The 144,179-nt window shown below is 43.9% G+C and overlaps 3 protein-coding genes, 4 long non-coding RNA genes and 5 pseudogenes across 12 annotated transcripts in view; 3 read left to right on the top strand and 9 right to left on the bottom strand.

The window, feature by feature from the left end:
• LOC103720115 (uncharacterized) overlaps window positions 1-12,988 on the bottom strand; it is a 17,253-nt gene extending 4,265 nt beyond the window's left edge. The window contains exons 1-7 of the mRNA XM_089929361.1: window positions 11,122-12,988; window positions 10,984-11,037; window positions 8,457-8,507; window positions 7,206-8,132; window positions 3,939-4,734; window positions 3,139-3,398; window positions 2,493-2,609 (exon numbers count right to left, since the gene is read on the bottom strand). Coding sequence (XP_089785487.1) covers window positions 2,493-2,609; window positions 3,139-3,398; window positions 3,939-4,734; window positions 7,206-8,132; window positions 8,457-8,507; window positions 10,984-11,037; window positions 11,122-12,675 — 3,759 coding nt within the window. The 5' untranslated portion in view covers window positions 12,676-12,988. The remainder of the gene's footprint in view (window positions 1-2,492; window positions 2,610-3,138; window positions 3,399-3,938; window positions 4,735-7,205; window positions 8,133-8,456; window positions 8,508-10,983; window positions 11,038-11,121) is intronic.
• Window positions 12,989-46,570: 33,582 nt separating this feature from the next.
• LOC103720117 (L-type lectin-domain containing receptor kinase IV.2 pseudogene) lies at window positions 46,571-50,135 on the bottom strand (annotated as a pseudogene).
• A 345-nt stretch (window positions 50,136-50,480) lies between these two features.
• Window positions 50,481-53,198, bottom strand: LOC103705678 (L-type lectin-domain containing receptor kinase SIT2 pseudogene; annotated as a pseudogene). Its single transcript, XR_016399738.1, has 2 exons — window positions 52,739-53,198; window positions 50,481-52,596 (listed from the first exon to the last, which is right to left on the bottom strand). The product of XR_016399738.1 is annotated as an L-type lectin-domain containing receptor kinase SIT2 pseudogene (transcript).
• A 720-nt stretch (window positions 53,199-53,918) lies between these two features.
• Window positions 53,919-60,190, bottom strand: LOC120111990 (uncharacterized). Its single transcript, XM_089929416.1, has 2 exons — window positions 56,475-60,190; window positions 53,919-54,073 (listed from the first exon to the last, which is right to left on the bottom strand). Exon 1 carries the CDS (start codon window positions 58,134-58,136, stop codon window positions 57,138-57,140), a length of 999 nt encoding a protein of 332 aa, XP_089785542.1. The 5' UTR covers window positions 58,137-60,190; the 3' UTR covers window positions 53,919-54,073; window positions 56,475-57,137.
• LOC149767868 (uncharacterized) lies at window positions 55,709-56,840 on the top strand. Its single transcript, XR_016399742.1, has 2 exons — window positions 55,709-56,333; window positions 56,421-56,840. It is a non-coding gene; the product is annotated as an uncharacterized LOC149767868 (long non-coding RNA).
• Window positions 60,191-62,135: 1,945 nt separating the features above from the next.
• On the top strand, window positions 62,136-64,919 carry LOC148714198 (uncharacterized). Its single transcript, XR_016399740.1, has 2 exons — window positions 62,136-63,117; window positions 64,034-64,919. It is a non-coding gene; the product is annotated as an uncharacterized LOC148714198 (long non-coding RNA).
• A 182-nt stretch (window positions 64,920-65,101) lies between these two features.
• Window positions 65,102-68,646, bottom strand: LOC149767867 (L-type lectin-domain containing receptor kinase IV.2 pseudogene; annotated as a pseudogene). The gene has a single exon (XR_016399739.1). The product of XR_016399739.1 is annotated as an L-type lectin-domain containing receptor kinase IV.2 pseudogene (transcript).
• Window positions 68,647-68,695: 49 nt separating this feature from the next.
• LOC103697364 (uncharacterized) lies at window positions 68,696-95,964 on the bottom strand. The gene is made up of 2 exons (XR_015976048.2): window positions 95,827-95,964; window positions 68,696-68,913 (listed from the first exon to the last, which is right to left on the bottom strand). It is a non-coding gene; the product is annotated as an uncharacterized LOC103697364 (long non-coding RNA).
• Window positions 69,760-81,720, top strand: LOC149767866 (uncharacterized). The gene is made up of 3 exons (XR_016399741.1): window positions 69,760-70,680; window positions 71,253-71,355; window positions 80,150-81,720. It is a non-coding gene; the product is annotated as an uncharacterized LOC149767866 (long non-coding RNA).
• Window positions 95,965-107,662: 11,698 nt separating the features above from the next.
• Window positions 107,663-109,858, bottom strand: LOC120109964 (L-type lectin-domain containing receptor kinase IV.2 pseudogene; annotated as a pseudogene). Its single transcript, XR_015976044.2, has one exon. The product of XR_015976044.2 is annotated as an L-type lectin-domain containing receptor kinase IV.2 pseudogene (transcript).
• A 3,331-nt stretch (window positions 109,859-113,189) lies between these two features.
• On the bottom strand, window positions 113,190-115,539 carry LOC103707646 (L-type lectin-domain containing receptor kinase SIT2-like). Of its 2 annotated transcripts, XM_088717500.2 has the most exons (2): window positions 115,057-115,537; window positions 113,190-114,771 (listed from the first exon to the last, which is right to left on the bottom strand). In XM_088717500.2, the coding sequence occupies exons 1-2, from the start codon at window positions 115,277-115,279 to the stop codon at window positions 113,270-113,272; spliced, it is 1,725 nt and encodes a 574-aa protein (XP_088573626.2). In that variant the 5' UTR covers window positions 115,280-115,537; the 3' UTR covers window positions 113,190-113,269. The 2 variants fall into 2 exon arrangements, with proteins under 2 accessions (XP_088573626.2, XP_008790442.4); XM_008792220.6 differs by having other exon boundaries at window positions 113,190-115,539.
• A 26,534-nt stretch (window positions 115,540-142,073) lies between these two features.
• The window catches only part of LOC120109963 (L-type lectin-domain containing receptor kinase IV.2 pseudogene), a 2,123-nt pseudogene continuing 17 nt past the window's right edge, over window positions 142,074-144,179 (bottom strand). Inside the window, exon 1 of the transcript XR_015976043.2 lies at window positions 142,074-144,179. This exon is cut by the window's right edge and continues 17 nt beyond it. The product of XR_015976043.2 is annotated as an L-type lectin-domain containing receptor kinase IV.2 pseudogene (transcript).

Here is a 144,179-nt window from a genome sequence, read left to right as displayed (position 1 = left end):
TATATCTAGCTACAGTTGCAGAGAACCTCAAGTTGACCTCTGCAAGGCATGCTTCTTTACACCACACTAGAGAAAATTCTTTTCTAACATAAACGTTCCATTTTTTGTTTATCTACTGGATTTCTTTTTTTCAGCAAACAGCATCACATTTAGTTGCTGCTATTTTAATCTTGAATTGCGGCAAACAACTACACTGCAATAAAAAGCATTTGTACCATTCATAGCATGAAGCTAGATAAACTTTAAGCATTACTTTTACAAACATTTACCACTATCAACGGCCTGTCAAGAGAGTAGATTCCATTGTTGATGCTGAGCAGGCAGACATGGTTAACAGTGAACTATCTGACATGCCAATATCATCAAAGCTTTCCTTCCCCATAGCTGAAATCTCGGCACTTTGTTGGAATGAATATGAACTTTCTTAAGAGTTCCACTCCTATGAAAACAGAGACTTGAGAAATGGATAATTAATTTCACTGCTAAAACGATTACAAATGTGAGTATTTATAGAAATATGTAGACATGAATAGGTGCATCCCTTCATGTAGAGTTGCAATGCTTCAATCATAGGTGCATCCCTTCATGTAGAGTTGCAATGCTTCATGAACTGGTACACTACTTTCTGAACAATCACGATGCTTTAATTTTCAATCTCATTAACTTTTAACACTCCCCCCATAATGAGATTGCCGGATATAATTCCGACCTTCTCTCTTATCTGAAAAAATCTGTCCCGAGGTAGTGCTTTTGTAAAGATATCTGCAAGTTGTTCTGCTGACTTGCAGTACTTTAGCTTCACTTCGCCTTTCTGTACAGCGTCACAAATAAAATGATATTTGAGTTTGATATGCTTGGTGCGCTCATGATGAACTGGATTCTCAGTAATGGCTATTGCTGATCGATTATCACAATGAGGAATAGTAGCTTCAATTTGTGGTAACCCAATGTTAGAAAGCATTCTCCTCATCCATATAGCTTGTGATGCAGCTTTTGCTGCTGCTATATATTCAGCTTCTGCAGAGGATTGAGCAACAACACTTTGCTTCTTTGAAAGCCATGAACAGGCTCCCGAACTTAGCATGAACAAGTATCCTGATGTGCTTTTTGAATCATCAATGCTTCCCCCCCCCCAATCACTATCTGTAAAACCAGAGAGAGAAGACTGCTCCTTGTTGTTGTAGAAAATTCCAAACTCGAGGGTCCCTTTTAAGTAACGTAGAACTTGTTTAGCTGCTCCAAAATGTATATTCCTTGGATTCTGCATATATCGAGAAAGTAAGCTAGTAACGAACATCAAGTCTGGCCTTGTTGCAGTCAAGTAGAGAAGGCTCCCAATAAGTCTTCTATACTGTGTGGCATCTACAAGTAGAGATCCATCTGATTTATTCAGTTTCTTTCCAACTGGTAAAGGAATGTCCACTAGTTTACAATCATGCATGTGAAACTTATTGAGAAGTTTTCTTGCATAACTGGTTTGTGACAGAAAAATTCCTACGGCTGTCTGATCTATCTCCATGCCAAGAAAATATTTGAGATGTCCAAGATCAGTCATCTCATATTTTGTGTTCATCTCTTCCTTGAATCTTCCAATTTTCTGTTCATTGTTGCCTGTAATAATAAGGTCATCAACATAAACAGCAACCAATATGATAGAATTACCTTCCTCTTTCAAATATAAAGTTGGTTCATTCTCACTTCTTCTGAACTTGTGTTTGAGGAAGTAACTGTCCAACTCAGAATACCAGGCTCGTGGAGCCTGTTTTAGACCGTACAATACCTTACTTAATTTACAGACTTTCTTCTCTTCTCCAGGAACTTCAAATCCGGGGGGTTGTTGTATGTAGACCTCTTCTTTGATCTCTCCATTCAAAAAGGTTGATTTCACATCCATTTGGTGAACTTGCCAATTTCTTTGAACTGCTGAAGCGAATACAAGTCTCACTATTTCCAAAAGAACAACTGGAGAAAAAGTGCCAGTGTAATCAACTCCAGCCTTTTGTGTAAAACCCCGAGCAACCAATCTGGCTTTATGTCTCTAAATAGTGCCATCTGGATTTAATTTAAGCTTATAAATCCATTTGACACGGATCACTGCTCGATCTTTTGGTTTATCAACCAAAAATCCAAGTTTGATTTTTGTTGATCATATTGATCTCTTCTTCCATGGCCTGCTGCCAAACTTGCTCCTTCACGGCTTCTTTAAATGTGGTAGGTTCAATCAACATCATTTGACATTGCTCATAAATTTCATGTAGTGATCTGAACTTTCTAGGAGGAGATTTTGAGCTTGAGTCCCTTGTAGATGAGCTAGGAGAACCCGCTGATAAGTCTGCTCTAACAGGGGTTCCTGCAGGAGTTCCAGTAGGTGACCTTGTATAAATATCATCGCTCTCCTGCTCTTCAAAAATTTGTGGCATACACTCTGTTGATGGCCTTGCTGTGTCATTACTCTAGAAGTGATCTTCGTCAAAGATCACATCTCGACTTACCACAATCTTTTTGTTTTTAGGATCAATCAAACGATAGGCCTTAGACTCAACTGAATAACCAACAAATATCATCTTCTTACTTTTTGGTTCTAACTTGGTTCTCTTCTCTTTTGGAACCTACACAAAAGCAACACATCCGAATACCTTTAAGTGCTCCACACTTGGTTTCTGATTGCTCCAAGCCTCCAAAGGTGTTTTGTCATATACAACCTTCGTTGGACATCGATTTAGAATGTAAACTGCAGTGTTGATAGCCTCCCCCCAGTAAGGCTTTGGTAATTTAGCTTGATTAAGCATGGAGGAAGCCATTTCAACAATGGTTATGTTTCTTCTCTCTGCTATACCGTTCTGCTGCGGTGAATAAGCAGTTGTCAGTTGCCTCCTTATGCCTTCTAGCTTTTTGATAGAATTCATTAAATTCTGTTGATGTAAACTCGCCTCCTCGATCTGATCTTAAAGTCTAAATTTTGTATCCACTTTCTGCTTCAACTGCTGCTTTAAAGATCATAAACTTTTGGAAAGCTTTTGACTTCTCCTTAAGTAAATAAACCCAGCATTTTCGAAAAAAATCATCAATGAAGGTTAAGAAATAGAAATGACCTCCAAGGGAAGGGACTGACATCTTGCCACAAATGTCAGTATGCACCAATTGAAGAGGGGCTTTTGCACGCCATTTTGCTTTGTCAGGAAAAGATGCTCTTGAATGCTTGCCCATAACACAGCTCTCACAAACTTCCTTCAGGTCATCAATATAAGGAAGTCCTTGCACAAAATTTTTCTCCTTCAAAAGCTTTAAAGATTTGTAATTTAGATGGCCAAATCTTCTATGCCATAGCTCGGATTCATTTTCAGTTGCTACTAATCCAGAGTTGTTTGTTGTAACTTGGAAAGGAAAGCATCTCTTTTCTGTCATTTGAACAGAAATTAGCAATCTTTGATGCTTGTCATATATCAAGCACTTATCTTGGGCAAAAGAAAGAGAATATCCATTTTGCATGAGTTGGCCCACACTAAGCAAGTCTGCTGCCAAATTAGGAATATATAAGACTTCTCTGATATGCCTGCTTCCTTGCTTGGTTTGAATTTTGATTGTGCCTTTTCCATTTGCTGTTAAGAAAGTCCCATCTCCGATTTGTATTTTTGGCTTGATGGATTCGTCTAGCTCCACAAACAGACTTCTTTTACCACTCATATGATTGCTACAGGCATTGTCTAATTACCATTGTCCTGTAGTTTCTACTTTGGCTTTCATGGCGGCAACAAAGAGAAAGTTTTCTTCTTCTGCTTCTGTCATCTTGGCCTGTTGTCCTTCTCCTCTTTTTTTCCTGCAGTCACGTTCTATGTGACCAAATTTTTGGCAAAACCGACACTGGGGTTTACCCTTGTACCAACAATCCTCAGTTTTATGATTGCTTCTTCTACAAATTTTACAAGTCAACTGCTTGCCTTCTGATGCCGGACCACTTCTATCTTGTTTTGCAGAGTTCTTTTTCCATGAAGATTCTGGCTTCTTCCCTTTGTTTTGTATTCTTGACGAGAACACACTTTCTGCTGATCTGCTTTCTCTTCGAAGTTTTCTTTGCTCATGCATATGCAAAGAGTACATGAGTTGTTGGACTGTGAGAGTTGATAGGTCTTTAGTCTCTTCGATCAAGATTACTGAATTATCATAATTTGGAGGAAGACTTACTAGGATCTTCTCCACAATACGTTGTTCAGTAATATTATCTCCTGCGGCCTTAATTTGATTTATGAGCTCAAATGCCCGAGAAAAGAATTCGGACATAGATTCTGTTTCTTTCATCTGTAGCATTTCAAACTCTCTGCGCAAATTTTGTAATCTAAGTGCAGATTGTCTCTCATCTTCTTGGTATTCAAGGCAAAGACGATCCCAGGCTTCCTTTGCTGTAGATGCATACATAATTCGAGGAAAAATTTTGGGAGAAATTCCAGCTTGAATACGAGCCAATGCCCGAGCATCTACCATTCTACTCTTATCTATTTGCTTCTTCGCTTCTTCTGTGAGTTGCACTCCTTGTTCTGGTTCTTGGAATTTAACCTCCACAGCATTCCACATACCCTCTGCCAACAAAAGAGTTCTCATCTTAATACGCCAGAACTCATAGTTTTCTCCATTAAAAATTGGATAGAGAGCATTTAATGAGTTTGACGTCGACAGCTTCTCCATTGTAGATGAAAACCCGTGCTCTGATACCACTTTGTTGGAATGAATATGAACTTTCTTAAGAGTTCCACTCCTATGAAAACATAGACTTGAGAAATGGATAATTAATTTCACTGCTAAAACGATTACAAATGTGAGTATTTGTAGAAATATGTAGACATGAATAGGTGCATCCCTTCATGTAGAGTTGCAATGCTTCAATCATAGATGCATCCCTTCATGTAGAGTTGCAATGCTTCATGAACTGGTACACTACTTTCTGAACAATCACGATGCTTTAATTTTCAATCTCATTAACTTTTAACAATTACAACCATCTTCAGACATCTCAGGAAGGGGAGCCTCGCGTTCCAGTATTCGGATCACCAGCCGCATAGGAGGCCTAGAACTGAAGTTAGGGTGTGAGCAAAGGAGGCCAAGCTTTAGCACCATCTCCATCTCTTCAGTTCAGCAATATATTCATTCCCCAAGTTAAGATCCCTTGCCTCCAAAATAGTCCCTGCCTTCCAGCACTCCAGAACTTTATCTACCAACACAATGTCTTATTCTGATGCTCTTATCTCTATTGGCCTTCTTCCACAGGCCACCTCAAGCAAAAATCCACCAAAGGCAAACTGTGAGATACTGGGCTGAAGTCGGCAGCCCCAGCCGACTTCAGCCCAACGCCCCTTTTGGAAGGGTAGAGCAGGGGATCGCAAATGCGATCCCCCTCCGCCTTCTCCGGGCGCGACGGGAGCGGAGGCGCCGCGGACAATCCGCGGCAGCCCCGCGGCCGTTTTGTGGCCGCTCCGCATCCGCACGAGCGACCGCTGATCATGGCTGGCGCGAGAATCATGGCGGTCCACCGTTCGAATTGGGGGCCTATTAAAAACCCCCCATTCTTCTTCCTCTGTGATTGCTCCACCACCGACCTCTCCTCCCTCTTCTCCCTTCTTCTCCGGTGACCGCATGCACCACTCCAATCAAGTTCAGCCACCCCGGGAGCCTAGCTCCTTTGATTCTCTTAGTCCCCTGTTTTTCGATCTAGTTTGGCCGTTGGAAACCTCACCGCCGTCGCCGCGGCAAGCTGCCGGATCGAGCCACCTGCGGCCGGGATCCGCCGCCTCCGTCGACCGCCGGTAAGCCCTCTTCCCTTTTTGCTCTTCGATCTAGCTGGAACATGCTTGATTTCCTTTCCTTTGCTTTGGCCCCAAACCGAGATCACTCGGTTTTCCCTCGACGCCCGTCGCTGCAGAAGCCGCCAGCCGCCACTACAGCCGGCCGGCCGTCGGCCGGGCAACAGCCCTCGGCCGCCTTGGCTGACCCCCCCCCCCCCCAGCCAGCCCCTTCTTCTTCCTCTCCCGTTCTCCCATCTCTCCTGTTCATGGGGAGCTCGGTGAAGAAGAAGGCCACTGTGGGCCGTGAGTAGAATGATGGGCCGATGGGCCCTGTTCCATTGCAGGCCCAACTTGGGCCCAGTCCAGTCCGGTTGGGCCCAGTTGGGTAGTACCCTTGTAGGCCCAACTTAGGCCCAATTTAGTTCCGAACCCGGAATCCGAAATCTGGAACACGAAACCCGAAATCCGAACCCGAAACCTAATAGTATTATTTTTGATTTTTGTTTAGCTCTGAAATTAACAAAGAAATTAATTTAATTTAAACAGGTGAACCTGATCCGCCTATCTGAAGTAGGGATTAAGCGAGAAGAGGTAAGTAACTTAATACCTCAAGTGTGATTTCCAAATTATTTGATAAACTGATTAAGTTTTGACATATATTTTGTATCCAGTAAAATGGGTCAGGCATGTTAAATTTTATTTGAAAATCAGGTTATATGCTCTGAAATCCGTGAAATTTGAATGGACAGTTTATGAAATTTATTTTTTATATATATGCATTCTCAGCATGGCTATGTTCTGTTCTGGCCCCGCCAATGGGGATTATACGTTGGACCTGTCGACTTGTAATCTGTGAGGAACCGGTTTCGACACCGCGCCACCGGTGATTAGAATAGTGGTTTCTGGACACCGGCTGCCATCGATGGGTAAATATAGTGGATTTGGCACTTTTGTGCAACCCCGGCTGCCATCGGTGGATAAATATAGTGGATTTGGCACCTTGTGCAACCCATGCCACTGGGTTACGTGGCCGTAGCTTATTATGTTGAGATTCTGGTATCAGAGTTTTTTTTTGAAAAAATGATAATAAGTTTTGAAAACAGTAAAACGATATTATTTATGATTTATCCCAATCATTATTCTGTATTTTGATCTGATATGCTCTGATCCCACTTTGGGGTATTTTGTTGCTTACTGGGCTAGTATAGCTCATTATTTTATTTTCTCTGTTTTTCAGATCCAGAGGCTTGATCGTATGGGATTGGGGAGTGTGTTAGATTTTCCGATGATTTTTTCAGTTATTGGCATTTAAGTTAGATTAGTTTGGACATTTGAATTATGTTAGCATATGCTATTTTGAAATTTTGTAAGACTGCTTTTGAATGACTTTAATTATTTATGTTAATTTTAAGCATCTGTGATTAACCCTTAAATAAGTTTTGAACATCTGTATTTGCTCCGATATGTTCCGATGCCTTGCACGCCTGTGCGGCCCGCCGTGTGAGCATGCGGCATTTGCCGCGCTCCGGGCTCGGGGCGTGACACAAGCACATCTGTGCTTGTAGTTGCCTTGCTAGTCTTGGCGAGCTCCGGTGCAAGGTAACCCAAAGTTCCAACTATATGTGTCGTCTGGGGATCGTTTCCATGATCATACAGTCTTGCCAGGCCAAAATCACCTAGACTTCCATTCATCTGATCATCTAGCAGGATGTTGCTAGCCTTGATATCTCTGTGAACAACCACCTTCTCCCATCCTTCGTGCAAATAATAAAGCGCGGAAGCTACGCCTTTGATTATTTGGAATCTTTGTCCCCAACTAAGCATCGACATAGGTTGGTTAAATAGGTGCTTGTCCAAACTAGAATTGGGCATGAATTCATAGACCAACAAGAGCTCCCTTTTTCTCCTGCAATAACCAAGGAGCTGTACCAAGTTCCGGTGACGCAAGCGGCCGATGCTAACAATCTCTGCGATGAACTCTCTCATACCTTGTCTTGATTCATGCGAGACCTGCTTAACTGCAACTTGGATGTCAGTGTTTGGCAGCGTACCTCTGTAGACCTTACCAAAACCTCCAGCTCCCAATAGATGTTGGTCTCTGAAGCCTTTGGTGGCCAAGAATATGTCCTTGTAGCAGAACCTCTGGGGTCCATATTCTACCTCCCAATCTTCAAACACCTCTCCGAATTTAATCCTACTATTCACAAGAAGGGTTATGCCAATTACGATTATTAACAACAAGAGTATTGCCAAGATTATCGGCAACCCAATCTTCCAAGACTCTAAGCGCGATTTAGACCCTGTGCGGGGGTCTAAATCAACGGCAAGGACATGATTTCTCCATATTTTGGTTGGTGTCTAGCTCAACGGCAAGGACATGATTTGATGAATTGCCATTATTGGTAGTGTTGAAGAGACCAAGGTATTGTTTGGGCAAAGCCCCAGGGAGCCACCTGGTTGGAGGGAGCACAAATGCAAGTCCTTGCCCACTCATGTCTGGATATTCGGTGAGTACTGCAAAAACAAAGCAAGTGGAGAAAGAGTAAACATTACCATCTGAGGTGTTCTTGAAATGCAGTGGCACTTTGTGGAATGCATGTCCTTGCTGGTGGGTTGTAGTGTTGATTAATCTCAGAAGGCCATTGGGTGTGATCTCTGCTATGCCATCAAGGTACAACTCACTCCTTTGGAATCCATTGTATGTGAATTCATCATGTTTGGTTGCTGCGATTCCTGTAAGCAGACATATGACCAAAAGTAAGGACAGTTTTCGCTCCATTTGGAGAAGAATGGGGATTTTCTTTTTGAGCAATTCAGTGGTTATTTGCCACACATTATGATGTGTAGAAGCCCTTTTTTAGTTCATCCACCCACATCCAATTCAATGTTGAGAGATAGTCCAGATTGCTGCATCGGTGGACAAGACTTGCTTGTTCATGGGCTACGCAAGTCTTTGTGGATGAAAATGCTAAAACTATTCATCCAATTCAATGTTGAGGGATAGTCCAGATTGATCCAGATTGCTGCATCAATGGACAAGACTTGCTTGCCTATGGGCTACGCAAGTCCTTGTGGATGAAAATGCTAGAACTATTCATCCAATTCAACGTTGAGAGATAGTCCAGATTGATCCAGATTGCTGCATCAATGGACAAGACTTGCTTGCCTATGGGCTACGCAAGACCTTGTGGATGAAAATGCTAGAACTATTCATCCAATTCAGTGTTGAGAGATAGTCCAGATTGATCCAGATTGCTGCATCAATGGACAAGACTTGCTTGTCTATGGGCTGCGCAAGTCCTTATGGATGAAAATGCTAGAACTATTCATCCAATTCAACGTTGAGAGAGTTCAGATTGCTGCATCGTTGGACAAGACTTGCTTGCCGATGGGCTACGCAAGTTTTTGTGGATGAAAATGCTGGAACTATTCCGGGGCCTTTCGATGTTGTTGCTTCTGAGAGCTAGGACGCCTTCAAGTGGAGGGTAGTGGTTAGCCAATGATTTAAAATTTAAGAAATGTAAGAGAAGATACTAAAATTAAAAACATGATATGATATTCATTTTCCTCGAAGAAAGGCTATTTTAAATCCATGTCTGATGTTGTACCACTTGCTAACTTCTCCACCCTATAAGAAGTTTACTTTTACTTTTCCTTTTTGAACTAGGATGGACAGAAGCCCGGGTCAATATCGGAGTGATGTTGGGATCAAACCTAGGTCTCTTGTATCATGTGACCGAAGCCTTTACAAGTTCTGCCAGTTAGCACCTCCAGCCTATGAGAAGTTTTCAACTTATATCAGGTCTTCAATCGGAATATCTTTCAAAGATTCCTGTTCATTTTTGTGTCCATAGAATTCTCTGTATCATAAGGATTGTTACCTAAGATATCATATGTCCGGTAATAATTGAAAATGCAAGTTTTGATATATCAGTCTCTTTTAACCCACCGCACTAATCACTTTAAAACACTTTGACATAATGGGCAATTGTACATTCATTTACTCCATATATCAGGAAAATGAGGGCGCTAAGACCTTCATTCAATCCTTATATTTTGCTTACATGGATAGTGCCATAAGTTATATTTAGCATACCACTGTGTTTAAGGCAATTGAGCTTATTGGAGATCTTGTAGTAAGAATTGGACTATCCAAGACCCTAAGTGATAGAGTCTGTTACATATTCTATAGGTAAGTGTGTATAATAAATAATCAGAAGTAGACTCCTAGAAAATGATTTGAAGAATATGACCATTCAATGTAAAATCTATCTGATTGAGGCAGAATAAGGACACCTACCACTTTGCTTCCTTTTTCTCTCATCTAGCAGGCTACCCCCAGAAATTTTTTCTTCTGTTGCTGATCTTTGGACTCTGTAATAAAACTTTGATTTTTATTTGCCAGAAGACCCTCATCTTTTCATGAAGACTTGGAGTGGAAAAGTTTTATAGAAACTGTAAAACTAATTCACATAGAAGCATTCCATTCATAACCAGAGGAAATTTTTGACAACTCCTTTCCATCTCTTCTCCAATGGATAGATTAGTTCTGCAACGACTAGGTTAGTTTCTGACTCATGGAATTGTTGCAGTGGAGTGCCGAGATACTCCGTTTATTTAGATTTCATGGCCACAATGGTCAACACAAACTCCTTAATTATTGGAAATTTTTGGTTAACACGAAACAGGCCCAGAATTCTAAACAAGTTATTAATCTTTTGAGTCTATCCTAGTAGTTTCTTTGTTTTTTCCCTTCTGATATCCCTCTAATTGTATTTCTTTCCGTGAGAAATAAATTAGGCGGACTTCTAGCCCTCCTCTTCCCTCAACAATACCGGAAACAAAAAGCAACAAAAAGAGAGAAGGAGAAGCTCATATCTTTCACCAGAAATAAAGGGATCTGAGACAGTGAGACTAATCCTGTTAAACTAGGAGTTCGAGATGCTCGTTTTCCAATTTGCTCATTTCTGTCCCAAGTGTCCACTTCATGCTCTTTTAAATAAAGATTAAGGGGATGCATTGGAGCAAGTTAGTGGAATCTAAATAAGTATCTATATTTGAATCATCTCATATATCTAGCTACAGTTGCCGAGAACCTCAAGTTGACCTATGCAAGGCATGCTACTTTACACCACACTGGAGAAAATTCTTTTCTAGCATAAACGTTCCATTTTTTGTTTATCTACTGGATTTCTTTTTTTCAGCAAACTGCATCACATTTAGGTGCTGCTATTTTAATCTTGAATTGCGGCAAACAACTACACTGCAATAAAAAGCATTTGTACCATTCATAGCATGAAGCTAGATATACTTTAAGCATTACTTTTACAAACATTTACCACTATCAACGGCCTGTCAAGAGAGTAGATCCCATTGCTGATGCTGAGCAGGCAGACATGGTTAACAGTGAACTATCTGACATGCCAATATCATCAAAGCCTTCCTTCCCCAAACCTGAAATCTCGGCATTCCAACCATCTTCAGACATCTCAGGAAGGGGAGCCTCGCGTTCCAGTATTCGGATCACCAGCCGCATAGGAGGCCTAGAACTGAAGTTAGGGTGTGAGCAAAGGAGGCCAAGCTTTAGCACCATCTCCATCTCTTCAGCAATATATTCATTCTCCAATTTAAGATCCCTTGCCTCCAAAATAGTCCCTGCCTTCCAGCACTCCAGAACTTTATCTACCAACACAATGTCTTGTTCTGATGCTCTTATCTCTATTGGCCTTCTTCCACAAGCCACCTCAAGCAAAAATCCACCAAAGGCAAACACATCTGTGCTTGTAGTTGCCTTGCCAGTCTTGGCGAGCTCCGGCGCAAGGTAACCCAAAGTTCCAACTACATGTGTAGTCTGGGGATCGTTTCCGTGATCATAGAGTCTTGCCAGGCCAAAATCACCTAGTCTTCCATTCATCTGATCATCTAGCAGGATGTTGCTGGCCTTGATATCTCTGTGAACAACCACCTTCTCCCATCCTTCGTGCAAATAATAAAGCGCGGAAGCTACACCTTTGATTATTTGGAATCTTTGTCCCCAGCTAAGCATCGGCTTAGGTTGGTTAAATAGGTGCTTGTCCAAACTAGAATTGGACATGAATTCATAGACCAACAAGAGCTCCCTTTTTCTCCTGCAATAACCAAGGAGCTGTACCAAGTTCCGGTGACGCAAGCGGCCGATGCTAACAATCTCTGCGATGAACTCTCTCATACCTTGTCTTGATTCGTGCGAGACCTGCTTAACTGCAACTTGGATGCCAGTGTTTGGCAGCACACCACTGTAGACCTTACCAAAACCTCCAGCTCCCAAGAGATGTTGGTCTCTGAAGCCTTTGGTGGCCAAGAATAGGTCCTTGTAGCAGAACCTCTGGGGTCCATATTCTACCTCCCAATCTTCAAACACCTCTCTGAATTTAATCCTACTATTCACAAGAAGGATTATGCCAATTACGATTATTAACAACAAGAGTATTGCCAAGATTATCGGCAACCCAATCTTCCAAGACTCTAAGCTCGATTTAGACCCTGTGCGGGGGAGGGATGGAAGACGTGAGAGATCGAGTGCTTGAGCCCTTCCATTCAACTTAAAGCTCCAGCCCAGAATGTAATGAGATGTTATAAATGGTCCTACCGAAGAAGAAAATTCGACATACATATAGTCTGAGATCAAGGAAGAGAGAGTTACATTTGAAGACAAGCATGGAACGCCTGGTTTGGCTACATCAATAGGTGCCAACGATACATTAAGCAGTCCTTCCAAGTGATTGTATTCTATCCAGGCCTGTATTGGTTTGCCACTCACAAGGCTCAGGTTCTTGAACCCACCTCCGTCATCATTTGTGTAATAAGCTGCATGCGAGGAGCTAATTATCACGTCCCCGCCTCTGCGAGGCACGTGAGGCATCTAGTGCCCACGTGGGGGCCACATGAGGGGGAAACACGGGGCTCCCCTGCCAGATATTGTCCGGTTCTGGAGCTTTACGCAAGCGTCCTTCACCCCTCCCCGGTTTTGTTTTCCACCCAAAACGCGTCTGCAGGATTTGGAGTCACCCGCCTCATATGCCCAGGCTCTGGAACGAGTCTTTCCGATGTGGGACTATTGGGCCTCACACCCTTCCCACCATCGGACAAGAGCCGTCCTCGGCTCTGATACCAAATGTCACGCCCCCGCCTCTGCGAAGCACGTGAGGCACCTAGTGCCCACGTGTGGCCATATGAGGGGGGAACACGGGGCTCCCCTGCCAGATATTGTCCGGTTCTGGGGCTTCACGCAAGCGTCCTTCACCCCTCTCCGATTTTGTTTTCCTCCCAAAACGCGTCTGCAGGATTTGGAGTCACCCGCCTCATATGCTGTTGCCCAGATAGACAACCCAAGAGGGGGGGGTGAATTGGGTTTTTAAAATAATTTGGCTAATTAAAACTTTGTGGATGATTAATTAAAAACTATAGCAAGTTATTTAATTAAAGCCTAGTGCTGTGAGTAATGTGCGGGGAAGAAGATGAGAGACAATGCACTACAAACACAAAGTTTTATAGTGGTTCGGAGCTAACCCTTGCTCCTACGTCCACTCCCCAAGTCTCACTTGGGAATTTCACTATAACCCCCTTGGATTACAGCCGGTTGTTTTGCAAGCTCACAACCAAACTTGTTGTTTTACGAGCTCACAACGAACTCGGTCGGTTTTCCCAGGCTCACCGACTAGAACCAACCCCGATTGTTTTCCCGGGCTCACAATCAAACCCTTACACACGTTGGTTTTAACTTGGCTCACCAACCAACCTTAAACCCCTTGATTCAATCCCCCGATTGAATCAAGTAAATACAAGAGATAGAAGAAAACAGAAAATAGCTTCTCAAAAAGCAGATTTAAAACAATATAATCGTAAAGGAGTTAGAAGCCCTCAAACGCTTTTAAGCTGGTGAAGAGGTATGGCTTCTGGAACTCCGGTCTCCTCTTGAAAGAGTGGTCGACTTGAATGCAGGAGGAGGAAGCTTTGATTGTTGGAAAGAAGTTGTTGGAGCAGTAAATGCAGATCTTCCCTTTTTCGTTTAAGAGCACTTGGAGAGCTTGAAAACTTGAATGCTTGGAGTGGAATATCTGTTCCCTGCCTTGCTACAGTCCTCTGTGGCTATTTAAGCCAACCCCCACGGAAACTAGCCGTTACTCTGCTTTTTCTGGCTGTTCTGCACACTCTGCGCAGCCTGACAATATGACCGTTGGTGGGTTGGAGTCGACTCGCGCGATCAGGAGTCGACTCGGCTGTAGCAGGAGTCGACTCACGCATTTCCGGAGTCGACTCGGCAACTGTTCCAAATTTGAATTAAAGTTGCCGTCTTGACTGGGAGTCGACTCGTCTTGACCTGGAGTCGACTCGCCAACTTCTGGAGCTGACCTGGCAATTTTGGAGTCGGCTCATCCACTGAAGTCCGTGGATCCAATTTTGAATTTTGTCCACTCGAGTCGACTCGACTGTCCTGGGAGTCGACTCGAATCTCAGAGCCCGAACTCCCGATTCTCTGTCTTTTGGCTCATCTAGTCTTGGAGTCGACTCGAACTTCCTTGGAGTCGACTCGGCTCTCAGTTTCCGAAAGTTGGTCTTCTGCCTTTTGACGTGAAGCTTGTCTCGGAGTCGACTCGAGCTGTCTGTGAGTCGACTCGAATCTCAGAGGCAGTAACATGGTCTTCTGTCTGTTGATGGTCGCTCAGTCTCGGAGTCGACTCGCGTACTCCGGGAGTCGACTCGAATCTCAGAGTCCGAAAATCGTTCTCTGACTTTTTCCTTGTGTTCCTCTGAGAGTCGACTCTTACCTTCTTTGGAGTCGACTCGAGCTCGTGCCAGTGAACTTGATACGCTTGGAGTCGACTCGTGATACTCGGGAGTCGACTCGAGTCTCAGACTTTGGTTCAGCAGACTTCTTACCTTATCCAAAATACTATGAACCAAATCTAGAGACACTTGGACAGGATTTTCACTGAAATACTCAATTGAATTCATTAGTAATCACAAGATATACTCAAATGCTTTGAGCTCATCAAAATCAAATGGGGTTTTAATCAATCACTCCACAATCTCTCCCTTTTTGATGATGACAAAACTTTGAGTATATGTAAAATGAATTGCTCATAAAACAATGAAGTAAAATCCATAAATGAATTCAAATGTCTGATAATTTAATTTATCCAAGTTTGAAAGGAGTGAAACATTAAATTTCGGAGTTAAAGCTCCCCCTTTCATTTGGAATTATATAAGCCTTCATATTATGCAATCAATTGTTTGGCTTATATGTCATTAATGATTTAGCTTGATTAAAATTCAGATTCTCCCCCTCAACATATGCATTCAACTATGTTTTGATTCTCTGAATTTCCTTTTAATGCTTTGAAGTTTTTGAACTGAATTTTATCTTTTTAGAGGGAAAATCTGTCAATTTGTTCTTGAGTAGGATTCAGCTAATCTCCGAATATCCCTTGAATAGATTCTGGAGATTACTCCATTAGGAGCCCCAAAAGAGAGATAATGAGCCTCGAGGTACCGAATCCACTTAGAACAAATTTGAGTGTGTTTTTAAGAGTTTATCTTTTTATTTATTTCCATTGATTTCTTTTACATATTTTTTCATATTTCTCCCCTTTTACACATTTTATACATATTTCTCCCCCTTTTTGTCATCATACCAAAAAGGAGGTAATCACACACAATCAATCATAAAGCAAAGCACATAATTGAAGATAAAATGTCTACTCATTGTATTGATATGAATGTGAATACATGTGAGAATACAATAAGTAAAGCAAAGCAAGACAAAACACAACTCAAACACATCTATGTCCTCCTCGAGGATGAAGCTCCCCCTCTCGAGGATGCATCTCCTCCTCTGGAGGATGTGGCACCTCCTCTCGAGGATGGTGCTCCTCCTCTCAATCGGCTCTGCTCCATGAGGAGGGTGACTGCATCTGTCACATGTCCGAGCTGCGTGATAATAGACGTGGTGGCTCTGCTATGTGTAGTGGAGAGCTCTGTCACCGACGCCTGAAGCCCAGTCACCGATGTCTGAAGTGCGTCCAGCTTGTCGATGAGTACATTCGCCAAGCGCTCGGCCCCCTCGGTGGTGGTGTGCATGTCACGACCTATCTCCTCTCGCATCTGTCGAGTGGAGCTCGTAACCTCACTCATGCTGTGGAACTGGGCCTGGACCAAACTCCGGACATTGTAGATCTCTTTCCGTACATGAGCCGTCATGTCAGTCACGGCTGTCAAGGAAGGGACCAGCTGAGAAGATACGGGTGCAGGAATGGGGGCAGGCACCGCACCTCGGAGCTCCCGAAGCAGCTCATCCCTCAGATCTCGGACGATCTCCTGCCGCAGCTCCCGGAGCTGCTCTGTATCAATACGGACCTCCATAGATGGTAGAACTGAGGAGAAAGGTCCGGCAGAGGTGGTAGGAGCAGGAGGAGTGGATGGGAGGTCTGGATGGTCTGGAAGGTCTGGGTAGTCTGAATCTGGCTCAGGACTGGGTGATGGTCTGGTGGTCTGAGCAGTGAGAGTGGACTTCCTAACCCAGATCCCTTCTCTCTTCCGAAACCCCATCCTGTGCATAGTCCCCGTACATAAGCGATCAGTCCATCGCAAGGCACGAGAGGGTTCCCTCTCAGGAATGGGAATCTCGTACTGCCTAAAAAGAAGAGTGAATAACATCCCGTATGGGAGTGAGAGCCTAGGTCTATCTAGGGGCTCACACATATACCTATAAATGAGCTTTGGGAAGTTGATCGGGGTGTCCTGAAGGATATAAGACATGATAGCTAAGTCCCTCTCATTCACAAAATCAAATCTCCCTGTCTTAGGGAAGATGGACCTGGACAGAATGCTCAAAAGGATTCTCACTTCAATAGGAAGTAAGCTAGCAGATACCTCATCTAGGGGGGACTGAGGTGGATGCCCTAAGACGACCGTAAGGGCCGCAACTCTATCCTCAGGGTGTGCGGGAGCCACCCCTACTAATGGAAGGGGAAGGATATGGGCAATGAGGTCCTCTGTGACACGCAACGGGACACCTACTACCGTGCCCTCGATACCTCCATCTCCCCGATGGACGGTACTGTAAAACTCTTGAACTAGGCCAGGATAGGTGGGAAGGTCCAAGGTGAGGAAGTACTCTAGGCCCTGGGCTCTAAGCCTATCGCCTATGGTGAACCCCTCCCGGGAGAGATAGTCGAAATCGACAAACCTCCCAGAGGTGACGGCCTTTCCGGCCAACGGCCTAACGAGAACCACCCTAGGCGGGGAACGATCCGGAGGTGGTTGCCTCGCGGGATCGTGCCGCGCCTTGGAGCGCCGCTCGGGACCGGCCTCGGGACGGGACCTCTTCCTAACGACGGTCTTACGAGGCATCTTGACCTAAACGGGAAGAAAAATACCTAGAGGACGGTGAAGGACCGACAGAGGAAGCTCGGGACGGACCGGAAATGACCTAGGAACGGACGGAAACTCAATGTCCGGCGAAAAATCGACGGGAAAAGGGCTTGGAGACGATCGGGGATGACCTAGGAGTCGGCTCTAGGGCTTTGTGAACAGTGGCGGCTTGAGGAAAAGTGTTTGCGAAACGACAAACCTAGGGTTAAAAAGTCGGATCCCGACTGCGAGTCGACTCCCCTGAGTCGCGAGTCGACTCGACCTCGAGTCGACTCCAGAATATGCGCGAGTCGACTCCCGACAGTGTGCGAGTCGACTCCCCCTCAGCTGCCAACTTTGCGAGTCGACTCCCGCAAATGCGCGAGTCGACTCCCCCTTAGGAGCCGGCTCTGAAACTTACTCGAGTCGTCTCTAACCTTGGCACGCACCTAAAAACCATGCCATAATCGTGCCAAATGAGGGAAAATCACCTAATTAAGGACTGATTTGATGATCACTGCATAGAAACTCTATTTTAACCTCATTCTAATCATCAAAATCAATTAATCTAGTGAAAAACCCCACTAGGATGGATCAATCACTCCTAATCCCCTTCTAAGCACACTAAACCTCTCTTCACTTAGGGGTTTTGTAAAAATGTCTGCTAATTGATTATCAGTATACACAAATTGGAGTGACACATCACCATTCAATACATGATCTCTTATGAAGTGATGTCTTATCTCAATGTGTTTAGTTCTTGAGTGTTGAATTGGATTTTTAGTGAGATTTATGGCACTTGTGTTATCACAATTAATGGGGATTTTATCTTGTTTAATGCCATAATCTTCTAATTGTTGTTTAATCCATAAGATTTGAGCACAACAACTCCCGGCTGCAACATATTCAGCTTCTACAGTGGATAATGCAACCGAGTTTTGTTTCTTGCTAAACCATGAGATTAGGTTTTCTCCTAGAAATTGACAGGACCCGCTGGTACTTTTTCTATCAAGCTTACATCCAGCGAAGTCTGAATCTATGTACCCTATTAAGTTTAGGCTAGATTCTTTAGAGTACCACAGCCCTATGTTCTTAGTTCCAATTAAGTATTTAAAGATTCTCTTAACTGCAGCTAGGTGTGATTCTTTAGGATTAGCCTGATATCTAGCACACATGCACACACTAAACATAATATCAGGCCTACTTGCAGTAAGATACAGTAAAGAACCTATCATACCTCTATAAAGTTTTTGATTTACAGATTTACCTGATTCATCTTGGTCTAACTTACATGATGAGCTCATGGGGGTGCTGATTGACTTGTTTTCCTCCATATCAAACTTCTTGAGCATCTCCTTGATATATTTTGCTTGATTGATGAAGATGCCTCCTTCAGATTGTTTGATTTGAAGCCCGAGGAAGTAGTTCAGCTCTCCCATCATGCTCATCTCAAACTCACTCTGCATCAAATCCGCAAATTCCTCGCAGAGGCGATTGTTAGTAGCACCGAAAATGATATCATCAACATAAATCTGTACTAATAACATATCCTTATTTTTCTTTTTCAGAAATAATGTTGTATCTACATTTCTCCTAGAGAATTCATGTTCTAATAGGAATTTACTAAGTCTCTCATACCATGCTCTAGGTGCTTGTTTTAGTCCATAAAGTGCTTTGTTCAGTTTATACACATGATTAGGGTATTGATGATTTTCAAAACCAGGAGGTTGTTCTACATACACCTCCTCATTAATAAACCCATTTAGAAAGGCACTCTTTACATCCATTTGATATAGTTTGAAGTCCTTAGAGCATGCATATGCTAATAGAAGTCTAATTGCCTCAAGTCTAGCTACGGGAGCAAAGGTTTCATCAAAATCTATGCCTTCTTCTTGATTATAACCCTTTGCTACTAGTCTAGCCTTATTCCTTATAACAATTCCATTTTCATCTAGCTTATTTTTATATATCCATTTAGTACCTATAATTGGATATTCAGAAGGTCTCTCCACTAGATCCCAAACCTTGTTTCTAGTAAATTGATTTAGTTCTTCTTGCATTGCATTTATCCAATTTACATCATTTTCGGCTTCTTCTGTATGTTTGGGCTCAAAGTGTGAAACAAAAGCTAGATGATTATTCAAATTCCTAAGGGATGCTCTAGTCCTAACCGGTTGTGATGGATCATCTAGAATTAGTTCCTTAGGATGCCCGTGAGCATACCTCCAAGCTTTAGCTAGCCCATGATCCACTATAGGATCTTGGTTTGACGATTCTCCTTCAATCAACTTTTGATTATCATCTTGTAATCCCATCTCATCTATCTTTTCTTCAAGTATTTCAATATCATCATCAAAATTAACCTTCTTACTAGATGAGATGTCACTGGAGTCATCAAAAACAACATGTATAGATTCTTCTATAACTAGGGTTCTTTTATTAAAGATTTTATAGGCTTTACTAGTTGTAGAATAACCTAGGAATATTCCTTCATCAGATTTAGGATCAAATTTTCCTAGATTATCTTTCCCATTATTATGTACAAAACACCTACATCCAAAAACATGAAAATAGTTAACTTTTGGTTTTCTGTTTTTCCACAGTTCATAAGGTGTTTTCTTTATAATGGGTCTTAATAAAACTCTATTTAATATATGGCAAGAAGTATTAATGGCTTCTCCCCAAAAGTACTTAGGGAGGTTACTTTCACATAACATCGTTCTAGCCATTTTCTCTAGAGTTCTATTCTTCCTTTCCACAACTCCATTTTGTTGTGGTGTCCTAGGTGCAGAAAAATTATGGGTTATCCCCTTTTTACTACAAAATTCATCAAATAATTGATTTTCGAATTCGGTACCATGGTCACTTCTAATAGCTATGACTGAAGACTCTCTAGCATTTGTTACTTCCTTATGGAACTTTTTAAACATTGAAAATGCTTGGTCCTTATGTGCTAGAAACATGACCCATGTGTACCTAGAGTAATCATCTACTATGACTAGACCATATTTATTTCCACCTAGGCTTGTTGTTCTAGTTGGACCAAATAGGTCCATGTGTAATAATTCTAGAGGCCTAGAGGTAGAGACACATTTTATGGATTTAAAAGAGTTCCTAGATTGTTTGCCAAATTGACATGCTTCACATATTTTGTTCTTTTCAAATTTTAATTTTGGCAAACCTATCACGGAGTCTCTTTTAACTAATTTAGTTATTGTGTCCATGCTTGCATGACCTAACTTATGGTGCCATAACCAACTAGCATCATTATCTTTAGTTTCATTTACAACTAGACATTGGTTATGTTTTGCAAGATCTTCTAGGTCTACAACATATACATTTCCACGTCTAATCCCTTTAAAAACTAAGCTATTATCATTAGGATTTGTTATAATACATAGTGATGGTTTAAACATAACATCATATCCTTTATCACATAATTGACTGATGCTTAACAAGTTATGCTTAAGACCATCAACATATCTAACATTATCTATAAAAGTAGAAGGGGTGATTTGAACTTTACCAATACCAATGATGTGACCTTGGTTGTTGTCTCCAAACGTCACAGCACCTCCCTTCTTAGCTTCAAGGGTAAAAAATTGGTCTTTATCACCCGTCATGTGCCTTGAGCAGCCACTATCCAAATACCAGCAATTTTTGTTGACCTTGGCTGCAAGACACTCCTACACAAGTAAATCATGTCATCTTAGGTACCCAAGTTTTCTTGGGTCCTTCATGGTTAGTCAAGTTGGTTCCTTTTGGAACCCATACCCTTTTAATTTTTCTTTTAGTTTTACTTTTCCTAAAATTACATACATTTGCTTTATGGCCTACTGTACCACAACAAAAGCAGGTTATTTTCTTAGTTTTTGTTTCCCCAGCTTTAACAAAGAAGTTACTAAGAAGTTTTTGCTTATTCCTTGGTTTATATCCTAAACCGGCTTTATTAAACACTGCACGTTGACTATTTAGTATCATGTTTAATTTTTTAGAACTATAGGTAAATCTTTCAACTAAGGGTTTGTATTTGTTAAGTTCTTTAGTTAGTGTCTGATTTTCGGCTTTTAGATCATTAAGTTCTTTAGTAAGATCCTTATCTAAGGTTTGTTTATATTTTTTAAGTTCTGAAAATTCCTTAGTTAGTTTTTCATTTTCTTTAGTTAAGGTGTTGGTCTTTTGAGTTAAAAGTTGGTTGCTTGTTTTAAGTTCTATATTTTCTTTGGTGATTAAATCCTTATCCTTAACTAATTTATCGTATTTATGTAGGTATGATTGATTAGTTATTTTCAGTTCTTTATTCTTAAGATTTATAGCCTTATATTCTACCATTAATTCATTAAATGCATCATAAAGTTCATCAAAAGAAAAATCAGGATGCGTGTCGGAAGTTACCTCGTTTTCGTTGGCCATGAAACAGAAATTGGCCTTCTCTTCTTGTTCATCATCTGATGAGGAGGATGATGAGTCGGAGTCCGATAGGGTAGTGACAAGTGCCTTTTTCTTCTTGTACTTACTCCCCTTCTTCAGTAAGGGGCACTCCGCTCTTATGTGACCCGGCTTCTTGCACTCGTAACAACCAATCCCCTCATTTTCCCTTTCCTTACCTTTGTCTTTGCGGTAGGAATTTGAGGGGCCTCTCCTTTGATGATAGGACTTCTTGTGGTTGATGAATTTCTTGAACTTGCGCACAAGAAGAGCCTCACCACCATTTTCCTCATCTTCTTTTTCTTCACTGCTGCTGCTGCAAGACAAGTCCTTGTTAGAAGATGTAGATTTAAGGGCTATTACCTTTTTCTTATGGGAGGACTCTTTCTCGTTGTGTTGTTTCATGGTGAGCTCGTGCGTCATGAGGGATCCAAGAAGCTCCTCAAGTGGTAGCTTGTTCAAGTCCTTGGCTTCTTGGATTGCTGTCACTTTAGCTTCCCACGACCTCGGTAGACACCGAAGGATTTTCCTGACAAGCTCACTGTTAGTATAGTTCTTGCCAAGGCTTTTTAGACCATTGACAATATCAGTAAACCTAGTGAACATGGATGTGATTGTTTCATTTGAATCCATTTTAAATAGTTCATATTTATGAACCAAGATGTTTATTTTGGATTCCTTGACTTGATTCGTGCCCTCATGGGTCACTTCAAGTCTGTCCCAAATTTCTTTTGCTGAATTACAAGTTGAAATCCTATTGAATTCATTACGGTCTAAGGCACAATAGAAGACATTCATTGCTTTAGAGTTTAATTGTGCCTTCCTCATGTCATGTTCATCCCAGTCCATTTCTAGTTTAGGTACCTTAACACCATCTACGTAAATGGATGGGATGTATGGCCAATTTACTACAATGGACCACATCTCATAGTCTTGGGCTTGGATGAATATTCTCATCCTAGCCTTCCAGTATGAGTAGTCAGATCCATTGAAGAAAGGGGGTCTTTGGGTGGACTGACCCTCAATGTGAGAAGATCCAAATGGGGTTGTCATTTTGATCTTTTAACTCTTGAGTGGAAGAGTTTTTGGCTCTGATACCACTTGTTGCCCAGATAGACAACCCAAGAGGGGGGGGGGGGTGAATTGGGTTTTTAAAATAATTTGGCTAATTAAAACTTTGTGGATGATTAATTAAAAACTATAGCAAGTTATTTAATTAAAGCCTAGTGCTGTGAGTAATGTGCGGGGAAGAAGATGAGAGACAATGCACTACAAACACAAAGTTTTATAGTGGTTCGGAGCTAACCCTTGCTCCTACGTCCACTCCCCAAGTCTCACTTAGAAATTTCACTATAACCCCCTTGGATTACAGCCGGTTGTTTTGCAAGCTCACAACCAAACTTGTTGTTTTACGAGCTCACAACGAACTCGGTCGGTTTTCCCAGGCTCACCGACTAGAACCAACCCCGATTGTTTTCCCGGGCTCACAATCAAACCCTTACACACGTTGGTTTTAACTTGGCTCACCAACCAACCTTAAACCCCTTGATTCAATCCCCCGATTGAATCAAGTAAATACAAGAGATAGAAGAAAACAGAAAATAGCTTCTCAAAAAGCAGATTTAAAACAATATAATCGTAAAGGAGTTAGAAGCCCTCAAACGCTTTTAAGCTGGTGAAGAGGTATGGCTTCTGGAACTCCGGTCTCCTCTTGAAAGAGTGGTCGACTTGAATGCAGGAGGAGGAAGCTTTGATTGTTGGGAAGAAGTTGTTGGAGCAGTAAATGCAGATCTTCCCTTTTTCGTTTAAGAGCACTTGGAGAGCTTGAAAACTTGAATGCTTGGAGTGGAATATCTGTTCCCTGCCTTGCTACAGTCCTCTGTGGCTATTTAAGCCAACCCCCACGGAAACTAGCCGTTACTCTGCTTTTTCTGGCCGTTCTGCACACTCTGCGCAGCCTGACAATATGACCGTTGGTGGGTTGGAGTCGACTCGCGCGATCAGGAGTCGACTCGGCTGTAGCAGGAGTCGACTCACGCTTTTCCGGAGTCGACTCGGCAACTGTTCCAAATTTGAATTAAAGTTGCCGTCTTGACTGGGAGTCGACTCGTCTTGACCTGGAGTCGACTCGCCAACTTCTGGAGCTGACCTGGCAATTTTGGAGTCGGCTCATCCACTGAAGTCCGTGGATCCAATTTTGAATTTTGTCCACTCGAGTCGACTCGACTGTCCTGGGAGTCGACTCGAATCTCAGAGCCCGAACTCCCGATTCTCTGTCTTTTGGCTCATCCAATCTTGGAGTCGACTCGAACTTCCTTGGAGTCGACTCGGCTCTCAGTTTCCGAAAGTTGGTCTTCTGCCTTTTGACGTGAAGCTTGTCTCGGAGTCGACTCGAGCTGTCTGTGAGTCGACTCGAATCTCAGAGGCAGTAACATGGTCTTCTGTCTGTTGATGGTCGCTCAGTCTCGGAGTCGACTCGCGTACTCCGGGAGTCGACTCGAATCTCAGAGTCCGAAAATCGTTCTCTGACTTTTTCCTTGTGTTCCTCTGAGAGTCGACTCTTACCTTCTTTGGAGTCGACTCGAGCTCGTGCCAGTGAACTTGATACGCTTGGAGTCGACTCGTGATACTCGGGAGTCGACTCGAGTCTCAGACTTTGGTTCAGCAGACTTCTTACCTTATCCAAAATACTATGAACCAAATCTAGAGACACTTGGATAGGATTTTCACTGAAACACTCAATTGAATTCATTAGTAATCACAAGATATACTCAAATGCTTTGAGCTCATCAAAATCAAATGGGGTTTTAATCAATCACTCCACAATCTCCCCCTTTTTGATGATGACAAAACTTTGAGTATATGTAAAATGAATTGCTCATAAAACAATGAAGTAAAATCCATAAATGAATTCAAATGTCTGATAATTTAATTTATCCAAGTTTGAAAGGAGTGAAACATTAAATTTCGGAGTTAAAGCTCCCCCTTTCATTTGGAATTATATAAGCCTTCATATTATGCAATCAATTGTTTGGCTTATATGTCATTAATGATTTAGCTTGATTAAAATTCAGATTCTCCCCCTCAACATATGCATTCAACTATGTTTTGATTCTCTGAATTTCCTTTTAATACTTTGAAGTTTTTGAACTGAATTTTATCTTTTTAGAGGAAAAATCTGTCAATTTGTTCTTGAGTAGGATTCAGCTAATCTCCGAATATCCCTTGAATAGATTCTGGAGATTACTCCATTAGGAGCCCCAAAAGAGAGATAATGAGCCTCGAGGTACCGAATCCACTTAGAACAAATTTGAGTGTGTTTTTAAGAGTTTATCTTTTTATTTATTTCCATTGATTTCTTTTACATATTTTTTCATATTTCTTCCCTTTTACACATTTTATACATATTTCTCCCCCTTTTTGTCATCATACCAAAAAGGAGGTAATCACACACAATCAATCATAAAGCAAAGCACATAATTGAAGATAAAATGTCTACTCATTGTATTGATATGAATGTGAATACATGTGAGAATACAATAAGTAAAGCAAAGCAAGACAAAACACAACTCAAACACATCTATGTCCTCCTCGAGGATGAAGCTCCCCCTCTCGAGGATGCATCTCCTCCTCTGGAGGATGTGGCACCTCCTCTCGAGGATGGTGCTCCTCCTCTCAATCGGCTCTGCTCCATGAGGAGGGTGACTGCATCTGTCACATGTCCGAGCTGCGTGATAATAGACGTGGTGGCTCTGCTATGTGTAGTGGAGAGCTCTGTCACCGACGCCTGAAGCCCAGTCACCGATGTCTGAAGTGCGTCCAGCTTGTCGATGAGTACATTCGCCAAGCGCTCGGCCCCCTCGGTGGTGGTGTGCATGTCACGACCTATCTCCTCTCGCATCTGTCGAGTGGAGCTCGTGACCTCACTCATGCTGTGGAACTGGGCCTGGACCAAACTCCGGACATTGTAGATCTCTTCCCGTACATGAGCCGTCATGTCAGTCACGGCTGTCAAGGAAGGGACCAGCTGAGAAGATACGGGTGCAGGAATGGGGGCAGGCACCGCACCTCGGAGCTCCCGAAGCAGCTCATCCCTCAGATCTCGGACGATCTCCTGCCGCAGCTCCCGGAGCTGCTCTGTATCAATACGGACCTCCATAGATGGTAGAACTGAGGAGAAAGGTCCGGCAGAGGTGGTAGGAGCAGGAGGAGTGGATGGGAGGTCTGGATGGTCTAGAAGGTCTGGGTAGTCTGAATCTGGCTCAGGACTGGGTGATGGTCTGGTGGTCTGAGCAGTGAGAGTGGACTTCCTAACCCAGATCCCTTCTCTCTTCCGAAACCCCATCCTGTGCATAGTCCCCGTACATAAGCGATCAGTCCATCGCAAGGCACGAGAGGGTTCCCTCTCAGGAATGGGAATCTCGTACTGCCTAAAAAGAAGAGTGAATAACATCCCGTATGGGAGTGAGAGCCTAGGTCTATCTAGGGGCTCACACATATACCTATAAATGAGCTTTAGGAAGTTGATCGGGGTGTCCTGAAGGATATAAGACATGATAGCTAAGTCCCTCTCATTCACAAAATCAAATCTCCCTGTCTTAGGGAAGATGGACCTGGACAGAATGCTCAAAAGGATTCTCACTTCAATAGGAAGTGAGCTAGCAGATACCTCATCTAGGGGGGACTGAGGTGGATGCCCTAAGACGACCGTAAGGGCCGCAACTCTATCCTCAGGGTGTGCGGGAGCCACCCCTACTAATGGAAGGTGAAGGATATGGGCAATGAGGTCCTCTGTGACACGCAACGGGACACCTACTACCGTGCCCTCGATACCTCCATCTCCCCGATGGACGGTACTGTAAAACTCTTGAACTAGGCCAGGATAGGTGGGAAGGTCCAAGGTGAGGAAGTACTCTAGGCCCTGGGCTCTAAGCCTATCGCCTATGGTGAACCCCTCCCGGGAGAGATAGTCGAAATCGACAAACCTCCCAGAGGTGACGGCCTTCCCGGCCAACGGCCTAACGAGAACCACCCTAGGCGGGGAACGATCCGGAGGTGGTTGCCTCGCGGGATCGTGCCGCGCCTTGGAGCGCCGCTCGGGACCGGCCTCGGGACGGGACCTCTTCCTAACGACGGTCTTACGAGGCATCTTGACCTAAACGGGAAGAAAAATACCTAGAGGACGGTGAAGGACCGACAGAGGAAGCTCGGGACGGACCGGAAATGACCTAGGAACGGACGGAAACTCAATGTCCGGCGAAAAATCGACGGGAAAAGGGCTTGGAGACGATCGGGGATGACCTAGGAGTCGGCTCTAGGGCTTTGTGAACAGTGGCGGCTTGAGGAAAAGTGTTTGCGAAACGACAAACCTAGGGTTAAAAAGTCGGATCCCGACTGCGAGTCGACTCCCCTGAGTCGCGAGTCGACTCGACCTCGAGTCGACTCCAGAATATGCGCGAGTCGACTCCCGACAGTGTGCGAGTCGACTCCCCCTCAGCTGCCAACTTTGCGAGTCGACTCCCGCAAATGCGCGAGTCGACTCCCCCTTAGGAGCCGGCTCTGAAACTTACTCGAGTCGTCTCTAACCTTGGCACGCACCTAAAAACCATGCCATAATCGTGCCAAATGAGGGAAAATCACCTAATTAAGGACTGATTTGATGATCACTGCATAGAAACTCTATTTTAACCTCATTCTAATCATCAAAATCAATTAATCTAGTGAAAAACCCCACTAGGATGGATCAATCACTCCTAATCCCCTTCTAAGCACACTAAACCTCTCTTCACTTAGGGGTTTTGTAAAAATGTCTGCTAATTGATTATCAGTACACACAAATTGGAGTGACACATCACCATTCAATACATGATCTCTTATGAAGTGATGTCTTATCTCAATGTGTTTAGTTCTTGAGTGTTGAATTGGATTTTTAGTGAGATTTATGGCACTTGTGTTATCACAATTAATGGGGAGTTTATCTTGTTTAATGCCATAATCTTCTAATTGTTGTTTAATCCATAAGATTTGAGCACAACAACTCCCGGCTGCAACATATTCAGCTTCTGCAGTGGATAATGCAACCGAGTTTTGTTTCTTGCTAAACCATGAGATTAGGTTTTCTCCTAGAAATTGACAGGACCCGCTGGTACTTTTTCTATCAAGCTTACATCCAGCGAAGTCTGAATCTATGTACCCTATTAAGTTTAGGCTAGATTCTTTAGAGTACCACAGCCCTATGTTCTTAGTTCCAATTAAGTATTTAAAGATTCTCTTAACTGCAGCTAGGTGTGATTCTTTAGGATTAGCCTGATATCTAGCACACATGCACACACTAAACATAATATCAGGCCTACTTGCAGTAAGATACAGTAAAGAACCTATCATACCTCTATAAAGTTTTTGATTTACAGATTTACCTGATTCATCTTGGTCTAACTTACATGATGAGCTCATGGGGGTGCTGATTGACTTGTTTTCCTCCATATCAAACTTCTTGAGCATCTCCTTGATATATTTTGCTTGATTGATGAAGATGCCTCCTTCAGATTGTTTGATTTGAAGCCCGAGGAAGTAGTTCAGCTCTCCCATCATGCTCATCTCAAACTCACTCTGCATCAAATCAGCAAATTCCTCGCAGAGGCGATTGTTAGTAGCACCGAAAATGATATCATCAACATAAATCTGTACTAATAACATATCCTTATTTTTCTTTTTCAGAAATAATGTTGTATCTACATTTCTCCTAGAGAATTCATGTTCTAATAGGAATTTACTAAGTCTCTCATACCATGCTCTAGGTGCTTGTTTTAGTCCATAAAGTGCTTTGTTCAGTTTATACACATGATTAGGGTATTGATGATTTTCAAAACCAGGAGGTTGTTCTACATACACCTCCTCATTAATAAACCCATTTAGAAAGGCACTCTTTACATCCATTTGATATAGTTTGAAGTCCTTAGAGCATGCATATGCTAATAGAAGTCTAATTGCCTCAAGTCTAGCTACGGGAGCAAAGGTTTCATCAAAATCTATGCCTTCTTCTTGATTATAACCCTTTGCTACTAGTCTAGCACTCTGCGCCCATCCCATCCAAAACTATGCATCCTGCAACTCTGATAAAGAAAAAGAAGAAAAAGGGGGTGAGCTTTACAGCCCAGTAAGAATCCCTACACATCCATACCAACACAATAATAATATGAATTTGAAAGCCACGACAAATCGATGCACATTTCATGAAATCATAAACCGGCTATCAAAAGACTCAAATAATCAATATAAGTATGTACGTCAAATATCAATGAAAGTCCAACCACGCAAGAATGATATAGCATACGATAGCTCATAAATCTTCATTAATATTTTCAATGCTTTTTCTTTCCATTCTATATTAACTTGATCCGGATCAATTATCTTTCCGACTTTGGGCTACATCCCGGTCACGTTTCCGGCCCGTGACGGGGCAATCGATAGTATCACATTTCCAGCCTGTGATGGGGCAATCGATAGTATCACATTTCCAGCCTGTGACGGGGCAATCGATAGTATCACATTTCCAGCCTGTGACGGGGCAATCGATAGTATCACATTTCCAGCCTGTGACGGGGCAACCGATGGTATCACATTTCCAGCCTGTGACGGGGCAATCGATAATATCACATTTCCAGCCTATGATGGGGCAATCAATAATAACGAGATAAGCCCAAAGTCCCTGTTCATTTAATCAATTCACAAACACACATCCATTCCCTTTTCCACTTTATTTCCGGCCTAGACTAACCATGGTCACGTTTCCGGCCCGTGACAGGGCAATCGCTATAACATGGTTAGTCCATACCACCACATCCATAAATTCAATTATGCAGGTATAAGTTATACACATACAAGCATCCATCACACTACCAACCACAAGCCAACACGATCAAAATATAATTAAATATAAAACTATTTTGCTTTGTCTGGATTATAGCATATCAAACATATATAGTGCAAAAATATGTATATCATGTAGGATTGGCGTACAAGGATTCTTACCCTTTGTTGAAAGCTCAGACAACCAGTCACCCGCCCTCATGGCGATCTATAAACCGGAATGCGCAGGACTCTGCTCAGCGTCCTCTCATCCAAAAGATTGTTCCCCTACAGAATCAAGTCATCATTAAAATTTATCAAAGATATATGATGATCTAGGACCCCCTGTTTGATTCCTCTAAAGGGTCCTCTAAGATCTAATATCCCAGGACTTCCTAGAATCCACAAAGCAATGCTCTCCCTAGATCCATGTGTAGAGAGAGAACCCAATAACAAATATTATAATAAGAGGAAAGTAAAATGAGAGAAAGGGAGTGGAAGGACCCTCTCTCTTTCTCTCTTCTTCCTTCTTCCCGACGGAAAGGGGAGAAGGGGGTTCGGCAGCAGGTGGCCCACGGCCGGCGACGCCCCCTGGTCGTCGGCCTGTGGCGGTGCCACGCCTGGCGACGTCCGGCCGGAACAGAAGAGGAGAAGGCCGAACAGAGGCTCGGCTTTTTCCATCAGTCTGGCGGCTTGCCGGCCGGATTCCTAGGCGACGGTGGCCCAAAGACAAAGGAGAAGGAGGAGACGGTGCTTACCTTGACTCCGGCGAGTTCCTCCGGCGAGATCGGCAGCGAATAACCCAATCTCACGGATCCCCTTTTTTTTTTCTTTCCTTTTTCTTTTGAACGGCACTCGGTTGATGCCCTAGGATGAGGAGAAAGGGATCTTTTATAGATGGAGTTTGGTTCAATTTAGGTAAGATTTAATCCCCCTTTTCCCTCTGTTTTTTTTTTTTTTTTTTTTTTTTTCTCTGGTGGATTCGGGAGGAGGAAGATGGGTTTGAAACAGGGAGGGAGAAGACCCGATCGAGAGTCTCCCTCCACCTTCTCATGGGTCGGATTGTATCCCAAGCCCAATAAAATGTGGGCTTTTACATTCTCCCCCCCTAAAAAAAATTTCGTCCTCGAAATTAGCATACTTGAGGTTTCAAATAGTTGCGGATGCTTGACCTTCATCTCCTCTTCTAGCTCCCAAGTAGCCTCTCTTTCCAAATGATTGTTCCATTGTACCTTCATAAAAGGAATGGTTCGATGCCGTAGTACCTGATCTTTTCAGTCCAGGATTTCGTGTTGGGAACTCTTCATAGGTCAAATCCTCATGAAGATGTAATGGCTCATATGCTACCACATGACTCGGATCTGGAACATATTTCTTCAACATTGACACATGAAAAACATTGTACACACTGGATAAAGTCGGTGGTAAAGCCAGACCATATGCCACCTCCCCAACCTTGTCCAAAATCTCAAACGGACCAACATACTTAGAGCTCAATTTACCATGAACCCTAAATCTCATCACTCCTTTAGTGGGTGACACTCTCAAGAAAACATGATTCCCCAATTTAAAATTTCAATTCTCTCCTTTTATTATCAACATAACTCTTTTGACGACTCTGAGCTGTATGAAGTCGTTCTCTGATCACTTGCACCTTATCTATGGTCTGTTGCACTATCTCTGGGCCTAATAATTTTCTCTTACCCACATCATCCCAACAAATAGGAGATTCGTGTTAAAATATTCCAAGTCTAAGACCAACCACGGAATCATCAACCGTTAACGCTAAATTTAAGATGCCCAAGTTTCTTCCAAAAGTTGTCAACAAAAGAAGAACCCACTGGTGAAAATTACATAGCTACCTCTAGATCATCCATAGAATCAACATAGCTACCTCTAAATCATTCATAGAATTAATAACATTCTCCTCTATTAGAAACTAACTCAAGTGTTCCATCATAATACCTTTTAGATCAAATATTAATGTCCTTAACCAGTTTCAAAATAACTCAAACCACCACACTTCCGTTGCGCACTCTGATTTAATCCATTAAATACTCTAAAGCCTCTAAATGATTTATGACCGAAATATCACTTGCACTAGGAGTAAGAAAATCCAAATTTCGAAACTTTAATTGAGTAGAACCTCCAGATCTCTCTATCCTCAATTTATGTAGAGTATACTTACCATAACTAACTCTTAAGCCATTAGTCATGTTTAAGGTCACTACATGATCTCCATAACTTAGAATCCAAAATATCTAGGCTTAATTTAAAATAAGTTAACCTTGGTTTTCCTCAGTAATTCGATTAGACAATCTACATTGATCTTCTTTCCAAAAAGATTTACTTCAAATTTAATGGGTTAGAAGTCATTGAGCCAATACACTATGATTATAAATTAACTCTATCGATCTCCAGATCTTTCTTCACCAAGATTCTTAACATCCATCAGCAATGCTATATATTATAATTCATATAAGCATCTCATGACCAAAGTCTCTACTCAATATGACATTTATTAGTAGCTTTATCAACAATGACAAAAGATCCTGCTCAAATCTTAAACCTAGGCTTGAGTTTTAAATTTAACACATCAAATAGTCTTCTACAATTATAAGTAAAATCCAGTAGCCCAATCCGAACATGAGGATTCAAATAATTAGAATTCCCCCGTCAATATGCATACTTTATGGCCTCAACATAATCAAATACATCAATAGGAAATAGACCTATTTGCAATATCCAACATGCCAATACCAGATATAATCTACATACATATTCAACTTCGAAGAACATTCCTTTCAATATTATGAAATCTTCTTAGCTCACTCCAATACTATGGAAGATCTACGTACAAACCCTACTCAAATAATTAGCAGCAAAACCAAAAGTACGATCACATCATAACCCATATCAAGTTTGAACTTCCAGGTCATTTAAATAATATCTGAATATGGTATAACCGATATGCCATTGTTGACCTTTCTACACTTATCTTAGGTCAAACCTCTCTTATCATGATCAAAAACAATTTATACTTTCCTTCTACACTCATCGAAAACCAAATCCGATGCATACATTTTATCACAATGCCTAGTGATCTTACACCTTAAGCACTGAATTTAATTGTCATATCCCAAGTGATCATAACCTGAAGCTATGATATATTTCTGTCACAATCCCTAGTGATCTTAAACATATGCTCAAATTCCAACTGGTCACATTTTCCAATAATCTTAAACTTCAAACTTTAATGCTACTAAGGCCACAGTCCCTAGTGGTCTTAAACCCTAGATTATAATATCATTCTTGTTACAATCTCAAGTGATTATAAACCAAATCTCTGATAGTTTTTCTATCATAATTCTCCACTGATACTCACCTGAACATAAACCCTAGGATACCTTAACCTTAAGCTCTGATACCACTCTGTCACGCCCCGAACCCAGCACCCGGGTCCGGTACGCGACCGGCCGCATGAGCCCTAGAGCAGTGCCCTAAAGATCATGCAAGGCCTATGATTAACAAGAATTCTAATAAATCCACAACTAATTTAGAAATTAAAATAGACAAATCCGACATGTCCAAATAAACAAATTAGTTCAATTACGAGCTCTTCAAATGTTCATCGACATCAAAGAAGGATAAACAACTAACTAACTAATGACTCTGGTGCTCGCACTCTGCGCCCATCCCATCCAAAACTATGCAACCTGCAACTCTGGTAAAGAAAAAGAAGAAAAGGGGTGAGCTTTACAGCCCAGTAAGAATCCCTACACATCCATACCAACACAATAATAATATGAATTTGAAAGCCACGACAAATCGATGCACATTTCATGAAATCATAAACCGGCTATCAAAAGACTCAAATAATCAATATAAGTATGTATGTCAAATATCAATGAAAGTCCAACCACGCAAGAATGATATAGCATACGATAGCTCATAAATCTTCATTAATGTTTTCAATGCTTTTTCTTTCCATTCTATATTAACTTGATCCGGATCAATTATCTTTCCGACTTTGGGCTACATCCCGGTCACGTTTCCGGCCCGTGACGGGGCAATCGATAGTATCACATTTCCAGCCTGTGATGGGGCAATCGATAGTATCACATTTCCAGCCTGTGACGGGGCAATCGATAGTATCACATTTCCAGCCTGTGACGGGGCAATCGATAGTATCACATTTCCAGCCTGTGACGGGGCAATCGATAGTATCACATTTCCAGCCTGTGACGGGGCAATCGATGGTATCACATTTCCAGCCTGTGACGGGGCAATCGATAATATCACATTTCCAGCCTGTGATGGGGCAATCAATAATAACGAGATAAGCCCAAAGTCCCTGTTCATTTAATCAATTCACAAACACACATCCATTCCCTTTTCCACTTTATTTCTGGCCTAGACTAACCATGGTCACGTTTCCGGCCCGTGACAGGGCAATCGCTATAACATGGTTAGTCCATACCACCACATCCATAAATTCAATTATGCAGGTATAAGTTATACACATACAAGCATCCATCACACTACCAACCACAAGCCAACACGATCAAAATATAATTAAATATAAAACTATTTTGCTTTGTCTGGATCATAGCATATCAAACATATATAGTGCAAAAATATGTATATCATGTAGGATTGGCGTACAAGGATTCTTACCCTTTGTTGAAAGCTCAGACAACCAGTCACCCGCCCTCATGGCGATCTATAAACCGGAATGCGCAGGACTCTGCTCAGCGTCCTCTCGTCCAAAAGATTGTTCCCCTACAGAATCAAGTCATCATTAAAATTTATCAAAGATATATGATGATCTAGGACCCCCTGTTTGATTCCTCTAAAGGGTCCTCTAAGATCTAATATCCCAGGACTTCCTAGAATCCACAAAGCAATGCTCTCCCTAGATCCATGTGTAGAGAGAGAACCCAATAACAAATATTATAATAAGAGGAAAGTAAAATGAGAGAAAGGGAGTGGAAGGACCCTCTCTCTTTCTCTCTTCTTCCTTCTTCCCGACGGAAAGGGGAGAAGGGGGTTCGGCAGCAGGTGGCCCACGGCCGGCGACGCCCCCTGGTCGTCGGCCTGTGGCGGTGCCACGCCTGGCGACGTCCGGCCGGAACAGAAGAGGAGAAGGCCGAACAGAGGCTCGGCTTTTCCCATCAGTCTGGCGGCTTGCCGGCCGGATTCCTAGGCGACGGTGGCCCAAAGACAAAGGAGAAGGAGGAGACGGTGCTTACCTTGACTCCGGCGAGTTCCTCCGGCGAGATCGGCAGCGAATAACCCAATCTCACGGATCCCCTTTTTTTTTTTCTTTCCTTTTTCTTTTGAACGGCACTCGGTTGATGCCCTAGGATGAGGAGAAAGGGATCTTTTATAGATGGAGTTTGGTTCAATTTAGGTAAGATTTAATCCCCCTTTTCCCTCTGTTTTTTTTTTTTTTTTTTCTCTGGTGGATTCGGGAGGAGGAAGATGGGTTTGAAACAGGGAGGGAGAAGACCCGATCGAGAGTCTCCCTCCACCTTCTCATGGGTCGGATTGTATCCCAAGCCCAATAAAATGTGGGCCTTTACAAGGAGGCCATTGGGAGTGATCTCTGCGATGCCATCTAACCGCAGTTTGGCAGAACCGAATCCATTGTAAGTAAAATCGTCATCTTCTGCTGATGCTGTAGCGAGTGTAAGGATGAGAAAGAAGAACATGTTCTTTGGAAACATGGCTCGGGTCTAACTTTACTCGCCTTCGACAATATGAGAGATTTCTCTTCTGCTTATGATATTAATAACATAGAAGTGCCATTGGTTTCCCTTGCCTACCATTTTATGGATCATAAATGCTTGGAAAGCGAGGAGAGAAACAGGAAGTAGAGCAAAGGGCACATTCACCATTAAGTTCCTCGTCCGACATGGTTCCTCGTAACTTGCACCAATTCCCTCCTGCCATGTTGGATGCAAAATGGAGCAATGGTGCAGCATAGCATTGCCCCCGATTTAGTCATCCTTAATGATGTCCGACCCCCCGTTCATGCATATCAACAAGTGGGTCATTGATTTAAAGATTACGTAACTTCCCTTTTGGTGAGGGAACAAGCAGAGAGCCTAGGCATGCTTTGAATTCTCTCCTCTCGTTCTTCCTTGCAGCTGTCACCTCTACTATGTGTCACGGATATTTCTAGGATGTGTGTCCATGAACATTTGCTTCTCTTGTACGCAGCAGGCAAACAAAGCAAAAACAAAAATCACAAGAAAAAAAAGGAAAAAGTATTTATTCTTTCAATGAGGTAATAATAAGAAGCCAATTAACTTTTTAAGTGCTTGGGTTTTGCCTGCAGAATTATAACCGTCACTGTCACGCCCCGAACCCAGCACCCAGGTTCGGTACGCGGCCGGCCGCATGAGCTCTAGAGCAGTGCCCTAAAGATCATGCAAGGCCTATGATTAACAAAAATTCCAATAAATCCACAAGAAATTGATAATTCAAATAGACAAATCCGACATGTCCAAATAAATAAATTAGTTCAATTACAAGATCTTCAAATGTTCATCAACATCAAAGAAGGATAAACAAACTAACTAACTAATGACTCTGGTACTTGCACTCTGCGCCCATCCCATCCAAATCTATGCATCCTGCAACTCTGGTAAGGAAAAAGAAGAAGAAGGAGGTGAGCTTTACAGCCCAGTAAGAATCCCTACACATCCATACCAACACAATAATAATATGAGTTTGAAACCACGACAAATCGATGCACATTTTATGAAATCATAAACAGTTTCCAAAAGACTCAAATAATCAATATAATTATGTACATCAAGCATCAATGAAAGTCCAGCCACATAAGAATGATATAGTAGATAATAGCTTATAAATCACTATAACTATTTTTCAATGCTTTTTCTTTCCATTCCATGTTAACTTGATCCGGATCAATTATCTTTCCGACTTTGGGCTACATCCCGGTCACGTTTCCGGCCCGTGACGGGGCAATCGATAGTATCACATTTCCGGCCTGTGATGGGGCAATTGATAGTGTCACATTTCCAGCCTGTGACGGGGCAATCGATAGTATCACATTTCCAGCCTGTGATGGGGCAATCGATAATATCACATTTTCAGCCTGTGATGGGGCAATCAATAATAACGAGATAAGCCCAAAGTCCCTGTTCATTCAATCAATTCACAAACACACATCCATTCCCTTTCTACTTTATTTCCAACCTAGACTAACCATGGTCACGTTTCCAGCCCGTGACAGGGCAATCAATATAACATGGTTAGTCCATACCACCACATCCATAAATTCAATTATGCAGATATAGGTTATACACATACATGCATCCATCATAATACCAGTCACAAGCCAACACGATCAAAATATAATTAAATATAAAACTATTTTGCTTTGTTTGGATCATAGCATATCAAACTATATAGTGCAGAAATATGTATATCATGTAGGATTGGCGTACAAGGATTCTTACCTTTGTTAACTCAGACAGACTAATCACCCGTCCTCACGGCGATCTATAAATCCAGATATGCAGAACCCTGCTCAGCGTCCTTCCGTCCAACAGATTGTTCTCCTACAGAACCAAGACAATATTAAAAAATTATCCGGAGTATCTGACAACCCAAAACCCTCCATTGACCTACGACTATCCAGCAATCCTTACAAACAATGGTCTCCTCGTATCAAACTAGAGAGAGAAAACTCCAATCTAGAGAGAGAAAATGGTGAGAGAAATAATCCAAGTAGAGAGAACCTAGGAGAGAGAAGAGAGGAGAGAGAAAACTCTTCCTCCTCAAAATGAGGGAAGCCGATCCATCTCCCTCTCTTCTCGAATTAGGATGGCACAGCCACCAGGGTGCCCATCCTTGGCGACGACGGCTGGCCTGTGACGGCCTCAACTGTGGCACCACTGGAGACGGTGGTCGGCCGGCGGCCAACCAACGAGGGAAAGGAAAGGAGATGGGATCACGAGGAAGGTGATCTCGGTCCACCTCTTCCCATCCCCTCTAAAACCCTAGAAATCCCTCTCGACCAACCCATAGTCCCGATACAACCCTCATATGCCATGGATCTCAGCCAATCCCGGCGGCCGACGGTGGCAGGTTCCGGAGGAGAGGAGCCGAAACAGGGGTACCCTGTTTCGGACTCTTCCCCGACGATCCGTCGGCCAAAATCCCCATCCAACACCGCCCTACCCCTAGCAGAGGAAGTACAAGGGACGAGCTATGCTTACCTCAGCCCGACGGGCTCCGGCGACCTTTCCGGCGAGATGGGTGGAAGAACCCGTGAGCAACTCCCTCGGATCCAAGCTTCTTCACCCGTCGGAATCTTCGACAAAGGGAAGTGGTCTTCCTCCACGGCCGGCCGGATCCCGGTGTTGCCCAGATAGACAACCCAAGAGGGGGGGGGGGGTGAATTGGGTTTTAAAATAATTTGGATATTTAAAACGTTGTGGATGACTAATTAAAACTATTGCAAGTTGTTTAATTAAATGCTATGTGCTGTGAGTGATAAGAGAGGAAGAAGAAGAGAGACAATCAAACACAAACACCAAGTTTTATAGTGGTTCGGAGCTAACCCTTGCTCCTACGTCCACTCCCCAAGTCTCACTTGGGAATTCACTATAACCCCCTTGGATTACAGCCGGTTGTTTTCCAAGCTCACAACCAAACTTGTTGTTTTACGAGCTCACAACGAACTCGGTCGGTTTTCCCAGGCTCACCGACTAGAACCACCCCGATTGTTTTCCCGGGATCACAATCAAACCCTTACACACGTTGGTTTTAATAACTAGGCTCACCAACTAACCTCTATACCCTTGATTCAATCCCCCGATTGAATCAAGCAAATACAAGTTGTAAATAGAATAGACAAATAGAAAAACAAGCTTCTCAAAAGCAGATGAAAGACAATATAATCTAAAAGGAGTTTAGAAGCCCTCAAACGCTTTTAAGTTGGAGAAAAGGAATGGCTTCTTAAACTTCGGTCTCCTCTTGAATGTGTAGTCGACTTGAATGCAGGAGGAGCTTCTTTAATTGCTGGGAAGATGTAGGTGGATGCAGTAAATGCAGATCTTTCCTTTTTCTCGTTGAAGAACAAGTTGCAGAGTTGAATGCTTGAATACTTGGAGTGGAATGGTTGTTCTCTGCCTTGCTACAGTCCTCTGTGGCTATTTAAACCAACCCCCACGGAAACTAGCCGTTAGAGAGCTTTTTCTGCCCGTTCTGCACACTCTGTACAGTCTGACAATGTGTCCGTTGGTGGGTTGGAGTCGACTCGCGCGATCAGGAGTCGACTCGTCTGTAGCGGGAGTCGACTCATACTTTTCCGGAGTCGACTCTGCAACTGTTCCAGATTTGAATTAAAGTTGCCTTCGCAACTGGGAGTCGACTCGTCTTGACCCAGAGTCGACTCGCCAACTTCTGGAGCTGACTTGGCTTTCTCGGAGTCGGCTCATCCCATGAAGTCCGTGGACGTATTTTTGAATTTGGTCCACTCGAGTCGACTCGACTGTCCTGGGAGTCGACTCGGCGCTCAGAGCCCGAACTCCCTATCTTCTGTCTTTTGGCTCGTCCAGTCTTGGAGTCGACTCGAGCTTCCTCGGAGTCGACTCGGCTCTCAGTTTCCGAAACTTGGTCTTCTGCCCTTTTGATGTGAAGCTGCCTTGGAGTCGACTCTAGCTGTCTGGGAGTCGACTCGAATCTCAGAGGCAGTAACTTGGTCTTCTGTCTTCTTTGTGGTCGCGGAGTCTCGGAGTCGACTCGCGTAATGCGGGATTCGACTCGAATCTCAGAGTCCAGAATCTGCCCTCTGACTTTTTCTTTGTGTACTGCTGAGAGTCGGCTCTTGCTGTCTTTGGAGTCGACCTGCCAACCATCGGAGTCGACTCGCGTTCCACTGGAGTCGACTCGAATCTCAGACCCGAAAACTGCTCTCTGACTTTTTCTTTGTATTCCTCTTGGAGTCGACTCTTACTACCCTGGAGTCGACTCGGTGAACATCGGAGTCGACTCGCACACTTCGGGAGTCGACTCGTTGACAGGTTCTGAGTTGAAGCTTTCTGTTCGTCTGTCTGTTCTCAGTCGGAGTCGACTCGTACTGATCCGGAGTCGACTCGAGTTCGTGCCAGTGAACTTGATACGCTTGGAGTCGACTCGTGATACTCTGGAGTCGACTCGAGTCTCAGACCTTGGTTCAAGCTGACTTCTTAACTTATCCAAAAACTATGAACCAAGTCTTGAGACACTTAGACAAGATTTTCACTGAAACACTTAATTGAATTCATTAGTAAACAAGAAATATACTCAAATGCTTTGAGCTCATCAAAATCAAATAGGGTTTTAATCAATCACTCCACACCCGGCGTCGGCGCTGGGTCTCCTTCGGCGATCGACCTCACGCCGCCGCCGCCCCCTCTCCCCTTTTTTTTTGTGTGTTTCTTCTCCCACGATCGTGCCTAGGGCACGATCGTATATGGTGGATGGGCCCGGTCTTTTCGGGCCGGCCCGTCCACCCCTCTATTTTTTTTTCCTTTTCTGGGGTATTACATAATCTCCCCCTTAAAAGAATTTCGTCCTCGAAATTAACATACCTGAGGTTTCAAAAAGCTGTGGGTATTTGACTTTCATCTCTTCTTCGAGCTCCCAAGTAGCCTCTCTTTCCGTATGATTATTCCATTGTACCTTTACAAAAAAAATGGTTCGGTATCGTAATACCTGATCTTTTCTGTCCACAATTCGTATCGAGAACTCCTCATAGGTCAAATCCTCCTAAAGATGTAATGGCTCATATGCTACCATATGACTCAGATCTGGGACAATATTTCTTCAACATGGACACATCAAAAACATTGTGCACACTGGATAAAGTCGGTGGTAGAGCCAATGCCACCTCTCCAACCTTGTCCGAAATCTCAAATGGATCAACATACTTAGAGCTCAATTTACCATGAACCCCAAATCTCATCACTCCTCTAGTGGATGACACTCTCAAGAAAACATGATCCCCAATTTAAAATTTCAGTTTTCTCCTCCTATTATCAGCATAACTCTTTTGACGACTCTAAGCTGTACGAAGTCGTTTTCTGATCACTTGCAACTTATCTATGGTCTTTTGCACTATCTCTGGGCCTAATAATTTCTCTCGCCCACATCATCCCAACAAAATAGGAGATCCATGTTAAAATATTCCAAATCTAAGACCAATCAAGGAATCACCAACCGTTAACGCTAAATTTAAGATGCCCAAGGTTCTCCCAAAAATTGTCAACAATAGAAGAACCCACTGGTGAAAATTACATAGCTACCTCTAGATCATCCATAGAATCAATAACATTCTCCTCTGCTAGAAACTAACTCAAATGTTCCATCGTAATACCTTTTAGATCAAATATTAATGTCCTTAACCAGTTTCAAAATAACTCAAACCACCACACTTCCGTTGCGCACTCTGATTTAATTCATTAAATACTCTAAAGCCTCTAAATAATTTATGATCGAAATATCAGTTTGCATTAGAAGTAAGAAAATCCAAATTTTAGAATTTTAATTGAGCGAAACCTCTAGATCTCTCTGTCCTCAATTTATGTAGAGTATACTAACCATAACTAACACTCAAGCCATTAATCAAGTTTAAGGTCAGTACATGATCTTCACAACCATTTTAGAATCCAAAATATCTAGGTTTAATTTAAAATAAATTAACCTTGGATTTCCTCCGCAATTCGATTAGACAATCTACGTTGATCTTCTTCCCAAAAAGATTTACTTCAAATTCAATGGGTTAAAAGCCATTGAGCCAATACATTATGATTAGAAATTAACTCTATCGATCTCTAGATCTTTCTCCACCAAAATTCTTAACATTCATCAGCAATGCTATATATGATAATTCATGTAAGCATCTCATGATCGAAGTCTTTACTCAATATGACATTTATTAGTGGCTTTATCAACAATGACAAAAGATCCCTGCTCAAATCTTAAACCTAGGCTTGAGTTTTACATTAACACATCAAATAGTCTTCTACAATTACAAGTAAAATCCAGTAGCCCAATCCAAATGTGAGAATTCAAATAATTAGAATTCCCCATCAATATGCATATTCTATGGCCTCAAAATAATCAAATACATTAATAGGAAATAGACCTATTTGTAATATTCAATATGCCAATACCAGATATAATCCACATACATATTCAACTTCGAAGAACATTCCTTTCAATATTACGAAATCTTCTTAGCTCACTCCAATACTATGGAAGATCTATGTACAAACCCCACTCTAATAATTAGCAGCAAAATCAAAAGTACGATCACATCAAAACCCATATCAAGTCTGAACTTCTAGGTCATTTAAATAATATCTGAACATGGTATAACCGATATACCAATGTTGACCTTCCTACACTAATCTTAGGTCAAACCTCTCTTATCATGATCAAAGACAATTTATACTTTCTTTCTACACTCATCGAAAATCAAACCCGATGCATACATTTTATCACAATACCCAGTAATCTTACACCTTAAGCACTGAATTTAATTGTCATGTCCCAAGTGATCATAACCTTAAGCTATGATATATTTCTATCACAATCCCTAGTGATCTTAAACATATGCTCGGATTCCAATTTTGTCACTATCCCCAATGATCTTAAACCTCAAACTCTAATGCCACTTAAGCCACAGTCCCTCGTGGTCTTAAGCTCTAATATCATTCCTGCCACAATCCTAAGTGATCTTAAATCAAGGCTTTGATAGTTTTTCTATCATAATTCTCCACTCACACTCATCCGAACTTGAACCCTAGGATACCTAAACCTTAAGCTCTGATACCACTCTGTCATGCCCCGAACCCAGCACCCGGGTTCGGTACGCGACCGGCCGCATGAGCCCTAGAGCAGTGCCCTAAAGATCATGCAAGGCCTATGATTAACAAAAATTCCAATAAATCCACAAGAAATTGATAATTCAAATAGACAAATCCGACATGTCCAAATAAACAAATTAGTTCAATTACAAGATCTTCAAATGTTCATCAACATCAAAGAAGGATAAACAAACTAACTAACTAATGACTCTGGTACTTGCACTCTGCACCCATCCCATCCAAATCTATGCATCCTGCAACTCTGGTAAGGAAAAAGAAGAAGAAGGGGATGAGCTTTACAGCCCAGTAAGAATCCCTACACATCCATACCAACACAATAATAATATGAGTTTGAAACCACGACAAATCGATGCACATTTTATGAAATCATAAACAGTTTCCAAAAGACTCAAATAATCAATATAATTATGTACATCAAGCATCAATGAAAGTCCATAATTATACATCAAACGTCAATGAAAGTCCAGCCACATAAGAATGATATAGTAGATAATAGCTTATAAATCACTATAACTATTTTTCAATGCTTTTTCTTTCCATTCCATGTTAACTTGATCCGGATCAATTATCTTTCCGACTTTGGGCTACATCCCGGTCACGTTTCCGGCCCGTGACGGAGCAATCGATAGTATCACATTTTCGGCCTGTGATGGGGCAATCGATAGTGTCACATTTCCAGCCTGTGACGGGGCAATCGATAGTATCACATTTCCAGCCTATGACGGGGCAATCGATAATATCACATTTCCAGCCTGTGATGGGGCAATCAATAATAACGAGATAAGCCCAAAGTCCCTGTTCATTCAATCAATTCACAAACACACATCCATTCCCTATCTAATTTATTTCCAACCTAGACTAACCATGGTCACATTTCCAGCCCGTGACAGGGCAATCAATATAACATGGTTAGTCCATACCACCACATCCATAAATTCAATTATGCAGATATAGGTTATACACATACATGCATCCATCATAATACCAATCACAAGCCAACACGATCAAAATATAATTAAATATAAAACTATTTTGTTTTGTCTGGATCATAGCATATCAAACATATATAGTGCAGAAATATGTATATCATGTAGGATTGGCGTACAAGAATTCTTACCTTTGTTAACTCAGACATACTAATCACCCGTCCTCACGGCGATCTATAAATCCAGATATGCAGAACCCTGCTCAACGTCCTTCCGTCCAACAGATTGTTCTCCTACAGAACCAAGACAATATTAAAAAATTATCCGGAGTATCTGACAACCCAAAACCCTCCATTGACCTACGACTATCCAGCAATCCTTACAAACAATGGTCTCCTCGTATCAAACTAGAGAGAGAAAACTCCAATCTAGAGAGAGAAAATGGTGAGAGAAATAATCCAAGTAGAGAGAACCTAGGAGAGAGAAGAGAGGAGAGAGAAAACTCTTCCTCCTCAAAATGAGGGAAGCCGATCCATCTCCCTCTCTTCTCGAATTAGGATGGCACAGCCACCAGGGTGCCCATCCTTGGCGACGACGAACGGCCTGTGACGGCCCTCAACTGTGGCACCATCGGAGACGGTGGTCGGCCGGCGGCCAACCAACGAGGGAAAGGAAAGGAGATGGGATCACGAGGAAGGTGATCTCGGTCCACCTCTTCCCATCCCTTCTAAAACCCTAGAAATCCCTCTCGACCAACCCACAGTCCCGATACAACCCTCATATGCCATGGATCTCAGCCAATCCCGGCGGCCGGCGGTGGCAGGATCCGGAGGAGAGGAGCCGAAACAGGGGTACCCTGTTTCGGACTCTTCCCCGACGATCCGTCGGCCAAAATCCCCATCCAACACCGCCCTACCCCTAGCAGAGGAAGTACAAGGGACGAGCTATGCTTACCTCAGCCCGACGGGCTCCGGCGACCTTTCCGGCGAGATGGGTGGAAGAACCCGTGAGCAACTCCCTCGGATGCAAGCTTCTTCACCCGTCGGAATCTTCGACAAAGGGAAGTGGTCTTCCTCCGCGGCCGGCCGGATCCCGGCGTCGGCGCTGGGTCTCCTTCGGCGATCGACCTCACGCCGCCGCCGCCCCCTCTCCCCTTTATTGTGTGTTTCTTCTCCCACAATCGTGCCTAGGGCACGATCGTATATGGTGGATGGGCCCGGTCTTTTCGGGCCGGCCCGTCCACCCCTCTATTTTTTTTTTTCCTTTTCTGGGGTATTACAGTCACACTCCACCAATGTGCTGGGCTTGAGGATCTTTTTTTTTTTTGGTGCACCGACATCTTACTATACTTGAATGTGAGTACGCCACGAACAATCAGAATGCAAAACATGAGCTATGCCCTACGGAATGAGATCAGTGCCGTCCCATAAGAAGGCCCCAGAGTGATGTGCTGCGAAGGAGGCAATCCAGTTTGAAGCTGTAAACTATTAGTTTAGTTAGAAAAATCTGATCCTTCAAAGCCTTCACAAACATTATAGTGTCATCTGCATATTGTCTGCATATTGCAGGATAATCTTACTCGTGTCATCTCCACAATTACCGAGTCCCTCCAATACACCTTCACTCTGACCTTTATGAAATATTCTGGCTAGGCAATATGTTGCAATGATGAAAAGGAAAGGAGAGAGGAGGCCACCCAAATGCGGCAGAGAATCTAGCTTACTGCCTGTCCATTTACCAGAAAACTAAGATTGCAAGAAGAATATCACATTCTTGATTCATCGAACCCATAAGAGAGGAAACCCTCTATCGATCAGCACTTAGAAAGCACAGTCCCATTCCATCTGTCAGAGGCTTTTTCAAATTCAATCTTTAATAGAATTCCTTGCTGTCTGAGTAAACTGTTTTGATGGATGATCTCATGCTTTTGAGGATGCAGTCTTGGATTTGCCTTCTTTTTTTGAATCCTGACTGTGACTTAGGAAACCAAGAAGAAAAGGAGCCAATCTTTTTGCCAAAATCTTTGATACTCTCTTTATAACACTGTGATCAAACTGATCGATCTGAAGTCATTAGAATGATTGTTTCCTCTTCCTTCAGTATCAGCGTAAGATACATGTGGTTTAGTCGAAAAGTCTAAATTATCTTCATATAGCTTTTGTTTCAAAAGATTCCATGTATTATCCTTAATTAACTGCTGAAATGCCATTTGAGCAGATGCTCTATTTTAGAATGTAATGAGACCCTATAGCTGCCCAGTTGGTGTGGAGAATCAATGCTATTAAAATAATTGATGACAGATTAACATTTGAAGGCACATTTAGGTGCGGCATGCTGGTAGAGCTATAACAAAATCAAGGTGCACACTTGTTCCGACGTATGTACGAAAACCTAATTGAGTCTCCACTAATCAACTTTTGGCTCTTAAAATTGCACCAATTGTACTATCAAAATAAGCAACTGAGGATTTGTTAACAGATCCTGAATAGTTTCCACTTCCAGTCCACACTCGGCAAAAAGAAATGAAAAAACAAAAACAGAAAGAAAAACACAAACAAAAAGAAACAAGAAGAAGTGCTCAAGCTGTTAGTTTCAATCTCGATATGGTTATCATTGATGTCTTTGAACTCTGTGGTGTTTGACCATGTCAAGCTCAGTGTCTACAATACGATCTGTAGATTTCCATTGTCTGTCATGTTTGAAAGGACTAGATGCTAGCCTGGTATGGCTCTAGGGAAATTCTTGGGGGGAGGAGGACTGCATGAGTGCAATGACAGAAGTAGTTGATGAGGTGGATTTACCATTTGAAGAATTTTCAAAGTGCGATGGAATAGAAGGTGAAACCCTTTGCTTCCTTGCTGTTCATAGCATGGGTGCAGTCCTCTGCTTCCCTGGTGTCCTTGGTGACATTGATATGCCACTGGAGGTGACCTCCATTTAGACCCATGTTTGCTCCACTGAATCCACTGAGAATGAAAATATTATCAGAGAAGCTGACTAGCTTCATGAGAAGATTATTTCTGAATAATAGCATCCACGTTCGCAACCTGCAAACATTCAGTTATTTGTGTATAGGTTTGAGTGTAACATTGAGTATCATGACCTGAATTTTATAGCCTTTTGTTTGCAGAGAATGATAGATGTTGGTTTAATTCGGAATCAGAGAGCTCATTCTTACATGATGGAATACAGCAGTACCATGGAAACATTTTTCTTCAGTAACATTAACTGGTATTTTTCAACGAAGTATGGACTGGAACAAGAACATAATGTCACAGTGTTTCACCTAAGCCAAAGAAGCTGAATGACTTGCTCAGAATTACATGGTGTTCATATATAGCAGTTTGTGTTCATTTTGAAATGAGCATAAAGGATGAATATGACCACTTAATTGGATGTTATTTTAGGTCTCCGAGTGAAGTGAAAAGAGAGGAAATGACAAAATGTAAGACTTACATTCAAATTCCACTAGTTACCTAAATTCCACAAAATCAACAACCTTCAAAGAGGATTGGCTCTTTGCCAGTGGATGGAACACTTTGCAAGTAACAACTGACACTTATGATATTATGATTCTTCTAATTCTTCAGCATGCTCTGGTGATGAAATAGTGATGCCCCGCCCATCCTTGGGTATCTGCGGTAGCGAAAGATCACCATCCAAGAACTGCATCACTTGGCGCATGGTTGGTCTTGCTGCAGGTATAGGATGTGAACAAAGCAATCCCATCTTTAAAATCATTTCCACTTCCCCCAGATGATAATCACCTCCCAGTCTTGCATCTGTAACCTCTAGAATTACTCCATTCCTCCAACTCCTCCACACCCAGTCCACCAAATGAAGGTCCAGTGATTCTTGTTGCATTATTGGCCTCCTTCCACAGACAACCTCAAGTACGAAAACTCCGAAGGCGAAGACATCAGTGCTCGTAGTTGCCCTGCCTGTTTTAGTGAGCTCTGGAGCTATATAACCGAAAGTTCCTACCACATGAGTGATTTGGGGATCGCTATCATGATCATACAATCTTGATAGTCCAAAGTCTCCCAACTTTCCATTCATTTCACTGTCCAGCAAGACATTGCTTGCTTTTATATCTCTGTGTACGACAATCTGCTCCCACTCTTCATGCAGGTAGAGCAAACCTGAAGCCACCCCTCTGATAATTTTTAGTCTCTGACTCCAGCTAAGTGTCGTTGGCTTGTTTGCATCATAGAGGAACTTGTCAAGACTTCCATTGGGCATGAACTCATAGACCAAAAAGACTTCCCCTTTCCTACGGCTATAGCCAAGAAGTTGGACCAAATTGCGGTGACGGAGCTGACTGTTACTCGCAATCTCCCCAACAAACTCCCTCATTCCTTGCTTAGAATCATGAGAAATGCTCTTTACTGCGATTTCAGTTTTAGAGGTGGGCAGCTTGCCTTTGTAAACTCTTCCAAAACCGCCAACTCCCAGAAGATTTTTCTCGGGAAAGCCTTTGGTAGCCTTGAATAGTTCTTTATATGAGAATCTATGAGTTCTGTTTTCAAGCTCCCACTCTTCAAGAACTTCAGCATATCTTGCCTTTCTTCTTATTATGTAAGCAATACCGCAGGCGGTTATAGTTATGAACACCACTACTCCTAAGGACAGCCATATTATCAGGGATGTTAGGTTTCTTCTATGCTTTTTATAAGTGAAGGAAGGCTGGACAGGTTGAGGGCATCCGCTTGCCCATTCATCTTAAAGCTCCAACCCAGAACATAATGGGATGTTAGAATGGAGCCTGTAGAACCAGAGAAGCCAATATACATGGTATCTAATATTACCGAGGATAGATTAATGGAAGATGACAACAATGGATGACTTGGTTTGGGCACACTGATGGGAGATATTGTTACATTTAGCTTCTTCTCTGGATTGCTATAATCTACCCATACCTGCATTGGTTTCCCGCTTGTAAGGCTGAGATTCTTAGACTTGCCAATTTTCTCAATGAAATATGATGCTGGTGCGGCGTTCATGGACCTTAATCCGTTGACATCAATTCCGAGATGGTTGTTGTCAATATCACCAAACTCCATATTGAAGATGGCGTCTAGCTCAATAGCAAGGACATGATTTGATGAATTGCCATTATTGGTAGAGTTGAAGAGACCAAGGTATTGGTTGGACAGAGCCCCAGGGAGCCCCCTGGTTGGAGAGAGCACAAGTGCAAGTCCGTTGCCACCCACATCTGGATATTCGGGGAGTATCGCGAAAACAAAGCAGGTAGAGAAAGAGTAAACATTACCGTCCGAAGTGTTCCTCAAATGCAGTGGTACTTTGTGGAATGCATGTCCTTGCTGTCTCCTTGTAGTGTTGGTTAATCTCAGAAGGCCATTGGGTGTGATCTCTGCTACGCCATCGAGGTATAACTCACTCCTTTTGAATCCGTTGTATGTGAATTCATCATATTTGGTTGCTGTGATTCCTGTAAGCACACATATCACCAAAAGTAAGGATAATTTTCGGTCCATTTGGAGAAGAATGACGGACTTTGTTTTGGAGCAATTCAGTGGTTATTTGCCTCACATCATGATGTGCAACCATTGAACTATTCAAACTTGGCGTCCGGCAAACAACAGAAAGTCAGCTAATTAATTTTGGGAGGTAGACATCTCATTGAAGAGTAGTAGTCCTTGGGTAGTTCATCCATCCACATCCCATTTCACGTTGAAAGATTGTCCAGATTACTGCGTCAGTAGACAAGTCTTGTTTTTGAGCAATTCAGTGGTTATTTGCCACACATTATGATGTGCAACGATGGACCTATTCGACCTTTGCGTTCAACAAAGGAAAGAACCAACTAATTAATTATGAGAGGTAGACATCACATTGAGGAGAAGTCCTTGTGCAGTTCATCCATCCACATCCTATTTAATGTTGAAAGATTGTCGAGATTACTGCATCTGCAGATATGACTTGCTTGCACAAGGACTACGCAAGTCCTTGCAGATGACAATGCTAAAACTATTTCTGGGTCTTTTTGTGTTGTTTCTGAAAGCTAGGATGCCATTTTTTGGGGAAGAGTTATGCTCAAGGAGTCTCAAAAGAAAAAAAGAAAATCATATTAACTTAGGTTGATTGCAGCTAAACAATTTTAAATCCAAGTCTGATGTTGTATCACTTGCTAACTTCTCTGCCCTATAAGAACTCTACTTTTAATTTTCTTTTCTGAACTAAGATGGACAGAAGCCTGGGTCAATATTGGAGTGATGTTGGCATCAAACCTAGGTCTCTTGTATCAATGTGACGAGTCTTTTCAAGTTCTGCCAGTTAGCACCTCCAGCCTATAAGAAGTTTTTAACTTATATCAGGTCTTTAATCGGAATATCTTTCAAAGATTTCTGTTCATTTTTGTGTCCATGGAATTGTCTCTATATCATAAGGATTGTTACCTAAGATATCATATGCCCGGTAATAATTAAAAATGCAAGTTTTGACATATCAATCTCTTTTAACCCACCGCAGTAATCACTTTAAAACACTTTGACAGAATGGGCAATTGTACATTCATTTACTCCATATATCATGGAAATGAGGGCGCTAAGACCTTCATTCAATCCTTATATTTTGTTTACATGGATGTTCCCATAAGTTATATTTAGCATACCACTGTGTTTAAGGCAATTGAGGCTATTGGAGATCTTGTGGTAAGAGTTGGACCGTCCAATACCTTCAGTGATAGAGTCTGTTACCTGTGAGAAATAAATTAGGCGGACTTCGAGCCCTCCTCTTCCCTCAACAACACCGGAAACAAAAAGTAACAAAAAGAGAGAAGGAGAAGCTCATATCTTTCACCAGAAATAATGGGTCTGAGACAGTGAGACTAATCCTGTTAAACTAGGAGTTCGAGATGCTCGTTTTCCAATTTGCACATTTCTGTCCCAAGTGTCCACTTCATGCTCTTTTAAATAAAGATTAGGGGAATGCATTGGAGCAAGTTAGTGGAATGTAAATAAGTATCTATATTTGAATCATCTCATATATCTAGCTACAGTTGCAGAGAACCTCAAGTTGACCTCTGCAAGGCATGCTTCTTTACACCACACTAGAGAAAATTCTTTTCTAACATACACGTTCCATTTTTTGTTTATCTACTGGATTTCTTTTTTTCAGCAAACTGCATCACATTTAGTTGCTGCTATTTTAATCTTGAATTGCGGCAACAACTACACTGCAATAAAATGCATTTGTACCATTCAGAGCATGAAGCAAGATATAATTTAAGCATTACTTTTACAAACATTTACCACTATCAACGGCCTGTCAAGAGTGTAGATTCCATTGCTGATGCTGAGCAGGCAGACATGGTTAAGAGTGAACTATCTGACATGCCAATATCAACAAAGCCTTCCTTCCCCAAACCTGAAATCTCGGCATTCCAACCATCTTCAGACATCTCAGGAAGGGGAGCCTCACGTTCCAGTATTCGGATCACCAGCCGCATAGGAGGCCTAGAACTGAAGTTAGGGTGTGAGCAAAGGAGGCCAAGCTTTAGCACCATCTCCATCTCTTCAGCAATATATTCATTCTCCAAGTTAAGATCCCTTGCCTCCAAAATAGTCCCTGCCTTCCAGCACTCCAGAACTTTATCTACCAACACTATCTCTTGTTCTGATGCTCTTGTCTCTATTGGCCTTCTTCCACAAGCCATCTCAAGCAAAAATCCACCAAAGGCAAACACATCTGTGCTTGTAGTTGCCTTGCCAGTCTTGGCGAGCTCCGGCGCAAGGTAACCCAAAGTTCCAACTACATGTGTAGTCTGGGGATCGTTTCCGTGATCATAGAGTCTTGCCAGGCCAAAATCACCTAGTCTTCCATTCATCTGATCATCTAGCAGGATGTTGCTGGCCTTGATATCTCTGTGAACAACCACCTTCTCCCATCCTTCGTGCAAATAATAAAGCGCGGAAGCTACACCTTTGATTATTTGGAATCTTTGTCCCCAGCTAAGCATCGACTTAGGTTGGTTAAATAGGTGCTTGTCCAAACTAGAATTGGGCATGAATTCATAGACCAACAAGAGCTCCCTTTTTCTCCTGCAATAACCAAGGAGCTGTACCAAGTTCCGGTGACGCAAGCGGCCGATGCTAACAATCTCTGCGATGAACTCTCTCATACCTTGTCTTGATTCATGCGAGACCTGCTTGACTGCAACTTGGATGCCAGTGTTCGGCAGCACACCTCTGTAGACCTTACCAAAACCTCCAGCTCCCAAGAGATGTTGGTCTCTGAAGCCATTGGTGGCCAAGAATAGGTCCTTGAAGCAGAACCTCTGGGGTCCATATTCTACCTCCCAATCTTCAAACACCTCTCGGAATTTAATCCTACTATTCACAAGAAGGATTATGCCAATTACGATTATTAACAACAAGAGTATTGCCAAGATTATCGGCAACCCAATCTTCCAAGACTCTAAGCTCGATTTAGACCCTGTGCGGGGGAGGGGTGGAAGACGTGAGAGATCGAGTGCTTGAGCCCTTCCATTCAACTTAAAGCTCCAGCCCAGAATGTAATGAGATGTTATAAATGGTCCTACCGAAGAAGAAAATCCGACATACATATAGTCTGAGATCAAGGAAGAGAGAGTTACATTTGAAGACAAGCATGGAACACCTGGTTTGGCTACATCAATAGGTGCTAACGTTACATTAAGCAGTCCTTCCAAGTGATTGTATTCTATCCAGGCCTGTATTGGTTTGCCACTCACAAGGCTCAGGTTCTTGAACCCACCTCCGTCATCATTTGTGTAATAAGCTGCATGCGAGGAGCTAATAGACTTTGGACTGTTAACATCAATTCCGACATGATTATTGTCAATATCGTCAAATTCAGGGTTCATGTTTGAATCGAACTCGACGGCCACAATTTGGTTTGAAGAATATGAATTGCTTGAATTGAAAAGTCCCAGGAATTGATTAGGTAAGGCATAAGACAGATCTACCGATTGTGCAAGAACGAAGGCTATTCCATGGCCAAACAGGTCTTGGTACTTAGGGATCATTGCAAAGATGAAAGAAGTTGAGAAGGAGAGAGCTTTACCAGTTGTCGAGTTCTTAAAACGGATGGGAGTTGGGAGAAAGGCGTGGCCCTTGGCTGGCTGTCTAGTGTCAGTGAGCATTAGGAGGCCATTGGGAGTGATCTCTGCGATGCCATCTAGCCGCAGTTTGGCAGGACCGAATCCATTGTATGTAAAATCGTCATCTTCTGCTGATGCTGTAGCGAGTGTGAGGATGAGAAAGAAGAACATGTTCTTTGGAAACATGGCTCGGGTCTAACTTTACTCGCCTTCTGCAATATGAGAGATTTCTCTTCTGGTTATGATATTAATAACATACAAGTGCCTTTGGTTTCCCTTGCCTACTATTTTATGGATCATAAATGCTTGGAAAGCGAGGAGAGAAACAGGAAGTAGAGCAAAGGGCACATTCACCATTAAATTCCTCGTCCGACATGGTGCTGATATTATAGCCAAGCATCGTAACTTGCACCAATTCCCTCCTGCCATGTTGGATGCAAAATGGAGCAATGGTGCAGCACAGCATTGCCCCTGATTTAGTCATCCTTAATGATGTCCGACCCCCCGTTCATGCATGTCAACAAGTGGGTCATTGATTTAAAGATTACATAACTTCCCTTTTGGTGAGGGAACAAGCAGAGAGCCTAGGCATGCTTTGAATTCTCTCCTCTCGTTCTTCCTTGCAGCTGTCACCTCTACTATGTTTCACGGATATTTCTAGGATGTGTGTCCATGAACATTTGCTTCTCTTGTACGCAGCAGGCAAAACAAAGCAAAAACAAAAATCACAAGAAAAAAAGGAAAAAGTATTTATTTTTTATATGAGGTAATGATAAGAAGCCAATTAATTTTCTAGGTGCTTGGGTTTTGTCTGCAGAATTACAACCGTTACACTCCAACAACGCCACACATTGAGAGCCGATAAGATTCTGTTCTCCATTGGGAACTCAGGATATAGCTCTGAGCTGTGACCGAAAATGACATTGATGTATCTCTTATTATCGAGGGTGCATGTATGGAATCTTGAGACTATAGTGTTCTTTTTCATGGGACTCGGAGAGGTTAATCTGGACCTTTTCTATCCTATACCCATCCCACCTTTTGGGGCTGATTCCAGCAAAAATTGAACCTTCTACCTTATCTTGTCATAGAAATAAGAGGTGATATCAATCAAGAAATATAGGATTATAGCGTCTTAAGCCTATCAAACTAGATATTTTTGACTGCATCGGTAACCTTCATTAGCAGACTCATTTTCAGTGGTTTCTCTGATTAAACTAGAGGTTACAAAGGAAGCATGCATAGCACTGAATAGGGAGCCATAGAAATCACCAACTACATCCAACATGTGAAATAGATGCATCAGGATACTGTATTCTATTTGGAATACAATCATAAAATTGAAAGTAAAAGATATTCCTCAAGGCGTTCTATTAGAAAAATTTCCTTAACCAATAGGGTAGATTAAGAATATGGCAATAACTGTTGCAACACAAGCTGAATTGTCACGCCCCGAATTCGGATCATGACACGGCCGTGCTATTGCGAACCCTTGCCCGCAATAACACGCAGCCACTTTAAAACTTTAAATCAATTATGAACAATTTCTTTCTTGAATGTTATCAAATGTTTCATCAATAAAAGATTGATTACAAAGCATCTAAAAATAGCAACATTTAATGTGTCATTTTCTTTTCCCCATAACCCTGAAGCATGTCACGCTCCTCGTTCCTAGCATCTCCTATTCATCTGTAAGAACATAAATAAATGGGTATGAGCTATAAAGCTCAGTAAGTAACCATGCATAATCTTATCTGATCAATCATAATATTTTCTCATACTAGTGCATTAATTTAAGAAACTAACAGTTGTAACAAAGTAAGCATTTCATATAACAAACAAGTCATATAAACTATGCATGTCCATTTATGCAACTTCATAAACATGGCTATGCATCATAAAACTTTTGTCATTATCCCATGAGTTGAAATCCGTGCTCATCATTATTCATGCTTTGAAATCCGTGCTCATCATTATTCATGCTTTGAAGGTGCTCATCATTATTCATGCTCTGAAATCCGTGCTCATCATTATTCATGCTCTGAAATCCGTGCTCATCATTATTCATGCTTTGAAATCCGTACTTATCATTATTCATACTTTGAAATTCGTGCTCTCAGATGATAGTGCAGCTATGGTCACTATTATTACCCGTGACAGGGCCATAATCTTTACCAACTATTATTCCCCGTTGGCAGGGTCTAAGCCAAGCTACTATAACCCGCTGGCGAGGGCCGTATGCCGAGCTACTGTAACCCGCTGGCGAGGGCCATAATCTTTGCCAACTATTGTTCCCCGTTGGCAGGGTCTAAACCAAGCTACTATAACCCGCTGGCGAGGGCCGTATGCCGAGCTACTGTAACCCGCTGGCGAGGGCCGTATGCCGAGCTACTGTAACCCGCTGGCGAGGGCCATAATCTTTGCCAACTATTGTTCCCCGTTGGCAGGGTCTAAACCAAGCTACTATAACCCGCTGGTGAGGGCCGTACATAGCAATCTGAGAGTTCTTAAAAACATATCATGCTTTTCATAAATCTTTTCTCATCGGTACATTGAAAAGTGAATAATGGCATCATGCTGAATAAAATTCATGATCATGCTGAAAACTTTATTTTTCTTTCCATGCATCTTTCTACCTCATCATAAGAATGTGTAAATAATATAATAATCATTATGGATGCTATTTATCCAAAATCATGCAATCATTTGCTAACACATGTTGGATCCTAATTTTGTGAAAATATAAATAATCATATACAATTTCATAATCAAATAGTCACAAGTATTTGATAAAACATAAGATTATATCCGGGTTACTTATATTTTCCACAATTCATATACACAATTCCAATTCTATAAATAATACTTTTTCACCATATAAAACGTGATACATGATCCATAATAAGATTAAGACATGTTACTTACACATTTAATCTTTATTCATTTATAATCTTAAAGTCATTTACAACCCATCCATAGGGCTCAATTTCATTTTCGGGTCCATAGCCTAATTCAATTTCTGATTCAGGCCCATGACTCAATTTAATTTCTGGTTCTGGTCTGGGTCAGCTTCTGGTTCAGACTTGATTCAACCTCTGATTCAGGTCTGATTCAGCTTCTGGCTCAGTTAATTTTGGGTTTAAGAATATTGGGCTCAGACGAGGGCCTAGTCTGGCCTCAGGCCTTTAAAGCCTTATTCATTTGAAGCCCACCGCCGAAATCAAGCCCAATTCGGCCCATAGCACTTTTTTTTTATTTTTTTATTTTATATATATATATATATATATATATATATATATATATATATATATATATTTCCCTTCTTTTCTTCTTTTTCTTTTCTTTTCCTTTTTTTTTCTTTTTCTTTTCTTCTTTCTCCTCCCTTCCCGAACATTCTTCTCCTTCTTTCCTCTTCTCGTCCCGATCTCCTCCCCTCTTCTTCTCCTCTCCTGCCATGAGGCAAGGAGGTTCGCAGGAGTGCTCGGGAGAAGGCCGGCCCGAACCGTGGTCTGGCCGGCAGCAGCCGCAGCCCGGCTGGCCGCTCCTTTCCTCCATCTCCGGTGGGGGAAGATGGAAGCTCGAGCACCGTCGAGAGCAAGGAGGGCCTCGGATCACCCCGATCTATCCTCTCCAAGGTCTTCGGCTACCTAATCTAGGGCCACCATCATCGGACTCTCTCTCTTCTTCTCATCCTTGACCTCTCCTCTTCCCCTCCTTCCTCGGCGGAAGAAATGAAGCTTGAGGTTACCTACCGAGATGAAAGGGAAGAGCAAGGGCCTCCACAGTGGTTTAAGGATGTATTACGGCCGGATCCATGGAATGCTAGATTACGGTCGAACTAAAAATGTGAAGGAGATGATCGGGAGGAGGAGGGTCTTCGGCTGTCAACAGCCGTGGTCACAACCGTGGCCGATCGTGCCAACGCCGACTCAGCGGCCGAACACCACAAGTTGAGTCTTCCCCCTCCCTTCTCTTCTTCCATTTCTCTTTTGTTTTATTTCCTTCTACCTCTGTTTTTATCTCATGGCTAGATTAGATCTAAGCTAAACAGGATACAAATTATGAGGGGGAGAAGGGTTTAAGGGTTTACCTTGCTTCGAGGAGGAGCCGGGCAGCTCTTTCGGTAGCTTGATCGCTTCCCCCGGTGCCTCAGCCTCCTACTCCGACGGCGTCGCTCCCGATCCGATTCCTTGCACAGAAGGAGAAGGGAATGAGAAGGAGTGAGAGAAGAATTCTTGGGTTCTTATAGGCTCGGCGGGGAGGGAGAAGTGGTGGTGATCGTGGCTGTCAGGCGGTTATAACCGCCTCAACAGTTGCCGATCTCCACCGCTATTCCTCCCAAGTCTCCAGATGGGCCGGGATTTACATTCTTCCCCCCTTAAAAGAAATTTCGTCCTCGAAATTTTACATACCTTAATTCTTAAACAATTGAAGATATTTAGTCTTTTATCTAATATTCTACTAGACTTCTGCTGCGCAACTCTGATTGAGCCCAACATGTCTAAGGCTCAGTCTCAATTTGTATTGACTCTAACTTTCTCATTTAAGTGAAAAGATTCTTAAACATAACATCCATGAGAATAGCTTTCTTAATGGAGACGACATCACATAAAGACTGGTTCAAGCATTATAGAGAGTTAGAAACCCAAAAGATACAAAGGGGTCGGATGATTTACAATCAATTGACACATAGCCTTCATGGAATTATCTAGAATGATACTTGTCACTATTTGGTCACAAGCATTCTACTAAATCAATGCAAAAGCTGAGCTCCCAATTCAGTAGGTTCCGAGTCGTTCTTCTTTTTATTTGGACAGTCCCGTGCCAAATGTCCATGTTGACCACAAATGAAGCAGACTCCCATCTTCTTAAAACAAGGCCCCCCATGAGTCTTGCCACAGTAGGTACAGACCTCAAACCTCTTCTTCTTATTTGTACTACTTTCAAGGTTCTGTGGCCTGTCACTCAGACTTTCTGTCATCTTGGGTCTCTTCTGGTCACTTCTTTCTTTTTCTGATCTCTTCAATTCGGCTTCTAATTTTAGAGCCCTTTCCAATACATCCTGGTAACTAGTGAAAAGCAGAACAGCCAACCTAGACCTGATCCCATATCTCAGGCCTTGTTCAAACCTATTAGCTTTACTTATCTCTTCCTCCATGAACTGAGGACAAAACCTGCCCAATTCATTAAACTTGCTGGCATATTCCAATACTGTCATATTCTCGGTCTGTTTCAGGGCCAAGAATTCGTTCTGCTTCACCAATCTCACTGACTGAGGAAAGTATTGGTTGTAAAATTTATCTTTAAATTCCTCCCATGTCAGTTGTTCACCATTTCCTTGAACAGCAGCCTTCATAGCTATCCACCGGAACTTAGCGTTTCCTTTGAGCATAGGAACCGCCAATTTGACCTTGACCTCCTCGGGAAATTGTAGGGCATCATACATCTCCTCTATCTCCCGAATCCAAGCCTCCGTAGCCAAGTAATCAGCACCTCCCTCAAACATTGGAGGGTGCAGCCTCCGAAATTTCTCATAATAGGTATCGGTAGACGACACAGGTCGGAAGGAGAGCTGCGTCTGCTGCTGCTGCTGAAGAAGCTGTGCCACCACTTGGCATACCCCAGCCAGATCTGCCTGAGTAGCTACAACATTTGAGGCTGGCCTAGCTGGCATGTTGGTAGCTTCTTGGGTTGATGCTTTCATTCCTTTTCTTTTATAGTTAGCCAGAACTTCATTCTCGCTATCACTCATCGTCACCTATCAAAATATAGTATTAATCATTATCCATTTCATCACATTATATATATATATGTATTTAAATATATATATAGAAATTTTCTCTTATTATTATTATTGCTATTATTTTTATTTATTTAATATTTAAAATGTCATTATTGTTCTTACTGTGACTCCAATCATGTGAAAGCTAACTTAGCTATCCATTCCCATGATTAATTTTAAAAGTTTTTAAATCATGGTTAAACTTATTGCTCTAATACCACTTAATGTCACGCCCCGAATTCGGTTCATGACACGGCCGTGTTATTGCCAAGTTAAGCATACAATAACACGCAGCCACTTTAAAACTTCAAATTGTAAACAACTATATTCATGAAAGTCATTAAATGTTCATGTATTAAAATCCATACAAAGCTTCTAAAAATAATATCAACATTTAACATTCGTCTTTCCCATAACCCTGAAGCATGTCACGCTCCTCGTTCCTAGCATCTCCTATTCATTTGTAAGAACATAAATAAATGGGTATGAGCTATAAAGCTCAGTAAGTAACCATGCATAATCTTATCTGATCAATCATAATATTTTCTCATACTAGTGCATTAATTTAAGAAACTAACAGTTGTAACAAAGTAAGCATTTCATATAACAAACCAGTCATATAAACTATGCATGTCCATTTATGCAACTTTATAAACATGGCTATGCATTATAAAACTTTTGTCATTATCCCATGAGTTGAAATCCGTGCTCATCATTATTCATGCTTTGAAATCCGTGCTCATCATTATTCATGCTTTGAAATCCGTGCTCATCATTATTCATGCTTTGAAATCCGTGCTCATCATTATTCATGCTCTGAATCCGTACTCATCATTATTCATGCTTTGAAATCCGTACTTATCATTATTCATACTTTGAAATTCGTGCTCTCAGATGATAGTGCAGCTATGGTCACTATTATTACCCGTGACAGGGCCATAATCTTTACAAACTATTATTTCCCGTTGGCAGGGTCTAAGCCAAGCTACTATAACCCGCTGGCGAGGGCCGTATGCCGAGCTATTGTAACCCGCTGGCGAGGGCCATAATCTTTGCCAACTATTGTTCCCCATTGGCAGGGTCTAAACCAAGCTACTATAACCCGCTGGCGAGGGCCGTATGCCGAGCTACTGTAACCCGCTGGCGAGGGCCGTATGCCGAGCTACTGTAACCCGCTGGCGAGGGCCATAATCTTTGCCAACTATTGTTCTCCGTTGGCAGGGTCTAAACCAAGCTACTATAACCCGCTGGCGAGGGCCGTACATAGCGATCTGAGAGTTCTTAAAAACATATCATGCTTTTCATAAATCTTTTCTCATCGGTACATTGGAAAGTGAGTAATGGCATCATGCTGAATAAAATTCATGATCATGCTGAAAACTTTATTTTTCTTTCCATGCATCTTTCTACCTCATCATAATAATGTGTAAATAATATAATAATCATTATGGATGCTATTTATCCAAAATCATGCAATCATTTGCTAACACATGTTGGATCCTAATTTTGTGAAAATATAAATAATCATATACAATTTCATAAAACAAATAGTCACAAGTATTTGATAAAACATAAGATTGTATCCGGGTTACTTATATTTTCCACAATTCATATACACAATTCCAATTCTATAAATAATACTTTTTCACCATATAAAACGTGATACATGATCCATAATAAGATTAAGACATGTTACTTACACATTTAATCTTTATTCATTTATAATCTTAAAGTCATTTACAACCCATCCATAGGGCTCAATTTCATTTTCGGGTCCATAGCCTAATTCAATTTCTGATTCAGGCCCATGACTCAATTTAATTTCTGGTTCTGGTCTGGGTCAGCTTCTGGTTCAGACTTGATTCAACCTCTGATTCAGGTCTGATTCAGCTTCTGGCTCAGTTAATTCTGGATTTAAGAATATTGGGCTCAGACGAGGGCCTAGTCTGGCCTCAGGCCTTTAAAGCCTTGTTCATTTGAAGCCCACCGCCGAAATCAAGCCCAATTCGGCCCATAGCACTTTTTTTTTATTTTTTTTATTTTATATATATATATATATTTCCCTTCTTTTCTTCTTTTTCTTTTCTTTTCCTTTTTTTTTCTTTTTCTTTTCTTCTTTCTCCCCCCCTTCCCGAACATTCTTCTCCTTCTTTCCTCTTCTCGTCCCGATCTCCCCCCCTCCTCTTCTCCTCTCCTCCCATGAGGCAAGGAGGTTCGCAGGAGTGCTCGGGAGAAGGCCGGCCCGAAGCCGGCGGCGCTGCGGCCAACCAGCGGCGCCTGCGGCGGCCGTGGTCTGGCCGGCAGCAGCTGCAGCCCGGCTGGCCGCTCCTTTCCTCCATCTCCGGTGGGGGAAGATGGAAGCTCGAGCACCGTCGAGAGCAAGGAGGGCCTCGGATCACCCCGATCTATCCTCTCCAAGGTCTTCGGCTACCTAATCTAGGGCCACCATCATCGGACTCTCTCTCTTCTTCTCATCCTTGACCTCTCCTCTTCCCCTCCTTCCTCGGCGGAAGAAATGAAGCTTGAGGTTACCTACCGAGATGAAAGGGAAGAGCAAGGGCCTCCACAGTGGTTTAAGGATGTATTACGGCCGGATCCATGGAATGCTAGATTACGGTCGAACTAAAAATGTGAAGGAGATGATCGGGAGGAGGAGGGTCTTCGGCTGTCAACAGCCGTGGTCACAACCGTGGCCGATCGTGCCAACGCCGACACAGCGGCCGAACACCACAAGTTGAGTCTTCCCCCTCCCTTCTCTTCTTCCATTTATCTTTTGTTTTATTTCCTTCTACCTCTGTTTTTATCTCATGGCTAGATTAGATCTAAGCTAAACAGGATACAAATCATGAGGGGGAGAAGGGTTTAACGGTTTACCTTGCTTCGAGGAGGAGCCGAACAGCTCTTCCGGTAGCTTGATCGCTTCCCCCGGTGCCTCAGCCTTCTACTCCGACGGCGTCGCTCCCGATCCGATTCCTTGCACAGAAGGAGAAGGGAATGAGAAGGAGTGAGAGAAGAATCCTTGGGTTCTTATAGGCTCGGCGGGGAGGGAGAAGTGGTGGTGATCGTGGCTGTCAGGCGGTTATAACCGCCTCAACAGTTGCCGATCTCCACCGCTATTCCTCCCAAGTCTCCAGATGGGCCGGGATTTACATGAATATGCAACAGCAATCCACGGATGAATACCTAGGCAGTAACAGCTCAGGATCTCACCCAAAATGGATAGCCGGAAGGTATTATTTGGGTTTCTTGATCATGTATAAGTACCCAAGATCTACCCAGCGAATAATCGATGTGGGACTAAATACACGCCTGCACGGGTCTTCACATACTCCTTCCATTCAAGCTTTGACGTCCTCGTCAAGCTAAAGGTTCAAATCCATTCAAATCTAATCACAAACACTACGATTGGCCCGTGGTCAGCCTTAATGGATCTGTGCTGCAGTATCCCCTAGTCAACATAGGTTATAGGCTGGGTCCGCTCTAAGACCATTTGTAACAACTCAGGACCTCACCTAAAATGGCTAGTTGGAAAGTATTATTTAGGTTTCTTGATCTTGTATAAGTGTGAGGACCCGTGCGGGCGTAGTCCCACATCGGTTATTCGCTGGGTAGATCTTTGGTATTTATACAGAATCAAGGAACCCAAATAGTATCTTTCGGCTAGCCATTTTGGGTGAGATCCTGGGTTGTTACAAATGGTATCAGAGCAGACCCGGCCCATAACTTATGTGAACTAGGGGACACTGCAGCACGGATCCATTGGGGTTGACCACGGACTGATCGTGGTGTTTGTGATTAGATTTGAATGGATTTGAACCCTTAACATGATGAGGACGTCAGGGCTTGAATGGGGGGCGTATGTAAGGATCCGTGCGGGCGTGTGTTTAGTCCCACATCGGTTATTTGCTGGATAGATCTTGGGTACTCATACAGGATCAAGAAACTCAAATAATACCTTCCGGCTAGCCATTTTGGGTGAGGTCCTGGGTTGTTACAAATGGTATCAGAGCGGATCTGGCCCATAATCTATGTGGACTAGGGGACACTGCAGCACGGATCCATTGGGGCTAACCATGAGCCGATCGTGGTGTTTGTGATTAGATTTGAATGGATTTGAACCCTTAGCCTGACGAGGACGTCAGGGCTTGAACGGGGGGAGTATGTGAGGACCCGTGCGGGCGTGTGTTTAGTCCCACATCGGTTATTCGCTGGGTAGATCTTTGGTATTTATACAGAATCAAAAAACCCAAATAGTACATTTCGGCTAGCCATTTTGGGTGAGATCCTGGGTTGTTACAATAAATACCCAAAATCTATCGAGCAAATAACCGATGTGGGACTAAACACATGCCCGCACGGGTCCTCACAATTGCAATAGATCAACTGCCGCCACTAGCCGCTCTCTGTTGCCTGTCACCGCCACCTACTGCCACCTCGACGGACCACCACGACCACAGCCATGGTCCATCCTCTTTCTTCCCCTATTTGGCCATGGAAGAAGAAAAAAAGAGAGAAGAAATAGAAGACCCATCTCTCTTCTTGTCTCTCTTTTTCTCTCTCTTCTCCCTCTTTATCTCTTTAGAAGACCTCGGTGAAGGTCCCATCTTTCTATCCAATAGACTAGGGTTGACCATGCAAAGCGGCTCTGAACTGACTTGGTGCGGTCCAGCCTACTGGATCGATCACACTTGCCTTGTCCCTGAAACCTACCATTGATGAACTTTGTCAAATGATTTTAACTTTGATCGAGTTCGTGTTTCATGATTCATTGATGGAGTTACTTAGACCTGACCCACCCGGAGCTGCTAAGTGCTACCATCCAGCCAATTGTTCGTATTTTTTATGTTTTAATTGTATTCAAACCATTGAATAGAAATTAATTTTATTTTTAAATTTGTAAATAGGTTTAGCAAGTTCGTATAATGAAGTTTGAAGGTCTAAGGCGGAAGATGTAAGTAAGCTTGACACTCCTTATTAGTTATCAAATTTTCACATATTTTCTATCTTTGTGATTTATATGAAGATACAAAAATAATTTTAAATATTGATGATATCATATTTTCTTAAAATTTAAAATCGGGCATACGATATTATAAAACTCCTGATTTATTATGAAATAGTAATTCCATAACTGTTATTTTTACTGCTAATGATTTATGGAATATGAACTCAAGAATATAATTTAATTCTTTTTAACCTATTTATTTATATATGATTTAAGAGCACATGTTTTCAGAAATTACGATTGAAGAAAATATGATTCAATGAAATATGATCTTAGACAATATGATTTAAGAAATATGACAAATGGCTCTCAGATAGTTATGTATGGCTCCTAAAAATGGGATAGATCGACACTAGTTTTATATGACCCTGCCAGTGAGTAATAGCAATTGGCATATGATCCCATCAGCGGATAATAGTAGTTGGTTATGACCCTGCCAACGGATAATAGCAGTTGGCATATAATCTTGCCAACAGGTAATAGTCGTTAGTATTTTGTCGATTATGATTTTGTCACATGTATAATCGTGACCTTAGCATTTAGTCTGAGAGAATTATTAAGAATTATGATGTGGCAAAATAAAACATGATTTATGACTTTATTAAGTTAGCATGGTCTATTATTTTATTAATGCACTAGGAACCACATCTATATAAATTGCATAATTTATGAATTTGCAAGAGCATAGTTGATTTATGATTATACTGTTAGTACAAAATATTCTATTTTCTAATGGTAGTTATCTTCTCTAAATGATTTATTGATGCATATAAAAGTTTATGTTTGATCCGGTAAGTTAGTGTAAGGTTTACTTACTGAGCTGTATAGCTCACGTCTCTTTATTTTCTTTTTCTCTTTCTAGACGAATAGGATTACTAGGAATGAAGGATGGTCCAGGTTTGGCAATTTTATAGCAGAAATTTAATTCTTTAATTAACTACGAATTTGTAGTTGATGATTTTTTGAATTTTGAGGTTATGAGTTTTTGGTATTTATATTTGGATGTAATCGCTCTTAACCAGCACTCACATTTTTATTTAATGGACAACGGATTTGGTTCTTTTTGTTATATTTTATTTGAAGTGGATTTGTATATAGATTATGATTGTTGGCTTCGTGTTATCGCGGGCGGTCTCTCTCAATAGCATGGCCATATTATGTACTAGATTTAGGGCATGACATGTTTTGTTAAGAGGCCTAGATGCTAGCTTGGTGCTGATCCAGGGAAATTCTTGGAGGGGCAAAAGCATTTGCTTGGTAGCTCATGCCAGAAAGTCAGCATAAGTGCAAAGACATAAGTAGTTGATGAGGTGGATCTACCATTTGAAGAGTTTTCGAAGTGGAATGGAGTAGAAGGTGAAGCCCTAAGCTTCCTTGCTGTTCATTACATAGGTGCAGTCCTCTACGTACTTCCCTGGTGTCATTGGTGGCACTAATATTGCCACTGGAGGTGACCTCCATTTGGAGCCGCGTTTGCCCCACTGAATCCACTGAGAATGAAAATATTATCAGAGAAGCTGACTAGCTAAATGAGAAGACCCAAAACCAGATTCTTGCGCAGCAGGATGAAACGTGGAAGAATTCTTGTTTCCAAATAATAGCATCCACATTAGCAACGTGCGAATCTTCAATTATTTACAAATAGGTTTGAGTTTAGCAACGAGTATCATGACCTGGAATTATAGCCCTTTATTTGCAGAGAATAATAGATGTTGGTTTAATCTGGAATCTGAGAGCTCATTCTTATATGAAGGACATGGCAACTTTTTTCTTCAGTAACATTAACTGTTATTTAATCACGAAATATGGACCGGTGCAAGCATTTTCTTATAAACATAATGTCACAGACAGTGTTTAACCTAAGCTAAAGAAGCTGAATGATTTGCTCAGAATTACTTGGTGCTCATAGCAGTTTGTGTTCATCTTTAAATGAGAATAAAGGATGGATATGACCACTTAATTGGATGTTATTTTTGGTCTCTCAGTGAAGTGAGAAGAGAGGAAATGACAAAATATAGCACTCACATTCAAATTCCACTAGTTACCTGAATTCAAGAAAATCAACAACCTTCAAAGAGGATGGGCTCTTTCTCAGTGGATGGAACAGTTTACAAGTGAAACTTATGAAATTATGATTATTCTAATTCTTCAGCATGCTCTGGTGATGAAATAGTGATGCCCTTCCCATCCTTGGGTATTTGCGGCAGTGAAAGATCACCATCCAAGAACTGCATCACTTGGCGCATGGTTGGTCTTGCTGCAGGCACAGGATGTGAACAAAGCAATCCCATCTTTAAGATCATTTCCAATTCCCCCAGATGGTAATCACCTCCCAGTCTTGCATCTGGAACCTCTAGAATTACTCCATTCCTCCAACTCCTCCACACCCAGTCCACCAAATGAAGGTCCAGTGATTCTTGTTGCATTATTGGCCTCCTTCCACAGATAACCTCAAGTACGAAAACCCCGAAGGCGAAGACATCAGTGCCTGTAGTTGCCCTGCCTGTTTTAGTGAGCTCTGGAGCTATATAACCGAAAGTTCCTACCACACGAGTGATTTGGGGATCGCTATCATGATCATACAATCTTGATAGTCCAAAGTCTCCCAATTTTCCATTCATTTCACTGTCCAGTAAGACATTGCTTGCTTTTATATCTCTGTGTAGAACAATCTGCTCCCACTCTTCATGCAGGTAGAGCAAACCTGAAGCCACACCTCTGATAATTTTTAGTCTCTGACTCCAGCCAAGGGTCGTTGGCTTGTTTGCGTCATAGAGGAACTTGTCAAGACTTCCATTAGGCATGAACTCGTAGACCAAAAGGACTTCCCTTTTCCTACGGCTATAACCAAGAAGTCGGACCAAATTGCGGTGACGGAGCTGACTGTTACTCGCAATCTCCCCAACAAACTCCCTCATTCCTTGCTTAGAATCATGAGATATCCTCTTCACTGCAATTTCGGTTTTAGAGGTGGGCAGCTTGCCTTTGTAAACTCTTCCAAAACCGCCGACTCCCAGAAGATTTTTCTCGGGAAAGCCTTTGGTAGCCTTGAATAGTTCTTTATATGAGAATCTATGAGTTCTGTTCTCTTGCTCCCACTCTTCAAGAACTTCAGCATATCTTGCCTTTCTTCTTATTATGTAAGCAATACTGCAGGCGGTTATAGTCATGAACACCACTACTCCTAAGGACAGCCAAATTATCAGAGACGTTAGCTTTCTTCTATGCTTTTTCAAAGGAAGTGAAGGAAGGCTGGACAGGTCGAGGGCAGCCGCCTGCCCATTCATCTTAAAGCTCCAACCCAGAACATAAGCGGATGTTAGAATGGAGCCTGTAGAAGAAGAGAAGCCAATATACATGGTATCTAATATTACCGAGGAGAGATTAATGGAAGAAGACAACAACGGACGGCTTGGTTTGGGCACACTGATGGGGGATATTGTGACATTTAGCTTCTTCTCTGGATTGCTATAATCTACCCATACCTGCATTAGTTCCCCGCTTGTAAGGCTGAGGTTGTTAAACTTGTCAATTTTCTCAACAAAATATGATGCCGGCGCGGCGTCTGTCGACCTCAATCCATTGACATCAATTCCGACATGGTTGCTATCAATATCTCCAAACTCCAGATTGGAGATGGTGTCTAGCTCAATAGCAAGGACATGATTTGATGAATTGCCTTCATTGGTAGAGTTGAAAAGACCAAAGTATTGTTTGGGCATAGCCCCAGGGAGCCCCCTGGTTGGAGAGAGCACAAGTGCAAATCCACCACCACCCACATCTGGATATTCGGTGAGTATTGCAAACACAAAGCAAGTAGAGAAAGAGTAAACATTACCATCTGTGGTGTTCTTCAAATGCAGTGGCACTTTGTGGAATGCATGTCCTTGCTGGTTGTTTGTAGTGTTGGTTAATCTCAGAAGGCCTTTGGGTATGATCTCTGCTATGCCATCAAGGTACAACTCACTCCTTTGGAATCCATTGTATGTGAATTCATCATATTTGGTTGCTGCGATTCCCGTAAGCAGACGTATCACCAAAAGTAAGGATAGTTTTCGCTCCATTTGGAGAAGAATGGGGATGAAAATGCTAGAACTATTCCAGTGGAGGATAAAAAGTAGAAACCCTTGGGTAGTTCATCCATCCACATCCAATTTAATGTTGAGATTGCTGCATCAGTGGACAAGACTTGCTTGCTCACGGGCTGCGCAAGTCCTTGTGGATGAAAATGCTAGAATTATTCAAGGGTCTTTCTATGTTGTTGCTTCTGAGAGCTAGGATGCGTTCAAGTGGAGGTTAGTGGTTAGCCAGTAATTTAAAATTTAAGAAATATAAGAGAAGATACTAGAATTAAAAACATGACATGATATTCATTTTCCTCGAAGAAAAGGCCTTTTCTTTTGGGAAAGTCAGGCTCAAGGAGTCTCAAAATAAAACAAAAAAAATCATATAAACTTAGGTTGATTGTAGCTACATAATTTTCTCATATCAAGGAAATAAGGGGGATAAGACCTTTATTCAATCCTTATATTTTTTTTACATGGATGTTGCCATAAGTTATATTTAGCATGCCACTGTTTTTATGGCAATTCAGCTTATTGGAGATCTTGTGCTATGAGTTGGACTATCCAAGACCCTCAACGGTAGAGTCTGTTACCTGTTCTATAGGTAAGTGTGTATAGTTAATAATTAGAAGTAGATGGCCCTTATATTTTCATGAAGAGTGGAAAAGTTTCGTGGAAACTGTAAACCTATTTCAGCTGGGAGATATCCATGACAGGCCAAGTTGGAAGACGGAGAGCTCAACAATTTTCTTCATTAACTCCTGTAAATTTCTAAAGCCAAGGGGACTATATTTGTCCGTTCTACCATGCCTTGTGGAAGTATGCAACTCCACAAAGCATGAGGATCTTTATGTGGCTTCATCTTAGAACAAAATTCAAATGAAAGGGAAATGACGGCATTAGAAGGTTAGGTGGTTTCTAGAGGGTTGTCCCTCTGCATTTACCCCAAGGAAATGGTGATGAATCATCTTTTCCTTAGCCACCCCTTCTTATGATCTATTTGGAGGGCTAATAAATGTAAAATTGGGATCAAAGGGTGAATGTCCTCGATGCTCTCTCTTTGGATGAACCGGAGGCAGAAGAGAATATTCCTAATAAACTTAGCTAGTTTGGAATGAGATATTAATGCAATTTGTAGGTGCACTTGGAAGGAGAGGAACTGGCATATCTTCCTCAAGATTTCATACACGGAGGCGTCTTTCAGGAGATGGCCAGACTGATGGGGAAAAAGATAGAATATAGGAAAAGGAGAGGAATAGAATTGTCACCGGCATTTCGAGACGCTGCAGCAGCTTGGTTAGGGTCCAGTCCACTTGAGTGGCCCGACTTGAATACTAGCCCAACTGTTTGTGTCACGCCCCAAATTCGAAACATAACACAGCCATGCTACCAATGGATACAATTCACGATAACACGAAGCCAAACATTTTATTTAACTTCCAAATTTATCTCAAACGAAATATAAAAATAAAAGTTTAATTATATTATCTATTAAATGAAATCAATACTAGGTCAGAGCATCTAAATTCAAACATAAATACCAAACTCATAATCCTCAATATACTAAGCTACATATTCATAACCACTAAAAAATTAAAGTTCTGCTATACAGATCATCAAGCTTGCTAGTACGAACTCTAAGCCTAAAATATCCTTCATCCCTATTGTCTGCATTCACCTGGAGAGAGAAATATAAAAATAGAAATATACCTTATCAGATCAAACATAAGTTTTTTTATGTCAATGCATCATTTAAAAAAATAATAGATATTGCAAAATAAAACATTTCATAGCATAATATATTAAAACAAGTCATAAAGTCAATCATACATACAAAAATCATCCATATTTCATAAACATGGTTATAAGATCAAACACATTCTTAAAGCATTCTTTTGTCATATAGTCTTATCATAGTTCAAAATATTGCTTACATATATTCGTACTACGGTTACTTTATACCCATGACAAAGCTTGTATTCGTAATCGACATAAATTCATGTTTCGTATGTCAACTTTATACATGCTAGCTGGACTTATGTTCGTATGGATGCTAGCTTTGGGTGCCAATCTTTTCAATTTTACAGATCATACATAGCTATTTGAGAGCCTTTAAAAAAATTATATCTTTTTCTTACAACATACACATAAATAGATGAAAAAAATACTACATAGCATGATTAGAATCATATTTAATAATAAAGCTATTTTCATCAAAATATGTATAAAATTATTTTTCATAATAAAGCATGATTTTATAATATATATGTTGATCCATAATTTTAAGAAAATATGACATTTTTATTGGCAATATCATATGTATAGAATATATGATAATTTGAAAAATAATAAGGAGTGCGAGATTTACTTACAAGTTCGAAAACTAGCAAGGAGTATAAAGTTTACTTACCTCTTTTGTCTTAGACTGTCAGACTTCATTAATAAGCGACTCTGTTAGACTTATTTGAAATATTAATAGAGAAATAAATTAGGTGGACTTCTAGACCTCCTCTTCCCTCAACAATACCAGAAACAAAAAGAAGCAAAAGAAAAAAAAAGGAGAAGCTCATATCTTTCTGTAAAGGCTGCATGTGATTGGGCTGGCCTCCAAACAAGGCGGCCCAACACATGAGAAAAAGGGGGAGGGAGACCCCGATTGGCTCCCTCCCCTGTTTCCAAAACCCCTCTCCCCTCCTTCCGAATCTGTGAGGCCCAATAGTCCCACATCGGAAAGACTCGTTCCAGAGCCTGGGCATATGAGGCGGGTGTCTCCAAATCCTGCAGACGCGTTTTGGATGGAAAACAAAACCGGGGAGGGGTGAAGGACGCTTGCGTGAAGCCCCAGAACCGGACAATATCTGGCAGGGGAGCCCCGTGTTCCCCCCTCATGTGGCCGCCACGTGGGCAGTAAGTGCCTCACGTGCCTCGCAGAGGCGGGGGCGTGACATTTGGTATCAGAGCCGAGGACGGCTCTTGTCCGATGGTGGGAAGGGTGTGAGGCCCAATAGTCCCACATCGGAAAGACTCGTTCCAGAGCCTGGGCATATGAGGCGGGTGTCTCCAAATCCTGCAGACGCGTTTTGGATGGAAAACAAAACCGGGGAGGGGTGAAGGACGCTTGCGTGAAGCCCCAGAACCGGACAATATCTGGCAGGGGAGCCCCGTGTTCCCCCCTCATGTGGCCCCCACGTGGGCAGTAAGTGCCTCACGTGCCTCGCAGAGGCGGGGGCGTGACAGAATCCATCAGAGGGGAGGTTAGAGGGCGATTTAAACCTCCCATATCGGGCGAGGAACGTCCCTTTTTCTCTCCCTAGGGCATCAACCGAGAGCCCTCTCACACACACACACACACAAAAAAAAAAAAAGGGTTTGGGTTTTACCTTGCCTTGGAAGGAATCGGAGTGTTCGCCATCGATCCGGTCGGGAGGACCTCGTCGGAGGCAAGGTGAGCATCTTCTCCTCCTCTTCCATCATCTTTGGCCGTTATTTCCTTGGGGATGTGGTCGGGAAGCCGCCAGACTGATGGGGAAAGCCGAGCCTCTGTCGGCCTTCTTCCCTTCCGTTCCGGCCGGCTGTCGCCGGGCGTGTTCTTCCCTTCTGTCCCGGCCGGCCGTCGCCGGGCATGGCACCACCATGGGGCGTCACCGGCCATAGGCCACCGGCTGCCAAGCATTCTCCTCCTTTCCGTCGGGAAGGAGGAAGGAAGAGGGAGAGAGGGAGAGAACCAACTCTCTCTCTCTCTTCTTTGTTGTTTTATTTACGGGAAGAAGAAGGAAGAGAGGGAGAGAGAGAGAGAGAGAGAGAGAGCCGACTCTCTCTCTTCTTTGTTATTTTATCTTCTCCCCTCTAGATGCTGTCTCTTATTAGTCTGTTTTCTCTCTAGTTTAATTCAGGGAGATCATGGATTGTTGGATAGTCTTGGAATACTAGATTTTAGAGGACCCTTTAGAGGATTAAACAGGAGTCCTGGATTATCATATATCTTGAGTAAATTTTAATGATGATTTGGTTCTGTAGGGGAACAATCTGTTGGACGAGAGGACGTTGAGCGGGATTCTGTGCATTCCGGTTCTTTATCGCCGTGAGGGCGGGTGATTGGTTGTCTAAATTTTCAACAAAGGTAAGGATCCTTGTACGCCAATCCTGCATGATATAATATTTTTATACTTAGATATGTATGATATGCTATAATCTAGATAAATCAAAATTAGTTTTATATTAAATTATATTTTGATCGTGTCGGCTTGTGGTTGATATTATGATCGTATTCGCTTGTGGTTGGTATTATGATGGATGCATGCATGCGCATAACTTACACCTACATAATTGGACTGATGGATGTGGTGCTCTAAACTAACCATGTGATATTGGTTGCCCCGTCACGGGCTGGAAACGTGACCGTGGTTAGTTTAAAGCCGGAAATAAATATAAAGAAATTGATGTGTGGATGTAAACTGGATTGTATGTAAAGGGACTTTGGGTTTATCTTGTTATTATGGCAGGCCCCGTCACAGGCTGAAAAATGTGGTACTTTGGTAGGCCCCCTCACAGGCTAGAAATGTGGAACTATAATATGCAGGCCCCGCCATAGGCTGAAAATGTGATACTTTGGCAGGCCCCCTCATAGGCTAGAAATGTGGAACTATAATGTGTAGGCCCCGCCACAGGCTCAAAATGTGATACTTTGGTAGGCCCCATCACAGGCTAGAAATGTGGAACTATATTGTGCAGGCCCTGCCACAGGCTGAAAATGTGATAATTTGGTTGCCCCACCACAGGCTGAGAAATGTAACCGAGATTTGACCCAAGGTCGGAAATGTGAGACACGGGCTGAAGTCGGCAGCCCCTGCCGACTTCAGTCCCGTTCTCTTTTTGGAAGGCCGGAACAGAGGATCGCGATTTGCGATCCTCTCCGGCTCTTCCGGGGATGATCGGGGCGGGGATGTCGCTAGTCCCGCGGCACCCCCCCTCCAGCTCATCCGCGGCCGAACCGCGGCCGCGGATCTCGCTCGGCCGCCGCGATCTTCGCGGTGAAGAGCCATCACGAGGGGGGTGATAAAAACCCCCCAAATCCTCCTCCCTAGGGCAAACCGAGCCCTCTTCCTCCTTCTCTTTCCTCCTTCCCTCCTCCTCCTCTCCGATCGGTGTGTCTTTCCGACCGAGCGCCGCCCGGATCCCCTCCGCGAGCTTCCCGTGCTCCGAGATCCAACCCCTCGGCTTCAAACATCGCCGCCGTCGCTTGACGCCGGACCGAGCCTCCCTCGGCCGGGATTTGCCACCTCCGTCGACCGCCGGTAAGCCCTCCTCCGTCGAGATTCTCCTCTCCTCTGTTTCAGCCCAAGCAGCCGAGATCATCATCTCGGTTGCTTCTCCTCCCCGTCGGTCCCTGCAACGCCGCCGGCCGCCATGGCGGCTGGCTGGCAGTCGATCGAGGGGTGGCCCCCGGCCACCCAAGCCGGCCACCCCCGCCGGCCACCTCCCTCTCTCCTCCGTCTCTTCTTCTCCCCCTGTTCGTGGGGGGGAGTTTGGGGAAGGAGGAGGCCCATCACGGGCCAAATTGGGCCGTTGGGCCCAGTCCATTGCAGGCCCAACTTGGGCCCAGTCCAGTCCGGTTGGGCCCAGTTGGGCAATACCCCCATGGGCCCAACTTGGATCCAGATCAAACCCGAGAATCCGAACCCGAACCCGAATCCGAACCCAAACCTGAACCTGAACCTGAACTGGAACCCGAACCCGAAACCCGGGATCCGAAACCCAAACCCATTTGACCAATAAACAGATTTTTTTGCAGTTAAGCCCTTGGCAGTATGCTATTTCAGAAATAGGGACTCCTGTAATTTGTATTTGATCCCTATAGGAAAGATTTATTACATAAAGGCCCCCAACTATATTTATTTAGTCCCCTCACTCAAGTTTTATTATAGAACAGTACCCTGTAATTAAGTATTAGTCCCTGCAATAAATTTTATTGCATAAATAAACCAGTTAGAAGCCAACCTTGGGGGCCCTATTTAGCTGGGTCTATGTGGGCCCATTGGACCGTGCCCAATATGGGCCCTATCTGGCCATGCCCATTATGGGCCAACTCTGGACCCTGTTGGGCCGTGACCAATAGTATTATTTTTGGATTTTGCTTAGCTCTGAAATTAATAAGGAATTAATTAAATTTAAACAGGTGAACCTGATCCGTCTATCTGAAGTAGGAATCAAGCGAGAAGAAGTAAGTAACTTAATACTTCGAGTGTGATTTCTAAATTATTTGATAAATAGATTAAATTCTGAAATATGTTTTGTATTTAGTAAAATAGGTCTGACATGTTAAATTTCTGAAAATTATGCTTTGAAATCCGTAAACTATGATTGGAAAATTTATGAAATCTGTTTTTATATATATGTATTCTCAGCATGGCTATGATCTGTTCTGTTCTGTTCTGGCCCCGCCAATGGGGATTATACGTTGGCCCTGTCGACTTGTAATCTGTGAGGAACCGGTTTCGACACCGTACCACCGGTGATTAGAATAGTGGTATTTGGACACCGTACCACCGGTGATTAGAATAGTGGTATTTGGACACCGTACCACCGGTGCATAATAATAGTGGTGTTTGGCACCTTGTGCAACCCATGCCACTGGGTTACGTGGCCGTAGCCTATTATGTTGAGATTCTGGTATAAGAGTTTTTGGAAAAATGATAATAAGTTTTGAAAACAACAAATGATGTTATTTATGATTTATTCCAGACATTATCCTGTATTTTGATCTGATATGCTCTGACCCCACTCTGGGGTATTTTGTTGCTTACTAGGCTAGTGTAGCTCATTATTCTGTTTTCTTCATTTTTCAGATCCAGAGGCTTGATCACACGGGATTGGGGAGTGTGTTAGATTTTCCGACGATTCCTTCAGTTATTGACATTTTAGTTAGTTTAGTTTGGACATTTGAATTATGTTGGCATATGCTATTTTGAAATTTTGTAAGTCTGCTTTTGAACAATTTAAATAATTATGTCATCTTTGAATAGCTGTATCTGCTTTGATATGATCTGCTGCCTTGCACGCCTGTGCGGTCCGCCGTGTGGGCGTGCGGCGTCTGCCGCGCCTTGGGCTCGGGGCGTGACAGATTTGGTGGTATCAGAGCTTAGGTTTCAGATTCCTAGGGATTGTATTTGAAATAGTCAGATTGAGCTTAAGTTTTAGGATCTTTAGGATTCGTCAGAAAGTTTGAGAGATGGGTAGACATTAGGCCATTAGATGAAGGCATTTATTTGCTTTTGTTATTGATAAATTTGAGTTATTTTATCATAATTTTGAAATGCTAAAATTAGACTGCAACCTAATTATGGTCGTAACCAAAGTGTGAATGAGCTACTCTAAGAGTTTTCTTGGTAGAGCAACTTGTATTTCAAGTTATGATTAATTAGATTTTGACTAAATTAAGTGAAGGAATATTAATCATGAGTTATTATCGTGCAATGTAATTATTTGGGAAGTTTAACTTGATATCAGGCACTGTGAATATTGCTTCTAGTTGAAGTTAATTATTTTGGTAGCAATTTAAGATTCATCTATAAAAAGATGTTTAAAGCTTGGACTAGAAAATATTCATTGAAATCTGTATGTGGATCATGCATGGAGCTCGTATATGGAAGGAAAATATACTTTGGGATGAGACTTAATAATTCTTATTTGGCTCTACTTGAGACTTAAAACAATTAAGATTGATATTTTGATGGAAAGTCAATTAGTAATCTTGAGAATATTGGTGGATTTAAATATTTTTTTTTGGGTTGGTCGAAAATAGGACTTGCTTGATTTAGAAAAGTTCTTGATGCTTGAAAGAAAATAAAAAAATAAAAATAAAAATAAAAATCATTGCAAAGTATAGTATTTTTGATTTTGATCGATATGGATATCATTGTGTTATTAGTAAATTCTCTAAAGTCCAGTAGATTTACAAGATCCTGAAATGTTTGCAGTATTACAAATAAAAATATTTTACTTATTTGAGGAGTTGATCTCAATGTAAAATCATAGAGTTTATATCTTTGTGGAATTTCTTGTAAATCTTTGAACCAGATTATTAGATTCTTGTTAGTTAAATATTTATAAATCAAGGCTATGAGTTGATTATGGATTTTGTATCACCGTATGAGAAATGCAAGGGGAATTTCATGAGAGGCAAAAATAAGTTTAGCCTAAAAGAAAAGATTCGGGATGATTAAATAAGCTCCTGAGTAAGTTAATCGATCGAGAATCTTTTAATTATCGAAGCTTCGAATAAATATCAACTTGTATAATAGAATTGTTAAGGAAAACTAGAATTGGCTTAGTTCAAATTTGGATCTAGAATATGATTGCTTGATTATATGATGGTACAAATACGATAACTATCTCAAGGGTTAATCATGATCTAGTGTACTTGGGAAGCAAGGATAAAATTTTGTTTGGATATTAAAAAAAAAAAAAATTTGCTGATGATGTGGGATCAATAAGAAAGTTTGGAAAATATTGATCTGAGTTGTGCAGCAGAAATTTGATTAACTGAGTAAATTTAAACTGGTCAAAAATATTGACTGTGTTTTGGTAACATGTTATGATGAAAGACTATGTTATTCAATAATGAAAGATTTTGTTAATAAGGGAAGGTGAACACTATTGATTCTCAGGTCAATCCTGATATGATTATGTTATTTCTTGGATAGACTTTGCTATTTTTGGGTATGCTAAGAAAATAATAATAATAATGATAATTTGAACGTATCATGACTCGGGTTAGTTGATTGATGACCAAATATGGTCTAATTTGTTAAATATCTGAATAAACCATGCATTATTTGCTCTCATCTTATGATTTATAAGTTTAAGTTAAAGGCTTTGTGGCATATTGAATCATGGTATCAATACTTTGCCTTCTTAGACCTACTTTTGCGATTTGATACAAATCATTTTTGAGATAAATCGTTGCTATCTAATGATTATCAGTACATGTTCATTTTGTGAATCATATTCTTAGCAACATAATAATTTGACTCTAAGGTTAGTTATTATCCTTTGAGGGATCAGCACACTACCGGTTGCTTCTGTTTATGCTTATATACTATTTGATACTGGTGCTGCACATTCATTATGTCATCGATATTTGTGCGAAAACATGATCTACCTTGCATGCTGTTAGAGTATGATTTGCATGTTAACACCCCTGCTGGAAGTGGGATGATGGGTAATCAGGTCTGCAAGACTTGTCCGGTTCAGATAGTAGGTAAAGACTTGCCTGCTGATTTGATAGTTATAGATACGCATGACTTTGGCATAATTCTCGGTATGGGCTACTTAGCATCACACTTTGCTACCATTAACTGTCATGAAAAGCGGATAAAATTTTAGATCCCTCGAGATACTGAATTCAGCTTCATCGGCAGTGGTGCATATACCTCCCCTCGAATTATTTCTGCTATGCAAATTAAGCGACTACTTAGAAAGGGGAGTATGGCATATATTGCCACAGTGGTTGACACTAGACAGTCAGATCAAAGATTTGAAGATATCCCAGTAGTAAATGAATACCTCGATGTCTTTCCGGAAGACCTCCCTAGCTTGCCACCAGATAGAGAAATTGATTTTGCAATTGATTTGATTCCTGGTACCACACCAATCTCTAAGACCCCCTATAGAATGGCTCCAGTTGAAATGAAAGAATTAAAGGAGCAGTTGCAGGATCTTCTTGATAAGGGTTTCATCAGACCTAGTGTTTCACCTTGGGGAGCCCCAGTCTTATTTGTAAAGAAGAAGGATGGTAGTATGAGATTATGTATTGATTATCGAGAGATAAATAAAGTAACAATAAAGAACAAGTATCCTCTACCAAGAATTGATGACTTATTTGATCAGTTAAAGGGGTGATGCGATTTGGAATACGTGGAAAACTCAGTCCACGCTATGTGGGCCCCTTTTGAGATTCTGGAAAGAGTAGGAGCTGTGGCATACAAATTGACACTCCCACCTTCACTGTCTGGAGTCCACAACGTTTTTCATGTTTCTATGTTAAGAAAGTATATTCCAGATATGAGCCATGTGGTAGAAGTGGCTCCTTTGCAGCTTAGAGAAGATTTGACATATCCTGAGCAGCCTGTACGTGTGGTTGATAGAAAAGAGCAAGTATTGAGGAGGCACACGATTCCTTATGTTAAGATCCAGTGGAGCAATCACTCAGAACGTGAAGCCACGTGGGAGCTGGAGGACAAGATGAAGGAAAAATATCTGGACCTTTTTGCAAGCTAAGGTATGTTAAATTTCGAGGACGAAATTTTTCTAAGGGGGAGAGAATGTGAGACACGGGCTGAAGTCGGCAGCCCCTGCCGACTTCAGTCCCGTTCTCTTTTTGGAAGGCCGGAACAGAGGATCGCGATTTGCGATCCTCTCCGGCTCTTCCGGGGATGATCGGGGCGGGGATGTCGCTAGTCCCGCGGCACCCCCCCCTCCAGCTCATCCGCGGCCGAACCGCGGCCGCGGATCTCGCTCGGCCGCGCCGATCTTCGCGGCGGAGAGCCATCACGAGGGGGGTGATAAAAACCCCCCAAATCCTCCTCCCTAGGGCAAACCGAGCCCTCTTCCTCCTTCTCTTTCCTCCTTCCCTCCTCCTCCTCTCCGATCGGTGTGTCTTCCCGACCGAGCGCCGCCCGGATCCCCTCCGCGAGCTTCCCCTGCTCCGAGATCCAACCCCTCGGCTTCAAACATCGCCGCCGTCGCTTGACGCCGGACCGAGCCTCCCTCGGCCGGGATTTGCCACCTCCGTCGACCGCCGGTAAGCCCTCCTCCGTCGAGATCCTCCTCTCCTCTGTTTCAGCCCAAGCAGCCGAGATCATCATCTCGGTTGCTTCTCCTCCCCGTCGGTCCCTGCAACACCGCCGGCCGCCATGGCGGCTGGCTGGCAGTCGATCGAGGGGTGGCCCCCGGCCACCCAAGCCGGCCACCCCCGCCGGCCACCTCCCTCTCTCCTCCGTCTCTTCTTCTCCCCCTGTTCGTGGGGGGGAGTTTGGGGAAGGAGGAGGCCCATCACGGGCCAAATTGGGCCGTTGGGCCCAGTCCATTGCAGGCCCAACTTGGGCCCAGTCCAGTCCGGTTGGGCCCAGTTGGGCAATACCCCCATGGGCCCAACTTGGATCCAGATCAAACCCGAGAATCCGAACCCGAACCCGAACCCGAACCCAAACCTTAACCTGAACCTGAACTGGAACCCGAACCCGAAACCCGGGATCCGAAACCCAAACCCATTTGACCAATAAACAGATTTTTTTGCAGTTAAGCCCTTGGCAGTATGCTATTTCAGAAATAGGGACTCCTGTAATTTGTATTTGATCCCTATAGGAAAGATTTATTACATAAAGGCCCCCAACTATATTTATTTAGTCCCCTCACTCAAGTTTTATTATAGAACAGTACCCTATAATTAAGTATTAGTCCCTGCAATAAATTTTATTGCATAAATAAACCAGTTAGAAGCCAACCTTGGGGGTCCTATTTAGCTGGGTCTTTGTGGGCCCATTGGACCGTGCCCAATATGGGCCCTATCTGGCCATGCCCATTATGGGCCAACTCTGGACCCTGTTGGGCCGTGACCAATAGTATTATTTTTGGATTTTGCTTAGCTCTAAAATTAATAAGGAATTAATTAAATTTAAACAAGTGAACCTGATCCGTCTATCTGAAGTAGGAATCAAGCGAGAAGAAGTAAGTAACTTAATACTTCGAGTGTGATTTTTAAATTATTTGATAAATAGATTAAATTCTGAAATATGTTTTGTATTTAGTAAAATGGGTCTGGCATGTTAAATTTCTGAAAATTATGCTTTGAAATCCGTAAACTATGATTGGAAAATTTATGAAATCTGTTTTTATATATATGTATTCTCAGCATGGCTATGATCTGTTCTGTTCTGTTCTGGCCCCGCCAATGGGGATTATACGTTGGCCCTGTCGACTTGTAATCTGTGAGGAACCGGTTTCGACACCGTACCACCGGTGATTAGAATAGTGGTATTTGGACACCGTCCCACCGGTGATTAGAATAGTGGTATTTGGACACCGTACCACCGGTGCATAATAATAGTGGTGTTTGGCACCTTGTGCAACCCATGCCACTGGGTTACGTGGCCGTAGCCTATTATGTTGAGATTCTGGTATAAGAGTTTTTGGAAAAATGATAATAAGTTTTGAAAACAACAAATGATGTTATTTATGATTTATTCCAGACATTATCCTGTATTTTGATCTGATATGCTCTGACCCCACTCTGGGGTATTTTGTTGCTTACTGGGCTAGTGTAGCTCATTATTCTGTTTTCTTCATTTTTCAGATCCAGAGGCTTGATCACACGGGATTGGGGAGTGCGTTAGATTTTCCGACGATTTCTTCAGTTATTGACATTTTAGTTAGTTTAGTTTGGACATTTGAATTATGTTGGCATATGCTATTTTGAAATTTTGTAAGTCTGCTTTTGAACAATTTAAATAATTATGTCATCTTTGAATAGCTGTATCTGCTTTGATATGATCTGCTGCCTTGCATGCCTGTGCGGTCCGCCGTGTGGGCGTGCGGCGTCTGCCGCGCCTCGGGCTCGGGGCGTGACAGGAAAGATAATTAATCCGGATCAAGTTGAAGAAAAGGCATTGAAACTATAATACAGGTTTATAAGCTATCCTATGCTATATCATTATTGTGTGGCTGGACTTTTATTGATGTTTTATGTACATATTTATATTGATTATTTGAGGTTTGATAGCCAGTTTATGACTTCATGATATGTGCATCGACTTGTCGTGATTTTCAGATTTATATTATTATTGTGTTGGTGTGGATGTATAGAGATTCTTACTGGGCTGTAAAGCTCATCCCTTTTTCTTCTTTCTTTTTATCAGAGTTGCAGGATGCTTAGATTTGGATGGGATGGGCGCAGAGTGCAAGTATCAGAGTCATTAGCTAGTTAGTTTGTTTGTACTTCTTTGATGTCGATGAACATTTGAAGATCTTGTAATTGAACTAATTTGTTTATTTGGACATGTTGGACTGCTCTATTTGAATTACTAGATTAATTGTGGATTTATTGGAATTTTGTTAATCATAGGCCTTGCATGATCTTTAGGGCACTGCTCTAGGGCTCATGCGGCCGGTCGCGTACCGAACCCGGGTGCTGGGTCCGGGGCGTGACAGAGTGGTATCAGAGCTTAAGGTTTAGGTATCCTAAGGTTTAGGTTCAGACGAGTGTGAGTGGGGGAAAAATATCTAATGACTTATTAAAGTACCCTCTAGATACATTTTCTTTGCAATCTTGAAATGTTAAAAGTAACTTGTGTAGGTTGATATGGCACGAGGGAGTGGACGTGGGCGTAATAGGAGGCCGACTCACTTTGTCGTTGGCTCCGCTGCTTGGACGCCCTCCGAACAACAAGAAGGTGCTCCACCCTCGCCGGCCAGGAGTATGCACCCGCAGGAACAGCACGTCAACCCTATTGGTAGTGCTTTGGAGATGGGAACCCCGGAAACTCCAAGGACAGGAACCTCGGGTGAGCCTGGAATTCAGCTTAATGAACCACTGAGTGCTTTTCAGATGATGCAAACAATGATGCAACAACAAGCTACTTCCCGTTCAGACATGATGAGAATGATGGAGATGCAACAACGCTTCATGGAACAGCAGCAACAGTTTATGCAGCAACAGTTACAACATCAGCAGCAGCAGATGACTCCCCAGTATTTACAGGGGGCTACAAGTCGGCAGGAGCATCATGTCAGTTTGGCAGAATTCAAAAAGTTTGCACCATCAGCTTTTAAAGGCACTTCTGACCCTTTAGAGGCCGAGACTTGGCTAAATGAAATGGAATAAGTTTTCAATGCTCTGAGATGCCCTGATGAGGATAGGGTCACTTTTGCTACATTTATGCTGCTGGGAGAAGCGGATATTTGGTGGAATGTGGAAAGAGGAAAGATGGGACAGAATGCTACATCTTTGACTTGGGAAGGATTTAAGGAGCTTTTCCGTGATAAGTATATTCCCCAAAGTGTGAGACGACAGAAATTTCGAGAGTTTACCCGGTTAGAGCAGGAGAATTGACGGTCGCAGAGTATGCTGCAAAGTTTGAGGAACTGGCCAGGTATGCCCCAGGACAGGTGGAGAATGAGAGAGAACGAGCTGAAAAGTTTGAAAGTGGACTTAGAGCCCGAATCAGACAACAGGTGTCTACCTTCGAGCTTTCTTCTTACAAGGATGTGGTTAACAAGGCTTTAGTAGTTGAAAGGGGCTTGAATGACACTCAAGAAGAGAGGGAAAGAATTTTGAAAAAGAGAAACAGACAAGCAGAGTTACAAAATAAGGATGGCAAAAATACTGAATTCAGGCCCAAGAAACAAACTGCTGTGAATAATAAGGCTCAGCGCAAGGATACTGTGAAATGCTATAGATGTGGCGGACCCCACTATCAGAGCGAGTGCAACTGGTTCAATGGGAATTGCTTTTCGTGTGGCCAGCTGTTGGGAACCCGCCCATGCCGCTGATATTTCAAAAATTTTCAGATGGCAGCGGAATCGGCATGCACGGGTTCGACGTTCATCGCATGAACGCTTGTTTCGAGACCTTTCGTAATTAGGTAAGAATTAAAACTTTTAGAACTAATAGGAAGATCAAATCTTCACCTTGCGCGGGTAGATGATCACCGCGAATCTGAATTCGTGGTTTTGGAAGAGGGTTCGTTTGAAGCCATTCAAACGTCCGGCCTCTACGGGTATCCACACGAAGTAGAGAACCGATCAAAGCTTTCTTGTCTTCCCGGGGTGCTAGCTCCCTTGCAAAGACTCCTTTGATGGCTGATCTCTTCTCTTTCTTTCAACTCTTGAAAGTGCTTGAGAGGAGGAAGAAGAAGAAGGAACTCAAGGAAGAAGAACACAGCTTCTGCAGCCTTCTTTCTTTTTCCTGCGTTGGAAGAAGGATTGGAGGAAGAGGAAGACGCCAACGCTTGGACCTTGCTCTTCCTTTGCTTGCGGCTGAACCAAGAGAGGAGAGGGGAGGGTGGCGGCAGCAAGAGAAGGATGGCTCCAATACCTAGGGCGCCGGCCTCATGGTGCTTCTTATAGCCATCAAGGGCTCCTCCAAAGTAGGAGCCCTAGATGGTTTTCCAAAGAAAGAAAGGGGGGGTGCGCCGGCCCCTCTCTCTCCTTCAATCCGCACCATCCAAGATGAGAGGGGCTGATGCCCCTCTTACTTGGTTAACCTAATCCTCTTCCAAAGAGGATTAGGTGCCTCTCTCATGGTTTAATCCTAATCTAATTAGGATTGGCCAAATTGGGTTCAATCTATACTAGTCCTAATCCAATTAGGACTTGAATGAACCATGACTCAATTGAACTCTTCAATCCTAATCCAATTAGGAGTCATGTTGATTCATTAGATTAATAATTAATTTGGACTTAAGGAATCCTAATCCAATTAGGATTTGTTTAATTTTAGTCCTGATCCAATTAGGACTCTACTTGAATCCGAAGTCCTAATCCAATTAGGATTTCTAGAAATCCTACTCCAAGTAGGAATCCAATTTTTAATTCAAAACTCCTAATCTCATTAGGATTGAGGAATCCTATTCCAAGTAGGAATCCCAGTCCTAATCCAATTAGAACTCTAGTTATCCTACCCGAAGTAGGATTCTTGTTTCAAGTCCAATTAATTAATTCCTTTTTCCTTCTTCAACTTCTTATCAATCAAATTGATTTCTTGTGATTCCTAATCACGATTTCAACCATCGGATCGGTCAATACTTCTAGTGTGTGTGACCCCATAGGTTCTATTCTGACTGGTAGTGAGATATATTGTGATCTCTATCACTATATCATTGAAAACTCCTTTCAATGGGTTGGAACAATTCCAACTCAACTCATTAGGGTTTATCGATCATCAAGATAATCCCTATGAGTCCCACCATCCACCAGTGACACCTAGCAGCATGTAGTGGCTACCCAGCAGAATGGAATGATGAACCTCTAGGTGCAGTTAACATGTGATACAGTCCTACTATCGTGGATCCCTACAGGACGGAGGTCATGGACAACTCGTCAAACCCCATCGTCTGTCATATGTCAAGATTTATTCGACTCGAGTTCGATAGTGAAAAACTCTTTCTCCACTGTGCATACTGCCCCGGCCGAGGTCTTACGAACTCAGTCTTATAAATCACATAGGATCTCTCCTTATCTATCAAGGTCGATAGATTCCATATAGGTGCATACCCTACTCCTACAGTGAACTTACTGCAGCCAATCTACACTGCATGGACCCATATGGCTAGAGACCATGTATGTGTGCAGTCAAACTACAATAACCTCACTGTGAGTAGCCGAAGCGCCGCAGGTCAAAGGACCAGTCACACTACTGCAACATCAAGCAAGTCACTGACGAGTGGATAGACATCCAAGTGACTTCTTGTATTGGTCACGCTCAGTACCCTTGTTCTCTAACAAGCACCTGCACTATCACTTCAGTGTCGCTACACTGTGGACTCAAGTCTCGTCCATCCAGAAGGAGAGTGATCTGTGCACTGATCGGATCGATCACCGTCCTCGTGATGATCCTTTGATCAGGAGCATTTAGAAATTAATCACCAATGATACATGGCTCAAATTCTCAACTCTTGAGAATATGTATCATCATCTTATTAATTTCTTGGACGATTCATAGACACATAAACAATATGAATGAAAAAGATGCCTTTTATTTATTCAATAATAAATAGTCAAGTACAAAATTATGTCCCTAGAATCAACAATGTGTCAGCCAAATTGGCTTCTAGGGCATACATCTAACAATCTCCCACTTGCACTAAAGCCAATTGGTCATATATCTTAGGCCCATCTTCTCAAGGTGGGCTTCAGTCTTTTGCTGACTCAGCTGCTTAGTGAAAGGGTCTGCCACGTTATCCGCAGAGTCTACTCTCTGCACCTCTACATATTTCTTCTCCACATAGTCGCGTATGAGGTGAAAGCGCCGCTCTATATGCTTAGACTTCTGATGAGACCTTGGCTCCTTAGCAAGGGCTATGGCGCCATTGTTATCGCAGTAGAGTGTTATGGCATCTGATGTCATCACATCCAGCTCTGCAATGAATTTCTTGAACCAGAAGCCTTCCTTAGCAGCTTCAGAGGCGGCGATGTATTCGGCTTCCATAGTCGAATCAGCAATGATCGGTTGTTTAGAACTCTTCCAATTCACCGTACCACCATTGCACAAGAACACGTATCCAGATGTTGACTTCCTGTCATCGACATCAGTCATGAAGTCTGAATCTGTGTACCCTTCTACCTTTAACTCTGATGATCCTCCAAAAACCAAGAATAAATCTTTAGTTCTTCTCAAGTACTTAAGAATATTCTTCACAGCTGTCCAGTGTTCTTCACCTGGATTCGACTGATATCTGCTTGTGACACTCACAGCAAGAGCTATATCAGGTCGTGTACATAGCATGGCATACATGAGGCTTCCTATTGCCGATGCATAAGGAATCTTGCTCATGCGTTGAATCTCCTCAGATGTGTTGGGGCACATCTTCTTGGAGAGATGAATTCCATGCCTTAGGGGTAAGAGACCCCTCTTGGAGTTTTCCATGCTGAACCTCTTCAGCACCTCCTCTATGTACATTTTCTGTGACAGGCCAAGCATCCTTTTAGATCTATCTCTATAGACCTTTATTCCCAAAATATAGGATGCTTCCCCAAGGTCTTTCATGGAGAATTCTTTTGACAACCAGACCTTGACCGAGGTTAGCATGGGAATAACATTCCCAATCAGGAGAATGTCATCTACGTACAGTACGAGAAAAACGACAGCACTCCCACTAACCTTTTTATAAACACATGGTTCCTCCTCGTTTTTGATGAAATCAAACATTTTGATTGCATCATCGAAACGAGTGTTCCAACTCCGAGAGGCTTGCTTTAGTCCATAGATGGATCTTTGCAGCTTGCAGACCTTGTGATCTCCATCACTGGAAGTGAAACCCAAAGGCTGTTCCATATAGATATCTTCATCAAGATATCCATTCAGGAAAGCAGTTTTCACATCCATCTGCCAGATTTCATAATCATGAAATGCTGCAATGGCAAGCAATGTTCGGATGGATTTTAGCATGGCTACAGGTGAAAAGGTCTCCTGATAGTCAATGCCTTCGCGCTGACTATACCCTTTCGCCACAAGCCTTGCCTTATAGGTCTCTACCTTTCCATCCGAACCTATCTTCCTTTTGTAGATCCATTTGCATCCAATAGGTACAATACCTTCTGGTGGATCTACTAAGGTCCAGACTTGGTTGGAATGCATGGAGTCTATCTCTGACTTCATAGCTTCCAGCCATTTCTCGGAATCGATATCAGATATCGCCTCGTTGTATGTTTTGGGATCCTGTATGTGATCCCTATCTCCCACTAGGAACATTTCCTCAGTATCCTCTTCAAGTATACCTAAGTATCTATCGGGAGGATGGGAGACTCTACTAGATCTACGAGGTGGTTGAGGGACATCGTGTACTAGCTCCTTATGAATAGGTTCTATAGGATCCATGACTCGTTGCTTTTCAGAGACTTTCTCTTCAAGCTCAATTTTCCTCCCACTGCCTCTATCAAGGATAAACTGATTTTCCAAGAAGATGGCATGACGGCTCACAAACACATTGTGATCCTCTGAGACGTAAAAATTGTATCCTAATGACTCTTTAGGATATCCTATAAAACGAGCACTTATGGTCCTAGCCTCTAACTTGTCCGCCTGTAGTCGCTTGACGTGGGCCGGACATCCCCAAATCTTGAGATGAGCCAGACTTGGTTTCTTACCATGCCATATCTCATACGGTGTGGTAGGAACGGATTTAGAGGGAACTCTATTCAATAAATAAATCGCTGTGAGTAAGGCATCTCCCCAAAGGAACATAGGTAAATCAGTGAAGCTCATCATGGACCTGACCATATCCTTTAGGGTCCGATTTCTCCTCTCTGACACCCCGTTGAGTTGAGGTGTTCCCGGAGGTGTCCATTGTGAGACTATGCCGTTTTCTTTGAGATAGTCCCGGAATTCCCCACTAAGGTATTCTCCTCCTCGATCTGATCGAAGAGCCTTAAGAGATTTTCCAGTTTGTTTTTCTACTTCATTCTTGAACTCTTCGAACTTTTCAAAGGATTCAGACTTGTGTCTCATAAGATACACATACCCATACCGTGAATAATCATTAGTAAAGGTAATGAAGTAAGAATAACGTCCCCTGGCTAGCACATCGAATGGGCCACATACATCTGTATGTACTAGGGTAAGTATTTCAGTGGTCCTCTCCCCATGTCCTACAAAGGGTAGTCTGGCCATCTTTCCTTGAAGACAGGACTCGCAAACTGGATATGACTCGGAAGTCAATGAGCCTAAGAGCCCATCTTTATCCATTTTGTTCATTCTATCTTCTCCAATATGGCCAAGTCTGAGGTGCCACAAATATCTTTGGTTTATCTCATCTCTGGATCTTTTGGATCCTTTGGCACTCACAACTTGCTCGGTAACATTCACAGATACATCCATATGTAAATGGTAGAGACTGTCAATCATAAAACCACGTGTGACTATTTTATTTCTCAAATAAATAGAACAACAGTCTTTGTCAAATGTAAAAACATGACCTTCCTGTGCTAGACATGAAACAGAAATCAAATTTCTGCTAGCAACAGGTACATAATAGCAGTCTCTAAGTATTAAACTAAATCCAGACGGTAGTCGCAGATGGTAGGTGCCCACAGCCACAGCAGCAACTTTTGCCCCGTTGCCAACCCGAAGGGTTACCGCACCTTCCGCCAGCCTTCTACTTTCCTTTAGACCCTGCATGGTAGTGCACAAATGAGCACTAGAACCAGAATCTATAACCCAACTAGAAGTAGAAGAAACCGTTAGATTAGTTTCAATAATGAGCAAGTCTATACCTTCTGAAGGTGTGTCACCTTTCTTGTTCTTTAGGCTCTCGAGGTATGAAGGACAGTTTCTCTTCCAGTGGCCTTCGACATTGCAGTGGAAACATTTTCCTTTGTCGTTAGCCTTTTTCTTTTGAACTTCCTTCTTTGGCTTCTTGTCTTTCTTCTGCTTCTTTGTAGGCTTCCTTTTCTTCCAAGTAGACTTTCTCTTGGAACCAGAAGTCAACTCAGCAGCGAGGACATTGCCCCTTGAACCTTTCAAGGCTCCCTCAGCAGTTACCAACATGTTGATTAGTTCAGTCTTAGTGCATTCAATCTTATTCATGTGGTAGTTTACTATAAACTGACCAAATGAATCAGGAAGTGACTGTAGGATCAAATCCACTTGCAATTCCTTGTGCATGTCCATACCGAGCTTCTCAAGCTCCTCTAGGTCCTTGATCATGGTCAGACCGTGATCATGGACAGACTGCCCTTCGCGCATCTTCGCTTTGAAAAGCCTCTTGGACACTTCAAAACGAGCTGTGCGACTCTGCTCACCATACAACTCTTGTAGGTGTGCCAGTATGTCCCTAGCAGTCTTTATATTTTCATGCTGGCATTGGAGTTCATTAGACATAGATGCCATCATATAGCATTTTACTCTAATGTCATCGTCCAACCACTTTTTATGCATCTCACGCTGAACATCAGTGGGACGTGCTGGTAATGTGGGGATATCTGAATCAAGTATATAGCCTATCTTCTCACAGTCCAAAACTATTTTGAGATTTCTAAGCCAGTCCTTGTAATTGGTTCCGGTCAGTCGGTTGGTCTCAAGAATACGGGTCAAAGGGTTTGAAGCCGACATTGTATCTGCAGAGAGTAAAGATTCTAGTTAGACTTTTGTACTTGATCCTAATCTGTCCTAAGGTCTTTTAGAACAAATGTGACTCCCACTATTTTCTCGAATTCCTCACACTCCCCTGGTAGGAAAACGGAAATCCCACACGACTAGGGTTTCTAGTGGGTACTGCGGTCCCACCAATTTACATGCCACCTCACCTAACAGTTATTGGTGACACATAGATGGATGAGTGTACAACTCTTGTACAATGCTTCTCAAGCATGTTGCAGTGCAACTTGGTCTCTAAGCCATGAAGACCTCACCTAACAGTTATTGGTCTCATTTCTTAGTTAAGTCAGACCCACCGTATAACCGTAGGAATAAAGTCGTCATTGGGTCCTCACCTAACAGTTATTGGTGCCCAACCCCACCTTTACCCTACAACATCTCATGTCTATAGAGAGGTCCAGCCCCCCAATGCAACTTGACCACTGTATCCAGCCGAGACAAGTCAACATCAGAAAGGCCTTAGCAGCTCTACTACAGTGGAAGACCTATTGACTTAATATTGGTTAATCAGGTCTTAGTGTTTGCAACTTGAGCCTTTCATAAGAGGTAATCGAACAATTGGCCAGGTAAGCAGGTGGGAGGCTCCCCTTACTCAGAGAGTAAGGTCCTAATTAAGTAACCACCTTTCATGCTTTCCTAGACACCAATTAGATCAATTAATCTAATATGACTTGCTCATGTCGGTTCACTCTCGACTTGATTGAGGAGGTTTTGATTTAGGTCTCAATTGGGTTTGCTACATCACATGTAGACCTATCTACCCGACTCTCATTTACATCACATGCAAACGGCGCATTGCAGGCAGTTATAATCGCGGCAATAATTAAAGCTAAACTTTAACTAGGTGATGATCATGGATTCTAATTAGGTCGTATTACAAGCACATGCACATCAATCGATCAAGTGGTCTTCAACTCTTGAATTGGATCCAAGCTTCCTTGATTCGATCCTTGATCAACTCTTGATCCCATCGCCATCAACCGCTTAGATCACCTTTCATCTCATGCCTTTGCTTCAACTTGATCGTTGATGTACATCACATCACAGAAATACAACCAGATGTAAAATAAAAATAAAAATAATTTACATCTCCTTTTAGGAGGCACGCAGGCCTCTCAAAACATCAAATAAGATGCATGCAAGCATCTGAAAAATTACATGACATCGCAGATCACATCGCAGGTCATTACATTTGATACCAAAAGGGGTTGAATCCTATGATCATCACCGTATGCTACAATTATAATTTTCAGATCTGAAACTTAACTGATTATATCATGACATAGGTCGCTGATCATGCTAATCATGATTCTAAACTTTGTAATCCCATTAACAATGCAATTAGAATCATCTTTTTATCACATAAAAATCAGCATGTAAAAATCAGCACCCCTGAAAAATCTGCATGCAGAATTTTTCAGCATGCATGATCATTTAATTTTCAGATCTAATATGCCTTTAGATATTTAATTCTTACCTTAATCTACGAAGCCTAGGCTCTGATACCACTGTTGGGAACCCGCCCATGCCGCTGATATTTCAAAAATTTTCAGATGGCAGCGGAATCGGCATGCACGGGTTCGACGTTCATCGCATGAACGCTTGTTTCGAGACCTTTCGTAATTAGGTAAGAATTAAAACTTTTAGAACTAATAGGAAGATCAAATCTTCACCTTGCGCGGGTAGATGATCACCGCGAATCTGAATTCGTGGTTTTGGAAGAGGGTTCGTTTGAAGCCGTTCAAACGTCCGGCCTCTACGGGTATCCACACGAAGTAGAGAACCGATCAAAGCTTTCTTGTCTTCCCGGGGTGCTAGCTCCCTTGCAAAGACTCCTTTGATGGCTGATCTCTTCTCTTTCTTTCAACTCTTGAAAGTGCTTGAGAGGAGGAAGAAGAAGAAGGAACTCAAGGAAGAAGAACACAGCTTCTGCAGCCTTCTTTCTTTTCCCTGCGTTGGAAGAAGGATTGGAGGAAGAGGAAGACGCCAACGCTTGGACCTTGCTCTTCCTTTGCTTGCGGCTGAACCAAGAGATGAGAGGGGAGGGTGGCGGCAGCAAGAGGAGGATGGCTCCAATACCTAGGGCGCCGGCCTCATGGTGCTTCTTATAGCCATCAAGGGCTCCTCCAAAGTAGGAGCCCTAGATGGTTTTCCAAAGAAAGAAAGGGGGGGTGCGTCGGCCCCTCTCTCTCCTTCAATCCGCACCATCCAAGATGAGAGGGGCTGATGCCCCTCTTACTTGGTTAACCTAATCCTCTTCCAAAGAGGATTAGTTGCCTCTCTCATGGTTTAATCCTAATCTAATTAGGATTGGCCAAATTGGGTTCAATCTATACTAGTCCTAATCCAATTAGGACTTGAATGAACCATGACTCAATTGAACTCTTCAATCCTAATCCAATTAGGAGTCATGTTGATTCATTAGATTAATAATTAATTTGGACTTAAGGAATCCTAATCCAATTAGGATTTGTTTAATTTTAGTCCTGATCCAATTAGGACTCTACTTGAATCCGAAGTCCTAATCCAATTAGGATTTCTAGAAATCCTACTCCAAGTAGGAATCCAATTTTTAATTCAAAACTCCTAATCTCATTAGGATTGAGGAATCCTATTCCAAGTAGGAATCCCAGTCCTAATCCAATTAGAACTCTAGTTATCCTACCCGAAGTAGGATTCTTGTTTCAAGTCCAATTAATTAATTCCTTTTTTCTTCTTCAACTTCTTATCAATCAAATTGATTTCTTGTGATTCCTAATCACGATTTCAACCATCGGATCGGTCAATACTTCTAGTGTGTGTGACCCCATAGGTTCTATTCTGACTGGTAGTGAGATATATTGTGATCTCTATCACTATATCATTGAAAACTCCTTTCAATGGGTTGGAACGATTCCAACTCAACTCATTAGGGTTTATCGATCATCAAGATAATCCCTATGAGTCCCACCATCCACCAGTGACACCTAGCAGCATGTAGTGGCTACCCAGCAGAATGGAATGATGAACCTCTAGGTGCAGTTAACATGTGATACAGTCCTACTATCGTGGATCCCTACAGGACGGAGGTCATGGACAACTCGTCAAACCCCATCGTCTGTCATATGTCAAGATTTATTCGACTCGAGTTCGATAGTGAAAAACTCTTTCTCCACTGTGCATACTGCCCCGGCCGAGGTCTTACGAACTCAGTCTTATAAATCACATAGGATCTCTCCTTATCTATCAAAGTCGATAGATTCCATATAGGTGCATACCCTACTCCTACAGTGAACTTACTGCAGCCAATCTACACTGCATGGACCCATATGGCTAGAGACCATGTATGTGTGCAGTCAAACTACAATAACCTCACTGTGAGTAGCCGAAGCGCCGCAGGTCAAAGGACCAGTCACACTACTGCAACATCAAGCAAGTCACTGACGAGTGGATAGACATCCAAGTGACTTCTTGTATTGGTCACGCTCAGTACCCTTGTTCTCTAACAAGCACCTGCACTATCACTTCAGTGTCGCTACACTGTGGACTCAAGTCTCGTCCATCCAGAAGGAGAGTGATCTGTGCACTGATCGGATCGATCACCGTCCTCGTGATGATCCTTTGATCAGGAGCATTTAGAAATTAATCACCAATGATACATGGCTCAAATTCTCAACTCTTGAGAATATGTATCATCATCTTATTAATTTCTTGGACGATTCATAGACACATAAACAATATGAATGAAAAAGATGCCTTTTATTTATTCAATAATAAATAGTCAAGTACAAAATTATGTCCCTAGAATCAACAATGTGTCAGCCAAATTGGCTTCTAGGGCATACATCTAACACCAGCAGGGCCACAAGGCAAATACCTGTCCTAATCGCAGTGAGCAACAGGCTCGACAAACGTCTCAGCCTATTTCGGGAGCTCCAGCAAATCAAGTATCTCAGAATGAACAACAACGAGGAGGACAGCAGAGGCCTAGAACTCAGGGGCGAGTCTATGCTCTTACACAACACGATGCCGACGCCTCTAACACCGTGGTGACAGGTACAATTGAAATCTCATCCATGAATGCCTATATTTTGATTGATCCTGGAGCTACTCATTCTTTTGTATCTGCTAATTTTGTTGGAAGAAATAGTACATTGATTTCTTTGCCACTAGAGACTGAACTGTGTGTCTCCATCCCTAATGGAGATGTAATCTTAGTTAACTTTGTCTGCAAAGATTGTTTCTTGAATATTGAAGGCAGGGAAATGAAAGTAGATTTACTAGTCCTAGGGATGAAGGATTTCGACATGATCCTTGGGATGGACTGGTTGGCAGCATATCATGCCACTGTTGACTGCTTCGAGAAAACAGTAAAATTTCAAATTTCTGGTCAGCCAGAGTTTACTTTTAATGGCAACAGAATGTTACCTCCGCCAAAAGCAATTTCAGCCATACAGGCCAAGGGACTCCTTCGAAAAGGTGATGAAGGATTCTTAGCCATGGTAATGGGCACCCAGCTGGAAGAACTCAAACTAGAGGACATTCCTATCGTGAGAGAATTTTCTGATGTCTTTCCAGAGGATTTGCCAGGATTACCCCCTGATAGAGAGGTTGAATTCTCCATTGATTTGATTCCTGGCACTGGACTGATTTCTAAGGTCCCATACCGGATGGCTCCAGCTGAATTAAAAGTGCTAAAGGAAGAACTACAGGAGCTGTTGGATCAGGGTTTCATCAGGCCTAGTATTTCTCCTTGGGGTGCCCCTGTATTATTCGTGAAAAAGAAAGATGGCGGTTTTCGGCTTTGCATTGATTATCGAGAAATAAATAGAGTAACAGTGCGGAACAAATACCCTTTACCGAGAATTGATGATTTGTTCGATCAGCTGCAAGGGGCACAAATCTTCTCAAAACTTGATCTACGCTCCGGATATCACCAGTTGAGAATAAAAGCTGAAGACATACCAAAGACAGCATTCAGAACTAGATATGGACACTATGAGTTTTTGGTTATGCCCTTCATGCACCAGCAGCCTTTATGGATCTTATGAATCGGGTGTTCAAACCCTACCTGGATCAATTTGTGGTAGTATTTATTGATGACATTCTAGTCTATTCAAAAAGTCCACAAGAGCATGAGGAGCATTTGAGGATAGTATTACAAACTCTTAGAGAAAACAAGCTTTATGGCAAGTTGCAGAAATGTGAGTTCTGGTTAAACAGTATCACCTTTCTCGGGCACGTGATCTCCAAGGATGGCATCTCTGTCGACCCAAAGAAAGTAGAGGCAGTAGTTGATTGGAGTAGACCTACTAATGTGTCCGAGGTGCGCAGCTTTTTGGGAATGGCGGGATATTATCGGAGATTCGTTGAGGGATTCTCTCGTATTGCCATGCCTCTATCTCGTCTAACCCAAAAGCAAGTAAAATTTGAATGGAAGGAGGATTGTGAGCAGAGTTTTCAGGAGTTGAAAAGACGATTGGTGACAGCTCCGATATTGGCCCTTCCATCTGGAACAGGAGGCTTCAGCATCTATAGTGATGCATCACGCAAGGGCCTCGGTTGTGTTCTTATGCAGAATGAGAAGGTGATAGCCTATGCTTCTAGACAGTTGAAACCATATAAGCTGAATTACCCTACACATGATTTGGAGTTAGCAGCTGTGATCTTTGCTTTAAAAATATGGAGGCACTATTTATATGGTGAACATTGTGAAATTTTTACGGACCATAAAAGTTTGAAGTATATTTATACTCAAAAGGAGCTAAATTTGAGGCAAAGGAGATGGTTAGAGCTATTAAAAGATTATGATCTAACTATCAATTACCATCCGGGAAAAGCAAATGTTGTGGCCGATGCTCTAAGCAGGAAATCTCCAAGTAAATTAGCGGCTCTGATCACTACACAAAGAAACATTTTGTTGGACTTGGAGAGATATGAAATTGAAGTACGACTGCATGATCCTCAAGTACGACTTGCTAATCTTATGGTGCAGCCTACCTTGATTGAAAGGATTAAGTCATCTCAAAAAGAGGATTCAGAATTACAGAGGGTAAGGGGAACAGTAGAGTCTGGTGTTCAAAGCGAATTCCATGTGCATGAGGATGGTTCCTTAAGATTCGGTAGCAGATTGTGCGTCCCTAAAGTTTCAGAATTAAGGAATAAAATTTTAGAGGAGGCTCATAGCTCGGCTTATACAATGCATCCAGGAGGCACCAAGATGTATCAGAATTTAAAGAAACATTTTTGGTGGAGTGGTATGAAAAAGGATATTGCTCAATTTGTAGCCCAGTGTCTAGTATGTCAGCTGGTAAAAGCAGAACATCAGAGACCTGCGGAACCATTACAGTCTCTACTTATTCCTCAATGGAAGTGGGAGCATATCACCATGGACTTTGTGACTAGCTTGCCAAAAACCCTACGAGGTAATGATGCTGTATGGGTAATTGTTGACCGGCTAACCAAATCAGCACACTTTTTGCCTTTCAGAGTTGGTTTCTCCTTAGAGAGATTGGCAGGTTTATATATAGAGCATATTGTGAAGTTGCATGGGGTTCCAGTTACCATTGTGTCAGATAGGGACAGTAGATTTGTATCACAGTTTTGGAAGAGTCTTCATAAGGCTCTTGGAACCAAATTGAGCTTTAGCACAGCTTTTCACCCCCAAACCGATGAACAGTCAGAAAGAACCATCCAGATTTTGGAAGACATGTTGAGAGCTTGTGTCATGGATCTAGGAGGAGCATGGGATGGCCACTTATCATTAATAGAGTTTGCTTACAATAATAGCTATCAAGCAAGTATACAAATGGCTCCTTTTGAAGCGTTGTATGGCCGGAAATGCCGATCTCCTATTTGTTGGGATGACGTGGGCGAGAGAAAATTGTTAGGCCCAGAGTTAGTACAACAGACTGTTGATAAGGTGCAAGTGATCAGAGAACGACTTCGTACAGCTCAGAGTCGCCAGAAGAGTTATGCTGATAATAGAAGGAGAGAACTTGAATTTCAAATTGGAGATCATGTTTTCTTGAGAGTGTCACCTACAAAAAGTGTGATGAGATTTGGGGTTCGTGGCAAATTGAGCCCTAGGTATGTTGGTCCGTTTGAGATTTTGGACAAAGTTGGGGAGGTGGCGTATCGATTGGCTTTACCACCGGCTTTGTCTAGTGTGCACAATGTTTTTCATGTGTCAATGTTGAAGAAATATGTCCCAGATCCGAGTCATGTGGTAGCATATGAACCATTACATCTTCAGGAGGATTTAACCTATGAGGATTTTCCGGTACAAATTATGGACAGGAAGGATCAAGTACTACGACATCGAACCATTCTTTTTGTGAAGGTACAATGAAATAATCATACAGAAAGAGAGGCTACTTGGGAGCTCGAAGAAGAGATGAAAGTCAAATATCCGCAGCTTTTTGAAACTTCAGGTATGTCAATTTTGAGGGCGAAATTTTTTTTTTAGTGGGGGAGAATGTAAAGGCTGCATGTGATTGGGCCGGCCTCCAAACAAGGCGGCCCAACACATGAGAAAAAGGGGGAGGGAGACCCCGATTGGCTCCCTCCCCTGTTTCCAAAACCCCTCTCCCCTCCTTCCGAATCCATCGGAGGGGAGGTTAGAGGGCGATTTAAACCTCCCATATCGGGCGAGGAACGTCCCTCTTTCTCTCCCTAGGGCATCAACCGAGAGCCCTCTCACACACACACACACAAAAAAAAAAAAAAGGGTTCGGGTTTTACCTTGCCTCGGAAGGAATCGGAGTGTTCGCCATCGATCCGGTCGGGAGGACCTCGCCGGAGGCAAGGTGAGCATCTTCTCCTCCTCTTCCATCATCTTTGGCCGTTATTTCCTTAGGGATGTGGTCGGAAAGCCGCCGGACTGATGGGGAAAGCCGAGCCTCTGTCGGCCTTCTTCCCTTCCGTTCCGGCCGGCTGTCGCCGGGCGTGTTCTTCCCTTCCGTCCCGGCCGGCCGTCGCCGGGCATGGCACCACCATGGGGCGTCACCGGCCATAGGCCGCCGGCTGCCAAGCATTCTCCTCCTTTCCATCGGGAAGGAGGAAGGAAGAGGCTCTTCTTTGTTGTTTTATTTACGGGAAGAAGAAGGAAGAGAGGGAGAGAGAGAGAGAGAGAGAGCCGACTCTCTCTCTTCTTTGTTATTTTATCTTCTCCCTCTAGATGCTGTCTCTTATTAGTCTGTTTTCTCTCTAGTTTAATTCAGGGAGATCATGGATTGTTGGATAGTCTTGGAATACTAGATTTTAGAGGACCCTTTAGAGGATTAAACAGGGGTCCTGGATTATCATATATCTTGAGTAAATTTTAATGATGATTTGGTTCTGTAGGGAAACAATCTGTTGGACGAGAGGACGTTGAGCGGGATTCTGTGCATTCCGGTTCTTTATCGCCGTGAGGGCGGGTGATTGGTTGTCTAAATTTTCAACAAAGGTAAGGATCCTTGTACGCCAATCCTGCATGATATAATATTTTTATACTTAGATATGTATGATATGCTATAATCCAGATAAATCAAAATTAGTTTTATATTAAATTATATTTTGATCGTGTCGGCTTGTGGTTGATATTATGATCATATTCGCTTGTGGTTGGTATTATGATGGATGCATGCATGCGCATAACTTACACCTACATAATTAGACTGATGGATGTGGTGCTCTAAACTAACCATGTGATATTGGTTGCCCCGTCACGGGCTGGAAACGTGACCGTGGTTAGTTTAAAGCCGGAAATAAATATAAAGAAATTGATGTGTGGATGTAAACTGGATTGTATGTAAAGGGACTTTGGGTTTATCTTGTTATTATGGCAGGCCCCGTCACAGGCTGAAAAATGTGGTACTTTGGTAGGCCCCCTCACAGGCTAGAAATGTGGAACTATAATATGCAGGCCCCGCCACAGGCTGAAAATGTGATACTTTGGCAGGCCCCCTCACAGGCTAGAAATGTGGAACTATAATGTGCAGGCCCCGCCACAGGCTCAAAATGTGATACTTTGGTAGGCCCCATCACAGGCTAGAAATGTGGAACTATATTGTGCAGGCCCTGCCACAGGCTGAAAATGTGATAATTTGGTTGCCCCACCACAGGCTGAGAAATGTGACCGAGATTTGACCCAAAGTCGGAAAGATAATTAATCCGGATCAAGTTGAAGAAAAGGCATTGAAACTATAATACAGGTTTATAAGCTATCCTATGCTATATCATTATTGTGTGGCTGGACTTTTATTGATGTTTTATGTACATATTTATATTGATTATTTGAGGTTTGATAGCCAGTTTATGACTTCATGATATGTGCATCGACTTGTCGTGATTTTCAGATTTATATTATTATTGTGTTGGTGTGGATGTATAGAGATTCTTACTGGGCTGTAAAGCTCATCCCTTTTTCTTCTTTCTTTTTATCAGAGTTGCAGGATGCTTAGATTTGGATGGGATGGGCGCAGAGTGCAAGTATCAGAGTCATTAGCTAGTTAGTTTGTTTGTACTTCTTTGATGTCGATGAACATTTGAAGATCTTGTAATTGAACTAATTTGTTTATTTGGACATGTTGGACTGCTCTATTTGAATTACTAGATTAATTGTGGATTTATTGGAATTTTGTTAATCATAGGCCTTGCATGATCTTTAGGGCACTGCTCTAGGGCTCATGCGGCCGGTCGCGTACTGAACCCGGGCGCTGGGTTCGGGGCGTGACACTTTCACCAGAAATAAAAGGGTCTGAGACAGTGAGACTAATCCTGTTAAACTACGAGTTCGAGCTGCTCGTTTCCAATTTACTCAATTTTGTCCCAAGTTTCCAGTTCATGTTCTTTTAAATGAAGATTAAGGGCATGCATTGGAGCAAGTTAGTGGAATCTAAATAAGTGTCTATATTTGAATCATCTCATATATCTAGCTACAGTTGCAGAGAACCTCAACTTGACCTCTCCAAGGCATGCTTATTTACACCACACTAGAGCAAATTCTTTTCTAACTTAAACGTTCCATTTTTTGTTTATCTACTAGATTTCTTTTCTCAGCAAACTGCATCACATTTAGTTGCTGCTGCCTCAATCTTGAATTGCGGCACCAACCACACTGCAATAAAAAGCATTTGCACCATTCATAGCATGAAGCTAGGTAGTAGAATAGCCAAGCATCCTAACTTGCACCAATGAAGTTAATAATCTCTCTCTCTTATGTACCTACAGAGAGAGACATTCTTCGTCTGACATGGAGCTGATATAATAGCCAAGCATCGTAACTTGCACCAATTCCCTCCTGCCATGTTGGATGCAAAACGGAGCAATGGTTGCAGCATAGCATTGTCCCTGATTTAGTCATCCGTAATGACGCCGGACCCACCGTTCTTGCATCTCAAGATGTGGGTCATTGATTTTAAGATTAGATAACTTCCCTTTTGGCGAGGGAACAAGTAGACAGCCTAGGCACGCTTTGAATTCCCTCCTCTCGTTCTTCCTTGCAGCTGTCACCTCTACTATGTGTCACAGATATTTCTAGGATGTGTGTCCATAAACATTTGCTTCTCTTGTACGCAGCGGGCAAAACAAAACATAAACAAAAATCAAAAAAAAAAAATCTGTTTTTTATCTGAGGTAACAATAAGAAGCCAATTAACTTTCTAGGTGCTTGGGTTTTGTCTGCAGAATTCTAACCGTTACACTCCACCAAGGCAACATATTGAGAGCCGATAACGTTCCGTCCTCTATTAGAAAAGTTTTCGCTTAGGATGTAGCGTACGTTAAGCTGTGACAGAAAATGACAATGATGCATCTCATCTCCTAGTATCGAGAGCGCACGTATGGAATCTTGAGACTATAGCGTTCTTTTTCATGGGGCTCGGAGAGGTTAATCTGGACCTTTTCTACCTTATAACCATCCCACCTTTTGGGGCTGATTTCAACAAAAATTGAACCTTGGACCTCATCTTGCCCTAGAAATAAGAGGTGATATCAATCAAGAAATATCGGATTATAGCATCTTGAGCCTATCAAACTAGATATTTTTGACTGCATCGAAAGCCTTTATTAGTAGACTCATTTCCAGTGGTTTCTCTGGTCAAACTCGAGGTTACAAAGGAACCATGCATAGCACTAAATAGGGAGCTATCGAAACAACAACTGCATGCAACATGTGAAATTGATGCACAACGATCTTGTGTTCTATTTGGAAAACAATCATAAAGTTGTAAGTGCCAGGTATTTCTAAAGGTGCCAGATATTTATAAATAATTGTAATGGCCTTCCTGCGCTTGAGCTCCAGGAACTTGGGCTTGCCGGTTGAATTTCATGCAGAAAAAATGATATCTGTCAAGAAACTAGACCAGCTGCACCTGAAAGACTAAGATTCTCAGGTACATGATCACCCAAAACTTGGAAATCCCCTAATTTTCATCATGATGCAACTCACCACAAAGTTAGCTTCCTGATAGTCGTCGAAGCCATTCATTAACTTGACATAATCAGCAAATATTATCCAGGATAGGAAGGAGTTCTGCGACAGGGGATAGCAAGAAAGGATTTTTCTTTTTCTTTTTTTTATCATGTTGGAGTGTAGCTAGTATTGAAATTCCTAACTTGACAGGGCCTATAGTTTCATGAAGGCTCAATCTGGTCATTTTTCCCATTTGTCTTCTTGGTGATCTTTTATTCATCCAAGTATAGCTCGCATGGAGGATTATGCTCATTGTTTGATCTATGCCTTCTAATTCTTTTGCACATCTACATTGCTCTAAAAAAAAAGGTGAGATCTCCTCTTTATTTGTCCTGCAACTCCTCCCGAGGGGGACGAGGCTCTCGAACATGGACTAAATATCGATCTGCACCTAGATACCTTGCCACTGAATCCGCTGCTGGAACTTAGTCAGCTACATCTTGAACTGCTGCTACCTTCCTTTCCGCTGCTGGTGGTTCCGGATCAACCTCTCGGGCAAAAAGAAGAAGAACACATCCCCATCCTAGTGATCAGGCACCTTTGTTAAGAAAACAGAGATTGTAAGTTGAGGTGTTGGATAATTCTGATGCTTATCAATGAGACACTAGCCGGCAAAAACGGTTCTTGATGGGGATAGTTAGGGATGGTAAAAATCAATTGAATAGAGGCAGCAATGCCTAGGCTCTTGCAAGGTTTGGGCTGCGGTAAGGGTGAGAAAAGAGATAGCAACACCAGAGGAAAAATCCAGCGAAAGGAGAAGAGAAAATGGAGAGAGAGAACTCGTTATATGCTTCATGAGGAGGGAGAAGGGTTGTTTAAATAACGGTGGAGACTAGGTTTCCTAGCCTTCGATGGGACAAAGTAGGAGGAGTAGGTCTCCTTCTCTGACTCTAACTCGGCTCCAGCAGCCGTTTTGGGTTGCAGCCAGCTAATGTACCGGGCCTCACAATCTTGAAGCAGCAAATTATTAGTTTAGTTACAAGAATATAATCCTTCAAAGCCTTCACAAACAATATAGTATTATCTGCATATTGCAGGATAATCTTACACGTGTCATCTCCACATACACCAAGTCCCTCTGGTAGTCCTTCACTCTGACCTTTGTGAAATATTTTGGCCAAGTACTCTGTTCCAATGATGAGGAGGACAGGATAGAGGAGGCCACCCAGAGGCAGCACAAAATCTAGCTTTCTGCCTGTCCATGTACCAGAGCCCTAAGTTTACAAGAAGAATATCATATTCTTGATTAATCGAACCCAGAGGAGAGGAAACCCTCTGTTGAATAGCATTTAGAAAATGAAGTCCCATTCCATCTATCAAAGGCTTTTTCAAATTCAATCATTAGTACAATTCTTTTCTCTCTGAGCAACCTATTTGATGGTTGATCTGGTGCTTCTGAGGATGTAGTCTTGGATTTGCCTTCCTTTTCTCAATCCTGACTACGAGTAGGAAAACAAGTAGAACAGGAGCCAATCTCGTAGCCAAAATCTTTGATACTCACTTTATAACACTGTGATCAAACTGATTGATCTGAAGTCATTAAGATGATTGTTGTCTCTTCCTTCAGTATCAGTGCAAGATATGTGTGGTGTAGTCGTAAAGTCTAAATTATCTGCTTACAACTATTTGAAAAGCTTCCATATGTTATCCTTAATCAACTGCTGAAATGCCATTTAAGCAAAAGCTCCCGCTTAGAACATATTGAGACTCTGTACCTGCCCAGTTGGTGCTCGGAATCAACGGAATTATAATAATTGATTACAGATTGATCTTTGAAGGAACAAGTAAAATTTTAGGCATGGCATGCTGGTAGAGCTATAACAAAATCAAGATGTATACACACTCCAACATATGTACAGATTCCTAATTGTGTAATAACCCAGGACCTCACCCAAAAAGGCTAGCCGGAAGGTATTATTTGGGTTCCTTGATCATGTATAAGTATCCAAGATCTACCCAGCGAATAACCGATGTGGGACTAAACACACGCCCGCACAGGTCCTCACGTACTCCCCTCGTTCAACCCCTGACGTCCTCGTCAAGCTAAGGGTTTAAATTCATTTAAATCTAATCACAAACATCACGATCGGCTCATGGTTAGCCCCAATGGATCCGTGCTGCAGTGTCCCCTAGTTTACAAAGGTTATGGCCAGGTCCACTCTGATACCATTTGTAACAACCCAGGACCTCACCCAAAATAGCTAGCCGGAAGGTATTACTTGGGTTCCTTGATCCTGTATAAGTATCCAAGATCTACCCAGCGAATAACCGATGTGGGACTAAACACACGCCCGCACGGGTCCTCACATACTTCCTCCATTCAAGCCTTGACGTCCTCGTCAGGCTAAGGATTCATATCTATTCAAATCAAATCACAAACACCACGATCGGTCCGTGGTCAGCCCCAATGAATTCGTGCTGCAGTGTCTCCTAGTCCACATAGGTTATGGGTCGGATCCGCTCTGATACCATTTGTAATAACTTAGGACCTCATCCAAAATGGCTAGCCGGAAGGTATTATTTGGATTTCTTGATCCTGTATAAGTACCCAAGATCTACCCAGCGAATAACTGATGTGGGACTAAACATACGTCCGCACGGGTCCTCACATACTCCTCTCGTTTAAGCCCTGACGTCCTATCAGGCTAAGGGTTTAAATCTATTCAAATCTAATCACAAATACCACGATCGGCCCGTGGTCAGCCCCAATGGATCCATGCTGTAGTGTCACTTAGTCCACGTAGGTTATGGGCCGGGTCCACTCTGATACCATTTGTAACAACCCAGGACCTCACCCAAAATGGCTAGCCAAAAAGTATTATTTGGGTTCCTTGATCCTGTATAAGTATCCAAGATCTACCCAACGAATAACCAATGTAGGACTAAACACATGCCCGCACGGGCCCTCACATACTTCCCCCGTTCATGTCTTGACATCCTCGTCAGAGTAAGGGTTCAAATCCATTCGAATCTAATAACAAACACCATGATCAGCCCGTGGTCAGCTCCAATAGATCCGTGTTGCAGTGTCTCCTAGTCCACATAGGTTATGAGCTGGGTCTGCTCTGATACCATTTGTAATAACCCAGGACCTCACTCAAAATGGCTAGCCGGAAAGTATTATTTGGGTTCCTTGATTCTGTATAAGTATCCAAGATCTACCCAGCGAATAACCGATGTGGGACTAAACACACGCCCGCACAGGTCCTCACGTACTTCCCTCGTTCAAGCTCTGACGTCCTCATCAGGCTAAGGGTTTAAATCCATCAAATTTAATCACAAACACCATGATCGGCTCATGGTTAGCCCCAAGGGATCCGTGCTGCAGTGTCCCCTAGTCCACATAGGTTATGGGCCAGGTCCGCTCTGATACCATTTATAACAATTCAGGACCTCACCTAAAATGGCTAGCCGGAAGATATTATTTGGGTTCCTTGATCCTGTATAAGTATCCAAGATCTACCTAGCGAATAACCGATGTGGGACTAAACACACGCCCGCATGGGTCCTCACAAATTGGGTCTCCACTAATCAAGTTTTGGCTCTTACAATGACACCAGTTATATTATCAAAATAAGTTACCGAGGATTTGTTAACAGATCCCAAATAGTTTCCAGTCCATATTTGAGAGAAAACAGAAAATGAAAGAATAAAAACAGAAAGAAAAACATAGACAAAAAGAAACTAGAAGAAGAGCTCAAGCTATCAGTTTGAATCCCGACATGGTTGTCATTGATGTCTCTGAACTCTGTGATGTTTGACAATGTCGACCTCAGTGGCTACAATATGGTTTATAGATTTCCACTCTGTTATGTGAAGGCCTGATCCATGGTTTGGACCTAGTCCACTTGACCGGCTCAACCCGAACATGGCTCGGTAAAAGCTCCCAAAAAAAGAAAAAAAAATAGAGAAAGACTCCTGATCAAAGTCTTCTTCTTTGTCTGACTCTCAAGCTCCCACGAGCAACTGGAGGCTTGCATCCGTCTTTAAAAGGCCCCCTCTGCTCCCTCCAAGACTTTCCACTAATGAGCATAGCCCTTCTTTCCCCCCTTTTTTATTTGATTCTTGCCGCATCGGGTTCTTGTCCTCGCCGCTGCCATTAAAAGGAGATAAGGTAAGATCAACCACCACCAATGGATTCTCCCTCTCCTCCACATATCCGTGTATAAGACCATGGTTGCTGGTTTGATTTTGGCGAGAAAACACCAGATTTCCATCATGATTGCCAACCCTAATTTTTGCCCATATTTTTCTCTTTTCCTTTTCTTCCGGCTATCTCTGTCCCCAAAGTTCATCATCGAGGGCCTCAGTCTCTTCCCTACATCAGCTTCTAGCAGGAACCCGAGCCCTAACCGCCGGTGAGCAAGCTAGACCCGAGAATAACCCAGCCAAGAACCCCCTATTTGACCCTATTTTTGGGTTGATTGCAGCCGGTTGGCGTTGCTGCTGGCTGCTCTTCACTGCCTGTCATAGCCGCCTGTTGCCACCTCACCAAACCACCACGACCACAACTGCGAGTCACCCTCTTTCTTCCCTAGTTTTGCCAAGAAAGAAGAAAAAAGAGAGAAAGAGAAGACCCATCTCTCTTTTTCTCTATCTTCTTTCTCTCTCTTCTCCCTCTTTCTCTCTCTAGCAAACCTATGGAACCCATGTAGGGTCCCATCTTCCTCTCTTATGGATCTGCGTTGACCTCCGCAAAATGGCCCTGAACAACCCTGGTGCCTGGGCAACCTAGCGGATCGATCATCTCGACTCTATTTTGTATCCTGGAAACCTAACATTGTGAACTCTTTCGAATGATTTTGGCCTAGATTGAGTACATGTTTCATCATTCATTGATCAAGTTGCTTTGACCTAACCCCTATGGAGCCGCTGAGTGCTGCCATCCGGCCAATTGTCCATATTTCTTATATTTTAATTCTATTCAAATTTTTGAATAGAAATTAATTTTACTTTTAATGTTGTAAATAGATTTAGTAGGTTCACCTAATAAAGTTTGAAAAACTAAGGAGGATGAAATAAGTAATCCTGATACTCCTTATTAGTTTTCATATATCTACAAATCTTCCATATATTTATATAAAAATTCAAAAATAATTTTAAATATTGATAATATCATATTTTCTTAAAATTAAGAATTGAGCATATGATATCATGAAACTCATGATTTATCATGAAATAATAATTCCATGACTGTTATTTTTTACTATTAGGTTTTTATGGACTATGAACTCAATAATAAAATTTAATTCTTTTCAACCTTTTTATTTATGTATGATTTAAGATCATATGTTTTGAGAAATTATGATTTAAGAAAATATGATTCAATAAAATATGATCTTAGAAAATATGATTTAAGAAATATGACAAAAGGTTCTCAAATAGCTATGTATAGTCCCTAAAAGTGGGATAGATTGGCAGTACTTAGCATATAACCACTGCTTATTGCTTTGGCCGTAGAAGAGGAAGAACAATAGTCTGGTTGCGCTTCGGGACGACTTCCCCTACCACTGTGAAATAGCGCCCTCTTCTTCTTCGTCAATGGTCCCCGGGTTTCCCACTTGTTAAAATCGCATTTTCCGTCGCCCTAAGTGTTCAGTTCCAACGCTACGATCGTCCGCGCGCACCGGTTGCACGCGTGTACCTCTCTCATTGCACCAAAAGAGTCTGTCTTTGACGATAGGGCTTGAGGTCGATCGGTCCACCACTAAGGAATGGCATAGTTGCGGAACGGCTCTTTCTGGTCAGGATAAACCTTATCTGCGGCAAGCCACACCAAGAACGAATAATAGTAGTTGGCATTCGACCTTGCGAGCGAATAATAATAGTTGACATACGATCCTGTTAATAGGTAATAGTAGTTGGCATATGATCATTGCCAGCGGATAATAGTAGTTAGCATATGATCCTGCTAATAGGTAATAGTACTTGGCACACGACCCTGCCAATGAATAATAGTAGTTGATACTTTGTCGATTACGACTCTATTATGGGTATAATAGTAATCTTAATATTTAGTTTGAGAAAATTATTGAGAACTATGATGTGAAAAGTAAAAAATAATTTATGATTTTATAAACTTATCATAGTTTATGATTTTATTTATGCATTGGAAACCATATCTATGTAAATTTGCATGATTTATGAAGATGCATGAGCATGATTGATTTATGAATTTACTGTTATTATAAAATATTCTATTTGCTAATGGTAGTTATCTTTTTTAAATGATTTAATGATTTATGTAAGACTTGCTTCTCGCTGCGTTCGATCAAAGAAAGGGAAAGAGAACAAGAGCTACGCTCGGCGCCTTCCCCGTATGCCAGAGGAGAAGGAACCCGAATGCCGACTTGCATATGTTAAGCATATAGCTAGCGTTCCTTCTGAGCCAGGAAAACTTATGCTTGATCTAGTAAGGTAGTACAAAATTTACTTACTAAGTTGTGTAGCTCACAACTCTTTATTCTTTTTTCTCTTTCTAGACGAATAGGATTACTAGGAATGAAGGACGGTCCAGGCTTGGAGTTCGCACTAGCAAGCTTGGCAATTTTGTAGCAGAATTTTAGTTCTTTAATTAACTATGACTTTGGTGATGACTTTCTGAATTTTGAGGTTCTGGGTTATTGGTATTTAATGGATTTAGTCACTCTAAACCAGCACTTATATAATTATTTAATGGATGATAGATTTCGCTCATTCGTTTATATTTGAGGTTGCTCTGTATACATATTATGATTGTCAACTTCATGTTATCATGGGTTGTGCCCCTTGACAGCATGACTATGTTATGTCCCTAATTTGGGATGTGATATTTTATCATATCAGAGCCTAGATTTGATAACATTGGTAATACTTAAAGCCTAGCAATGGGTGGTAGGTCTCGTTTAGTTAGGTTCTATTTAGACGAATAAGAGTAATCTTATTATTGCTCAACCATGAAAATTGATTAATGTTAGTACTTTGATAGGTGACAATGAGCAACAAAGAGGAGGAAGTCTTGACAAATTTTGCTGCTAGGAGAAGAGGAGCAAGAGTGACCATGAGAGGAGATGCTAACTAGCCGGACGAGAAGGCTCCAAATATACCAGGTGGCGGCCTTGTTTCTTTAGCACCAGCAGTCGATGCAGGCTACTCCTCGATCTGCACAAACTTTAGAGTCATAATACGAGAGATTCAGAAAGCTCAACCCACCGACATTTGTGGGTGGAGCTGATCCTCTGGCTGCAGAGACCTGGATTCGGGAACATGGAGAAGATGTTCGACGTACTACAATATCCTGAGAATATGAAGTTTAGGTTGGTCATACCAATGCTGAAGGAAAATATTGAGTTTTGGTGGAGTTCAATAAAAGCTGTGTATGGGAATGACGATGACTTAGTGGCTCATGCCAGAAACTCAGCATAAGTGCAAAGACAGAAGTAGTTGATGTGGTGGATTTACCATTTGAAGAGTTTTCAAAGTAGAATGGAATAGAAGGTGAAGCCCTAAGCTTCCTTGCTGTTCATGGCATAGGTGTAGTCCTCTACTTCCCTGGTGTCCTTGGTGACACGAATATTGCCACTGGAGGTGACCTCCATTTGGACCCATGTCTGTCCCACTGAATCCATTGAGAATGAAAATATTATCAGAGAAGCTGACTAGCTACATGAGAAGAGCCAAAACCAGATTCTTGGGCAACAGGATGAAATGTGGAAGCATTCTTGTTTCTGAATAATAGCATCTACGTTAGCAACGTGCGAACCATCAGTTATTTACATAAAGGTTTGAGTTTAGCATCGAGTATCATGACCTGGAATTATAGCCTTTTATTTGCAGAGAATAATAGTTGTTGTTTTAATAAGGAATCTGAGAGCTCATTCTTACATGAAGGATATGGCAACATTTTTCTTCAGCAACATTGACTGTTATTTTTCCACGAAATATGGACCGGTGCAAGCATTATCTAATAGACATAATATCACAGACGGTATTTAACATAAGGCAAAGAAGCTGAATGACTTGCTCAGAATTGCTTGGTGCTCCTAGCAGTTTGTGTTCATCTTTAAATGAGAATAAAGGATGAATACCACCACTTAATTGGATGTTATTTTAGGTCTCTCAGTGAAGCGAGAAGAGAGGAAATGACAAAATATAGCACTTATATTCAAATTCCACTAGTTACCTAAATTCAAGAAAATCAACAACTATCAAAGGGGATTGGCCCTTTGCCGGTGGATGGAACAGTTTACAAGTGAAACTTATGAAATTATAATTCTTCTAATTCTTCAGCATGCTCTGGTGATGAAATAGTGAAGCCCCTCCCATCCTCGGGTATTTGCGGCAGCGAAAGATCACCATCCAAGAACTGCATCACTTGGCGCATGGTTGGTCTTGCTGCAGGCACAGGATGTGAACAAAGCAATCCAATCTTTAAGATCATTTCCAATTCCCCCAGATGGTAATCACCTCCCAGTCTTGCATCTGGAACCTCTAGAATTACTCCATTCCTCCAACTCCTCCACACAAAGTCCACCAAATGAAGGTCCAGTGATTCTTGTTGCATTATTGGCCTCCTTCCACAGACAACCTCAAGTATGAAAACCCCGAAGGCGAAGATATCAGTGCTCGTAGTTGCCCTGCCTGTTTTAGTAAGCTCTGGAGCTATATAACCGAAAGTTCCGACCACATGAGTGATTTGGGGATCGCTACCATGATTGTACAATCTTGACAGTCCAAAGTCTCCCAACTTTCCATTCATTTCACTGTCCAGCAAGACATTGCCAGCTTTTATGTCTCTGTGTACAACAATCTGCTCCCACTCTTCATGCAGGTAGAGCAAACCTGAAGCCACACCTCTGATAATTTTTAGTCTCTGACTCCAGCCAAGTGTCGTTGGGTTGTTTGCGTCGTAGAGGAACTTGTCAAGACTTCCATTGGGCATGAACTCATAGACCAAAAGGACTTCCCCTTTCCTACGGCTATAGCCAAGAAGCTGGACCAAATTGCGGTGACGGAGCTGACTGTTACTCGCAATCTCCCCAACAAACTCCCTCATTCCTTGCTTAGAATCATGAGAAATCCTCTTCACTGCAATTTCAGTTTTAGAGGTGGGCAGCTCGCCTTTGTAAACTCTTCCAAAACCGCCAACTCCCAAAAGATTTTTCTCGGGAAAGCCTTTGGTAGCCTTGAATAGTTCTTTATATGAGAATCTATGAGTTCTATTTTCTAGCTCCCACTCTTCAAGAACTTCAGCATATCTTGCCTTGTTTCTAATTATGTAAGCAATACCGCAGGCGGTTATAGTTATGAACACCACTACTCCTAAGGACAGCCAAATTATCAAAGATGTTAGGTTTCTTCTATGCTTTTTCAAAGGAAGTGAAGGAAGGCTGGACAGGTTGAGGGCAGCTGCTTGCCCATTCATCTTAAAGCTCCAACCCAGAACATAATGGGATGTTAGAATGGAGCCTGTAGAACCAGAGAAGCCAATATACATGGTGTCTAAAATTACCGAGGAGAGATTAATGAAAGAAGACAACAATGGAAGGCTTGGTTTGGGCACACTGATGGGGGATATTGTTACGTTTAACTTCTTCTCTGGATTGCTATAATCTACCCACACCTGCATAGGTTCCCCGGTTATAAGGCTGAGGTTCTTAAACTTGCCAATTTTCTCAATGAAATATGATGCCGGCGCGGCGTTTCTCGACGTCAATCCATTGACATCAATTCCGACATGGTTGTTGTCAATATCTCCAAGCTCCATATTTTGTATGGTGTCTAGCTCAACGGCAAGGACATGATTTGATGAATTGCCATTATTGGTAGTGTTGAAGAGACCAAGGTATTGTTTGGGCAAAGCCCCAGGGAGCCCCCTGGTTGGAGACAGCACAAATGCAAGTCCTTGCCCACTCACGTCTGGATATTCGGTGAGTATTGCAAAAACAAAGCAAGTGGAGAAAGAGTAAACATTACCATCTGAGGTGTTCTTGAAATGCAGTGGCACTTTGTGGAATGCATGTCCTTGCTGGTTCGTTGTAGTGTTGGTTACTCTCAGAAGGCCATTGGGTGTGATCTCTGCTATGCCATCAAGGTACAACTCACTCCTTAGGAATCCATTGTATGTGAATTCGTCATATTTGGTTGCTGAGATTCCTGTAAGAAGACATATCACCAAAAGTAGGGATTGTTTTTGCTCCATTTCGAGAAGAATGGGGATTTTCTTTCTGAGCAATTCAGTGGTTATTTGCCACACATCATGATGCGTAACCATGGACCTATTCAAACTTGGCGTCCAGAAAACAACAGAAGTTCAGCTAATTAGTTATGGGTGGTAGACATCGCATTGAAGAGTAGAAGTCCTTGGGTAATTCATCCATCCGCATCGTATTTAATGTTGAAAGATTGTCTAGATTAGTAGACAAGACTTGCTTGCAGATGGCCACACAAGTCCTTGTCGACGAAAATGCTAAACCTATCCCAGTCTTTCTTGGATGTTTTTTTTTTTTTTTTTTTTACCTTCGTGAACCGGCATCTCACTATAGCAAAACACGATCTAATGCCTACGGAACAGAATCGAAAATTCTCTATAATACAAATCTAAAGTGGTGGGCTGCATAGGAGGCAACCCAGTCCGTAACACTATTCGTCTCCCAAAACACATGCGAGATCCGGAATGAATCTAACTCCTCTGCCAAGCGCCAAATGTCCCGGAGTAGTGGGTGCAGATCTGACCTGACCTGCGGCACCGAATCCAGTTGATCACTCGGGTCAAATCGCTCTCTAGTAATATCCGCCGAGCACCCAGGTGCACTCTAGCATGGACGAGACTTTCCCACTCCACGTGCAACTCCATCACAGGGACAGATCCATCAAAGATGAAGATCTCTAATCATAGTTAGTCACTTATCTAGTGCTAATCTTGTTAGTCTATGTCTTAATCTTAAATAAGATAGGAGGCTTTTGATAGTTGATCCAATCTAGCTATCGCACTGATTTTGAACGAGGAGAAACAAGATCTTGGATTGTATGTTACTTAAGGGGCAAAACCCTAGAGTTGGCATATAGGTGCTGAGTTGTAGAGCATTTTTGGAAAAAGTCTATGCTTGGGCACAAAGATGCGCATAAGTGTTGTGGTTGACCCATGGGGTTGGGATGCCTGCAAGCATTCGAGGATGTCTCATGTGTTCAGTTTGACATAGTTGCTGAGCAGAGGTATATAAATGCATGGCAGGATGGCTACACATTTATATATGTGTCCGAGTGAAAAGACTCAGGAGGGCTGGTCATGGTGTGTGACATGTTGAGGTGTCACATGGGTGTTTAGATTAGGACAACCCTGACCCTACGAAAAATTATCTCCTAGCTGCTTTGGGTATGATGTCGAAGGCCTAAACTACTCAAATTTTGAGGATAAAATTTTTTAAAGGAGGAGAGAATGTGAGAATCGGCCTATTGGGCCTATTCTAGACTGAAATTGGCAGGCCCAACCGACTTCAATTCAAGACATCAAAGAAAAAAAGAAGGGATTGGAATAGAGGAACCATGTTCCTTTGCCCGATCCCCTATTCATTGGAGATATGTCTTGGAGGAGCTTCTTCTAATAAATCTTTGAACGAGATTACTAGATTTTTGTGAAGTCAAAAAAAAAAAAAGAAAAATCAAGTTTTTGGGCTGATCATGGATGTTGTACAACCATTGATGAAATGAGTGGAATTTCATGTTAGTTATTAAAAAAATAGGGGCTCAAATGAGTTTAATCTGGAAGAAAAGATCTTGAGAGGGTTGAATATGCTCATGAGTAAGTTAATTTAGGGATCTTTTTATTCATTGGTGCATAATATAGTTGAAAAAGAGAGATCAATTTCAATTATCTAATAGAATTGTCAAGGGATTCTAGAGTTGGCTTAGCTCAAATCAGATCTAGAATATAATAATTTGGTCATATAATGGTATAAATATTTCAATTACCTTGTGGTCTTATTTAGAAAGTAAGGATAAAATCTTTGCTTGGATTTTATTTAAAAATAAAAGGATTTGGAATCATTAAGGAATTTTGGAGAATATTGATTAGAGTTGCGTAATGAAAGTATGGTGAAATGTAGGCCATCGTCTGTTTTCTTGTTCTCCCTTGGTTTTTTCTAGCCATCGCCGGTTGCGGCCCACATCACAGGGTTGTTTTCCTTGCCTCCGTCGGACGCCACTGTAGGCCACCGTCCACTAGCCTTTCTGTTGCTTGGTTTGATGTGGAGAGGGAGAGGGAGTCTCCCTTGTTTTGAGGAAGGAGAAGAGAGCCCTCTCTCTCTTCTCGCTCTTATCTTTCTTCTCTCCCTTTCTCTCTCATCTCTCTACTTTTCTCTCTCTTCCTTATCTCTCTAGTTGGACCAAAGGATTGTGGAAGAGGGATTCAGGAGACTCGATGGTAGGCCCTTCGTGAACCCTAGTAGAGGGTTCTAGGTAGTTGAATTTTAATTTATAATTTTTATTTTAACATTAGATTCGGTCCTGTAAGGGAACGATCTTTTGGACAGGAGAATATCGAGGAAGGTTCTTGACACCTCGGTTCCTAAATTGAAGTGTGGACTGAGTTGAGTTTGCCACAAGTAGAAGTAAGAATTTTCAGACATTAATCACCTATATATAAGCTACTTGTGCATCAGTGATTTTGCTTTGTGTGGTAGATGATGACTGCTTATTATACATTTATTTGTTTGGTATATGTGGATCTTTACGAATGAATATATCCTATATTACTGATTCTAAGTTGTGTGGACTTTGGTACTTGCATGCACCAAGTTTTGCAAAGGAGTATGATCTTGAGTTATATTCACATAACAAGCAAGTAATTGAATTGTATATCTAAATGATGGGTTGTGGTACTTTACTTTGGATTAGCCCCATTGTTGATAACTCACCAAGGGCCAGAAACATGCTACTAGTTGATGTCCTGCCATAGGCCGAAAATATGGTACTATTGATGCCCCAACATGAGCCGAAAATATAGTAATGTTGATGCCTCACCACAGACCAGGAATATAGTTATGGTAGTCTAGAGCTAAGAACCTAAATATTATCGAATCCGATATATGCTAATTTAAGATAATTATTTGATGTGATTTATTGCATTAAAAGATGTCTCTTTGCTATGACCGTTTTATAATTATGGTATTTAGTGACATAGAATTTATGTAAGTAAAAAATTAATTGACATTTTTTTATTATTATAAAGGTGTCGGTGTGTGGGAATTCATATTGGTCTGGAAAGAAAGCTTATGTCCATCTATTATATTTTTTTTCTAGAGTCACAAGATGCGTAGAGTCAGATGGCTTATGCATAGAGTTCAAGCATCAAAGTTATTAGTTAGTTAGCTTAATTTCTAATACTGACGAACATTTAAAAATTTTGTAATTGAACAAGTTGATTATTTTATTATAGTGGTTCTATTTAGTTGGATTATTTGATTATTAACTATTGATCTAAATTTTTGAAGTTATTAGAAATGGTTCATCTTAGGCCTTGTAGGATCTCTAGGTCCTTATTTGAGCATTCATGTGGCCCTCTTATATGGTTGATTCAGGTGATGGATTTTGGCGTGACACAAAAAGAGTAGCAAAACCAAGAAAAGAAAACGAGAAAGAAAGAGGGATCTCATATCTTTCACAACCACACTGCAGCAAAAAGCATTTATACCATTCATAACATGAAGCTCGGTATATTTTAAGCAATACTTTTACAAACACTGACCACTATCAACGGCCTGTCAAGGGAGCAGATTCCGTGGTTGATGCCGAGCAGGCTAACATGTTAAGCAGCGAACTATCTGACATGCCAATATCATCAAAGCCTTCCTTCCCAATAGCTGAAATTTCGGCTTGCCAACCATCTCCAGTCATCCCAGGAAGGGGAGCCTCGCGTTCCAGTATTCGCATCACCAGCCGCATAGGAGGCCTAGAACTGGAGTCAGGGTGTGAGCAAAGGAGGCCAAGCTTTAGCACCATCTCCATCTCTTCGGCAATATATTCATTCCCCAAGTTGGGATCCCTTACCTCCACAATAGTCCCTGCCTTCCAGCACTCCAGAACTTTATCTACCAACACTATCTCTTGTTCTGATGCTCTTGTCTCTATTGGCCTTCTTCCACAAGCCACCTCAAGCAAAAATCCACCAAAGGCAAACACATCTGTGCTTGTAGTTGCCTTGCCTGTCTTGGCGAGCTCCGGTGCAAGGTAACCCAGAGTTCCAACTACATGTGTAGTATGGGGATCGGTTCCGTGATCATATAGTCTTGCCAGGCCAAAATCACCTAGTCTTCCATTCATCTGATCATCTAGCAGGATGTTGCTGGCTTTGATATCTCTGTGAACAACCACCTTCTCCCATCCTTCGTGCAAATAATAAAGCGCGGAAGCTACACCTTTGATTATTTGAAATCTTTGTCCCCAACTGAGCATCAACTTGGGTTGGTTAAATAGGTGCTGGTCCAAACTACCATTGGGCATGAATTCATAGACTAACAAGAGCTCCCCTTTTCTCCTGCAATAACCAAGGAGCTGTACCAAGTTCCGGTGACGCAAGCGGCCGATGCTAACAATCTCTGCGATGAACTCTCTCATACCTTGTCTTGATTCGTGCGAGACCTGCTTAACTGCAACTTGGATGCCAGTGTTTGGCAGCACACCACTGTAGACCTTACCAAAACCTCCAGCTCCCAAGAGATGTTGGTCTCTGAAGCCCTTGGTGGCCAAGAATAGGTCCTTGAAGCAGAACCTCTGCGGTCCATATTCCAACTCCCAATCTTCAAACACCTCTCTGAATTTAATCCTACTATTCACAAGAAGGGTTATGCCAATTACGATTATTAACAACAAGAGTATTGCCAAGATTATTGGCAACCCAATCTTCCAAGACTCTAAGCGCGATTTAGACCCTGTGCGAGGGAGGGATGGAAGACGTGAGAGATCTAGCGCTTGGGCCCTTCCATTCAACTTAAAGCTCCAACCCAGAATGTAATGAGATGTTGTAAATGTGCCTACCGAAGAAGAAAATCCGACATACATATAGTCTGAGATCAAAGAAGAGAGATTCACATATGAAGACAAGCGTGGAACACCTGGTTTGGCTACATCAATGGGTGCTAACGTTACACTAAGCAGTCCATCCAAGTGACTGTATTCTATCCAGGCTTGTATTGGTCTGCCACTCGCAAGGCTCAGGTTCTCGAACCTACCTCGATTGTCATTAGTGAAATAAGCTGCATGCGAAGAGTTTATGGACTTTGGACTGTTAACATCAATTCCAACATGATTATTGTCGATATCGTCAACATCAGGGTTCATGTTTGTATCGAACTCGATGGCCACAATTTGGTTTGAAGAATATGAATTGCTTGAATTGAAGAGTCCCAGGAATTGACTGGGTAAGGCATAAGACAGATCTACCGATTGTGCAAGAACGAAGGCTATTCCATGGCCAAACAAGTCTTGGTACTTTGGGATGATTGCAAAGATGAAAGAAGTTGAGAAGGAGAGAGCTTTACCAGTTGTCGAGTTCTTAAAACGAAGTGGAGTTGGGAGAAAGGCGTGGCCCTTGGCTTGCTGTCTAGTGCCAGTGAGTCTTAGGAGGCCATTGGGTGCGATATCTGCAATGCCATCTAGCCGCAGTTTGGCAGCACCAAATCCATTGTAAGAAAAATCGGCATCTTTTGCTGATGCTGTTGTGAGTATGAGGATGAGAAAGAAGAACATGTTCTTTTGAAACATGGCTAGGGTATAACTTTACTCGCCTTCTACAGAGAGATTCCTCCTCTGGTTATGATATTAATAACATAGAAGTGCCATTGGTTTCCCTTGCCTACCCACTTCATCTATCATAAATGCTTGGAAAATTGGGAGAGAATCCGCCAATACTAGAAGTGTTTTTTTTTTTTTTTTTTTTGATACATGAATGACTAGAAGTCTTTGCTGGCAATATGGTTGGCGACTGGAATTTTGGAACTCTTTTTTTTTGGGTGGGAGGGAGTGAAAGATGACTTTGAAGACTCTGCTTGCAATACAGTCGGCCACATCACGAAACAAGCTATGCAGCAGCACTACATTCACCATTTCATTCCTCATCTGACATGGTGCTGATATAATAGTCGAGCATCGTAACTTGCACCAATTCCCTCCTGCCATGCTGGATGCAAAATTTAGCAGTGGTGCAGCATAGCATTGTTCCTGTTTTAGTCATCCTTAGTGACGTCGGACCCACTGTTCTTGTGTCTCTAGAAGTTTGCCGTTGATTTTAAGATAATATAGCTTGCCTTTGGGTAAGGGAACAAGCACGGCCTGGACATGCTTTGAATTTTCTCTCCTCTTTTTCTTTCTTGCGGCTGTCATCTGTCAGAGAAAATTCTCGGATGTGCGTCCATAAATGTTTGCCTCTCTTTCACGCAGCAGGGAAAACAAAACAAAAAAAAAACGTCAAAAGAAAAAAATATTTATTTTTTATATGAATCAATAGTGGGAAGCCAATTAACTTTCTTAAGTACCTGGGTTTTGACCGCAGAGAATTCTAACCATTACACCCCTCCATGGCAATACATTGAGAGTAGATGACGTTCAATATGAGACTCAGTCTCGCATTGGACTGGTCTGGCCCATTGGCCAGCCTGGACTAGAAAGAGCGGCAAATTCCTATAGCCGTCACATAAGCCCTAAATATTAATTTCTCAAATTCCTTATAAGGTGTTTCCATTATTGGCTTTGTTTACATTGATTTACTTTAATTTCTTTCATATCGCATTCAACGAGACAATTATGAAATTAATAAAGTAAAGAGAAGGGAGGCCCAACTAAACTATTAGAGAGCTCGCCGCAGGCTCAGAGGCAAGCTCACCTCGTGCTTCCATCAAACGAAGCACTCGGCTCCCACTTTGTTAACATAAGGAAGTTCTTTCAAACGGAAGGAAAAATGAGTTTTAAAGTGGGTTAAATTTGATCCTATGAGCTTGAGCTTTTTACGCTTTTCTCCTTGTTGTCCGCTCCTCCTCGTCCTTTAGAAGAAACTCATCCGACCAAGCACCAGTCCCTAGTTTCTCCCTGATGAAAGAAGTGGATTTCGAACCAGCCTTAGCGCAGGATAGAAAGAAAAAGAGTCCCTATTCTCCAAGAGCCGATTGGGGGCTTTAAAGGATTTTCGCAAAGAGATTGGAATATTCCATTCTTGTAGCAGCCACCGCTTCGGATCCTGCTCCTCTGCAATTTCTGGCCCATATTCTGGGTGTGACTTTCGTTTGGGCCATGGCGGCCAGTGCTCCTAAACGATAAATGAGAATGATTCTTATCACAATTTGAATACGACAGTTAAACGTGGCGATATTGGGACGATAGCTCTTTGGAGAAAGATAGAATCGTGTTGTCAGACGCTGATTTCAACCTAAAGGATCTAGTAGGTCGGAATAAAACATTCACACGTTGGTAGGTCAGCTCACCTCTGGACGTTCTAGCTATGGTGGCTGCTCCAGCTCGATCAATGTCCTCCTCTCCCGAGGTTAGAAATATAGAAATGTGTTCGCTCAAGAAAAGCTCGCTCGGAAAAGGGCTGGCTAGTTCTGTCATCCGAGCTCGAAAGCGTTTGTGTGGATTTGAAAGCGCTAGACAGAAAGAGAAATGCTCAGTTTCAGTCCTTAGCAGCTTTATTTTGAGCCGGAATGAGGTTCAAATCTCAAACTCGGCTCTTGAATAGAAATGGTAAGAATGACGAAAAAACTCATGATTTCATAGTTGAAAGATGCCCATCTAAGTGATCCTTGGCTTGGAGCTTAAATGCCCATTTTTTTAATAAATGGTTCAAATAATTTTATCGATATGAGTGTTCTATATCAGATAAATTACCCACTATTCATTTTGAAACCATTTCGGTACGTTAGTACCGATAGAAAGAGTACCATGTTTTGCCTGGACTTCAAATCCGCATTTATAGGTAAGCTTTCCTTTTGCCTTTGAATGGATTTTCTGTATTGCAAAAAGAAGTAAGGTCGAGCAGCACTAGTTCCGACCGAGAAGCAGATCCTAGGGAAGCTTCGTGAAGTGCTTCCTGAGTGAGTCCATATTTCGCTTCTTTTCATGCCCGAAAGAATGAAGAAAGAAGCTGCTTTCTTTTTATACAAAAAAAAACGTCCATCTCTATGCAAATTCTTACCTTAGCTTTTCGTCTTTGATTAGTATTAGCGAAAGCTCGCTCGACTCTGGCAGGGCGGTCAACCAAATGAAAAGGCGAACTGACTTCGGAAACTTAAACGAATCAATTCCCACTTGACCCATTCTTCTGACTGCGCTAGCATCATCGGATACGGCAACAGAGATTCTTCCAACTTCGCTCTCAGGGGCTAAAAAAGAACTTTCTTTTCTAAAGGGGAGGACCCATGTAAGAATAAAAGATCTCCTCCTCGCTTTGAGCTCCGCTTTATCTCCAGCCCAAAGGAAGACAGAAAGAAGTTAAGACAATCTGTCAATTATGTTATGGTCGGAGTCCCACTCACGGCGACCTGGTCGAATTGGGAGAAGCCGTAGGTATTATTGCGGGTCAATCAATTGGGGAACCAGGGACTCAACTAACATTAAGAACTTTTCATACCGGAGCTGGTGCGGGAGGTGAAGGAGGGAGCTAATGGGGATTGACTTGCCCAACTCCTACAGGTCGAACATGCGCCCCATCCTCTTTGAGAGAGAGTAAAGAGAGAGCTATGTGTTCTCTTTAATATCGGATATGAAAGACAACGAAAAGAGTCCTAATTAAAGTAGTAGTCAAAAAGTGCACTTTTTCCATTTTATATATTTTCTAAATAAATTTTGATATGGGGATCCCTATCTTTATCTCTATCCACGGAGATACCTATCTATATAGAGAGAGATCTATCTATAAGATCGTTACTATTTTCTATCCGGATAGATATGTCCCTATGAGCGGCATAGCCTGTATTGTCAGTACTCCCTCAGGATCAAGATCTGGATTCGGACTTGATTGGCAGCTTTCGTGAAGAAAGAGGAGTCTTCTCGTCTCAAAGTCGAAGGAGCAATTCAAAAACGGAAATTCCTAGAATACCTGAGGCAAAAAGCTCTCATTTAAGAAATTGGAAGCAGGAATGAAGGAGTCAGAGCCATAACTTGTCCCTTTCACTCATTCACAATGAAGGGTTTCATTTTTGTAATTTTCTAATCGTTCAGGAGGTAGGTGCCTAAATTAAGCTTGTTATCGGACTTAGCTTCTTTCACAACGCTCTCCACCTCCTAAAAAGAGACCTTTCTAGTGAGCCAAGAGCTAGCCTCGGGAGTCAGTATTTTCTTGAAGAAAAAAGGCTCGAAGGAGGAAGAATTTTTTTTGATCCAACCCGTAGGAATCAATAGAAAAGGCAAATCCCCTATGATACACCAGATCCGGCTCGGTTATTGATAGAGTGAATAGATCTGCCATTTCTTGAAATCTCTCTTCTGATTCAAAATCGTGGTGTAACGTGTATCCCCCTTTGTTCCGGTCATGGAATAGATGAAATAAATCAAAAAATGGATTTTTTTTCAAGAATAGCCTCTCATCATATTGCAGCGGGTACATTGGGCATATTAGCAGGTCTATTCCATCTTAGTGTCCGTCCGCCTCAACGTCTATACAAAGGATTACGTATGGGAAATATTGAAACTGTACTTTCTAGTAGTATCGCTGCTGTTTTTTTTGCAGCTTTCGTTGTTGCTGGAACTATGTGGTATGGTTCAGCAACTACCCCAATCCCTTCGTCGTAATGCGAGCCAATTTCTTTCCTTTTCGCTGAAGGTTCACTTACCCTTAGCTTAAGAAGGGACGGCATGCGCATTACCCATGTTGCTGGTGGTCCAAACCGAGAACGATTGGCACAGCGGTGTGAACGGGATTCCGTCTGAGCTGCCTTGGTCGATGTTGATTGTGCTCCACCTTCCACCGGGAGACCTGCGAGCAAGCCTCGCACCACCACTGGGGTAGTGGGGGCCCTCCGACGATCAAGTCAGAGGAAATTGGAGGAGGAGGAGAAATGATAATAGCAAGCAAGAGAGTGCTCTGGAAGATATTGCTTACCCCCCCTTCTCCCCCCAGCCGCATATATACCTGGCTGGGGGGTCTCTCAGGGGGGTTTGTCATCGTGGGGCGCGATGGAGTGGCCACTGACATGGCCGTTACAGGGCGTCGTGGAGCAGCGCTGGGTACGGCCATGACAGGGCGTAGTGGAGTTCCGCTTTGTACGGCTGATACAGGAGATCGTGGAACTGCGTCGGATATAGCCGTTGCAGGGAGTAGTGGAGCAGGAGGCCTCGGCGTGCCTCTGGGAAGCAGCCTGTCGTTATCAAGAGATCTCCGACTCGGGGTCGGAGTGCTGGATCAGGGGGCAGCCGACTCGGGGTCGGGCTGCGGTGCTGAGGATATCCGACTTGGGGTCGGATTGCTAGATTAAGGGGCAGCCGACTCGGGGTCGGGCTGCGAAGCCGAAGATGTCCGACTCGAGGTCGGGCTGTGGAGCCGAAGATGTCCGACTCGGGGTCGGATTGCTGGATCAAAGGGCAACCGACTCGAGGTCGGGCTGTGGAGCCGAAGATGTCTGACTCGGGGTCGGATTGCTGGATCAAAGGACAGCCGTAGTCTTCATGGGCGCGCGTGCCGGTCACGTGGAGCATGGCGGCTTAGTTCCCCCGTAACAGTAGCCCCCCACTTCCGAGCCTGGAACCAGAAGGGGAACGGGTGAAGGGAGTGATGCTTCAAGATTGCCACCATCCCTCGGAGAGGCGCGCGCGCTTCGAGCTTCCCGCCTTCTTTATGGCGTATGGCGGTTGTTGCTGACCTGGCAGTCTGAGGATTTCGGCGGACATCCTTCCTTAATGGTGTCGATTCGCCTTTGGGGCGCGAGCGACCCTTCGGCGGCCAGACGTCCTCTGGCGTCATCGAGGCATCACCCGCCTTTCCGCCTATTTAACCGGGGGCCCTCCCCCGTCCGTCTTCCTCTTCACAGACATTTTCGAGTTTCCCCTTTGCGCTGCCGTTGTTGCCGTCGGACTGTTCGCTTGCTTCTCCTTTGACGCTCTCGGAGTCGTTCTTCCTTCTCCTCCGGTGAGTTACCCCATTCTTCTACTTAGGGCTCTCCATACTTTCTCCTTTTGTACTAGTGTACCCCAGTCGTCCCGGTCTTTCCCCCCTTCTTGTCCCCGTCCTGACCGTAGGTTTATTGGCCATTAGGAATGGGCGAAGTGAGAGCAGACCGCATTAAGTCGGAGCTGGTCGCCGAAGACTTAGACAAACTCGTGGCTCGGTACCACCTTCCCGAGGCCTGCAACGTTACGCTCCCGGGGCCTGAGGAGAGGATGTCCCATCCTCCTCCAGGGAAGATCGCCATCAATGAGGGCATTCTCCAGGCCGGGTTCCGCTTTCCCCCTTCGGACTTAGTCGTGCAGGTACTCCGGGGTTTAAGAGTTGCGCCGACGCAGCTGGTGCCGAACTCGTGGCGTGCCCTGACGGTCTTCCAGGTTCTCTGCCGCATGCACGAGATTCCCGCCACTCTGAATATTTTTTGGGAGTTCTACAGCCTGAGTGGCCACCCCCAGGACAAAGGGTGGTGGTGCTTTGCGGCGCGGCGAGGGTGCGGCCTCGTCAAAGAGGCTCCTTCCTCCATTCACGGCTGGAAGGAGCGTTTCTTCTTCATCGATGTAGATCCCTCTTGGGAAATCAGGGCGACTTGGGAGACGCCGATGAAGTCCCCGATCGGCCTATCGAGACTGTCGAGGGAGGAATCCGATGGCTTGGCCGCCTTGAAGGGGTTGGTTGCCGAGGGCCAGCTTCCCCCGGTGGCCCGCCTTATTTCCGAGGATACCTTGGTGAATGTCGGTCTGAGCTCGGTCCCCACCGACCGTGAGCCCACTACCATTTCTTTTTTGACTCTTTTCTCCTCTTTCGTCTCGTTCTTTCCTTCGGTTTCTCAGCCCTCGACCATCTCGTTCTTGTTGCAGAGATTGACGACGTCATGCGGTCGGACAAGGGACCGGCTGTTGGTAGGTCGTCCCTACTGGAAGCGGTCCGGAGGAGGAAACGAGCTCCTCCGATCGGGGCCCCGCCGGCGAAGAAGTCCCGCAAGGAGGTGCCTCCGACGCCGACCGATGAGTCCGGGCCCACCGATCAGGGAGACGCCGTGGGCACGGACCGGCAGCTGACGCTGTATCAGCCCTCCGGTGGTGAGACTGCCGCTATTCCGGAGGTATCATCCGAGCCCGCTCAAGACGGACGGGTCGGACATGATCGGTCCCCGGCCCGGCCTTCGACTCAGCCGGCTCCTGATGATTCAAGGAGGGACGCGCCGAGGCCCCGGCCGAGCGGGGCCCTATCAATTCCTGGAGTGACCCCCGCCCCGAGCACAATCAGCAGGACCCTTCCCCAGGCGATGGATAAGGGTAAGGCTGCAGAACCACCATCCGGCTCCGGGGAGAAATCGGGGTCGGCCTTCACTACCGATGGCGCCCGAAGCCTCATCGAAACAGTGCTGCTGGAGAAGGACCGTCGGCGGGTCCGGGAGTTGGGGGTCTCTGACGTCGGGGCTGCCAGCTGCGTCTGTCTCATGTCGGTGAGTGTTCTTCTGGCCGCTTTTCACCATTTATTAGCTCTGTTGTTCTCCGCCTGACGCCCTCACTTTTCCTATCTCTTAGCTCGCCCAGTACATGATCCGTCTAGAGGAGTGCTACAAGGAACAGGCGGGGCTTCTGGCGAAGGCCGAGGACCGACTGAAAGCAGTGGAAGAGGGAGGCCAGGCTGTGGCGGGCAGGACGACCGGGGACCTCGAGGCGAGGCTCCGGGAGGCCGAAGAGCGGGCACTCGGCTTCGCCGCCCTCGAGAAGCAACTGTTGGAAGCTCGGGAGCAACTCAAAGTCGCCTCGGGCCTCGAAAGCAGGGTTAAGAAGGCGGAGGAACGAGCTGAAAAGCAGTCCCGGAAGGTCGCGGACTATCGAGAGAGGTGGGAGAAGGCTCAGTGGTCTGCCGACAGCGCCCGCAACCGAACCCGGTCTCTTGAAGCCAAACTGGGCGAATTGGAGTCAGCCTTGGAGAGGTCCCGCGCGAACGACCAAGAGCTCCGTTCGCGCCTGGAGGAAGCTGAGGCCGCTCGCACTGCTGCCGAGGCGAAGCATAAGGAGGCTCAGGCTAATCTGCTGAGGGTCTCCTCCGAGGCTGAAGACCGGATTGTGGCGAAGGTCTTGGAGGCTAAGGCTCAGATTACGGAGCGAGCAGAGGCGGCGCTGGCCGAGAAGAGTGCGGAGATCGGGCGCCAGGCGGTACAGGCTTATCGTCAGTCCGCCGAGTTCACCCGTGATATGTCGGAGGCGGTACGGGCCTATCGTCAGTCTGACGAGTTCGTCCGTGACGCGTCGGACGCGGGGTCCGAATCCTTCATCTTAGGCTTCGAGGAGGGCCTGGCAAGGGTGTCGGCTAAGTACCCCGAAGTTGACCTGAGTGGGATTTCCCTTCTCGACTCCTCTCCGGCGCCATCGCCTGCTGATTCTCCTACCGCCTCCCTACCCCCTGCGGACGAGCCCGACGCTCCCGACCCGGGGGTTCCTCCAAGCTGACCTCTTATACCTTTCGTTGTCCTCTTTTTTTTGTATGTCGGCGTTTTGCCAAATTGTACGGGCCTTGGCCCTGAAATAATGAAAATTAATACAAGTCGAATGTTTCTTCATCTCGCTTTCGTCCTCCTCTTTTTTTCTTTTTAACTCTTGGCAGCGTCTTGCCGACTCCTAACTCTCGAAGTTCTTCCGGCCCTAAGCCAGGCATCCGAGGGTTAGGCCTCAGGAAATTCTTCCGGCGCTAAGCCAGGCATCCGAGGGTTAGGCCTCAGGAAATTCTTCCGGCGCTAAGCCAGGCATCCGAGGGTTAGGCCTCAGGAAATTCTTCCGGCGCTAAGCCAGGCATCCGAGGGTTAGGCCTCAGGAAATTCTTCCGGCGCTAAGCCAGGCATCCGAGGGTTAGGCCTCAGAAAATTCTTCCGGCGCTAAGCCAGGCATCCGAGGGTTAGGCCTCAGGAAATTCTTCCGGCACTAAGCCAGGCATCCAAGGGTTAGGCCTCAGGAAATTCTTCCGGCATTAAGCCAGGCATCCGAGGGTTAGGCCTCAGGAAATTCTTCCGGCACTAAGCCAGGCATCCGAGGGTTAGGCCTCAGGAAATTCTTCCGGCACTAAGCCAGGCATCCGAGGGTTAGGCCTCAGGAAATTCTTCCGGCATTAAGCCAGGCATCCGAGGGTTAGGCCTCAGGAAATTCTTCCGGCACTAAGCCAGGCATCCGAGGGTTAGGCCTCAGGAAATTCTTCCGGCACTAAGCCAGGCATCCGAGGGTTAGGCCTCAGGAAATTTCGCTCGTCGGTCGGCCAAGGCTGGCGCAAGCCGAGGCGACCGGTCGGGGCTTCAGGCTAGTCTGGTCCCGGGATGGTCATCGGGTTAGCCTGGCATCCGAGGGCCGAGCCTCGGGAGATTCCGCTCGTTGGTCGGCCAGGGCTGGCGCAAGCCAAGGCGACCGGTCGGGGCTTCAGGCTAGTCTGCTCCCGGGATGATCATCGGGTTAGCCTGGCATCCGAGGGCCGAGCCTCGGGAGATTCCGCTCGTTGGTCGGCCAAGGCTGGCGCAAGCCGAGGCGACCGGTCGGGGCTTCAGGCTAGTCTGGTCCCGGGATGGTCATCGGGTTAGCCTGGCATCCGAGGACCGAGCCTCGGGAGATTCCGCTCGTTGGTCGGCCAGGGCTGGCGCAAGCCAAGGCGACCGGTCGGGGCTTCAGGCTAGTCTGCTCCCGGGATGATCATCGGGTTAGCCTGGCATCCGAGGGCCGAGCCTCGGGAGATTCCGCTCGTTGGTCGGCCAAGGCTGGCGCAAGCCAAGGCGACCGGTCGGGGCTTCAGGCTAGTTTGCTCCCGGGATGATCATCGGGTTAGCCTGGCATCCGAGGGCCGAGCCTTGGGAGATTCCACTCGTTGGTCGGCCAAGGCTGGCGCGAGCCTAGGCGACCGGTCGGGGCTTCAGGCTAGTCTGGTCCCGGGATGATCATCGGGTTAGCCTGGCATCCGAGGGCCGAGCCTCGGGAGATTCCACTCGTTGGTCGGCCAAGGCTGGCGCGAGCCAAGGCGACCGGTCGGGGCTTCAGGCTAGTCTGGTCCCGGGATGATCATCGGGTTAGCCTGGCATCCGAGGGCCGAGCCTCGGGAGATTCCGCTCGTTGGTCGGCCAAGGCTGGCGCAAGCCAAGGCGACCGGTCGGGGCTTCAGGCTAGTCTGCTCCCGGGATGATCATCGGGTTAGCCTGGCATCCGAGGGCCGTGCCTCGGGAAATTCCGCTCGTTGGCCATGCGCCTGTCGCTTGCAGCCCGACGGGGTTTCTCCGTGGCCAGCTGCGATCGTGTTTCTCCTCTTCTCCAAGCGTTGCCTGGGGAACACCAGAAGGGCATTAAACGCTAATTGATGCGTTACCTGGAAAATCGGATCGCCAGTTGCTGCTTGCGAGGAGTGTCAGTTAAGCGGCCGCGATGCGCGCGTTCTTCGAGGCGGACGCGACCTGGGCGCGAGCGGAGATATGTGGACCTAGGGGTACGTGCCACCCGGAGTGTCCTGCACAAAGAATGCGATTAAGAAGAATGACGCTTAGGAAATCGCGGGAAGACACGCCTCGAGAGCCAGAACGGCTCCGGATTCAATGCGTCCGCATTTATGGGAGCCACCCGCATCGGGACGACCGGGGGGCTGCAGTTTGGCTATAAATACAGGTGCAGGTGCGATGGAGTTTGCCAAGCCGGAGCTGTTCAAGTTGCCATGGATCGTGGACCTTCTCTCTGGCGCATGGCTGAGAGACTCCTGCCGAAGGAACGGGAGGCGCGCCCCTCGCGACTTCAGCCAACTAGCCGTTTCATCTGAGATCAATAAGGAGGTTCTCCCCGGCGGAACTCCGCTCTAGGCGTTTCATCAGGGATCACGTCTCCCCTCCTTGAAGTTCAGCCTCCCGATTGAGCTCTGCACCAGACGCTCGATCCGGGACCGCGCCTCCATATGCTCTTCTCCCACGTATTCCTTCTCTCCTCTGACACTGGGGAGGATCGGAATATCCTTTGGAGGCGGCGTTCCCCTGGGGGTAGCGGCGGCTTCTCCAGCGGTGGTTCCTCGTCTTCTTCGTGAGGCGTCGCTGGTGCCTCCGGTTAGAAGCACCCACTTCCGGCGGGGTTGCAGCCGCTTCAGATGGAGGTTTCGGGATCCCAGATCTTCAGCTCCTCGGAGTCTCCACCTCTTCTTTACTTTCTTTACACCCTAATTCCCCTCTGGGAATTCCTTGTAATCACACGAGCACGCCGTTGTAACCAGAAATTATTGAAATGCAAAACGTTATACATTTTTGAACTGTCTTTCTGGCATCGTCGTTCTACTGGTAATACATCCGCAGGTTAGCGGAATTCCAGCTCCTTAGAATTTCTCGACCATCTAGGGCCTCCAACTGGTAGGAGCCAGGTCGGTTTACCCAGCGAACCTTATATGGGCCTTCCCAATTTGGCGCTAGCTTCCCACCTTCCGCAGGTCGAGATGCTTTAGCTCGCCTTAGCACCAGATCTCCGATTCTGAAAAGCTTTGGTCGGACCTTGGAGTTGTAATATCGGGCCACCCTCCGCTGATACATCGCCATCCGAACCTGCGCCATTTCCCTCGCTTCTTCCAAGAGATCCAGGTTCCCTCGGAGTTGTTCCGAATTGGCCTCGGGTCGGTGCGCGGCCACCCGAGGTGAGGGGAGTCCGAGCTCCACGGGGACAACGGCTTCCGTGCCATAGGTTAGGCTGAAAGGCGTCTCCCCGGTAGGGGTCCGATGCGTGGTTCGATACGCCCAAAGGACATTCTCGAGTTCTTCGACCCAAGCTTGCCCCGTCCGACCGATTCGCGCTTTGATTCCTTGGAGAATTGTCCGATTTGTGACCTCGGCCTCGCCGTTGGTTTGGGGATGCGACACAGATGTGAACCGATGCTCGATCCCGAACTCCTCGCAGAAGTCACGGAAATGCTTGTTGTCGAACTGTCGCCCATTATCCGAGATGAGGACCCGAGGTACCCCAAATCGGACAATGATGTTCTTCTTCACGAACTTCCGGACTTGCACCTCCGTGATAGTGGCCAGCGGCTCTGCCTCCACCCACTTGGTGAAGTAGTCGATTGCAACAATCAAAAATTTCCGCTGAGCTGAAGCGACGGGGAATGGTCCGAGGATGTCCATTCCCCACTGGGCGAAGGGCCAGGGTGCAGTGATTGGTGCCAAGGGGACAGAAGGGACTCTCTGGACGTTGGCGTGGCGCTGGCAGGCGTCGCATTTCCGCACATGATCCTTTGAGTCCTCCAACAAGGTAGGCCAATAATAGCCTTGCCTCATGATCTTATGCGCCAAGGACCTAGCCCCCAGGTGCGATCCGCAGATGCCTTCGTGGATTTCGCTGAGGGCGTAGGCCGCTTCCGAGGGGCGGAGGCACCTTAAGAGGGGGGCGGTGAACGAGGTCCGATACAGCCTCCCTTCATAGAGTACGTAGTGGGCGGACTTCATGACGAGTCGCCGAGCTTGATCTTCGTCCTCTGGGAGGATCCCTTCGGCGAGGTAGGCGACGAGCGGGTCCATCCAAGACGGCTCCGGATCAATCGCCATCACCGCTCTGGCCTCGCCGATGCTCGGGGCATCTAGGGTCTCCAGGTAGATCGCCCTCGACAAGTTGTGCGCGTCTGCGCCCACCAAGCGGGACAGCCTGTCGGCCCTGGCATTTTCGCTTCTCGGGACCTGCTGAATGTCAACACTGCCGAGGTCGGAAATGAGTGCTTGCACCTTCCAGACATAGCTCTGCATGGTCGGGCTCCGAGCCTCGAACTCCCCTCGGACCTGCCCGACCACCAGCTGGGAGTCGGTGAAGACCTTCAAACGCCGGATGCCGAGCTCCTTGGTGAGTTTGAGTCCTGTGACTAGGGCCTCGTATTCCGCCTCGTTGTTGGTCACTGGAAATCCGAACCTCAAGGCATACTCGGCTATCACTCCATCGGGACTGGTAAGGACCAGCCCGGCCCCTCCACCTTCGGAGTTCGACGACCCATCAATGTGAAGCGTCCAGATTGGGAGGTCGAGGCTGGGTGTTTCCGGCGGCCTAGGTTCCGCCTCCTGCACAGTGCACTCAGCGAGGAAGTCCGCGAGCACCTGGGCCTTGATGGCGGGTCGGGGCTGGTAGCGGATGTCGAACTCACCAAGTTCTACTGCCCACTTCACCAGCCGTCCCGCATTCTCAGGATTGCTGAGGATCTGCCGCAGTGGTTGATCGGTCAAGAGGGTGACGGGATGAGCCTGGAAATAGGGGCGAAGCCTCCTGGCCGCGGTGAGCAGCGCGAAGGCGATCTTTTCCGCCTTCGTATACCGCGTCTCGGCATCCCGTAGGACCCGGCTGATGTAGTACACAGGCTTCTGGAGCTTTGCCTCTTCCCGAACCAGTACTGCGCTGACTGCGGTTGGAGAGACCGCCAGATAGAGGTAGAGCATCTCCCCCTCTTGCGGCTTGGACAGCAGGGGAGGAGACGCCAAGTACTCCTTGAGTTGGTCGAATGCCACTTGACATTCGGCCGTCCAAAGGAAGTCTTTCGGGCGCTTCAACACCTTGAAGAAAGGTTGGCAGCGTTCGGCCGATTTTGCCACAAATCGTCCGAGCGCGGCGACCCTTCCAGCGAGCTCCTGAACCTCCTTCACTTTGGTCGGAGGGGACATATCTTGGATGGCCTTGATTTTGTCAGGGTTGGCTTCGATCCCCCGCTGGTTGACAATGAAACCGAGGAACCTCCCGGCCGAAGCGCCAAAGGCGCACTTCGCTGGGTTCAGCTTCATGCGAAACTTCCGCAGGGTGGCAAAAGTCTCCTCCAGATCCGCGATGTGCTGGTCGGCATGGCGGCTCTTCACCAGCATATCGTCCACGTACACCTCCATGTTCCGGCCGATTTGCCCTTTGAAGATTTTGTTGACGAGGCGCTGGTAAGTGGCGCCAGCATTCTTCAGACCAAAGGGCATTACCTTGTAACAGTACAGCCCCCGGTCTGTTATAAAGGCAGTTTTCTCCTCGTCCTGCGGAGCCATCATTATTTGGTTGTAGCCGGAGAAGGCGTCCATGAAAGACAGCAGCTGATATCCGGAAGTCGCGTCGACCAGTTGGTCTATCCGTGGAAGCGGAAAGCTATCCTTGGGGCACGCCTTGTTCAGGTCGGTGTAGTCGACGCACATCCTCCACTTCCCGCTCGCCTTTCGGACAAGTACGACGTTTGCCAGCCACTCGGGGTAGCTCACCTCCCTTATGAAGCCTGCATCCAAGAGTTTGTCTACCTCCTGGTCGACCACCCGGATCCGATCCGGGGCACAGTGTCTCTTCTTCTGCTTTACTGGTCGGTGGGTCGGGTCGACGTTGAGGGCGTGAGAAACGACCTCCGGGTCGATCCCGGGTACATCGGCCGCCGACCAGGCAAATACATCAGCATTGGCTCGGAGGAATTCCACTAACCTGAGCCGAGCTTCCGAGTCGAGGTTGGCACCGACCCGGACCGTACGGTCCGGGCGACCCTCTTCAAGGGGAACTTCGATCACACCCTCGGCCGGCTCCCCGTGCCGCAAAGCCACCTCGTCTCTGGCGTCAAGGGACTCGACGCTTAGGGCCTCCACGGGCTTCTTCCCTTTGAGAGTTGCTAGGAAACATTGCCGTGCGGTCGGTTGGTCACCTCGGACCTCTCCAATCCCGGCCGCCGTGGGGAACCGCATTAGCAAATGGTATGTAGAGACTACCGCGCGAAGGGCGTTCAGTCCGGGTCGTCCGAGGATAGCGTTGTAGGCCGAGGGAACACGGACGACCAAGAACCCGAGCCGCACCGTGGCTTCTGCGGGTGCAACGCCCGCAGTCACAGGCAGCTCAATAACACCTTCGGCCGAGATAGCGTCTCCAGTGAATCCTATGAGGGGGGTGGATGTTTTGTGCAACACTTGTCGGGACAAGCTCATCTTTTGGAAGGCCTCGTAAAACAAAATATCAGCTGAGCTTCCACTATCCACAAGAACACGCCTTACATCATAGTTCGCCATAGTGAGGGAGATCACCATGGCATCATCATGGGGGGTCTGAACCCCCTTTACATCCTCATCACAAAAGGTGATTACATTTCCGACCCGCTGCCTCTTCGCGACGGCCACCCCTGATGCTTCCACCGAGCCCCCTGCGTTTCTCACGGGCCGAGAGCAGCCCCCAGTGATGGTGTGGATTACGCCCGCGACGGGTCGATTCTGCTCCCGAGGCTCCTGAGGGGCCGGGTCGGCCGGACGCGGGTCTGCGGGGGGACGTCGGTCGTTTACATATCGACCGAGACGCCCTCGGCGGATGAGAGCCTCGATCTCGTCCCGAAGCTGGAAGCAGTCTTCGGTATCGTGGCCGTGGTCTCGGTGGTACTCACAGTACGCCCGAGAGGGCCTCCTCCCAGGGATTTTCTTCATCTGCCTCGGGACCGGGAGGTTCTCCCGCCCCTTGACCTCCATAAGGATCTGGGCCCGGGGGGCCAGGAGTGGGGTGTACCGGTTGAAGCGTCGGTGCGGAGAACGAGGGCGTGGGACGCCGTGGTTCCTCGCCGGTGACGGGCTTCTGCGCCGATGTTGAGGCGTCGGGCTCCTCCTCTGGGGTGCCTCTTTTCGCCTTTTCTTCCCGAGCTTTAGAGGGGCCTCGACGGCCTCCTTGTTCCGGTGGGCGGCTGCCTCCTCGGCGTCTGCATACTGGTTCGCCCGAGACAACAGCTCCTGGAAGCTCCGCGGCAGGCATTTGTCCAGGGAGAAGGTGAGTCTGCCCTTCCGGAAGCCACGCTTCAGGGCTGAGAGAGCCACCTCCTGGCTCAGGTTCCGGACCTCCAATGTAGCCTTGTTGAAGCGGGTAAGGTAATCCCGCAGGCTTTCTCCCTCGTTTTGCCGGACATCAAAGAGGGAGTCGGAAACCAATCGCCGCCGGCTACTGACGGCGAAATGGCTGATGAAGAGGCGAGTGAACTGGTCAAAGGACTGGATAGAGTCAGCCTCCAGGCCGGCGAACCACGCCCTGGCTGGGCCACGGAGGGTCGCCGGGAAGGCCTTGCAGAGGAGGGGATCTGATGCTCCATGGAGGAGCATAAGAGTCCTGAAACTCTCCACGTGATCCCGCGGGTCCGCCGCCCCGTCATAGGGCTCGATCGCCGGCATTTTGAATCCCGGCGGATTTGGGGTCCGCAGGATCCTCGAGGCAAGCGCCGGTTGGGAGGAGATCTCCAAGTCGGCGAAGAGATCTTTGGAGTGGCCCTTCAGGACCTGGAGTTGTCTGTGGAGATCGTCCACCCGCCGGTCCAGGGAGCGCGACCGGTGGGTGGGAGACAAGGAGCGGCGCGAGGGGGACCGACTGGAGTGCGGGCCCCTCGAGGACTGGGGGGTCGGAGAACGCGCCCGGGTCCGCCTCTCGTACCCCGCGCAGCTTCGATGAGAAGGTCCTGGCAGAATGGACCGTGCTCGAGAACCTTCCTCGCGCCGGCGCTCCTCCCCATGGGAGAGGAAGGAGCGCGGGTTGAGGAAGACAGGTGAGCGCTCGGGGGGCAGCGGCTCCTGGGCCCGCTGTGGCGCTCGAGACATCACACCCTGCAGGTTCTGCACTACCTCCGCGAGGGTGTGAACCTGCTGGGCTAACTGGTCGAACTGAGCGGCTTCGACCATCTGAATGGGGGGTGGAATGGTGGAGTGTTGCTGAGAATGTGTTGGAGACGCAGCGGCCTCCCGGCCGGAGGCGCGAGAGGCCCCGCGACCGGAGGCATTGGAAGCTCCACGACCACCTCGCCGTGCCATTACGATCGCTCTGAGATCAGGGCCCTCCTTCTAGCGCCAACTGTTGCTGGTGGTCCAAACCGAGAACGATTGGCACAGCGGTGTGAACGGAATTCCGTCTGAGCTGCCTTGGTCGATGTTGATTGTGCTCCACCTTCCACCGGGAGACCTGCGAGCAAGCCTCGCACCACCACTGGGGTAGTGGGGGCCCTCCGACGATCAAGTCAGAGGAAATTGGAGGAGGAGGAGAAATGATAATAGCAAGCAAGAGAGTGCTCTGGAAGATATTGCTTACCCCCCCTTCTCCCCCCAGCCGCATATATACCTGGCTGGGGGGTCTCTCAGGGGGTTTGTCATCGTGGGGCGCGATGGAGTGGCCACTGACATGGCCGTTACAGGGCGTCGTGGAGCAGCGCTGGGTACGGCCATGACAGGGCGTAGTGGAGTTCCGCTTTGTATGGCTGATACAGGAGATCGTGGAACTGCGTCGGATACAGCCGTTGCAGGGAGTAGTGGAGCAGGAGGCCTCGGCGTGCCTCTGGGAAGCAGCCTGTCGTTATCAAGAGATCTCCGACTCGGGGTCGGAGTGCTGGATCAGGGGGCAGCCGACTAGGGGTCGGGCTGCGGTGCTGAGGATATCCGACTTGGGGTCGGATTGCTAGATTAAGGGGCAGCCGACTCGGGGTCGGGCTGCGAAGCCGAAGATGTCCGACTCGAGGTCGGGCTGTGGAGCCGAAGATGTCCGACTCGGGGTCGGATTGCTGGATCAAAGGGCAACCGACTCGAGGTCGGGCTGTGGAGCCGAAGATGTCTGACTCGGGGTCGGATTGCTGGATCAAAGGACAGCCGTAGTCTTCATGGGCGCGCGTGCCGGTCACGTGGAGCATGGCGGCTTAGTTCCCCCGTAACAACCCACATTAGAGAAGTAAAAGATTTCTAATGGAAATCTTCTTCTTCGTTAAGTCTAGGAAGAAACTGGAGTCTTAGGGCTACTAGGAACCCTAGAACTTCTTTATAAAAAAAAAGCCCTCCTCTCCTCCTCTCTGTGACCCTCCACCACGAGCGCTATGCCTCATCCTCTCTCTTTTCTTTCTTTTTCTCGCATTCAAATTCACTGATTCATAGCACAGCGCCCACCGGATCAAGGCCAAAGAAGCTCGTCAAAGCCAAGGTATGGCCACAACCATTCTTCTCTTCGTTTTCCCATTCTTTCTAGCTGCCAATCGAGAAAATATCTCCTATTTGGCCTGAATTTTTTTCATTTTTTTTGACCATCTCTTTCACCAATGTTCATCGTAGAGGGCCTCAACCTCTCCCCTACATCGGCCCCTAGCTGAAGTCAGAGCCCTACCCACCGGTGAGCGAGTTGCGACCCGAAAAAGATCGGGCAAAGGGCCACATATTTGGCCCTATTTTTGGCTAATTTTTGTGCCCTCATCGGCCAGTTGCTGTCATCGACCGGTTACCTCTAACAGCTGCTCTCGGTTGCCCACTTGTCACGCCCCGAGCTTGGAGCGCGGCAGACGCCGCACGTCTACACGGCGGGCCACACAGGCGTGCAAGGCAACAGATGACATCGAAGCAAATACAGATGCTTAAAAAATGACATAATTATTTAAATTATGATCAAAAACAGTCTCACAAAATTTCAAAATAACATTTGCTAACATCATTCAAATATCCAAGATAATCTAAAATGCTAATAACTGAGAAATAATTAAAAAGTCTAGCGCACTCCCCAATCCCGTGCGATCAAGTCTCAGGATCTGAAAAAAAATGAAAAAATTGCATAATGAGCTACACTAGCCCAGTAAGCAACAAAATATCCCAGAGTAGGGTCAAAGCATATCAGATCAAATACAAAACAATGACTGGAAATAAATCACAAATAATATCGTTTTGCTCTTTTCAAAACTTATTATCATTTTTACCAAAAACTCTGATATCATAATCTCAACATAATAGGCTACGGCTACATAACCCGGTGGCATGGGTTGCATAAAGTGCCAAAAACTACTATTGTTAGTCACCGGTGGCAACGATGTCCAAAAACCACTATTCTAATCACTGGTGGCGCGGTATCGAAATCGGTTCCTAACAGATTACAAGTCGACAGATCCAACGTATAATCCCCATTGGTGGGGCCAGAACAGAACAGGTCATAGCCATGCTGAGAATGCATATATACAAAAATATATTTCATAAACTATCGAGTCATATTTCACGGATTTCAGAGCATATAACATGATTTTCAAATAAAATTTAACATGCCTGACCATTTTACTGAATACAAAATATATGTCAAAACTTAATCAGTTTATCAAATAATTTGAAAATCACACTTGAAGTATTAAGTTACTTACCTCTTCTTGCTTAACTCCTACTTCAGGTAGGTGGATCAGGTTCACCTGTTTACATTTAATTAATTTTCTTGTTAATTTTAGAGCTAAGAAAAATCAAAAATAATACTATTGGGTTTCGGATTTCGGATTTCGGATTTAAACTGGGCCCAAGTTGGGCCCCACATAGGGTACAACCCAAATAGGGCCCTAATATGGCTGATCTGGGCCCAAGTTGGGCCCACAATGGGTATGGTCCAATAGGGCCCAAAGTCTGTTCACGGCCCACAAATGTCCTCTCTTCTTCCCGATTCATCCAAAAACAGAGGAAGAAGGGAGCAAGGAGGAAGAAGCAGTGAGTCGGCGAGGTGGCCGGCCTGGGTGGCGGAGGCTGACGCCCGGTCGACGGCCAGCCGACCGCAGTGGTGGCCGGCTGTCGGGGTCGAGAACAGCGGAGCATGGTCTCGGTTTGAAGCTAAAATAAAGGGAAGAAAGCATGCTATTTGGCATGGAATAAAGGCAAAAGAGGCTTACTGGTGGTCGACGGAGGCGGCGGGAGGGAGATCTTGGCCGCGACTGCTCGATCCGGCGGTCAAGCGGCGGCGGCGACGCTCGAAACCGAGGGGATGTGAATCTCCAAAACAGGGGAAGGCATATGTGTGATGGCGGTTGATCGGGCGGCACGCTGGCCACTTGAGAAGCAAGAGGAGAGGGAGGAGAAGAAGAAGGGAGAGGAAGAGGAGGAGACAGAGGAGAGGGAGGAGGGCTCGAAGGTGGTCTTAGGAGGAAGGAACAAAGGGGATTTTGTAGCCCCATTGTAACAGCTCTTCGTCGCGTGAATCGCGGCGGCCGAGCGAAATCCGCGGCCGTGATTGGCCGCGGATTGGCTGGAGGGGCGGTGCCGCGGGATGCCCGCGGCGCCTTTGCCCCGGTGGCACCCGAAGGAACTGGAGAGGATCGCAGCCACAATCCTCTGCTCTGGCTCCTTCCAAAAGAAGCATGGGGCTGAAGTCGGTTGGGGATGCTGACTTCAGCCCCGTATATCACATTCTCTCCTCCTTAAAAAAAATTTCATCCTCGAAATTTAACATATCTTAGTTTGCAAAAAGGTCTGGATATTTTGCCTTCATCTCGTCCTCCAGTTCCCACGTACCTCGCGTTCTGAGTGATTGCTCCATTGGATCTTAACATAAGGAATCGTGCGCCTCCTCAATACTTGTTCCTTTCTATCAACCACACGTACAGGCTGGTCAGGATATGTCAAATCTTCTCTAAACTGTAAGGGAGCCACTTTTACCACATGGCTCATATCTAGAACATACTTTTTTAGCATGGAAACATGAAAAACAATGTGAACTCTAGACAGTGAAGGTGGGAGTGCCAATTTGTATGCAACAGCTCCTACTCTTTCCAGAATCTCAAAGGGGCCCACATAGCACGAACTGAGTTTTTCGTGTATTCCAAATCGCATTACCCATTTAGTAGGAGACACTTTCAAAAACACATGATCTCCAACCTGAAATTTCAATTCTCTCCTTCTATTATCTGCATAACTTTTCTGTCTGCTCTATGCTATCCGGAGATGTTCCCTGATTAATTGTTGCACAATCTCGGGGCCCATAATTTTTCTTTCACCAATATTATCCCAATAGATAGGTGATCTGCACTTTCTTCCATACAGAGCCTCATAAGGTGCCATTTGAATACTTGCCTGGTAACTATTATACGCAAACTCAACCAAAGGCAAGTGATGGTCCCAAGAACCTTTCATATCCATTACACAAGTTCTTAGCATATCTTCCAAGGTCTGAATGGTTCTTTCTGATTGGCCATCAGTCTGAGGGTGGAAAGCTATGCTGAAGCTCAGAGTGGTCCCCAAAATTTTGTGTAGACTACCCCAAAAGTGGGATACAAGCCGTGAGTCCCTATCCGAAACAATGGACATGGGTACTCCATGCATGCAACCTTACTATCTGCTCAATATAGAGCTTCGCAAACTTTTCCAATGTCATCCCCACTTTGAATGCCATAAAGTGTGCTGACCTTGTCAATCTGTCTACAATCACCCATATAGCATTATAACCTTTAGAAGTACGGGGCAACCCAGAAACAAAATCCATTGTAATGTGTTCCCACTTCCATTTAGGGATTGGAAGGGGATGCAATAACCCTGCCGGTCTCTGATGCTCTGCTTTAACCTGTTGACAAGTCAAGCACCAAGCCACAAACTATGCAATCTCTCTCTTCATGTTATTCCACCAATATATATTTTTCAAATCTTTATACATCTTAGTGCTCCCAGGATGCACTGTATATCCAGTACTATGAGCTTCTCTCATAATTTCATTCTTTAGATCAAGGTCATTTGGAACACATATTCTATCCCTGAATCTCAATGATCCATCCTCATGAAGCCTGAACTCTGATCGAGAACTTGACTCAATGTCACTTCTAAGCTTTTGCAATTGAGGGTCATCTGCTTGAGCAATCCTAATCCTCTCTATCAAGGTAGGTTGGACACGTAGGTTTGCCAAATGTGCATTAGGGTAATGCCAACATATCTTAATTTCTTCTCTCCTCAGATCTTCCAAAATTTTCCTCTGAGAGATGAGTAAAGCAACAATATTACCAGTAGATTTTCTGCTCAGAGCATCAGCTACTACATTAGCTTTTTCTGGATGGTAATGTATAGACAAATCATAATCCTTCAGTAACTCTAACCATCTTTTCTGTCTCATGTTTAACTCCTTCTAGGTAAAGACGTATTTCAAACTTTTGTGATCAGTGTACACCTTATAAGATTCACCATATAAATAATGTCCCCAGATTTTTAATGCAAATACAACAGCGGCAAGTTCGAGATCATGAACGGGGTAGTTTTCCTCATATGACTTTAATTGTCGTGAAGCATAAGTAATCACCTTATCATTCTGCATCAACACACAACCCAATCCTTTCTTTGAGGCATCACTGTAGATGGTATAACCTTCACCACTGGTAGGAAAGATAAGGATGGGAGTCGACACCAAACATTGCTTAAGCTTCTGGAAGCTCTATTCACATTTATCTAACCACTCAAACTTAACACCTTTACGAGTTAGTTGAGTTAAAGGTGCAGCAATAGAGGAAAAATTCTCAACAAATCGTTTGTAATATCCAGCTAGGCCCAAGAAACTGCGAATCTCAGAAACACTGTTTGGCCTGCTCCAATCGACCACTGCTTCAACCTTCTTTGGATCCACATAGATACCCTCTTTAGATATTACATGCCCTAGGAACATCACACTATCCATCCAGAATTCACTTTTCTTCAACTTACCATACAACTGCTCCTATCTTAGGGTTTCCAGTGCTAACCTCAAATGCTGCTCATGCTCGGCCTGACTTCCAGAATAGATCAAGATATCATCAATAAAGACCATCACAAATTTATCCAAAAAGGGTCTAAATACCATGTTCATCAGATCCATAAAAGCTGCGGAAGCATTTGTCAGCCCAAAAGGCATGAGCAAAAATTCATAATGCCGATACCGAGTACGAAAAGTAGTTTTAGACACATCTTCAGCTCTTATCTTTAACTGACGGTACCCAAAACGAAGATCAATTTTGGAGAATATCTGAGCACCCTTTAACTGATCAAATAAGTCATCAATTCTTGGTAGAGGATACTTGTTCTTTACTGTTACTTTATTTATCTCTCGATAATCAATACATAATCTCATACTACCATCCTTCTTCTTTACAAACAATACTGGAGCTCCCCAAGGTGACACACTAGGTCTGATGAAACCTTTATCGAGAAGATCTTGCAACTGCTCTTTCAATTCCTTCATTTCAGCTGGAGCCATTCTATATCGAGAAGATCTTGCAACTACTCTTTCAATTCCTTCATTTCAGCTGGAGCCATTCTATAGGGAGTTTTAGAGATTGGTGTGGTACCAGGAATCAAATCAATTGTAAATTCAATTTCTCTATCTGGTGGCAAGCCAGGAAGGTCTTCCAGAAAGACATCAGGGTATTCATTCACTACTCGGATATCTTTCAATCCTTGATCTGATTGTCTGGTATCAACCACTGTGGCAATATACGCCATACTCCCCTTTCTGAGTAGCCGTTTAATTTGCATAGCAAAGACAACTCGAGGGGAAGTATAAGCACCATTACCTACAAAGCTGAATTCAGTGTCTCCAGGGATCTAGAAGTTTACCCATTTTTCATGGTAGTTAATAGTGGCAAAATGTGATATTAACCAGTCCATACCAAGGATTATGTCAAAGTCATGCATATCTATAACTATCAAATCAGCAAGCAAGTCTCTACCTACTATCTGAATGGGACAAGTCTTGCAGACCTGATTAACAATCATCCTACTCCTGACATGGGTGCTAACATACAAATCATACTCTAACGACACACAAGGTAGGTCATATTTTCACACAAAAATCGATGACACAAGAAATGTGTAGCACCAGAATCAAACAGTATATAAGCATAAACAGAATAAACCGGTAGTGTACCTGACACCGCAGTGTTGGATGCCTGAGCATTCTACTGAGTCAGTGCGTAAATACGACCTTGTATACGCGGTCTCCCCCCTGTCTGTTGCTTAGGAGAAGAAGGCTGAGCCGACTGAACTGGAGCAGGAGAAGCTTGTACTTGTTGGGTTCCTGTAGCTTGGGGCCTCTGATCTGATTGTGATACTTGCCGATTGCAAGGGCACTCTGCTATCTTATGATCCTGTTGGCCACATCTGAAACATGCGCCAGATAATCGTCTACAGAGTTCTGTCTTATGGGCACCTCCACATACTTCACATTTAGACTGGTCTTGTTGAATAGTCTCTCCATAAGATCCTTGCTTTTCTGATTGTCCAGACCTATTACGAGATTTTGCTATCCTGCTAGAATTCTGTCCACTATGAGTATCATCATCTCTGCTCCTCTTCTTTTGTATTCTATCTTTTGAATCTTGTGTTTCCTTCCAGACAATTTTCATATTCTTAGCCCTGTCTACCAGATCATCATAGTTTGTTGAGTGCACTGCGGGCAAACCCCGACATAAGTGGGGCTTCAATCCTTCTTCAAATCTCCTCATCTGGAACTCTGCATCTATGACGAGGGTGGGAGCAAACCGAGCTAACCTGTCAAACTCTGCCTCATACTCATCCATGGTCATAGTTCCTTGAGACAGATTTAGAAATTCCCTCTCTAGCTCCCTAAGGCGACTTGAATGGAAATACTTGGAGTAGAAGGCTGTGCGAAACCTCTGCCAGGTAACTGGCTCATGTTCGTGTGCCAATATGCGCTCCACTGACTTCCACCAATGATGGGCCCGGTCCTGAAGCATATAAATGGTAAATCTAACATTCTCTTCATCAATGCACTACATTGCCCTGAAGGCTTTCTTTATTTCATCTATCCAAGCTTTAGCCTCCTGAGGACTAGTAGTGCCCTTTAAAAGTCGAAGGAGCCATTCTCTTGAATTCCGCTACACTCCTTCTTTGCTCAAAAGGAGCAACATCCAGCTGGATTGGTTGTTAAGGTTGTTGCCTCTGTCGGCGTATTAACCCGATGACCTCCTCGATCAGTTCGAGCACCCAAGTTTGATTTTTGGCGACAGTTTCTGGAGTCATCGTTGATTGACCCTGGGGCCCTGAGCTTTGCGATGCCTCGCCCGCTTGGTTAGTAGGGACTCTTCCTCGAGAGCCCCCAACCATCTGATTCAGGCTACGGACACAGCGAGGCAGCATTTTGATTTAGTGAAAATATATAAATGTCATAAAATCATCCAAATAGAATAATACGAAATAGTTAGCAAAAACAAATAAATATTATCCCCTTGTTTAGTTCCTACCCATCTCTCAATCTTTCCGACGAGTCCTAGAAATCCTAAAACTTAGGCTCAAATATGACTGTTTCTCTTATGATCCCTAGTGATCTTAAACCTGAGCTCTGATACCACCAAATCTGTCACGCCCCGAGCTCGGAGCGCGGCAGATGCCGCACGCCTATACGGCGGGCCGCACAGGCGTGCAAGGCAATAGATGACATCGAAGCAAATACAGATGCTTAAAATATGACATAATTATTTAAATTATTCAAAAGCAGTCTTACAAAATTTTAAAATAACATTTGCTAACATCATTCAAATGTCCAAGGTAATCTAAAATGCTAATAACTGAGAAATAATCAAAAGTCTAGCGCACTCCCCAATCCCGTGCGATCAAGTCTCTGTATCTGAAAAAAATAGAGAAAATAGCATAATGAGCTACACTAGCCCAGTAAGCAACAAAATACCCTAGAGTAGGGTCAAAGCATATCAGATAAAATACAAAACAATGGCTGGAAATAAATCACAAATAACATCGTTTTGCTCTTTTCAAAACTTATTATCATTTTTACCAAAAACTCTAATATCATAATTTCAACATAATAGGCTACGGCTACGTAACCCAGTGGCATGGATTGCACAAAAGTGCCAAAAATCACTATTGTCAGTCACCGGTGGCAACGGTGTCCAAAAACCACTATTCTAATCACCAGTGGCGCGGTGTCGAAACCGGTTCCTCACAGATTATAAGTCGACAGGTCCAATGATAATCCCCATTGGTAGGGCCAGAACAGGTGATAGCCATGCTAAGAATGCATATATACAAAAATATATTTCATAAACTGTCGAGTCATATTTCACGGGTTTCAGAGCATATAACATGATTTTCAAATAAAATTTAACATGTCTGACCCATTTTACTGAATACAAAACATATGTCAAAACTTAATCAGTTTATCAAATAATTTGGAAATCACACTTGAAGTATTAAGTTACTTATCTCTTCTCGCTTAACTCCTACTTCAGGGCCCTAATATGGCTGATCTGGGCCCAAGTTGGGCCCACAATGGGTATGGCCCAACAGGGCCCAATGTCTGTTCATGGCCCACAAATGGCCTCTCTTCTTCCCGATTCATCCAAAACAGAGGAAGAAGGGAGCAAGGAGGAAGAAGCGGGGAGCCGGCGAGGTGGCCGGCCTGGGTGGCGGAGGCTGACGCCCGGTCGACGGCCAGCCGGCCGCAGTGGCAGCCGGCGGTCGGGGTCGAGAACAGCCGAGCATGGTCTCGGTTTGGAGCCAAAACAAAGGGAAGAAAGCATGCTATTTGGCATGGAATAAAGGCAAAAGAGGCTTATTGGTGGTCGACAGAGGTGGCGGGAGGGAGTTCTCGGCCACGACTGCTCGATCTAGCGGTCAAGCGGCGGCGGCGGTGGCGCTCGGAACCGAGAGGATGTGAATCTCCAAAATAGGGGAAGGCGTATGTGTGATGGTGGTTGATCGGGCGGCACGCCGGCCACTTGAGAAGCAAGAGGAGAGGGAGGAGAAGAAGAAGGGAGAGGAAGAGGAGAAGACAGAGGAGAGGGAGGAGGGCTCGAAGGTGGTCTTAGGAGGAAGGAACAAAGGGGGTTTTGTAGCCCCATCGTAATGGCTCTCCGTCGTGTGAATCGCGGCGGCCGAGTAAAATCCACGGTCGGAATTGGCCGCGGATTGGATGGAGGAGGATGCCGCGGGATGCCCACGACGCCTTTGCCCCGGTGGCACCTGAAGGAGCCGGAGAGGATCGCAATCGCGATCCTCTGCTCTGGCTCCTTCCAAAAGAAGCATGAGGCTGAAGTCGGCTGGGGATAACGACTTCAGCCCCGTATATCACACCATTGCCATTGGCCACTCTCCATCACCTGCTACCACCTCATCGGACCACCACCTAAGCAAAGATCCATGTGTCATACCCCAAACCTACAGCGCGATAGACGTCGCATGCATGTACAGTGAACCGCATAGGCATGCAAGGCAACGGACCATATCAAAGCAATGACAAATCCTTAAAATTTATTTAGACATTAATTTATTCAAATAGATCTTACAAAGTTCCAAAAATAACATATGTCAATATAAATCAAATATTCTAACCAGTCTAACTAAAATGCTAATAATTGAAAGAATCTTAGAAAATCTAACGGACTCCCCAAGTCCCGAATGATCATCTGTCTATGCATTTGGTTTTAAAAAATAAAGAAAATAGGATGATGAGCTACACTAGCCTAGTAAGCAACATAATATCCTAGAGTGGGGTCAAAGCATTCCAGATGTTTAATTAAAACACAAAATAATGACTGAGAAATAAATCACAAATAAACAATTTTTTTTAAAAAAATATTAAGAATTTTTAGAAAAACTCTAATACCAGAATTCCAATATTAATAGGCTATGGCCACCTAACTCAGTAGCATGGGTCGCACAAAATAACAAAAACTATTATTATTAACCATCGGTGGCAACGCTGTCTAAATAGCACAATTCTAATTACCGGTGGTGCGGTATCGAAATCGATTTCTCACAATTTATAAGTTAACAAGGCCAACGAACAATCCCTACTAGCAGAGCCAAATTATACTCATGCTGAGAATACATATATATACAAAATAGATATGATATTATGATTCTTCTAATTCTTCAGCATGCTCTCGTGATGAAATAGTGATGCCCGTCCCACCCTTGGGCATTTGCGGCAGCGAAAGATCACCATCCAAGAACTGCATCACTTGGCGCATGGTTGGTCTTGCTGCAGGCACAGGATGTGAACAAAGCAATCCAATCTTTAAGATCATTTCCACTTCCCCCAGATGGTAATCACCTCCCAGTCTTGCATCTGTAACCTCTAGAATTACTCCATTCCTCCAACTCCTCCACACCCAGTCCACCAAATAAAGCTCCTGTGATTCTTGTTGAATTATTGGCCTCCTTCCACAGACAACCTCAAGTACGAAAACTCCGAAGGCGAAGACATCAGTGCTCGTAGTTGCCCTGCCTGTTTTAGTGAGCTCTGGAGCTATGTAACCGAAAGTTCCCACCACACGAGTGATTTGGGGATCGCTACCATGATCATACAATGTTGATAGTCCAAAGTCTCCCAACTTTCCATTCATTTCACCGTCCAGCAAGACATTGCTTGCTTTTATGTCTCTGTGTACAACAATCTGCTCCCACTCTTCATGCAGGTAGAGCAAACCTGAAGCCACACCTCTGATAATTTTTAGTCTCTGACTCCAGCCAAGTGTCGTTGGGTTGTTTGCGTCGTAGAGGAACTTGTCAAGACTTCCATTGGGCATGAACTCATAGACCAAAAGGACTTCCCCTTTCCTACGGCTATAGCCAAGAAGCTGGACCAAATTGCGGTGACGGAGCTGACTGTTACTCGCAATCTCCCCAACAAACTCCCTCATTCCTTGCTTAGAATCATGAGAAATCCTCTTCACTGCAATTTCAGTTTTAGAGGTGGGCAGCTCGCCTTTGTAAACTCTTCCAAAACCGCCAACTCCCAAAAGATTTTTCTCGGGAAAGCCTTTGGTAGCCTTGAATAGTTCTTTATATGAGAATCTATGAGTTCTATTTTCTAGCTCCCACTCTTCAAGAACCTCAGCATATCTTGCCTTTCTTCTTATTATGTAAGCAATACTGCAGGCGGTTATAGTTATGAACACCACTACTCCTAAGGACAGCCAAATTATCAAAGATGTTAGGTTTCTTCTATGCTTTTTCAAAGGAAGTGAAGGAAGGCTGGACAGGTTGAGGGCATCCGCTTGCCCATTCATCTTAAAGCTCCAACCCAGAACATAATGGGATGTTAGAATGGAACCCGTAGAAGAAGAGAAGCCAATATACATGGTGTCTAAAATTACCGAGGAGAGATTAATGAAAGAAGACAGCAATGGATGGCTTGGTTTGGGCACACTGATGGGGGATATTGTTACATTTAGCTTCTTCTCTGGATTGCTATAATCTACCCACACCTGCATAGGTTCCCCGCTTATAAGGCTGAGGTTCTTAAACTTGCCAATTTTCTCAATGAAATATGATGCCGGCGCGGCGTTTCTCGACCTCAATCCATTGACATCAATTCCGACATGGTTGTTGTCAATATCTCCAATGTCCATATTTTGGATGGTGTCTAGCTCAACGGCAAGGACATGATTTGATGACTTGCCATTATTGGTAGCGTTGAAGAGACCAAGGTATTCTTTGGGCAAAGCCCCAGGGAGCCCCCTGGTTGGAGAGAGCACAAATGCAAGTCCGTGGCCACTCACATCTGGATATTCCGTGAGTACTGCAAAAACAAAGCAAGTAGAGAAAGAGTAAACATTACCATCTGAGGTGTTCTTGAAATGCAGTGGCACTTTGTGGATTGCATGTCCTTGCTGGTTCGTTGTAGTGTTGGTTAATCTCAGAAGGCCATTGGGTGTGATCTCTGCTATGCCATCAAGGTACAAGTCACTCCTTTGGAATCCATTGTACGTGAATTCATCATATTTGGTTGCTGAGATTCCTGTAAGCAGATATACCATCAAAAGTAAGGATAGTTTTCTCTCCATTTGGAGAAGGATGGGGATTTTCTT

The sequence above is a fragment of the Phoenix dactylifera genome, chromosome 3, assembly GCF_051530095.1.
Source record: "Phoenix dactylifera cultivar Ajwa chromosome 3, Ajwa_hap1_PhDact_Kaust_v1.1, whole genome shotgun sequence".
NCBI classification, from domain to species: Eukaryota; Viridiplantae; Streptophyta; class Magnoliopsida; order Arecales; family Arecaceae; genus Phoenix; species Phoenix dactylifera.
Note: the sequence above shows the minus strand (reverse complement) of the source record. Positions and strands in the feature narration are given on the sequence as shown.

Excerpts from the sequence above, each read along its gene's own strand:
- LOC120111990 (XM_089929416.1), bottom strand. The coding sequence starts at position 58,136 with ATGAGTGATAGCGAGAATGAAGTTCTGGCTAACTATAAAAGAAAAGGA.
- LOC103707646 (XM_008792220.6), bottom strand. The coding sequence starts at position 115,279 with ATGTTTCAAAAGAACATGTTCTTCTTTCTCATCCTCATACTCACAACA.